We start from the raw sequence: 144,179 nt of genomic DNA on the forward strand, positions 1-144,179 counted from the left end.
TGCGTGCATCAATTATTTATTTGGCCACCATCATGAAAGGTTTTTTTATTCCAAATAATTTTGGCAAGTTGTCTTCAGACTTAAGGTCGATATGGATTGGAACGATGTTGACGACCTGAAACTAATGATATAAATTTTGTATATATGCTTTATAGAAAATATATTGTGGTTTGATGTATTTAAAGTTAATTTTGGTCTCCCAGGTATTATAGTCTTTCGATATATTATTTCTATATCTTATGTACTTTTTGTTTTCTCGATTTGAGGAGCAAACATTTATCAATTATAGAATAAAAAGACATAAGGTCTTTTAATGTATGACTTAAAGCATGCTAGTATTAGTTAATATTATGAGTTTTATTTTTGTCAAATGTTTAGTGTAACATATAATAGTATCATATTTATATATTTATGCATTTGTGTATAACATGCATAGTATACTTAGTGGCTGGACGTTGAATGAAAATATGGTATTCAGTATTCACATGGCTCCTAAATACATTTTAACACACCTATTTATAGTAATATTTATTAATTGGACCTAGTAGTCCAATTCTACTTGTTACATATCTCACGTGACATGCATACACAATTTTTTGTCTTTTTCTTCTCCAATATTATTATTAGTAGTATATAAAATTTGTTTAACTGACAATGACACATTGGATTTTAAAATTTAATCTATTACCTCTAAATTTATGCAAATCTTAAATAAAGAAAATATATTTTATTTTGTCAGCATTGGGTTCGAGAAGGGGTCCACGGCCAACCATTTCCTCTAGTATACATAGGTACACCTTAACATTACACAAACCAGAGCAGAGGAATATACCAAAACAGCGGTTTCTGCAGAGAAGAGCCAAACCAGAGGAGCAATCAGGAGTTTTCCACAAGTAATCTCTATTTCTGCTCAGGTTTAATTTGTTTTCCATGTTTTGCATTTCTCATTTTTCGTAGCTTCTTAATTAACAATTGATATTTAGGCGACATATTTGTTGAGTTATTGTCTAGAATGAATCACACTTGTATTGGAACTGCAGCACTTTCATTTTCATTTAAACGACTCTGGAATTTCCATAACACTTGGATCTGAGGCTCTTCTTTATGTGAACATGAGTTTTCTTGGTTTTTATTTTATTTTTTGTAATTCTTCGTCTCACTTCAGAAAAAAGATCTGTTTTGTGGAGAATATAGCTTCTGGTGGTTACGTTAACTGCCATAGAGTATTTCATTTTAAAATACACTCATCATCGGTTCATGGTTCATTTTTGCCTTTGCTAACATCGTTGCCATCGTCGTCCAGCTGCGTCGGCCATCTCCATCACTTGTTTCCATTCTCGTGGTTCAATTCTAATCAGGAGCGTACAACTTTAAGCTTATTTGGTTGGGTTTGGATCCTTCAATGGGATCTACTGTATTGTTTGGGTCGGGTCCGTGTCATACTTTAAGTTGGTCTGGCTCAAATTGAAATAAAAATTTCTTTTTAATTTTTTTATAATAATTGGTGATTAATAATTATATTTTATAGTTAAATTATTATATTTTAGATAATTTGGTGCTATTTTTACAGTAATATAGTTAGATATCTCACGAACTTTGTTTCTTGTAAAATTTTATAGCTTTACTATGCATAAATCTCAAAATCTTTATATGTTGTTTAATCGGTGGGTCATCGTGGGATCGGTTCGGGCTTTAAGAAATAGCCCAGCTTAAAAATTGGGCTGGGTTCAACCTTGGTCTAATCCGATCCAACTCGTCCATTGTGCACCCCGTTGTGACTCTGAACTCTGGTCTAGGGTTTTAACGTTGATCCTTCATTAAATAGTTCGGATGTAGAGTTTTAGCCTTGATCCTTCGTGAATTGCTCAGGTCTAGAGTTTCTAGATTATTTAATTTCGTATCATTGCTGAGGTGGTTTGAGAGTTTGTGTATCATTAATGATTTTGGATGCCTGTAACCTAACTTCAGTTCTAGTAAAAAAAAAATATTTTCCCAACATTCCTCCGTTCTGGAATAATTGTTAAATTCTAAATGCTTAGAAAGATTAAGAAAGTTGTTGGAAAATATTAACGTTGAAAAAACTCTAGTGTAATTTACAAAACAATCCTTTAAGTTTTTTTTGGAGGAAATTAGAAAGGAAAAAAAGTGATAGAAACCAAAATGGGAGGATGAAAAATAATTTTTGCTATTTGGTTGGAAAAGATGGAGAGAGATGTTGAAGGTGGGAACTGCCTCTTTGGTTGACATAAGGTGTCTTTTTCCAAGGTTTTGGTTGAAATAACATCTTAAAATAATATAAGGTTAAAATTATTATTCAATATCAATATCTTTTTCTCACTTTTCTACACAAACAAATGAAAGAAATTAATTATCATTTTATTTTCTTCTCCATTTTTTTTCATCTAAATATACATGCGAAAAATAAAACTTCCCCCAACTTTGCTGCTTTTTTTTTCTTTTCTTTTGCGAAATACACCCTTACTTATTTATCTCTCATCTCAGTTACTCTTTTTTTTTTTTTTCTCTAATTCTCTTTCCTCCATTTTTCAATTCATAGGGGTATGTCATTGGGAAAAAAATATTTAATACAGTCTAAAATATTTAAATGAATAATTATTTGTAGTGGAATCAAATTTTTGAAATAGACATATAATAAAAGACGAAAAAAAAAACTATTTTTCATGAAGGAAAGAGTTATTTTGAGTGGAAAGTGGATGACTTTGAGTTTATTATTAATTTTTTATTAGAAAAATTATGTTTCTTGATATTCCCTTAGATGTTTCACAAAATATTATCCTCTTCTATCTACCAAATGAAAAATTGCTCAATTTTCTCTAATTTGAGGCGGTTTCTTACCACCTTCGTTGTCAAACTGCTGCAGTTTAGCATTTTATTTTATTTTTTGTGCAACATTTTTCATTTGTTGCTAAAATCAAGTATTTCTTTACATAAAAGATGTTCGTAGTGAGCACAGTTTTTACATATGACAATATTTGAATAGTATAATCTGAATATCACCTCTAATAAAAATTAACACTTTTTCTCCAAGGTAGTACTCTCAGTTCTTTTTTGTTTTTTTTTTGTTGGTAAATTAACATTTATGGATTGAAGACAACATTTATTTGAGATTAAGGATAATACTTTAAAAAAAAAGTGCTGTGTGTATACATTTTAGGCAATACCTTTAAAGTATTAATGTATTACTAAAAACGTTGGAAGAGAATCGGATTTGATGTTTGTTTGCTCTATTTTTGCATGAATTTCGAGCGTTTTCATTCAAGCTAATGTTGTCGACTAGCTGTTCCTCTGAAGGAGTATTTGGGGATACAATTAAATCAGCTACTCGCCTGCCAGCAAGTGCTAAATGCCCATCCTCTATGCCAAAAAACAAAAAACAAAAGAAAGAAAGAAAGAAAGAGAAAAGAAGAAAAAAGAAAAAAGAAAAAAGAAAAAAGAAAAAAACATACAATGCACACAAAGTTTTTATTTAGAATTGAATAAACTAAATTTACTAATACGTATATCTATTTGCAGGGAGAGTCATCTACCGAGTTGAAGTTGCATTACAATGAGTGGAGGTCCCAGCAAACAAAAGCCAGGTCCCAGCAAACAAAAGCCAGGTTCTAGCAGACCAAGGGAGCCAGATTTCACTGAGCCAATATTTGAAGTTCAACCTAGAAACAACAACCAGTACCACCAATTTATCTCTAGAGTGCGCCAGCGAGTAGTCCCAAACCCTCCTGATCCTACTTCTACTCCTCACTATACTCATGGTCTTCCTGCGCTTATCCCTGAACAAACTAATCGGAGCGAGATTCGACTCTTCGATTTGGAATTAGGGGCAAATGGTCAAGATGGGAATCATCACACTGTCAGACTCCGATTTAGAAGGGACAACCTCTACCTAATTGGTTACCAGATGGAAAATGGACAATGGTTAGAGCTAGACAACGAAAGTCATGAGCACTTAATTACAGATGCAGAATGGTTACCCTTTGATGGCAGCTACGGGGGATTGGGAGCAGCTGCTGTTGAAAGGGGTCAACCACACATGGGTGTTCAAGACATCACCGTTGGCTCTGAAAGCCTAAGAAATGCCGTAACTCAACTCGCTACATCTGAAGACAATCATAATAGGGCAAGCAGTTTAATGGCTATGATTGTGATGACTTCTGAAGCACTTAGGCTGAATCACGTACGGCAATTCGCTGAAGAGAATTACGAGCGAGGAAGAACGATTCGACAGGGGATGAATGGAAGTGATTCACGCTTCACACAACTTGAAGATGAGATTAAGGATTGGAGTCACTTATCAAAAACATTGTTTTTCTTGGATGCATGCCCCTCTCAGCCTAACAGCAAGAATGTCTACAAAAGCGGCGACAAAGAGTCCACATACCAAAATGCACTGGAGATAATAAATCAATGGCGTGGTATTCAAATTATCATTGCATTGTTGGGCATTGTCAAGTATTTTTGCTTCAAACCGCCGCAGTCACAACCACGGCCACGCAAGCCCAGGGCGGCCGTGGAAGATGGAGGTGATGATGGGCAGTGTATTGTAATTGGATCAGAGCTTCTCGAGGTGTTCTCGATACGTATTGACAACAATTACACATATGCACGCGAGATCTATGGTATAATCACAGTTACTGATGCACTAAGGACCCAAATAATTTATAACAGCTCAAAAGACAATCCTGAGTACATCAATCCAGGCCCAAATGATGTTTTGCTTAGTGGACCATCTGAAGAAGCCATCTCGGCCCTTGGTGAGGTTACTATCCAGTTTCTTCTCAAAGAAAAGGGCAGAAACGACGGCAAAGAAGTCATCCTTCGTCAAGGCTTGTACTGGAGTTCCTTCAAATTTGGCAATGTGTATGACAAACCCACATCCAAGGCATTCAACATAGATGGGGGTCGCTTGATCATCAATTATGGCGTGTCTAGACATGCGGCAGCTGCCAAAGTGAACATATCCAAGTTTCAAGGAGGGGAAAACACAAGTGAAGTTTATGGGAAGGTTTCGTGTTTAGCTGGTTGGAATGGTGCTGATGCCACAAGCATCTTGTTCCAGAGAGAAAAAGGAGACCGTGTCACAGTAAACCGTGGAGAACTCATTCCATTGTCGAGATCCATTGTAGTTGTACCATTGAGCAGCTCCACTCTCAAAGTCACAGTGCAGGTAAATCATCATAACATGATATTTCCTGATGTAGAACTTGCTAATGACACCATCCAGCTTGAAACAAAGGAATCAGGCTCAGATCAGAGGACCATCCAAGAAACGGATCCTGCGTTCTTCACTCCAGATGATTCTGTGCTCTTAATGGTTGTCGATTGGGCAACTCCAATTTAATTAAGTGCGTAAGTAGTAGGTGGTGTTGGCAACATGTGGGAATATCATTGAGTGAGTGATAAGCGTCTAATAATAATGCTATTTAATTAGTGTGCAATATACATGTAATCCTTTTAATTAATGTCATATCATATTAAGTGTATCGTGTATGATAAGAATATCTTGATGTAATATACAGTATTGAAGTGTGTAATAAATATTTTCATCGTGATATTTTATGTGAGAATATATATAGGGTTTTATAAAAATAAATGGTTAATAATAATAAAATTTTATTGAAAAATATTTACTATATTTTTATAACTTTAATATAATAATTATTTTTTAATAAAATTTTTTATTTATAAAAATTTAAACTCAATTTTTAGAGTGAGATTAACAAAAACCCATATACATATACATCAGACACAATACACCTGCATATCAGTTAATTACCTGTTTGTTATTGGACTTCCATAATGTAAAATGATATAATATGGGCCCATGGGTGACTTGATCCACAAGTTTGTTGTCACTGATCTCCTAACCAACTATGACCGCATTTAATAATCTATCAAGTCGGTACACAAACTCAGCTATAATACGGGGATATGACAAGTTTCTGTCTCTCTTTCTATGAATCCTTTGTCTTCATCAAGTGATCTACGCAAGGATAAATATGAAAATGTTAATTAATATATTCTAGAAAGTATAAAGTAATAAATAAAGTTAGACAAATAATTAGTATGATGATGATGTTTGTCATAAAATTGAATATTGATTTAAGTTTTGTATATTTTATATGATAAATATGCATGTACATAATACCCTAAACCCTAAACCCTAAACCCTAAACCCTAAATCACTGTTAGGCCAAAAATGATGGAGAAACCTGTCAAGTTTGACCGGACCTGAATATAATGACATGAAATATCAAACATTCTCATTTGACAATTGTGATTTGCATTTCTATTAGATCAAAAATAACATTTTACAATAAGATTTTACATCAATTATGAAAGAATTAATCTAAAAAAGACTGTAAAATATTTGAAATTTACGAAAACATTTTTTCATTGGTTATAATCAATATAAAATATACTTATTACATCAATTTTAGAAACAATGTAATAAATAATATTTATATCAGTTCTTAAAATAATTGACATAAAAAATAGAACGAAGAGATTTTTTAAATTTGTGTCTTTATATTGGTTGTACTATACAATCGATGTTTTCATATGAATTTTAAGGAACCAAGGTAGAAATTGTCATATTTGTTTATGTATATGCTTATTTATTTTTTAAATTGATATTGTAAGTAATTATTTATGATATCTTTGTATTTTAAATGCATTGTTGTATATTGATAATGGTATGAGATGGCTTGCATTTGTGTATGTATAAGTTGTATAGTTGCTGAGTAAAAAATTGATACATGTTGTGTTAGTTTGGTGGGTTTTTGGGTTGATGTAGAACTGCAGATATCTCACGCGAGAATAGGTCGTCCAGAATGGAATAGGAATAAGTTTTCTTCATTTTCTCTAAATCGCAACCTCTACCAAGGTGATCGACTCTCCATATCTTTGCCTTTTGTGTGAAGATGTTGCTCTTGCTATAAAAGATTTTGTGAGGAATAATCAGTGGCAACTAGTTAATGTTATACTTTTATTGATGATATAGTTTTATTTGTCAAAACTACAAGCTCTTAAATCAAAATTATAAAGTAAATTTGTTGACCAGTTTAGTATTGTGTTTGGTTTGAAGGTTAACTTGATAAAATCTCAGGCTTATGCTTCAACTAATATAAATGGTCGTAAACGAGCCATGTTTACATCTATCTCATGTATTCATTTTACTTCTTCCCTTAATAAGTATTTTGATTTTCTAATGATCTCAGGTAAAGTGAAAAAAATACACTTTGATTTCATTGTGGAAAAAAAAATTAATATAGGCTTATTAATTGGAAGTCTATTTTGTTTAATAAAGTGGAGCATTTAACTCTGACTAAGTCAGTTATTACAGTGATCCTAGCATACTATTTATAACTGTATTATTTGCCTCAATTTGTTTGTCATTCAATTAATGACACAATCACTTGTATAACTCAAGATGGTGGGGTTAGTTTAAAAACAACTAGAGAAACTGATGTGACTTTATTAAGTGAAAAATTTTGGGATATAATAAACAAAATAGACAAACTTTGGGTGTAACTGCTTGTAGAGAAATACGTGAAGGAATATAATGTGTTAGATCATAATAAAAATGAAAGGTTTCACTTTTAGTAAGCAATTAAAAAGAATAAAAATATTATGAGGGATTGTTTCTTTTTTTTGATTTGGTAATGCGCAAGTTTCCTTGTGGTATACCACACTTCTTATATTAACATTCAAGATATAAAGCTACAAGCTAACATGCGTAAAATTTTGCTCAAATTGTCACTTTGATACTAATATCAATTACTTCAATTATTTATTAATCTAACTTATCAATTAATAGTCATGTTAAGGATAAGTTTATTTGATCAAGCAGTTTGAAGGGTAGTTATATAATTAAACATGATTTGACTGGCTCGTTGGTAGGAGAACTCTATACCAACACATTAGTTAGAGGTGGATTTGGTATCTTCCTTATGCAAAAAAGATTAAATTCCTAGATTGACTTATTTGTTGTGATTCCATCCCACAAATTACTTAAAACATTATAGAAACTTGAAGTCTTCATCTATTTGCTTAAGATGTAAGACTTATACTAAGGATACTTTCCACTGTGTTAGAAATTATCTAACAGCTAAGGAAATTTAGGTTCGTGTATGTCTATAGAAAGAAGGATTTGTAACTTCCTTTGACATCAACAACTAGATTATGACTCAACTTGAATACAAGATAATTATTCAAAATCTTAATGAAAAACTAGATTTATTATCTCATATTTGCTTTACTCAACATAAAAGTAATCTTCTCTTATTTTTAGTTACATTAAGGTGAATATAGAAGGCTAGGAATACTGATTGCAGTGTTGGAAAAAAATCTCAATTTATAAAATTATTCTTAATGTTATGAACTCTACCAACAAACTTCATTTATGTGAACAACTTAGCAATCTCGGGCCTGCCTGAAGCATTGAGTTTGTTTGAAAGTTTATCAGAATTTTGAATTCACCCTTAATATTGAAAGGAGTGCTTGGGAGAGTATAAGTAGAGTTGATTTCGGTGCTCTTGTTAGAAATATGGATAAAAATTGACTTAAATGAGCTTACGGGTTTATTGACATTTCTGACAATACCCATGTTAATTGTGTTTTAGATGTTAAAAATGGCTTGTAATATAAATATCAAACATATATTATGTTATTTTAACGAGACAAAGGTCATAAATCTTGTGATGGAAATTGTTTTACCTTTTCACAAGTATGCTAATCTCATTTGGTATATATAAGAGTAGTTAAAAAAATACTAACAAATCACCATTAGATATACCCTGTGTTATAGAAACACCTACAAATATTTTAGCTAAGTTAGAAACTTATTCTGATTGTAGTTTCAAAGATTAGGTCTCACTTCTTGCAGACTTGATATTACTTCTTGAAACTAATGTTAAATGAGTCTTATATTTTAAATTGTAATTTTTTTTATTTTCTTTGTTTTTCCCTTAAAAAAAACCAGTTAAAATGATAAAACTGTGAAAAAATAATAGATTTGATGGCAAAGAAGAAATAAAAAGTTGCTTAAATAAGAGAAACAAAAGTTTAAACTAGATAAAAATAATGCATAATGAATCATACTTCATACATTGTTATAATAAGATTAAGAAAAAAAACTTTTTATTTAAATATAATAGAAAAATAATATAAATATATTATAAGTGTAGTTTGATTTAATTTTGGTAATTGAAAAAAAAATCAATCCGAAATATAAAATTAATTTGGTTCAATTTAAACACCCTCCTTACAAGTAAGCAAATGACAAATCCTTTTAAAAGAAGTCAATATAAAAAGTGTAACATTTAATATGGATTTGACTTTTTTGACTTTGAGAATTAATTTTGTTTGATAATAATAATCAAAATAACAATATGATTAAGAAAATTTGAAATTACCAATCAAAAAAAGGAAAATTTAAATTTAGAGTAATTCATAATACCTATTTTAAAGTAATAATTAGCTGTGAAAACCGAGGGATAAATTCTTGTACATATTTATCAGTCTATATAAATTATATCATTATTCATATACATTTCATTGTTTTAAAACATGTTTGATAAAGCATTTATTTTCTAAGTTGAAAATGTTGATAAGAAGTTCAATAACGTATTTTTGGCATAAATTTACAACAATTTTATATTCCACTAATATTAATTTTCTAATAGTTTTTATAAATATAAAAATCCATGCATTTAACATTTGGTAAAAGTCTATTAATGCATATAGCATTTAATGAAAATTTGAACTCTGATAGATAAAATATTTAATTATAAATCTTATAAGGAATATATTATATTTAATGAATATATTTAATTATATTTCTTGTAATAATAATATTTTGTAAATATAATATATAATTTATTGTAGAGTATTTTACTAAGTCAACCTAATTCTACAAATGTTTTTTAAATATATATTATTTTAAAAAATATCTAATAATATTTAAAATTCACTATGTTTCTTTCCTCCAAAGTTTAGTAACGAGGCGATGCATATCTGTAATTATTAGCAAAAGAGGAGTGAGATTGTATGTTTGAAGCATTTACAATAATGCATTTTTAAATTGGTATGTATTATATTTGAGAAAAATAGATTAATAAATAATGGTCTAAATGAATATATTTATTTTAATTGATGGACAACCAGATAGCGGTCAAAATTTTAAATGCAATGATAATTTAAAATAAATAAATAAAAGTCTTCACCAATATTTATAAAACAAAAATTATAAAAACTGTCATTATAAGAAAGAATTGTCCAACATTAAATGTTGGATTCGGTAGTTATTTACGTTCAAAGAAAGTACTAACATTTTATGACGTTTGTTATAGTAACAATCATTTTTTAATTAATTATATAAAATATAGTTAATTTTGATAACGTTTGTTTCATTTAAAAAAGGAATATATCTTTCTTTTTAAATTAAATAAATAAAATATATCCAATAAAATAATTTAAAAATAAATAGGAAGAAGATTCAAAGAACTTAAAAGGAAAAAGCTTCAAAGAAATTATTTAACATTACAGAGGAAAAATATTTAAAAATTTATTTATAATGAAAAGGGAAGGGATTTGAAGATATTATTTTGAAAAAGAAAAAGATAAAATGATTTGAAGAAATTGTTCCAGACTAAAAAGGAAAGAGTTAAAGAAATTATTTGGATAACAAAAAAAGAAAGAAATTATTTGGAATAAAAATAAAAAATTATTTAAAAATTTATTGATGAATGAATAAGGAAATGTATTCAAAGAGCTTATTTTATAGTGTAAAGGAGAAAGGTTTGGTGACATTACCTTAAAATAAAAAGATAAAATATTTGAAGAAATTATTTGCAATAAAAATATAAAAATTTAAATAAAAAAGTAAATAATTTACTTATAATAAAATGGAAAAATATTGTAAAGATTACTTTCGTGGCACATATCTGATTTCTGTTCTTATAAGTGCAATAATTTCACATTCATGTAATTCTTAAAAAAAGAATTGAAATGGAAATTTTAGTTTTTTTTTACTTTGTTAAAAATGGGGATTTTTTTATTTTTATAATTTTAATATATTTTTGAAATGTTTCAGAAATAATTTGATTTTTTAAGAGAATATTTTAAAATTTATTTTAATTTTTGAAATAAAATTTATTTTATGATTTTCTAAGAAATTTTGAAACAGTTAAAAAAACACAACACGATTGAGAAACAAATTTTTTGAAATATTTTTGTTCTTTTAAAAAGATTAAGTGCAATACCAGAAAGAGTATTTTTATATTTTAGTAAATAAATTATTTTAATATTTTTTGGAAAGACTAAATGATTTGACAAAAAAAAAAAGTCGTCTTTAACTTTTTGAAAATTAATTATTTTAAAACTTTCTTTAAAAGGATGAAAAGAAATATTTCTTAGATTTTTTTGAAAAGACTAAAATTTAGAAAGAAAGTATTTTATATTTTAATTTATTTCAGGATTTAAATGAAAATTAGTTTAAAAAAATCTATATTACAGGGAGTACATGAAAGTCAAAATTATACATTTTCTCTTACATTTAAAGAATGTGAATTTGATAATAAAAATGATAAATATAGAGTTGTGTTTAATCGGGATTTGACTTTTTCAAAATTATTTGTTTAATTATTAAAATAAGAATATGTTGAAGACAAATTTGAATTTAGAGTAGATCATGATACCTCTTTTAAAATAATAATTACTTGATAAAATTAAAGGATAAATTATTATACATGTTTATCGATTTATGTAAATTATACCAATATTCATGTGTACCATTATTTCAAAACATGTTTGATAAATTATTTTTTAAGTATTAAAATATAGAAAAAATGTCCAATACGTATTTTTTAGCATTAAATTTATAATAATTTTATCTTTAACTAATAATAATTTTTATTACAAATTTTATGATTATAAAAATATACAATTAATATTTGGTAAAATTCTATTAATGTAAATATATAATCTAACGAAAAAAATTAACTTTGACAGAGATAATATGTTATTATAAATCTTATATGGAATATATTATATTTTATTAATTTTTTAAAATATTGTATTTAATTTATTGTGGAGTCAATTTTACTGAGTCAAATCAATCCTATAAATTTATTTTAATTATTGTACTTTATTGTCTAAAATTGTTCTACTCAATTTTTTAATTTTGTGTTTTTATACCACATACAAACTTATTTTTTAAACTATTTATATTTTAAATAACAAAAAGTCATAAAGAAATTTTTTATTTTTACTTATTAAAAATACGTGTGTTAGAGCATAAATAAAACACAAAAACATGTATTTTCTCTAAATTTTCTTATTAACACTAAGATTTTAAATGTCAATTTCATTCACCTTTAAAACATGTATATTTTGATTTTTTGTTTAGTAAATTAATTCTTATTTTAAATTTAAATAATTACATTTTTCTTACCAAAAAAATTCATTATTTATTTGCAATTCTTAAAATGTATAAAAACTAAATATAGAAAAAATTAATAGAAAGAATAATTTATTCTTGAAATTATAATAAATATTTTTTTGTTTATTGTTAATTTTACTTGCAATAACAGGTATACTCACCTTTAGAGTATTACTATTTAATGGATTGTAATGGAATAGTTAACGATTTAACGAAAGATGAGAAATCTTAAGATTCTTTTGTGTAGTGTTATTATTTTCTTGCTCTTTTCTCTTGTTGTTGGTGATCACCTACTAAGAAATGAAATCAAAACAAAAGTCCTTACCAATTCAAATCCTACACATCAACGAGTGCCTAAGATTTTGAGAAATGTTCCTACAGGTCCAAATCCTAGACACAATCCACAAATTCTCCCAGATTTGCATAATTTATACCACACAACAGTAGTACATAAGATCTTTCCATCATCAGTACATGAAATCTTACAAAGTATTCCTTCAGGTCCAAACCCTAGACACAACCGACAAGTTCTCCCAAATTCAAATCTTATACACCATACATCAAGAGCGCACAAGATCTTCTCATCATCAGTCAATAGGATCTTACAAAGTGTTCCTACAGGTCCAAATCCTAAACACAACCCTCCAAGTTCGAATCTTATAGACCACACATCAAGAGCGCACAAGATCTTCCTATCACCGGTGCATGAAATCTTACAAAGTGTTCCTACAGGTCCAAACCCTAGACATAACCCACAAGTTCTTCAAAGTTCTAATCTTATAGACCACCCATTATCAGTGCATGGAATCTTACAAAGTGTTCCTTCAGGTCCAAACCCTAGACACAACCGACAAGTTCCCCCAAGTTCAAATCTTATACACCACACATCAAGAGCGCACAAGATCTTCTCATCATCAGTCAATGGGATCTTACAAAGTGTTCCTACAGGTCCAAATCCTAAACACAACCGACGAGTTCCTCCAAGTTTGAATCTTATAGACCACACATCAAGAGCGCACAAGATCTTCCCATCACCAGTGCATGGAATCTTACAAAGTGTTCCTACTGGTCCAAACCCTAGACATAACCCACAAGTTCTTCAAAGTTCTAATCTTATAGACCACCCATTATCAGTGCATGGAATCTTACAAAGTGTTCCTTCAGGTCCAAACCCTAGACACAACCGACAAGTTCCCCCAAGTTCAAATCTTATACACCACACATCAAGAGCACATAAGATCTTCCCGTTATCAATCCATGGAATCTTACAAAGTGTTCCTACAAATCCAAACCCTAGACACAACCGACGAGTTCCCCCAAGTTTGAATCTTATAGACCACACATCAAGAGCACACAAGATCTTCCCAGCATCAGTGCATGGAATCTTACAAAGTATTCCTACAAGTCCAAATCCTAAACATAACTAAAAAGCTCCCCCAAGTTCAGATCGTGGAAACCTTCCAATTACCATTGTTAAATTTTCTACCAAAAAACATGTTCTTTAGGTGTCATATGTGTAGTAATAATAAATGATAAACTTTTTTATGATTACCAACCTCTTTTCTTAATTTTTTTTTGTACCATTCAACAATCAATCTCATGAATTACATAATATTATGGTTATCAAATAATTAAGAAAAATTTGTTGAGATAATTCTTCATATAGACATTTTCAATTCCATAAATGCAGTAGTATCCACTTAATGATCATCACAATCTTTATTCATGCAAGATTTTTGGTGCATTATGAAATTTAATTTTAAAGAATTAACAATTGCTTAAGCTAACCATTTAGACCAATGGATAACTTTGTTGTTGTAAGATCTTTCCTTTTATATAAATAATTTACTTTAATAACTTATATTATTAGAAACATAATTAAGAAAATTTGTATAAAATTATAAAACTTTAAAAGAAATGATACAATACGGAAATATAAACTAATAAAATTTGAACAAATTTACCAAATCTATCAAATTAAAAATTTTATTATTAATGAAATAAAGATACATAAATAGATTTATACATCTGTTACATGAAATCAATTATGTCTGAGCAGTTCTTTTCCCAGAATCCTTGACGAGTATGACCCTAAAATCGATCAACCATCTTCATTTGTTTTCATTCATTACCTGAAACATATCAGTAAAAGTGAGTATTTCCCGCCCCACTAAATTTCTTTTCTTAAAAATTATTTTAAAAGAAATTAAAGTTATTGCCTAATATCTTATTCTAATTCATTATCAATAGTGCACAATTCATATTTATACTCATCATATTCAAGCACATACAATAAGACAACCATCAATCAAAGCATATACAACAATTCACTCATTATACATACATTTCTATATTGATCTGTATGTTATTATACATATATCATATCATCTTAATTAATATGTCAAAAATACACGTGTCCCAGTCACACTTGTCAATGTACTACAACACACATATCATAACAACATAAATCGATATGTTACGATACATATATTATAATCATATAAATTTTATACCATTTCACATCTATAACACATTCATAATAATTGTCTTTAGGATCCCTTGAGGACTTTATAGCATAGATAGCTGCTGGTTGGCCGCAACATCATGGATACACGTGTGCCACCTCGACTCCTTTTAGCAAAGGTAGAGTCAGGAGTTTCATCAGGAAATGAGGGTGTGGCCTGTGAATGTCTATTTTTCAACAATTTATTGTACATCCCTTTATCGTTAGCATTCACCATCTTTATTTCCCCAAGATTTTCCAAATCTTCTTCGGACTCTATACTTCCAGTGTATATCTGTACTATCTATACTTATTCTCTTTCTCATTCTCAACATTTATTATTTTCAAATTCTTTTTATCGATCAACATGTCATAATACATGAGTTACGATTTATATAAATTTGTGGATCATAATATATACTATAATACACCTTTCAATATTTTATAATATATATTGTAATAATCCTTTTTAAATTATTTTGACCCCCGCATCATAACCATGCATCTCTTTCTTTGTCTTTCATACATCATATACTTTCAAAATCAATCAACACTTCAATTATTCATGTGAATTTACTCTACATTCAACTATCAAATCATATCTATACTTATTGCATCATGCTAGTCTAACATAGAAAGTTATCATACAATATCACACCATGCAATCAATACAATATATATATATATATATATATATATATATATCAATCAGTCTTAGCACAGAAATTATCACACAATATCACACCACACAATCAATACAATGTGCCGAAGATCGGACACCTTCGGACCCAGTCCAACTCGTATAATTACAATATGGTCTTCTATCCTAAAGTTCAATATTTTGTGTCTTTTATTACTTAACTCATATACGTTCTAGCTTAATGTTGTTCTAACTTATAGCTTTCTTTAAAAATCTGATTTCATTAATTTCAAATAACTCAAAACCTTTCTTTATACCAAAAATACACTTTCACCATATGATTTCATAAAAATTATCTTATTACTAAAATAGGTTATTCAGATTCTACTCAGATCACTATATATGCATATAAAACTAAGGCTCGAGAATACTCTCCTTACCTGGTAATGGTTCTTCAAAACTAGTTTTTTAAGAGGTCTAATAGAGAGATTCTACGATATTAATAGAGATATTATCCAAAAGATGAAGTTTCTTAGATCTAAATGAAATTGCTGTTTGAGCTCGAATATGGAAGATATTCGAAGTCCGAGAGAGTTCTCTTTAGAGAGAGGAAAGAGAGAAAACAGAGGAAATGAAGAGAGAAGATCGTTTGGTGAGAAATGAATGTTTTAAAGATTGAAGTTCCTTAAATATCCTTCTAAACTCGCACAATCTCGCTTGAGCGATAAGATTCTTGCTTGTGCAAGATTCCATCCTTACCTGGGTGAGCCTTCCTCGCTTGAGCGAGCTCTATCTTGCTTGGGCGAGCTACTCCCAACCTAAGCAAGACCCCTTTCTCACATGGGCGAGAGGACAGTTGGAGCAACATTATCTCATGTTGCTTAAGCAAGATTCATCTCACTTGAGCGAGAGTTCAAGAATGTTCTCTTTTAAGAAATCCTACCTTGCTTGAGCGACATCTATCTCGCTCGAGCGAGATACCTTTTATCCAAATTCCTATTTTTTCTATCTAAGAGTAACAAAAATGAGGGTGTTACAATTGTCCTCATCAAGTCATACCTGGTGTTACTTCTAGTAAGTGATTTCATGGGCACAAGATATCTCTCATATTAAATATTTTAGTGGAACGAGATACCATTCTGACTCGTAGATTCTATTTTATCACTTGTCATGCTTTGTTATGATACTCTTTTTATTTATGTCCCATACTCCTATTTTTATTTAATTATTTATAGTAAATAAAATTTCAAATTGAAACTATAAAATATTAATTTATCAATAAATATTCAAATTAAACTTTAAACAAACAAAAAAGTCTTAGAAAATTTGAAATTATACTAATATGCATGTAAGTTTTGTTAGTTAAAAATATATTTTAAACAAAAATAATTAAATATTAATATATTTAAGATATTGAAAAATAGAATAATTTTTAATAGCTTATTTAAAATAGGTAAAATTAGTATTTTTGTTTGTTAACTTTAAAGTAGATTTCAATTTTGTTATCTAACTTTTTTTTTTCACTTTAGTACTCTAACTTTTACAAAAGTTTCAAATACGTCTTTTTCTGTTAAAAACCCTAACCTTGTTAAAAAAATTTGTCATTTTGTGTCAAGTGTGATATGTTGTTCATCTATTCCTTCTCAAATCTTTAACACCTCTTCCTCTTCTTCCTCTTCTTTCTCTCTTTTATCTCTATCTTTTTATACTCAAAACTTCATCTTCTTGCTATCAATACTAAGCATCCACTCCAAATCTCAAATCATAAACAAATCAACTTCTAAATACCCATTTTTTATCACTCATGAATTTGTGCTTATTTTCAAATTATGCTTTGAGCTTTTGAAACATTTTTGTTAGTGAAAGCTTTGAAGGTCATGGTAGCATGAGAAATCAATAAAATGAAAAATAGGAACATGAATATTTGTACATTCATATCTACGGAGATGAGAAATGTGTATTAGAAAATTAGGTTATTTATGATTTGTGATTTAGGGGTGGATAATTGGTATTAGTAGCAACAAGAGAAAGTTGAGTATAAGAAGATGAAGATGAAAAGAAGGAAGAAAAGCTCCCAAAAATAAGGCTAAAGAATTGAGAAGAAAAACGGTGAATAATACCACATAATAGTACCAGTGATACAAATTGACAAAAATTTTCAATAGAGTTAGGATTTTAAACACAAAAAGACCTACTAGAAACTTTTTGAAAAACTAGAGAATTAAAATAAAAAAAAGTTAGAGGACAAAATTAAAATCTATCTTAAAATTAAAGGACAAAAATATCAATTTTACCTTTAAAATGAATTATAATAATTAAAAATAAATTACTATATATATATATATTGTATGAAAATAATTATGAACTGATTATATTTAGAATAATATAAAATTTATTGTTTTTAATTGGTTCTTAGCTACAAATATTATAAAATTATTTTTGTTCAATAAAAGTTTCTCATAAATTTGCAACAACAAAATTCATCTATTTAAATTGATAATATTACAATTAATAAAAATAAATTAATAAATAAGAATTGTACTGAAGTCATGACGAAATGACGAGCAAAATTTAAATCATAACAATAAATTTTAAATAAAAAATAGTCATATTCAAATGATATAAAGGAAAATTAGAAAAATAATAATTTTTTAATTAAATTTTAAATTTATAAATTCGTTACACGTAAAGAATATATATAAGTATTCCATGATGTTTGGTAAAAAATCACATTCTTCTAATTAATTTTATAAAATATTATTATATTTAAAAATACTTGTGTCACTGCAAATAAGACATTTTTGTTTTTTAATTAATGATAAAAACATTTACAAGAATTTAATAGTAAAATGAAAGAGAAGAAATGGTTAAAAATTTATTCTAAAAGATGAATGTTAGGGTACCTACTATTACTAATGAAGGTTTTTAGCGCCTTCATTATATACTGAATAACCATTAAATATGTATATCAAGCTTTTGTCTTGTAATTAATAATATATTTTGTGAGATCTAATAAAATATTTTTTAATTTTAATTCAAAAAATAAATTTATAGAATTCATTTCTAAATTTGTTGAAATCTAATGTTATACTGTAATCATATTTTAACCCTTAATTAAAAATAAAAAAATAAGTAATTTTTAGTTTGAAAATTCTATTTTGTCATATCTTCGGCCATTGGAAAAGATAAAAGGCAACATAAAAATTAAACACTGACAAAAATAATTGGTATTTTGCCAAAATTAACCGTGAAACTCGAATTCTATGACATATGACATATCTATAATAATGGGTTTAGATGCTTTCAGGAGGTGGATTAATAAGAAATTAACTTGAATAAATTTATTTCTATATAATAACATGCATATTTGCTTTTATTTTCAAAAAAAATATTTTTAAAAATTCAAAATCATATAATAACTTTGGGATCAATTTTGTGAAATTATTGAATTAAAGACTATCTTTTCTCCTTACTCATGAATTTGAGTGTTACTCAGCTAATTATAACAAAATGCAAATTATTTTTGTTGGTATTCAATTTCTACGGCACTTTTTATCTTTTGTTAATGGTGAAAGATGTTAGAAAATAAAAATATGAAAGTAAAAATTAATTAATTTTTCACTTTTAATTAAGGATAAAAATATTATTATCATACTTAACATTAGATTTAAACAAATTTTAAAATTATCAGATCTTAAAAATATATCAGTAATTATGAGACAAATTTTATTGAATAATGCTATTTTAATACTCAGTTTATGTGTTTATATCAAATACCCTGTATAACTATAATATTACTGCCTTTTAATTTTAATTTTATAGGGTGTCTAGTATTACTCAAACTTATTATACATACTTCATTTTTATCATACCGTACAATGAAATTAAAAACTAGAACTCTTAAAATGTAGTAGGCACTGTGTCGATCACCATTTTACAGTCACTACGCTAGAAATGAGATGTTAGAGCAGTTTTGGTTGAACATAGAGAACGGTTATAAGTGCTATAAAATCTCGCTCTATGTAATGTCTTGAATTTTGGAGAGCGGTTATTTAACCGCTTTGAAATGTATACTTTGGAGAGTAGTTACGCGCATAACCGTTCTCAAAAGTACACTAAAGAGAGCGATTAACCGTGTAACCGCTCTCTATTCATATAGCACTTTGGAGAGCAGTTATGAGTGAACCGCTCTCAGAAGGTGGATCAAAGAGAGCGGTTCACAACTAACTGCTCTCTTATGTTGCACTTATAAAAGTAGTTCTTTTGTAACCGCTCTGTAAAGTCCAATTTTGAGAGTGGTTCCCTTTAACCACTCTCTTAATTGTAGTTCTGAGAGTGGTTATTTGATGAACTGCTTTCACAAGTAAACTTTGCAAAGCAGTTTTATGTGAACCGCTCTCCAAAGTTAAGGAAAATGTTTTAATTATTTTAATAAAATTGCTATATTTTTAATTTTTAACATACCTGATAAAACATACAGTATTCAGAACCAGTTCAATCAGAATATAAATTACAAATAGAGCCTGATATACCAGAATTCCAAAGCAATTGCATATTACAATCAAAGTTTACATTGGGAAATAATCTCATGTTTACACTTTTTGCCTAATGTCTTGAAAGAAAATTGTCTAAGTATTGTAAAAAAATACTACAAATCTATTGTACTTAATGTCACTTTTAAATATCTATGGTACAGATATGCACACCACTCCTTTTGCACTTGATGAATTCTGTTGTTAGAAAAAGTTGGCATCTACACCTCTGGAAAGTACTGAATACAAAACAATAAAACACAAAACTTAGTTAATTAAGTCAAATAATAAGCATATAGCAGACAGTTAGCATATGTAAGGGTCTTACATTAATTGGAATTACAGTTTGTCCATGATGCAAAGCATCCCCAATGAATAGAGACACATAATATCCACAGTCATCATTATTTGTTTGCTTGAGACACTGTGTGGAAGATAAAAACAAATAAACCAACATTAACTAAGAGAGAAATACAATGTAATTAATATTTACCTAAAAATTAAAAACATATTGTATGATATAGTGTTACCTATACAGTGACCCATCTTATTTGATGCATCTTCGTCCTAGAGGGCTGCACTTCCCTCTTTGCTCAATACATGACAAGAGCACTAATAATGGTGCATGGAAGAACTTAGATACATTTGAACCACTTAACATTAATCATAGTTGTTTGACATAAATGAATGCTTACTTATTAAATAAGTTCTGCATATGTGTTCTGATCTTCAGTTGCTTGCGCAGAAGATCCATATAATACAGTCTTATCAGAGGCATTGATGGCAGCCAAGACCCAATGTTGTCTACCAAGAGTATAAATATATGTTTAAGATTATAAGAATTAAAAATTATATGCTAAATTATAAAACATAAAGTAGAGTCTTAATCAAATTGACTTACCCAACATTATAAGGTGCAAAAAACAAGTGATCTTACCTATATGACACTTCAACATTTCAACTATATGTTGATGTGGGTTCAAACTAAGCTTTTTGTCCATTTCATATGGAGATATAAATGAGAATCTATTTGCCATTGTTGTCCCATGCAAGTAAGCTTCACACAAAAGTCTTGTATTGCAAAAATATAATTAAAATGCATTATACAATGAAATGCACAAAAAGTTATAATTGCTAAAGAATTACAAAATTTGTAAAGTAATTTACCGTATATAAAGGTTAATGTTAGAGGCACTCAATCAATGTCGACGTATGACCTCTAAAATATTTTTCTTCCCCACAATGTCATAAAATTCTTTACCCCAGTACAAAGTTATCAGATGAATTGTAGCTGTATCAATGGCTTGATCACTTATCACAAAAATCTTCATCATATCCAAGCATGCAGCACCTTAGGCTTCTGCCAATTAAAGAATATCTGATGATACACAAGCACTGCTACCTTTATTGGATGGACCAACAATGGACTCTTTTGAGTAGCCTATCTCTTTCCCTAACCTTTTACTTGAGGAAGGGGCAACCTGAAATATATATGTATTAATTGTATCATCTAGTCTTCCAAACTATAAAGGAGCTTGCATACATACCTTGGGTCTTAAAGTGATTAGGAAAAATGGCCAAGCAACATAAGTACTAATGGCATCTCTCAGGAAAATTAGGTTTGTTTCTTCATTTGGGACAGACAATGCAGACTCCTCCTCATGTCGTTGCACTACCTCTAATGAAACCTTACCATGTTCTGGACGAAGAACCATATTATGTAAGAAGTCTCCAACCATGTATGATATACTCTCCCTCTTGCAACCAGGCGAAAAGGGGTGTTTAAGTATAGCAAACAGTCATGATCACCCTACAAAAACAAGTTTGTTATATTCTTTTCTAATTAAATCAAAAGTAGTAAACACTAAAAGGTAAATAATGATTTAGTTAAGCTTAAATGCCTCTGGAATGTCAATAGATGCAATTGATGTGCAGCTACCTCTATGGCTGCTAAAAGGTGCATCTCCAGGCATTTTGGGACTAATGTCCGCCATTGGTTGTATTTGAGGAGCAATATTGAAAGGGGGTGACATACATGGTGGTGGAGAGGCAGTAGGGTTGAACGACATCTGACCTGACATGATTGGGGGCAGTTACTGACCCCCTGTCAACTGTGTCACTACTTTGGTCAAATGCACTACCCAATGCTTCATGTTTAGCCACTCGGTAGATGATAGATGTGGATATGATAGTGCTAGCCCAAATGCATATTTTTGGGTCACCCTAAAACCTATAGTCCTCACACGACCTGGATGCTCTCTTGCACTAAGTGCTTGAGAGAGTATGTCATTTCAGGCTGTTAATTCAGACTCAGCGTCTGGAGTGACCTATGAAAGGGTTTCCTACAATAAACATAACATAAAATTGCACGTCATTAAATGAGAATTCATATATAACTTTATGTATTACAAATATACTAACACATTAGCAGTAACCACTTACAAATTCATGAACCATTTGTTGAACTCCTTCGTCATCAATGCCACCTTGTTTGTTGACCCTAGCAGCTTTCCATAGGACATGTCGAGGTACTGTGCTCCTAGTGAAGAAAAATGATGGAAGCATGAGAATGTGCATTGATTATTGCCAACTGAACAAAGTCACAATCAAGAACAAGTATTCGCTTCCCAGAATAGATGATTTGATGAATCAACTGAGAAAGGCCTCAGTGTTCTCAAAGATCGACTTGCGATCGGGATACTATCAAATTTGGGTGAAGAACGACAATATTCCAAATACCGCATTCAGAACTCGGTATAGACACTACGAGTACCTAGTTATGCCGTTTTGTGTGACTAATGCTCTGGCTGTGTTCATGGATTACATGAACTGTATCTTCTATCAATACTTGGACCTGTTTGTGGTGGTATTCATAGACGATATTTTGACTTATTTGAAAAGCCATGAAGAACATGCTGAGCATCTGAGAATTGTTTTGCAGATTCTCAGAGAGAGACAGTTGTATGCCAAGTTTTTAAAATGTGAATTCTGGTTATTGTAAATACAATTTCTGGGGCACGTAGTGTCAAGTGAAGGAATTATGGTTGACTCAGCTAAAGTTGAAACGGTGTCTCAGTGGTCAAGACCTACTAACTCGATTGAAGTTCAAAGTTTCTTACGATTAGCCAGATATTACCTGAAGTTCACCGAGAAATTCTCAAAGGTAGCATTACCTTTAACGAAGTTGACGCGAAAGGGGAAAGATTTCGACTGAAATGAGGAATGTGAGTTCAGTTTCCAGAAGCTGAAAGAGAGACTTACATCTACACCGGTGTTGGTCCTGCCAGATCCTGAAAGGAATTTTGAAGTGTACTGCGATGCATTAGGACAAGGTCTTGGATGTGTTTTGATGCAAGATGGGAGAGTGGTGGCATATGCGTCTAGGCAGTTGCGACCTCACGAGGTCAATTATCCTACGCATGATTTGGAATTGGCAGCGGTAGTTTTTGCACTAAAGATATAGAAGCACTATCTCTTCGGAGCTAGATTTGAAGTCTTTAGTGGCCACAAAAGCTTGAAATACCTATTTGACCAAAAAGAGCTGAATATGCGGCAACAAAGGTGGATGAAATTCTTGAAGGATTATGATTTCACGCTATCATATCATTCGGGAAAGGCGAATATGGTGATAGATGCGTTGAGTAGGAAGTCTTTATATCTCAGCGATGATGGTGCGAAAATGGAAGCTAATTGAAGAGTTTAAAGATCTGAACTTGGTAATAGAACTCTGACCTAACAGCCTTTATCTAGGAACTCTGAAGATCAGTAATGATTTCCTAGCCCAAGTTCAATCTATGCAGCAAGAAAATCAGCATTTGCAAGAGATGATGCATCAGAAGGAGGGAGGCAAGGATTTAGCATTTTATTGTGATTCGTATGGGCTAATCAAGTTCTAAGACAGAGTTTGCATTCCTCAGAATAAAGAGCTAAAGTAGATGATTCTAGAAGAAGCTCACAAGAGTAAATTAAGTTTTCATCTGGGAGCAGCAAAGATGTACCAAGATCTGAAAAGAAACTTTTGGTGGTATGGAATGAAGAAGGAAATAGCAGAGTATGCCAGGAGAGTTGCAACCACTGGAGATTCCATAATGGAAATGGGATGACATTTTTATGGATTTTACGTTCGAATTGTCAAGGACCAAGCAAAATCATGATGCGATATGGGTAATAGTGGACAGATTGACCAAGACTGCCCATTTTCTTCCAATCAACATGAAATATAAGTTGGAAAGGTTAGCAGAGCTGTATATCAAAGAGATAGTTAGGCTACATGGAGTGCCTTTGAGCATCGTGTCTGATCGAGATCCCAGGTTCACTTCCAAGTTTTGGGAAAGTTTACAAAGATCATTGGGAACTAAGTTGAGACTTAGTTTAACATATCATCCTTAGACCGATGGACAAACGGAGCGGATCATCCAAACTCTTGAAGATTTGTTACGAACCTGCGTGATAGAGCAACAAGGAACGTGGGAAGAGTGCCTACCTTTGATAGAGTTCACTTATAACAATAGTTACCATGCTAGTCTCGGGATGGCACCGTATAAAGCATTGTATGGAACAAAGTGTAGGACACTTTTATGTGGGTATGAGTCCGGAGAAGCCATTCTACATGTAACTGACTTAGTCCAAAGGCAGAACGATCAAATCAAGATGATTAAGGAGAAGATCAAGATCTCATAAGACAGACAGAAGAGTTACTACGATAATCGGAGAAAACAATTAGAATTTCAAGTGGGAGATCATGTGTTTTTTAGAGTTTCACCCATTATTGGATTGGTAGAGCATTGAAAATTTGAAAACTATCTCCTAAATTCATTGGACCATTTGAAATCTTGAGTAGAATTGGCCCTGTAGCATATGAGATTGCACTACCTCCAAATCTATCTAAATTACAACTAGTTTTCCATATATCTTAACTCAAGAAATACATTCCAGATACCTCTCATGTAATCAAACTTGATCCAGTCTAAGTTCGAGAAAATCTCTCTTATGAAGTATTTCCGGTAAAGATTGTTGATCACCGAGTCAAACAGTTGAGGGACAAAGAAATATCTCTGGTAAAAGTGATATGGAGTACAAATGACGAAGGAGATGCTACTTGGGAACTTGAGGATCAAATGAGAGAAGCTTACTCCTATCTCTTTCTGAGCTAAAGAATTTTGGGAACGAAATTCTTAAAAGGGTGAGAGAGTTGTAACATCCTTACTTTATTAATTATTAATTTCATACTTGATGTGAGTTGATAATCCATGTTGCTTGAAATTAGGAGAGTTTTAGATGTGTGAGTTGTAGGATTTTTCGCTATAACGAGATGTGTCTCGCTGTAGCGAGAAATCTTTGATGCTCTCTCGATGTAGCGAGGAGCTCTCGCTGTAGCTAGAATGACAATAACAAAGTACAATTTTATTTGATTTTTTCGCTGTAGCGAAAAAAAGTCTTGCTGTAGCGAAAATTTCTCGCTATAGCAAGAATTTACTCGTTGTAGTAAGAATGTCACGAGTATAGGGGTATTTAAGGGTTTCCAAGTTAGAAAACTTAGATTACAATCCAAGTTTAAAGCTCTCTTTTGTTCTCTCGACCTCTAACCCTCTCTTCTTAGAAAATCTCTCAAAAACCTCAATTTTCTTACAAATTCAAGCTTGGGAACTTCATCAATCAACTCCAAGTAAGTTCTTGGAGCTTTCTTTTTCTTTTTAGGTGTTTTCTAAGTTTCTCCTTTCTCAAAATGTTCTCTTTTGTGATATCTAGAAAAATCTTGGTCCTTTCACTCATAACCTTTCACAAAATCTCTTTCAAAACTTCGTCTCACAGTAAGGAGAGCTCTATATCATTGCTAGGAACTATTGTACATATGAGTGAAAATGCTTGAAATAAGTATGTATTGAATGATAATATGTGATTGATGTGTTTAGAATATGCTCTATAATGTTTGAAAATATGTTTGGAATGATAGATGATGAGTATGTTTTATGTGAATCTGAGCATGTGTATGATGTACTGAGCCTGAGAGGAATAACCTCGGCAATGAGAAAGTAATATATAATGAAATAATGAAACAGAAAGAGACATAGAAAGATGAGATATAAAAGAGAAAGAGAAAGGAAATCAGAATGAATACGAAAAAGACAAGAATAGATAATTCAGAGGTATACTGGGAGTGTGAAAGATGGAGAAGACTGAAAAGTCTTGGGAAAATGAGGGTGGTGAATGCTCCTCTTGAATTGTTCACTATAAATGAGAGTAAGAGTACCACAGGCCTCACACTCGTTTCCTGACCTATACTCCTGATCACATTTTTGCTAAAAGGAGTCGGGTCGGCACACGTTGTATCATGTAGTTATGGCTATCTAGCAAGTATTTATGCTAAAGAAGACCTCAAAGGATCTCAGGGACAGTGGAAATGAGAATGGTACTGAGTTTGGAAATAAGTAAGGAGAGAATAAATAGAGAAACACAATTTGAATGCATAATTGAATTAGTTATATGATGCATGTTGAATGTTTGACCTGTATTATTGAATTCTCTGAGTGTGTATGCTTGGCAATGAAAGTGGAGACTCATCCTTACGTAACCATTTTAGGGAACCCAGATGATGACACCGAGGGAGGGAATTAGAATAGTAGATAGTTCAGAAGTAAATATAGTAAATGATATTTTTTGCGAGTATCAGAGATTTACTTCCTTTAGAATTCTTGTACATGATAGTGAGGTGCCTAGTGAGGTAGTGATGATGGAATTGGAGCTAGCCTTTAGTAACCCTTTTGATTTGTTTGTATATAGAATCCATCACACCCTCTATATTTATATCTTTTATGTTGAGAGAATCCCTGTAGTAGTAACGTATCTTGTTATGTACCATGACCACAATCAGTCTAGATTACCATCGCGATGGACGATCGAGCATATTACAGGTGTTCATGTCACTGCAGACCCGGGCGATCAGTATCTTGGCTCAGATGACGAGTTGACTGTTGAAGACCTAGCGATGATAGAAGATTGGCACAGGGATGACTAGTGTCACTTGGTTAAAAGGTGGTTAGGCTGCTCATTAGGACCATTATTATTTTGAGTACTTGTAAATGTAAATGAATGATCTTAATGTATTTTGATAACTTTATATGTATTTGAAATACAAATATATGTTGAACATTATAAAGCAAATTATGACTACAATATTTGAGGTTTATTAACCAGTTTTAAAGAATAATATTTTATTATTCAAGTTTTCCGATTTAAACATTTGTTATTCAGGATCTCTTCGATTTTGATGATTTTGATTTTATTTTTTTTTTACTATTTTTATGTTAATTAAAAATATGGATGTTACAAAGTTGATCTACCTGTTGCACAAAAAAAGCTACCATAGATCTCTGGTGGTCTTGCATTAGTTTTTTTCTTGCTGAAAAATCACTTTTTCTGAATAAACCTGGAAGACAATAAAATTAACACTAATCAAATCACTAATTTAGTATATGATATAACATATACAAGAATAATAAAAATGATATCAAAACATATTTAAAAAAGACGTTTATTCACTTTATGTCTAAATTCTAATAAGCTACCCAATCATCATGTCAAATAAGCAAATTGCTCACATTTAGTTCACTTAATTTTTTAAATGTTTAAATTAAGTCTTTTATTTCAAATTTTATATAATAGTAAATGAAAATATAACAAACAAATAATATAATATTAATTTATACAAATTTCAACAGAAAAATTATTAAAAATTAAAAAGTTTTATTATATTTTTATATTTTATTTAAATTTTAAAAAATTACTAATATTTATACAAATCAATAATATCTCACACATCCCTTATATTTTTGTTAATTATTATATAAAATTTTGAGATAAGAAACTTAATTAATTTAAACAATTAAAATACTAGAAGAACTAAATATGAATAATTAAAATTATACAATTTAAAATATATAAATAAAAAATACTACTAACCCCATATCATATTTATCAATATGAATCAACTTAAACTAGCACAAGTTACATAAACTTTTATATCATCAATAATTTATAGAAAATATTTTTTTTATTTTAATAGTTGAGTTATAGTTACATATTATTTATATATGTTCAATTTTATAAAAAATAACTAAAATTATAAGATACTTAAATAATATTTATTTTCATATATTTTAATAATATATAATATAGATGACATTGATACGCACAAATAAGGTACCAAATCTTTTTATATTTAAGTTTTTATAAATACGATCTATATATAATAAGATATTTTATATCCAACGGTTATTATAACATTTTATGTAATAGTTTTAAGTGAAAAAAATTACTGCTGAAAAGTGAAAAGATATTATATGTACATGTCTATTATTAATCCGTGTTGAGTGTTATTAAAGCAAAACCTATATTCCTTGGCATAGAATTAGACTCCTGATTATATATATATATATATATATATATATATATATATATATATATATATATGAAGGGCAATTGCAACTTTTCTTTCTTTTAAACGAAATTTCATTGATTTTAATGTTTTTTATTTTTTTGGTTCTCATAAAATAATTCCATCTAGAATCTAGGCTAATCACAAAAAAAATATTAAAGGAAAAGAAAATCTTCATTCTTCTTGAAAAGTATTTCTCCAAGAAAAAGCAAGGGAGGTGTTTGGTAATCTATATACAAAGCATAAACTATATATATCGTTCATGGATCACCATTGGTTAATCGTCAAAAGGAATATTTAAAGGATTTTCTATCACGTTGCTACTAAGGCCCATCTTAATTACATTTATATTTATAAGTAAAGACGCAAGAAAAGAATATTCTTTTTCTTGCAACATACACTGCTTTTACTTTTATGCATAATAGCCATATTGGATATAACGTAGGTGACATCACATTCAACCTTCTTTCTAAAATACAGCAATGACGACTTCTCTCAGCAACTCCAAGAAAAACAAAAGCCTGCCCATCGAAACCACATTTAAGCTTCCTGCTGGTATACCAATTTGGCCACCAGGTATGTATTTAACGATACATCTATTCATTTCATTCTAGATACTCTAATAAGAAAAGCAAGGAAGCTATTTTTGATTCATATGCTTATGGTTTTTTTTTTGTCATGTAATTTTAGGTGATGGATTTGCATGTGGCATCATGGACCTTGGTGGTGGGTTGCTAGTTTCACAAATTTCCACATTCAACAAAGTTTGGACCACCTATGAAGGTGGACCAAATAATCTTGGGGCCACTTTTTTTGAACCAACGGGTCTATCTGAAGGGTTTTTTGTGTTAGGATGTTATTGCCAACATAACAACAAGCCTCTTCATGGTTGGGTTCTTGTAGGGAAAGATAACTCTTCAACCTCAAATGGAGCCTTAACCAAACCAGTCGATTACAAATTAGTATGGAGCAGCAACTCTCTAAAAATAAAGCAAGATGGACAAGGTTATCTTTGGTTACCAATAGCCCCTGATGGCTATAAACCTGTTGGACACGTTGTCACCACATCACCAGCGAAGCCTTCCCTTGACAAAATAAGGTGTGTTAGATCAGACCTCACAGATGAATGCACAACACATAATTCAATATTGAAGCTTTGGAGAACAGAAAACAAGAGGTTCAATGTTTATGATGTTAGACCAATCAAGAGAGGCATTGAAGCTCAAAGTGTTAGTGTAGGAACCTTCCTAGTAGGTCAAAGTGGAGGGACAAATTCTAATGCTTTACCTATTGTTTGTTTGAAAAATACCAAGGCTAACTTTTCCTTCATGCCCAATTTATCCCAAATTGAGGCAATGATCAAGGCCTATTCTCCTTATATGTACTTACATCCTATGGAAAAATACCTCCCTTCATCTGTGGATTGGTTTTTCACACATGGAGCTTTACTCTATGAAAGAACAAAGGGACTCATTAGGGGCAATTCAATAGAACCAACAGGTACTAACCTTCCCCAAGGTGGCTCCAATGATGATGATGTTACCTATTGGCTAGACTTGCCTGTGGACGAAACCAAAAGAGGCAGTGTCAAGAAAGGGGATTTGCGAAGTTCACAAGTTTATGTTCATGTTAAACCTATGTTAGGTGGAACTTTCACTGACATTGTCATGTGGGTTTTTTACCCATTTAATGGTGGTGCAAGGGCAAAAGTGGCATGCACCAACATTCCACTAAGGACCAAAGGGGAACATGTGGGGGATTGGGAGCATGTGACATTAAGGGTAAGCAACTTTAATGGAGAATTATGGAGTGTTTATTTCTCACAACATAGTAAGGGTCAATGGGTGGATGCCTCTGAGCTTGAGTTCCAAAATGGTAATAGACCTGTGGCTTATTCTTCCTTACATGGGCATGCCTTATTTCCAAAACCTGGGGTAGTTATGCAAGGAATGAGAGGATTAGGTATAAGAAATGATGCAGCTAAAAGTGACGCCATCTTGGATATGGCAAATGAGTTTGAAATAGTGGCTGCTGAATATTTGGGGTCACAAATTAGAGAGCCACCATGGCTTAACTATTGGATGAATTGGGGTCCAAAGAATGGGCCTAAGGGTCCAAAACAGAAGGATGTGTGGAAAGGAGATGAACGATAATAAGTAGTGTCCTATTTAATGTTCAAGACTTACTACACCGGGGTGAATTTTTTCAGTAATTAATGTTACTCTTAATTGACTCATATTTTACAATTATGTTCTATACTTTTCTTTTATATATATTAAAAATATAAAATGAAGAGAAAAAATCTCTTCTTTTTTATGTAAAGAAGTGTTAACTGTGTGTATGTGTGTAACATACGGTATAAGCGTCGAATAATATTCTTGTTGTTTCTTACAAGTTTATAAACATATTGACAATGTTCATAATTACCTAATTAGTTAACAACCTATAATATTGTAGAGGTGCAAATGACAACAATGCACTTGTTCATTTTGCATTGTAACTTGACTTGACGTCTCTGAAAAGTCAAAATAAAAATTGTTTGCTTATTGAAAGCAATGGAGAAAAAAAAATAAACTTTTAAACAATACAACTACGATGGCATGTTACAAGACTATATAGTTGAAAAAAAAAAAAAAAAAAAGAAAGAAAACAATAATCTAATCAATAATAATAGATAAATAATATATGGGATAGGATTTATTGACACCAAATGTAAGTCTATTTTAATTGTATAAATTAAATAATCTAACAGTTGGAAAGTTACCTAAAAAGCATGTAAAAAAATAACAAAAAAAGATAATTTTTCAACCGTTAGATTATTTAATTTGTAGATTAGAATTTAGTATAAATCTAAGACTTACACCTGGTATAAACGGATCCTATATAAAAGGAATATGCATTTGGGAAAGTATTTTCTTTCTCTTTGGGGAGAAAATAGACCCTAGTTAATTGGTTAAGAATCAACGAAAACTAGAACAATGTCAAAATGACATGGAACCAAAAAAGTTTGAGAGCATTTATCGTTAATTTTATGTATATGTTGCCGCTTTTAGTTTAAATTTTTTTTATATAAATACCTATTTTATTAATATGATTATAAAAAATAAAATTATGAACTTACATGTCACTTCTAGTACCAACGCAAGGATATGTAGTTTGGCTTTGGTTGGAAAGGAAAATAGGAGATAACTTCATCTGCTACTACAAGAGGGATTTCCATTTACATTTGTTCCTAATAATGTCAATTTAATTTTGAATTCCTTTAATTGAAGGTTTTTGAAACATCAAATTACAAAAGATTATAATTTGGAAGGTATGGAATCTAGATACTCAGTATTGCATTCTTTCTTTTTCACTGTAAATATTTTATATGTTATATACTAATAAAAAATCTCATGCATTAACTAGTAAGTTCCTCAAGGATCAATAGAATGAAAATATTAGCACTAATTGCATATTAAAAATTTCATCATCCAAATTCTTAATCATAAAACATCATGTTAATCAATTCCTTACAACAAAAATAATTCAATTTAAACATGATTGAAAATATTTTAGAGCAAAGTCACCCTCCCTTCTCCCTAATTCTTTTAGCATTGCTTGTTTTAGTCTTTTAAATTGCTAAAAGTCATCATCCAAATTCTTAATCATAAAACATCATGTTAATCAATTTCTTACAACAAAAATAATTCAACTTAAACATGATTGAAAATATTTTAGAGCAAAGGTACCCTCCCTTTTCCCTAATTCTTTTAGCATTGCTTGTTTTAGTCTTTTAAATTACTAAAAGTTAAATTTGTCGAAACCATACCACATCTCTTCTAATTCTTTGACAAGAATCTTAATATTAGTTAGCAACCAACTATGGAGTAGTGTTTCAAAGCATAAATCATAAATAAAGTGCGCTAAAAACACGCAATAAATTAATATAGATGAATTTTTAAATCTATCAATAGATGAATTTTTAAATTTATCTATAAATTACAACAGATATTTTGTCTGTATATTACAAATAAATTTTTCTATTGATAATTTAGAGACGAATTTTGTTATCTATAATATTACAAACAAACAAAATTATTTGTATTAATTATTTAATTTTTTTTCTTTTATTTACTTGTATATTGTTCTTAATTATCACACTTTATAAATATAAAGAAAATTATCAGATCAAAATTTAAAATTTTAAAATTATTTAAAAATATTAAATTAAAATATTATTACAATTAAAAAATTAAACATTCAAATTAATAATATAAAAAATAAAATAACAATATTTATCACACTCACTCAACGTGATCGTCGTTGATATCAACATTGTTATTAGTAGAGGAATAAGAGAATGAATGTTGTATTCAGCCAAATACTGGTGATATTGAAGTTGGTGGCAAAAGAAGAAAAGATGTGGAGCTGCTTATTCTACTACATTTGTATATATTGTTGCATCTCCCTCTGCATTTTCGATACCACATTTTTCTCTATCTTCTCCATTTTCTTGGCTCATTTTTTCTTCTATGCACTCTCTTTAGTCTTCCACATCTCTTTTTTTACTTCTAGAACTCTTCATTTAAGGCATGAATTTGAGTGCAAACCATGTCATTGACCTCCTCAAGTGCAAGAGAAAGGGCATCTTCGGTAATAGATGTAGGAGACATCAAGTATATTTTATAGTGAAGAATTAAATTAGTTAATTGACCATGAGCTTAACGCAACATTTGTTTTCTAGGTAATGTGAAGGTTTGACACGTGATTAATATGTGTAAATTTAGTCACCTTATTCAGTTTGGATGAAATGTAATACTGTTTGGAAAAAAGAAAAATTTCCTAACTCATAGTGGCGCCATGTTTAAGAAAGTTTTCATATCATTAAGATGTGTTGGTTGAAAATCACAAGAAAAAGATTCAATACCTCTTCTCAAAAAGTTGTTGTTGGAAGTACATGATTCAACTAAAATTTGGATGATCATAAAAAATTTACTTTTTTGACAAATTTTTGTGAAAATATAAGGGTAAAAAAAAATAAAGTTTTTAGTCAAAACGGAAGAACATGAAGTTTTAATTGAAATGAAGAAATATTTTTTATTTGTTTCCTAAGAAAGTTGTAAGTAGGAAGGAAAAACATGATCAAAAAGATATTTTGACAAGTTTTTAACAAGTTCATAAATGGTTTGTAGATAAAGTTGCAAAGGTTCAAGAATGTTAAAAGTTAGTCTAAAAGAAAGTTTCAAGAGATTTTTCTAGAAGACATTGCCTTCATTTCTTGAAATCAAGAATTGGTCAAAGATATTTCATCGAAGAACTAGATCAAGTTATTTTTGGTGCATTGTCTCAAATGATAAAGGCTTCTAAGAAAATAATTGATTTATGTCAAAATTTCAAATACATTGGAAGTGGTCATAAAGAGTTACAGATCAAGACATGTAGCAAAAATCATGAACGACATGCAAGAGTAGTTACAAAAACGTGCTTAGTTTAAGCAATTGTATTTTTAAAATCACATGTTTTAGCTGATTAATTTAAATTGTACCTATAAATATGACTTCTTTCATTATTTAGGGATTACATTTTTTACACAACGCCAAAGTTTTACAGCCAAGATATCAATAGTTTTGTGGTGATTGTTGTTGAAAGTTGTACTTTTATGTTCGTTAATTACTGGAATGCAATTTCAGTTCAGTTGTTTTATTTCAGTCTTTTACTATTTTCTTTTATTACATATTGCCATTTTTCCTTCTACTCCTTTCTGTTTTATTTTACATCTATTCTACAACATTAATTGGTTCATTTAATCAAGAACATACTATAAAGAATCCAATAAGAGGATCTAAAATTTAATTTCTATATTACTCTTGAATTTATTTGTTTAATGATAACAAAATTCACTGTAAACAATAATTATATACTTGAAATATCATAATTTCAGTGTAAAATTTTTAATTTTGTTGAAAAATATATTGTACATTAAAAATAAAGTTATTTTGATATGAAAAATAAATATTTTTTAATTTTATTAATTTTTGTAAACTTAATTTTTTTTATTGAGAACTCTTAAATGGTTAAATTAATAAAATTTGCAATTTATAAAAAATTATTAAGTTATGTAAGTGAACGAAAACTTAATTACTTTATGTGTGTGTAATATTGGTTGTAATTTGGTATCAAAATGTTACATTTAATAAATAAAATATATGGTTAAATAATATTATAATAATTATTTATAATAAGTATGTGACTTTTCCTATAATAAAATTTATTAATAATAAAGAGAGTTTATATGATAATGATAAATGGACTTATTAATTGCACTTTGAATCCATCTTTTTTTTTTTATAAGGCAAAACAAATCTTATTAAAAAGAGTTCAAGGGAAACTCAAAACCCATATACACAAAAAATTACTTACTCAGAGAAATAAAAAGCAAAAAAATACTTATGCAAAATTAAGACAAATGCAATTTCGTGGGTTCAAATACCAATCAGCTAACATAATAGCTTCTCCCTTATTAACAAGTGATAACCATTTCCAGGATCTCAGAATAATAGAATCTAGGACTTCCCTCTCATCCAAAACACCATTGGAAATTATAATTCTATTTCTATGTAACTACAAAGACCACATTGTACTTACCCAAATAATTAATAAGCATATTCCTTCTCTTTTACTACAGCCAACACCAACCCAAGAAAGCAAGTGAGTCGATAAATCTGAAGGCAAAACCAGTGAGAATCCAAGCCAACGTGCAGTAAAGTACCAGATTTGAGATGAAATTGATCACGTTAAAAATAAATGAGTTGGAAGTTCCTCCAAACCATGACAGAAACAACAAGTTATATCATCAATTTGAACACCACGATCAATCAGTAAACCTTTACAAGGAAGTGCATTCAACAACAATTGCCAAGAAAAAACCAGATACTTAAGAGGGACATTCCCTCTCCATAGCCTTTGCAAGGCATCTGCCGTATACTGATCTACACTATTAGGACCACCAAAAAGTTCAAATAGCCATGAATACGCAGATTGCACTGAATAACAACCTGAAGAATCTGCCCTCCATACCCATTTATCTTCTTGTAGTAACTTAATAGAAACTTCATCCACAAGCTCCAACAAAAGATTAAAGCTCGAGATCTCATGTTGAAAGAGTCCTCTTCGCCAACTAACATTCCAAACCCATCTAGTGCCATCATGAAAACCATTCTCCACTACACGTGATTCAGCATTTCTCGCCACTGCAAATAATCGCGAAAATGCTTCATACAATCGCACCCCTCCTACCCACTTATCTCTCCAAAAAAGAGTGTGTAAACCTGCACCCACACTTCTATCAAACTTCTCATCCAGCCATGAATTCTCTTGATGAATAACCTCCAGCAAATCACGCCACCACAAAGAACATCTGTTGTGAACTTATGAACGCTGAAGAGAAGAAGCTAATCTTCCATATCTAGATTCCAACACCCGCACCCACAATGAACTAGAACAATTAACACCTCGCCATAACCATTTACCAAGAAGCGCCTAATTAAACCACTGCACATTCCTAATGCCCAAGCCACCATTCTTCCGCGGTCTACATACAGTTTTCCATTTCACCCATGGGATTTTAGATTCATCCTTAACACCCTTCCATAAAAAATTCCGTTGGATAGTGACAATTTCCTTTATTACCGACTTCGGCACCTTAGAAAAGGATAACGAGTGCAATGGCATAGAATTAAGAACGACATTAATCAAAGTCACCCTACCTCCAATCGATAAATACCTATGCTTCCATGACGCTAACCGCTTTTTAAGAGCCTCTAACACACCCTTCCATGCACTAGGCTTTCTCGGGTTAACACTTAACTGTAACCCGAGATACTTTAATGGGAAACTACCAATCTTACAATGTAGGAACTCCGCAGCCAAGTTTTCAAAGTCATCACCAGTATTAATTCCCAATACAAAAGATTTATGGAAGTTAATTTTCATGCCTGACATTAATTCAAAGCTACGCAACTTTGAATCCATCTAGTTTGAACTATGCCAATTTCTTTTATCTCTGAAATGATTTTTGTGTTAATTAAGTCTATTTATTTTTAAAACTATGCTAATTTAGTTCTTTTCATCTATTTTTTTTTATTTAGAATCGTCAAATTTTTATCTTTTGTTCAAATTTTAATATTTGTTTTAAATTAGAATTTAAAATAATTTTAAAAGTTGAAAAGTTAAAAAATTAATGCTACACTTTGACATAAAATTACTTTATTTAATAAATATAATATACTTTAATAATATTATAGCTTATAATATATTTACTAAGTATCCAACTTTTTATTTAATTAAAATATATTTAAAAAGTATAGATATGTCACAAAAGTAAAAGAAATACAATTAATCTAAAAGTTGATTAGGCTAGCATCTAAAGAAAGTTTTTAAGATTCTCTCTAATATCTCTGTAAGGTTGGTGGATGAAGTTGTCAAACTATTCACAGAAGGCATTAAAGCTCCAACATTTTTCTCTTAAATCAAAACTTTTATTTTTCTTTAGAAACTAATGAATAACAAGAAGAAGAATACTCTTACCGTTCCAATGACATACAAAGAGATATGGATCCAACTTTATTGCTTTAGGACCATGAAATGGTTAAGTCCATTTTGGAAGATTTGAATATCTAGTCACATCTCAAGGATGAGTAGGAATCTTCTTGAGATAATTTTACTTCATGTTCCCAATTGAGTAGGGATCAAATATATGTCTACCAAAAGCTCTCCAATCTCATCTCTAATGTAATAAATGTATTTACTATTAATATTTAAAAAAAATAAGTAATTAAACATTGATAGGTAATATTTAAAGATAATTCTTGTTTACTTAAAAATAAGATTCTAATATTATTATTTTCTGTAATTTAAAATTATTCGATTTATATCTTCAGTTCGCTTTTTAATGTTAACGATTTAATTTAATAAAAATATACAAGTTTTTAAAATTTATATTGTGAGGAAGGAGGGCAAAAGGAACAAGACATAGGCATTGTGACTCGGAAGGAGGACAGAAGGGACAAGCCAAAGATCTAATATAGGTTGACCATTGTAACTCTATAAAACTATGAATTGCTAAGTCTCTACTTTAAGATTCCTTATTTTGACTTAAATAAAATACAAATGTTTGGTTACAATCGCATGGGGCTTGCGTTATCACAATGATATAGGCATACAGAAGTGTTGGGGTAACGATTTGCTTCAACATAGTTTACAATTAGGCTATTCGTATATTTCTTTTTGGATTGACTATTTTTAGGCTTTGGCTTTTGGTGTTGTAAAGATTATTATAGACAGGGTATCTGACCTTAAGCTCACATCTATGTCCATTTGGACTAATTCTGGACTCTTTGACTTTAACGACTTTGTGTTTTAGAGGACTAGTTGCTTTTAATTTTCCAACTTTGTTGTCGAAACTTGATTGTAAAAAACAATATTTGATGGCTTGAAGGTTGTTTTTTATTATATATGCATGTGAAATATGATTCTAATATCTATATCCTATATATTTTATTTTCAATGAAGCAAGATGATGAACTGATTATATGTACACTGCTGTACAACAGTTACTTTCAATTTGATGTTTCTTGCTTAGTTTACTGTCATACTTTTGCAAGGTTGTAGTTTAGTTTCTTTTCTTAGTTTATTAATTATGAGATAACGAGTTTGAAGAATAAATAATAGCTATTTAGTATATACATGCATATACACGAATATATACACACTAGAAATAACAGCAAAATAGTACAAAGAAAATGAGAATCAAACAATGGTGAGAATCACGGGAATGAACAACAAAAGTTATGTAGTATGGAAGCAAAATGAATTTAAACAAGTGTTCTTTTTTTATTTATTTAATTGAAAAATGTTTTAATAAAAAAATTTGTTAATGAAGTTTTCTTTAATAAATATATATTACTTTTTTTGTCACTAAAATTTATCTTTGATTTTAAGAAAATATATATATTTTTATCATATGCTAATTTTTTAAAGTTTCAGACAACTACGTTAAACTATTTTCTATTAATTATATTATTAACTTAAAATAAAATAATAATCAATTAAAATAGAGAGCTAAAAGAATATCATAAAAAACTATGCAGTAAATTTAATAAAAATGAGAACATTAAATTATTATTAAATTTCTGTGTCAAAACTATAAAATAACAAATACGAAGGAATAAAAGAATATCTTTTGATTAAAAGGGACAAAACTGATAGGCATTATGCTCTCCTCCTATACAGAGAAAAGACCCCAAATGAATTAGTGAATTTTGCCTTAGTTATCAAAACAAAGATGAGTTAGGTAATGATTGGGAGGAGATTTTAGAGAAGAAGGGAAGAATGGACATATTTTTTAATTTTAAATTAAAAAAATTATATATTATTTATGATGATAAATATATTAAATTTTTGTTAATATATTAATTTATATCTTTTATTTTTAAAATATTAATTTTAAATATATTTATTTAAATTATAAATTTATGTCATTTCTTCCCTTCTTTCTAAAATCTTTATTTTCAAACAATCTCTTAGAGTTGCCTATGAGAATAAGTGAGTGAGAGGTTGTATTCATATTCTTTAACCTATAATGGAGATTTAAAGATTAAAAAAAAAATAAAAAAATCAATCACTTTTGTCACATAATGAGAAGAAGAAAGAAACTTAATCTCATACAAATTTAAAGTAGTTTTGATAAATTTAAATTTTTAAAGTCATTCATCTTAGATCAAACTGAAAATTTAACAACATTTTCACGACGAATGATTTTTTGTTGAATGTTTAGATATTGAAACAAGATCGATGGTACGATTAATAGTTTCACATAGTAGCTATATTTTTTTATCATTCATGATCTTTGTTGAAATTAATTGACTGGTCATATTTTGTGCACTTATTTTTAACTCCTTTCATATTAAGAGTTGTACATGTTAAGCAACTTTGTGCTTTCTTTCTATCTTTTTATTTTTAGTTGATATAATATTTATTGTTACTCTTCAGAGATCATTGCAAATTAAGGAATTTAAATTCATTGTGTTATTAAAAAAACAAAAAATAATATTTTATTACAAATGATAAAAAAAACAAAGATAAATAATTTAAATTCCATGTATGCTTCACATAATCAGATAAGTAAAATTCTTATAGTAAAATAAAGTCATGAAATTTAAATGTTCAAATTGACGCTAATTTAATTAACATGGTTAAATTTTTTAATATTATTTTCCTTTTAATTAACATGGTTTTATTATGATGATAATTATAAATGAAACGACTCTCATAATATAAAAAACAAAATTACATTTTAAAATTAAAAATCAAGGTGGAAATCAGCTATGATTGTTGTCACTAAAAATAAAGAAATCACCTATTAGTAAAAAGTTAGGGGATGAGATTTAATTTAAAAAAAAACATTTTGAAAGGTTGGCTTCAGTATTTTCCTTTTCTTGAAAAAACTAGTTACACTTCATTATTATTTTCTAGGTTATATGTGTGTGTGCAACAAGTTAAGTACACTTGTCTGCTGAATATATTAATTAAAATGAATGTGTATACATGATATGTTATGGTTTTCAGGCTAATTAATTTACATATTTGAAATCTGTGCCCTTAGAAAAGATATTTTATTCATGACCTTTAAATTGACCTATGTTTTCATTAATTAGGTTGTTGAATCATCTACACCTCCTGTGATTATTACTTAAGCAGCAAAATTTCCATTATTTGGCTGACCTCCTCACGTTTGTTAAATTCTAATCAGCAAGCTAGGTTCACGATCACATGATTCAATAAATATTCATCCACTACTTTTCTTTCCTTGTTTTCATATTAAATGGCTGATCCATTTGATTAATGTAATTAAACTATATAGTCCTAATTAGTTTTCTCTTTCCGTAAAAGAAGATATCATCCAAGTTCATACTTAAATAAGTTATGAAAATGAAAATAAAAATAAGGAAAATTTTGAACTGTTTTTCACGTGGAAGAGAGAAAATCAAAGAACAAAAGATGCTGAAATTGGAAACTTCTATTTCTAATTTTACAATTTCTTAAAAGCTTGAGTAAACTAAAACAAATGTTCCGTATTTCCATTTCAATTTGCAATGAAGAAATGATTTGCCATATAAAACATAGTGATATAAAGATGTATATGTTTATATAGTAGAACCACTCCTTTTCATTGAAGGTGACAATCTCTAATTGAATTGTTAATGGAGAATAATTAGTTTCCTGCTTCGTACTACTTCAACTACTTATTTATGAGGCCCTCTTTTTTCTGATGTTGAAGGAGAAGGACAAAAGGGATAAAAACAAAACTTGGGTGTCATGGATTCAATTGCCCACTCTATACAATAGAGAATATCGACATCATGAAAAGGTCAATATCTCAAGAATATTATGTGTTGTGTTTTGGACCATTATGTTTGCAGTTTTTCTTTCACCGTTTTTTTTCTTTTTACTTCTGTTTATACATTATTATCCCATAAAATGTTCTTGCTGGCCAAGATTGCAATTTGGAATTTTCAAATTGCCACATAATTTTTTTATTTTAGTGTCTTATCTTGTCATCTATTTGTCTTCGTTATTTTTTGGCTAATTGAGCCAAATTGGTCTCCGTTCAATGGTTTGTTTATCTTTTTGGTTCCACTTGTTCATCTCTGTGTTAGCAAAACATAAACGATTTATCCTTTTCCTTTCATTGTATTTGCTTTATGTAAAATGGCATGTATCTGTACATTTTTTAATCTAAATTAAGTTGGGTGGTTTTTCGACTAATGTACTTTTCAAACAAGAATAAAAAATTCATGTTTACAAAAAAATCTTCATAAACAACTTATTACGTACCCATTGACTTACCTTGATTTTTATTTGTTGAAATTTAGACAAAAATTGATAATAAATTATTAAAATTACTCTAATGTAAAATATAAAGTATGACAATCGTGGGGCATTGAATACTCTGCTTATTTAAATGTTTATTTAATAATATTTTTTTAATGGTGACTTATGATATAAATTTAATAATAAAATTTATTAAAAAAAATGAAAATAACTTATTTTGATATATTATAAAAAGATTATAAAAATAAATTAGAACAATCAGTGAGAGTCTTGTAATATTTTTTTTTTATATGTTGTTAATATAGATTAAAGTATCTTATATATCAATTTATCTATTTTAAATTTAGGATATATCAATCTTTATTTTCTCACTTTCGTACATCATTTTAAAGAGAATGTGTAATCATATAATTCTAATAATCTAATTAAGTAGAATTTCTTAGACTTTCACATGTTGAATAATATGTTATAATTATGATTAAAATATATATCTTTTATTAAATATAATTAATAAATTCTACAATTAACTACGACAGATCCTTACTTGTTAAAATATGTATCTTCATCTGTCCAACACGACCATATTGTTACTCATTAAACAATAAAGAATCTAAATTCGAATTATTAAATCCTACTAATAAACACGTTAAAGACATTACTTAAGAAAGTAATGAATTGAAAGTTTTTATTAAAAATCATGATAGATATGCATCAGAAATCTTATTAAGTGTATATCGTTGACACTATTCATAAAAGAAAATTTTTAACTCTTTAACTTATGTCCTAAAAATACTTCTTAATATTTTCTTCCAATATTTTAAGACATTTGAACATTTATGTCGAAAAAAACATATAAGACATTCAAATATTACCATCAACAATAACAAAGTTATTTGGGAGGATACAAATATTATTATTATATAATTATTATTAGGAAAATGCAAACAAGAAAGATATGGTTAAAAACATTATAAGATTAAAAAAAGGAGAAAGAAATGAACTTTTTGGGGAACAATGATGTCGAGTCAAAAGCTTACTATATAAATTTATTATATATATATTGGTTAAATCGCGAGAAATCAGATGATCCCTGAAGCTGATTCCACTCCCTAACAACACCTTTACGTATCCACAAACCTGGTCAATTCTCGCACATTCTCTCTCTGCATTCTCTGCTAGAAAGAAGGTGGTAAAGGTAACTGCATTCTAGTACACAAAACAATTGCTTGCTATTCTCTAGTCTCGATGTTTCTCATTCTTTCATTTATGTTTGCGAGAAATAAAGTTTTTGTTTTCTTGTTAAGAAATAAATACAATTAAGCCCTCCATGTATGGTCATGTAGCTACCTATAGCAGGCCTGCATTATATTAACCTTATATTGTTATAGGATAATGTAATGATATGAATATTTTATCTGACATAAAGGTTTATATGTTGTGATAGCAGTTCCTTGTGTGGCATGCCGGCAGAGAGACAAAGATCTCTTGTGGGTTTTTCCATACTAGCTGCTTTCTACGTTTTATATAATATTTTGAATCATAGTAAGAAGATATAGCTAACAAAAGGGGTTGTTTGTGTTGTGCCTCAAAAGAAGAGTACTCGTTTGTGTTGAGAGGGTGTTGGTGTTTATTGTAGCAAAGGGAACAAGAACAAACCAAGAAAAAAGGAATGGAAGCCAAAGGTGGAGAAGTTAGAAGACTTCACATCGTTTACTTTCTTAGTCACATAGGTGGTCATGCAGATCACCCTCATCTAATTCGTGTTCTTCATCTAGCTCGAAATGGGGTTTATCTAAGAGGTGAGTTTTTTTTTATTCTTTTAGTCTAGCCTCCTTTGCATCTGGCTTTGACTATAGTACCTCTTGGTTCTTTCTGCGGTTTTCTTCTGTCCATAATGTTATTCATAAAAGTGTTATGATTAATATGTGACTCTTAAAAGAGTCTAATGATACTGTTTTTTATCTGTTAAAAGATGTTAAGAGATGGCTTGGCGAATTGAGAGGAAGAGACTTACCTGAAGCTTTTGCTTGGTCCTACAAGAGGTTGAATCATACCCTCCTAATTCTTGCTTTGGTCCATTTCTCTACCTCATTTTTTTTAACCTTTAACTGTATGTGTGTGTCTATAATCAATTTGTAACTGACAATTATTGAATGGCAGGAGGTACAAGACTGGATATGTGTGGCAAGACTTGTTGGATGACGACCTCATAACCCCCATTTCTGACAATGAATACGTCCTTAAAGGATCACAAATCCACCCTACCCCATATGGTATGTACTTAGAGATAATCACTATTCCCAGTTTTATTTTTCACATTAATATTTGAGCATGGCCACCCATAATTGCCATCCATGGACATTTCCAAATTATGTACACTTTTTCTAAAAATGTTTAAAGACTAATTAAGTTGCACAATTTGGTTAATGTAGAAACACGTTCACTTAATGAAAAGAAAAGTGCTAGTGACATCCATGCTGAGAAGAAATGTCCTCGAGTACAAGTTGTTGAGGACAAACAACAGCATCAGAAGCAACCATCGCTAGCAGAAGAACCTCATATTCAACTAGACCCAGATTCAAAAACGGATACTCCAACAAAAGGGTCATCAGAAATCAGCCAGGATTCATTGGTTTTCAGCTCAGACAGGTCATCTATGACTGATGATGATTCATCAAAGGTTGAAGAAGAGAAGCTTTTGGAGACGACAGGCAAAGAGGGTTTCAATGAACAGAACCGAGAGAAGCTAGAGACTTGTTCATTGCCTTCCTTGTATCACAATCAAATGACTAAGAAGGGTGAAAACAGAGATGACAAGAATAAAACTCACTCTCCTGATTCATCCCTTTCTACTATGTCATCACCATCATTCCAATCCTCCTTTACTAAGATCAGAAGCAATTCTACTAGAGTTTCTAGTGTGTTCCGCAATTTGATTACTTGTGGCATTGTGGAAACAAATGATGCAGCCTTGGTACGGATGAACCAGGATCAAAAGATATTCTCCAAGGAGCCTAACAACAACACACCTGGAAGAAAAGCTGAGATTTGTAAAGGAGACAAATTGGGAGGATCAGCCAGGTGCTTTGGAACTTCTTGGAATCATCATCACCACAAACAATATGGGGCCAGGTAAGGAGTTGAATTAAATTGAGCTTTGAATATTCTAAATAACGATCCTTTTCAGTAAACAGTTCTGTAAACTGAGCTTAAATATCTAAAGATAGTTTTGTTATTATTATTAAATACACTTTCATATTTTTAAGGCGATAAATATTTTTTTTCAATAAAAAATTATCATTTTGAGTTACTTATGCTTAGCCTAAGTGTTGAGATTAAATTTTCTTTGACAATACTTGTGTTAATCTTAATCTTTAATGTTTGAATTTAAGCACCTAGAGATAGTTTTTTTTTTTTAATTTTTTTATTATTATTACTAAAAATATAGCATTTATTACATTTTTATATTTTCAAAATGATAAATAATTTATTTAAAAAAAATTATTACTTTTAGTTACATAACTTTGAGCATTTGCTTGGATGGTTTAAAGTGTTTTTTTTTTTTTTTCATGTTTTTCTTTTGCAGAAAGAGCTTCGATGGAGAGGAAACAAGCAGGAGCAGGAAGTTAGGAGAGCTCATGAATCAAACTACTTACAAACCATTTGGTGGACCAACTTGCTCGTAAGTGACTGAACATGTATGTCACCTGAGTATAATTTCAATTGTTAGCATTTCAACATTGTAATGAGAGGACATATGTAATCATGATCATATTGGTGGATGATGTTTTAGCACACATGTTGAAGATCAATATAGTATAGTATTAGGATTTATCAGTGCCTTATTGATACTAAGCTGAATGGAGGTGCATGAAGACCCCGGAGGCTGCAGTTGAGTCGAAGTGAAGATTCACCTTATTGAATTATTAGTCAAATTTAAGAATTTTGTTTTTCTTGTAATAAAAAATATAAAATATAAAAAGTTGACATTGATTAACAGATTGTTATGCTTACCAACTTTTGGCTGCAGGGTCTAGTGGTTAAATTTTAAGAGTAATTAGAATTGCATGAACTACTTTATATGCCATATGCTTGAGACGCTTTCAATTTCATATCTTTATTGTGATGATGAATGATAAGACCATAAATAGGGCTCCATGGTGCAGGCTATGTGGGAAGTCGTTTAAGCCTGAGAACATGTACAAACACATGAAGTCTTGTAAAGGAATGAAAGCCTTGGGAATATCAACTACAAGTGATGAGGTGACGCAACTTCAGAGAGCATCAACATCGTCCCATACAGAATATCTTTTGACCAACTGAATATGAATTCCTTTAGGTGAATTGCTTGCAGAGTTTTGATGTGGCTGAGAACTTGGTCTGTGTCCTTGTAAAGACTGGATCTCAATTATAGTTTCTTGCTTTTTCTAATCACACTTTGTCATGATTCCTCATTGTCTTCAAGCTCAAAACATTAAGAGCTGAAGGTTACCACAACATTCTGCAAAGCAGAAGATAGTACTAGCCTGATAGGGGTGGTCAACTTTTTGCCAAATAAAGACTACAAAGCAAGAATCAACAATTTAGCCAATGAATGCCATTGCAATTGTTCACACAATAGTCACAACTCCACCTTAATGAAGAATGCAAGATTGTTGAACCATGAGATCTCCAAGGTTAGCTAAACATTGATTGGAGGCAAACAACCAAACGGTTAATCCAAAATGAATTTCAACATAAATTTACATTCAACAATAACATCTACATATTGACAGAATACAGCTCAAAATTGTATAATCTTGGGCATAACTTGGTTCAGTGACAATGTTAGTTAAGTTAAAGTATACAATAAGAGGTAAGATCTTTACGTGGTTATACCAAGACAAAAATGAGCTATTTAAATAACTATTCACTGTAACATCACTGTCAGCTGTTCACTGCAGAGTCAGGATAATATACTCCATCAATTCTGTTAGTTCTGGTAGTTCTAAATTTACTAATTAGCGATGGCAGAATTAACATGCTCAAGCAGAAACCGGTACAAACGTTTTCTTAGGTTCTCCACCCTGTGATCAACCTTATCTCCACCAACCAAACTATCTAACCAGCGGTTCACCTGTTTGAGCTGTCCAAGAAGACATGCAATTTCAGTGCTCCCTTCATTTTTCAACCCAAATTCATTACCTAAAGATTCCTCCAAGTACTTCAGGAACCATTCCCGAGATGCTACAAGCAGTTTTTCTGCCAAACTTGCAGCTACTTTTAATTCATTTTCTTTTAATTGATCCTGCCTGTCAGTATCCTTGTTGGTTGCCAAGAGACTCCGCTTTGAGGAAGGAAGCCTTTTAGCAGATGAATGTGGCAAGTGATTCACTTGAGGTACACGATTTTGCTTGCTTTGAGCAGAGGAATCAACAATGTATGTTTCCTTACAAGAATTCTCGACGACAACGTAATGATTTTTCTCAATGTTCAAAACCTCATCATTTGCTTGTGTTCCAAATAGATTGAATTTGGAAAGATTGGTCTCTATGGCAGCTTGTACCCAAGATATAGCATTCTTGCGAGTGGGAACTTTACATGCATCTTCCACTGAACTCTTAGAATGGCTGCTTGGTTTTGTTTCAGGAAGTGGTGCAAGTAAGGAATCAAATAGCACTGTTACTCTCTGCAAATTCAGGTGAAGCTCCAGGAACTGCTTCACAAGTGATCCAGCAGAATAAGTCTGACAAGACTGGCAAAGTTCTGCAAACATACTGAAACAGAATACTCATCTTGGTCAATGCAATTTCCACAAACATTACAGGAAGGAGTTCATATTGACCCCAAAGAGAAATAAAATAAATACAAAATTGCAAGTAGAAAACTGTCAAATATAATTTCAATTCCATATCCAGGTATCTACAGGTGACAATGAAGTGACGAAGTGATAGAATAGCCATAAAATTTTCTCTTCACATGAGAGACTCTTCCCTTGACCTATTTAATCATCACAAAGATTCATAATTTTGACTGCCTAGCAAAAAATTGTACAGTTGAAACAACATTCATGAGTTTCTATACATCTTAAAACTTAAAAGTATAATCGATAGCCCCCAAACTAAAAGAGGGGGGACACCAGGTGAAAAGGTTCATTATATTACATACACAATTGAAAAGCACTGTATTTCAACAAGCCAATAACACTGAACCACTCTTGTATTTCAATCATTTTAAATACTTTCTGTAAACAAACTGTTCAAGTTCATTATATTATTAACAGGTTTCCTTACCAAAATCAAAAGTGAAAAATGGTCATTAGAAAACATATCATTGAATGTTACTAATGCACATCCACTATGATTTTTAAGAAAAAATTTCTATTTATTGATTCAGAAAGATAAGAAAAAGAAATCAAAGCAGTAATGTATATATGCAAAATGTAAATATATACCACATGCATTGGATCACAGTATCTGTAGCAGATGCTTCTTCAAGAGATCGCACAGCCGCCAAAAAAGTAACATTTCTATGAGTTACAACTTGCTGGAAAAGGATTGACAACAAAATTCAAAATTTGGTAAGTGCTGATGGCATTTAAGTTTTGAATAATAGCCAAACACAAATGGAGTTCAATACCTTTCCAAGATTACACATGGGAGATGGGAGATCTTCCCAAGATGCAGAAGCATCACACCAAGTCTTGAAATTGAGGGGCACCTTAACAAGTTGGCTATGAACAGTGTCAAGACATGGAGACCTAGTACTAGTACCTTTTCTCGGAGGTGCGTGTGTCAATTTTGGACACAAGTTCTCGTTTTTACTTTTCAAAGGTGAGGCACTTGAAGTTGGAGATTTTTGGGGAGAATCAGCTTTAGCAGAAACCTTCTTGTCCATCACCTACAGCAAGCACCATCTACCCATAATAAGCTTCAAAAAAAGTTAACACACAAGGGGACACATAAAAATCAACCTTTTGTCTCACCAAACATCATTGTTTTAACTCAAGCATTTTCTCTACCCACATGCAGCAGCAGTACACTATCTAAAGGCCCTACCAACACGACACTGCAGAGAGATATGTCCTTAAACATTGACGAAACTCATTTACATAAATTCTTACCAAAAGCATTAACACTTAACAATTCAAAGCTTGAAAAAATAATGTTGACCTGGGGTCCAAACCAATATAAATAAAAGCGTTTCAAGAGCGCACAAAATAGGATAGGGCCCTCGTACAACATTAGCTATATCTGAAATAGTGATTTAAAAAACAATAGAAAAAAGAGCTGAAATTTAGCAGTGGGACAATCACACGTTACCTTAAACATAAACACGGGACATAAATTGGTAGTTACTAAATATGATAATGTGCTTCATTAATACTATTTCACAGAAATAATCGTACATTCTTATCAATTTTGAAAGAGTTTTAAAAAACAACTAATTCTTTTCACAAATACTCTATTTCCAAACAAAGACTAAAATTGCTAAAATTTGCGACTGTTAAAGAATAAAAATGATATTTTCACTACCGTCTTAAAAATGTGTCTCCTATCAAATTTTTCATAAAAAAAACACGGACATTAACTCAAAAAAGGAAAAACAAGAAGAAAACCCTCTTCCCTCACCTAAACCTCTCGAGTCTCGACAAATAAAACCACGCAAATTTAAAAAAAAAATCTCAACTTTAAAAATCGAGTTTAAACAATTAATAGTAAAAAATATTTATTCAAAACTATATTTACTACACTTATAATTACCAACGAAATAAATATAATATTTTATCAAAAGATCTTATTTGAAACTTAATCCTACTACGTTAACAAGAAAAAAAAGGGGTAGGAAAAAGGCAAAAGCAGTAGCTCAACAAAGAAAAAAAAAATGCTGAAAAGGGAACAGTAACAAACATTAGGTGAAGTGGGGTGAGATTTCTTGAGCTTGAGTTTATCAGATGCAGAAGTTGCAGAAGAAGTTTTAGCTTTAACAACGGGACTATGGTCCCAAACCCTTCTAGAAGAATCCAAGCTGAACCTCCTCGTCTCGAAAGTCATCTTCTTCTCATCTCTCTTCTTCAACTTAGGGGTAACATGAAGGGACTCGCTAGAGACCAAGTCAGTGGGGTTTCCAACGCAGGGTCTTCGTTTGGGGAGAGGGTTGAGGCCGCGAACCAGTGGAACGGGTGAGGCCGAGTCGAGGCGAGTCACGTAAACGAACTGGCCGAGTTGGAGCTTATCGGCGCAGATCATCTCGGCTTCGGCTTCGGAGACTGAGACGTAAGCAGAGTGCAAGGAGTCGGAGAGTTTAAGGAAGTAACCTCGGCTCTGCCACGGTTCGTCTGAAAGGCGTGGCACGATTTCGGTTACTTGGAGGAGGGCTTGGCGGTGTGGCGCCGTTACCTTGTTGCCCGCGTTTTCTAGAAGCTTCGAGAGCACGCCTGGGGTCAGTGACGCCATGGAAGTGCAATGAGAAGAAGAAGAAGAAGAAGAAGAAGAGAGAATGAGAATTTAGAGGGATTTTCTGCTACTCTGATGTTTTAAACGGACTTGTTTCTTTCAGGAGAGTTTATGTTTCTCGTTCGTTGCAAAAATAAAATGTGACAAAAAAAAATATGCATAATTAAAAATTATATACAAAATTTATAACCTATAATTAAAAACATAATTTTATAATTAGACAAAATAAGCATAATATTTTTATCATTTAATATATTTGAATTAACTATATAATAAACTTCTAAAAATTATAATTTAATCTGCTAACTATAAAATTATAAGTTTTTTATTATAGGTTATAAATTTTTAGTTAAAGTATCAGCTATAAATTTTTAGTTAATCATACTAAGTCATGTCTTAATTAGTCATATAATTATTAAGATTAAAAGTGTTAAATTTTAAAATAATTAAATATTAAAATAAAAAGTTGAAAGACTAAAATCAAAATTGTATTAAAAAATACACTCACAAAAAATATGTTTAAAACTTATTTAAAATGAAATTTCTAATCTTATTCCTATAAAAAAAATATTGAATTTGTATCTTCTACACTTAAAAACTTGTAGAAACTGTGTTTAATATTATAAATGTGGATATGCTAGTTTTCATGTGTTAAAAAAGAGGAATGTTGCATGCAGATTAATGCGTAAAACTTTTTTCTGATATCTTTTGTGTAGTTCAAATAAGAGAGAATGCCTTAAAAATATAAATTTTTTTGTCTCCTTATCTTTGTTATACATTGTCCACCCTAAACCTTTTAAAGAAATACAATATGAAGATAGAGAAAGGATTGGAATCTCAAAGTGACATGGGAGAAGGTGCAGCTATGGCATATGGATATGTCACTTTTTTGAGATATGAGAGAAAAGGGTGTGACTAGTAAATGGTGAAGAGTATAGACTCTATAGAGTAGAGTTCAGTTCCTTATTCCTATGATAGTCCTCACAAAGCTCTTTAAAGACACGATGAAGATCAACCTCTGCAATGAAAAGAGTATGATGATACCCAACTTCGATAACTAATGTTGTTACTTGTTGCGTGAACATGAGAATTCAATTATCACAAGCCTCCTGCTTCTTTTCTGGGCCCCGCTCTCAACTTTAACCATGCTTTTAAAAATACACATAAATATTAATATATTATATTTATTGAAATTATGTCTATTATTAATATATTTATTAAGTTTATTCTTATTTTTCTTTTCTTTTCATTTATCTGGGTAAGCATGGACAATTGAATAAAAAAAACGTATGGGTAAAGACTAAATGTCCATCCTGTGACTTACACTAATGCAAATCTCCTTGTGCTTTGGCATTTATACATGCATATATGATTTGTACATATGTACACCCATAAAAATAATATATATCATCTAATAATATAATTTATCATTTTATATTAAATTAAAATTTATTATCCTGAAAATATTTAAATCTCTTAGATGAGTCTACCTTCAAATTAACTTCTTTAATTCTGTATTCAAATTTAGTTCAATTAATTATGTATATTTTTTTTCTCTTAGTTGACACTTTTTAATTTAATTTAATTAATTACATGTATATTTTCTTTTGGCTATCTTTTTAAATATCTTTTTAACTTATTTTTTATTTATATTTTAAAATATTCACACAATACATAGGACACTTGCTAATTATAATATAAAGTTATGCTACATAAATTGCCTGTAAATTCTTTAAATATCCATTATAGATATTTTTGTAAGCCTGGTGATTTATTAGATATTTTAGAAGATAGAGAATGTTCTAGAATATTATTTTCATACACTTAGTTGTAGCTATACATTCTTACCAAAAGGTAGTGTAACTATAAATAAGAGAGCTTCTTAAGGCTAAAATAAAGAAAGAATTTTTATATTTATTATATATTTAAATAAAAAATATTTTTTTAAAAAAATCTATTGTCAATAACTTCAATCACTTTAATTAATTTTTTTTCATTTATAAAATTTTATTTTAAATTTAAAAAATAAAATTACTTTTAAACACAAAATCAACATTTAGATTTCAAAATTTGGCAAAATATTGTTTAAACAACAGCAACATGGTATCATATATTTTACAAATTATACACAATGCAAATCCTATATCTTATGATCAAGCATGATCAACTTAAACATGCTTGCCGAATTAACAATCACATGATCAATTCAGTGGTGCTTTTAAAAGTTTTTTAAAAAAATTAACTAAAGATGATATGATAATATTATAAGTTTTACATATTCACTAATGTAATTTATTGTTGGCAAGTAGAGTGAAAAAAAAAAAGAGAAAATAAAAATTGAAGACATGTAATATTTGTTAGAATATTATTCTTGATTTTAGTTTTACTTTTCTTAAAGATGTTGATATAAAAATAAATCATGAATTTATGTTTTAATATGTATTGTTTTTTTTTTACATGAAATATGTAAAATATGAAGTGCAAACTCTAAGTCATGACTTGAATTCAATTTAATAATATAATTTAGTGACATTTTATGATCAAGATTTTGAAAGATTTAAAGATAAAATTTTATCTTCGAAATCCACATCAAACAATAAAAATAAAGATTTAGGTTTTAAATTTGAGTTCAAAATTAATTTAAACTTCTTAAATCCATCTGATTAAGATAAAAAAAAATGAACTTTGTTCAAATTATGCACTATTTTTATAAGTTTAAATTGAATCTTATAATATTTTATTATTTTTAATATAGAATTTATAATATATAAATTTGTATTGTATATTTAAAAATACACATTAAAAAATTTGATAATAAATTGAGGTATACTATTATTTTTACAAAGAAAGCCTGTACTATTTAAATGAAGTCTAGCCTTTATCTAATATACAGATGCAATAATTATAATAAACAATTAGTTTTAAAAATTTGATAATTTTATTCATATACTCAATCTTGTCTTTCCTATTAGAGATATGAATAATTTAAATTATTTAACATTCATGTGACTTCGATCGTGATAAGATAAATACATCTATCAAAACAAAATATAGTCATGATTCATAAAAACGATCAATATAACTAAGCCAATAAAAATAACAATGGAAAAACTCAAAAGTTTAAGATTAAACTGAAATTAAAAATATTTTAGTTTCTACAAATGTGTTGTAAAAGCTCTATAATATGCTATAATGACTCGACTAAACGTTTTGTACTCAATAAGTAAGGCCTACTAATTAATGCGTATCACAAAAGCAATCCACTAACAATATATTAAGAGGATACTACGAATTTTCAAAATAAGCATAACCTATGAAATAAACTTTTTCGTGTCTCTTAATCTAAACCTTGTAGCATTTTATGGTGCTATCTGAGATTCTAATATTAATGATATTTGTACATCATTAGTTAAAATATCTTTTTAGTATAGCTACATATATAAGTTGGTCAATCCCTTATAAAGTCACAATTAAAGTGGTCAAATTATATAGACTTGCATTTAAACGAATTTACATTTAATAAGTTGTATAAACTTATAGTTATAGGACTTGCCAGTTGGGTTAAACTATTTTTCTTTTACTAATTTTCACTTATTAAGAGATTGTATAATGCACATATATTTTATTTGAAAATAAATATATATTTTGATAATTAAAGAATAAATTTTGATAACATTTTAAATAATTATATATAAAAAAAATTTAAAAATTAAGTAACAATTTATCTCCATAATTTAGAATAGAATTAAGAAAAAAAAAGTATATGAAAGTTAAATTAGTTGTACCAAAAAGAGTATAATTCACTTAATATTTTTAACAATTTTTTAAAAAATTATTTTAACTTTATAATTTATCTCTAAAATTTAAAATGAAAAAGAGTAATTATGTTCAATGCTTCACTTTCTAAATAATATTAGACCTGAATGCATTACCCGTAAACTTACAATTTATGTAGGTAACTTGCATAAATATGAACTTATATATGTCACACATTTTAGGCTCAAGCTCGTAAATGTACAAGTTTTTGTAGTGTAACCTGTTGACTTTTACTTTTTAGGATTAAATTTTATTTTTTAGACAATATAGTAATAAAATGTTAAGTTGTTTAATATTAAGCTAGAAATATAAGAGCTTGACAAATGTAGCTGTAGAATTAGTTTCATAAAATTATTCATAATTTCTTACATCAAATCCTATTTTTTTATTATAAAACAAAATATTTAAATTAGACTTGTATTTTATTTGAAACATGAATTTAATAATAAAAAATAAGATAAGAAAATTAATTTTATTTTTAAAAAATTAAAATATAACTTTTAGTTTATGTTTAAAATAATATAAAATAATATTTCTATTAAAAATAATTAATTTATAAATAATTTAGGAATTAATTATATTTTTATCCCTAACACACTTTTAAATAAGTTTCTTTTTAAAATTTATAATTTTATTTTAAAATGTAAAAGTTTAATATAATAAACTAGATAATGAAAATTTAACTCATTATTATCATATTTTAAAATAAGATAAAATAATATTTCTATTAAAAAATAATTAATTTATAAATAATTTAAGAATTAATTATACTTTTATTTCTAACACACTTTAAAATAAGTTTTTTAAAAAATTTAAAATTTTATTTTAAAATATAAAAATTTAATATAATAAACTAAATAATGAAAATTTAACTCATTATTATCATATTATTATTATTATTATTATTATTATTATTATTTAAAATTAATATTAAAAAAAAGTCCTAGAATCTACCAAACCACATTCCCTCCAAATCTGCAATGCTTAAGACCAAAGTAAGATCATTCAATGCTCCAAATCTCCAATTCTTGAACTCCAACAATGGACATCCTCTTCGCTCAGATCCAAGCCGACCTCCGCTCCAACGACGCTCTCCGTCAATCCGGAGCGCTCTTGCAGGCCCTCCAGCAGTCCGCTGCGGGCCGCGACATCGCCGTCATCGCCAAAACCGCCGTCGAAGAGATCGTCGCTGCACCGGCCTCCGCGGTCTGCAAGAAGCTCGCCTTCGACCTCATCCGATCAACGCGCCTCACCCCCGACCTCTGGGAAACCGTCTGCGCCGGCATCCGCAACGACTTTCACTTCCCCGACCCCGACGTCACTGCCGCCGCCGTCTCCATCCTCGCCGCCATCCCCTCTTACCGCCTTGCTAAACTCATCGCAGATTGCAACAAAGAGATCTCTAATTGCTTCGACTCCCCTAGCGACAACCTCCGCTTCTCCATCACTGAAACCCTCGGCTGCGTCCTTGCCCGCGATGACCTTGTAACGCTCTGCGAAAACAACGTTAACCTCCTCGACCGGGTTTCCGCATGGTGGGGCCGCATCGCCACCAACATGCTCGACCGTTCCGACGTGGTTTCGAAGGTGGCGTTCGATTCACTTGGCCGACTCTTCCAGGAGTTCAGTTCCAAGCGGATGAGCAAGTTGGCCGGCGATAAACTTGTCGACAGCGAAAATTCCCTTGCTATCCGCTCCAATTGGGTGTCCTCCATGGTAGATTTCGTCTGGAAGAAGCGCCGCGCCCTCATGGTGCGTTCCCTGATCTTCCCCGTGGAGAATTTCCGTGCCACCGTGTTTCCTGTGGTGTATGCCATCAAGGCGGTGGCCTCCGGCAGCGTGGAGGTCATTCGCAAGCTCTCCAAGTCTTCTTATGGTGCCAATCCGGGTGTTGAAGTTGACTCCCATGCGGAGAAGCTGGTGGGGGTTTCCGATGTGGTTGCTCACTTGGCACCGTTCTTGGTTTCAGCGTTGGAACCGGCATTGATTTATGAAGTGGGGATCAATATGCTGTATCTGGCTGATGTTCCTGGTGGGAAGCCTGAATGGGCGTCCCAATCCATTATTGCCATTCTCACTCTGTGGGATAGGCAGGAATTTGCTTCTGCCAGAGAGAGTATTGTTAGGGCAGTTGTTACCAATATCCATCTCCTTGATCTTCACATGCAGGTGATGATGATGATGCCTCTAGTGTTATTTTTTTTGCATCCATGAGTTAGAGATCAGGTTAATTGTTATCCTTAGATATAAGGTTATGTATTTCCTCTAGTTGGTTGAGGGCTTGTTGTTGTATGTGTAAAATGGTGATTTGTTAGCCTATGAATTAGGAAAAGTGTCAGGACTTTACCGGTCAAAGACATAGCCTTCTAATTTCTAGAATTTAGGTTAGTTGTTGTTTTGTGATCTAGTGCTTAAAATGTCTTATGTTTTGTATCTTGTGTGGTGTTGAATTATATAAATATAGAATTAGATGTTTGGCTGCAGATGAAGCTGCTGGTGCTTGATATGGCAATGCTTATCATGTATAAATGGCTGCTTGTAGGTGTCACTGTTCAAGAGGCTACTTTTGATGGTGAGAAACCTGAGAGCAGAATCGGATCGTATGCATGCTTTGGCGTGTATATGTAGAACAGCACTTTGTGTGCACCTATTTGCCAAGGAAAGCGTAAGAAGAGGGCAGAAACCTCTTGCCGGAACAGACATAGCTTCACTCTTTGAGGATGCCAGAGTGAATGATGATCTTAATAGCATTACAAGTAAAAGTATATTTAGGGAGGAGTTAGTTGCATCGCTGGTGGAAAGCTGCTTTCAGTTGTCCCTGCCTTTGCCTGAACAGAAAAATTCAGGCATGGAGAGCAGGGTCATTGGAGCTTTGGCATATGGAACTGGTTATGGTGCATTAAACTGGACTGAGCCTGCTTTGGAAGTGGTGGAGGTTTGTCGGCCATGTATTAAATGGGATTGTGATGGCCGCACTTATGCAATCGACTGCTACTTGAAATTGCTTGTTAGGCTGTGTTACATTTATGATACTCGGGGTGGAGTAAAAAGAGTCAAAGACGGAGCCTCTCAGGACCAAATTTTGAATGAGACTAGATTGCAAAACTTGCAACGTGAACTTGTGAAGGACTTACGCGAGGTACTTAAACTCGTATGCTATAAATTCTGCGACAAGGCCATCTAAAGATTTCTTATTCTGACAATTACATGTATGTGGTCTGTACCTTCCAAACAATATTTTTAGTAATTATTGAAATAATTTTTTAAGGGTAAATTAACGAGGAAAATCCTTCAACTTTACTCCACAGGTAATTTATCCCTCAGGCTTTTTCATTGTAGCTGTTTTTCCCTGAATTAAGACATCCATCATGAGACTGAAAATCAATAATGAAATTTGGTAGTTGATGGGGTGAGTTGTCGCTGTCATCAGTCAGTTACTCGCCTCCATGGTGTACTGAATTATTTTTTCCATGTTTTGCAGATATTTTAAGTCTTTTAGGACAATTTTTATTATAAAACCTATATTATGTGACTATATTGATACAACAAGAATGAATATTTTTACTTAGATGATGAAATTTATAGTGCGATGCCTTTTGAAAATATGATATATTTATCTCTAGCCCCTCTTACATTTGTTCTTTGCATTTGCACCCTTCTATTTTATGTATGTTGTTGGTATGAATCAATTCCTATGTGATTTGAGTTTCCTCAAACACTTGAAGATTGTTAGACTCATAAATATAATCACAAAAGGATAGATTTTCTCACACACTTGAATCCTGCATGTTAAATGTTTTTTATTGTAACAGGTCAATACACCAAGAATATTGGCCCGCCTTATTTGGGCTATTGCAGAGCACATTGATATAGAAGGATTGGACCCACTCCTAGCAGACGACCCAGATGATCCTCTTAATGTCATTATATCAAATATTCACAAGGTTCTTTTTAATGTTGATTCAACTGCAGAAACAACTAATAGAGTTCAAGATGTACAGGCAGTTCTTATATCTGCCCAACGGCTGGCATCACGCCACCCTAGGGCTGGGCAGATACTTACCAAAGAGCTTGAAGAGTTTAGGAACAATCCTTCAGCTGATTCTGTCAGCAAGCATCAATGCCGATTGATATTGCAGAGAATCAAATATGCATCAAGTCATCAAGACAGCAAGTGCGAATATTGTGCCATTCATAACTACTTGCATTGTGAATCTACTTATCCAAATTGTCACATGTCATTCATGTGTTTCCTCAATTCATTCTTTCTCTTTAATTTGGCGTGATCCTTTAAATGAAAATCCAGTTTGTTAGGATTCCGAAAAATTTTACTACTGCAGTGTATTTTTAGTGCTTAATGGCCGTTTTTAATGTTAACATTATTCTACGATCTTTATTAAATCATAAACTGAATTCATTGTGATAATTTAGAATGATTGTGTCTCTTATTACATAACCTTTTTTGCCAGGTGGCCAGGGTTTACTGCAGCCAGAGGAGATTACCCATTTAGCCACCACAAATTAACTGTTCAGTTTTATGAAGCATCTGCTGCTCAGGATAGAAAGTTAGAAGGATTAGTTCACGAGGCTATTTTAGAGCTATGGAGACCTGACCCCAGTGAATTAACCCTTTTGCTGACAAAAGGTGTTGATTCTACTTTACTAAAGGTTCCTCCAACTGCAATTACTTTGACTGGAAGCAGTGATCCCTGCTATGTTGAAGGTTATCATTTAGCAGATTCAAGTGATGGGAGGATCACTTTGCATTTAAAGGTCAAAGCCTCCGCAATTTATTTCTTTCTTATTCAATTATTTATTGTTCATGTACAACATTTTCAAACATTTAAGAAGGATATTTGCATTTACTATATTGCAATGGTCATAATAATTTATAACATAATGACAATTTATGACAACAGTTCTTCACTTTGATGTGAAGCATAGTAGATTAATTTTTAATTTAAAAGATGTGGGGGAGCATGATATCTATCGTGTTAAAATCCAATGTATGTGGCACATTGATTTCTTTACCGGAAGAATGTGACACATTTAATTTGATGTACTATTGGTTCTATCTGATTAAAATCTAGTTATGTTGTGAAACTTATGTTCCAATGTATTGGAAGGAGTTGCATTAGTGTGTGTGCAGGATTGATCAAAAGGTACAAGAAATATCTGTTGTATTTTGGCATGCAGCAGCTTCCTAAATGTGGATTCATGGTATCTTTGAGGAAATACTGATATTGATTATTAATGCCTTGGATATTTTTCTATAATCCATTTATGAAGAAATTACAATGGAAAGCTAGAATTGCTCAATACTTTCATCTTTAAAGTTTAGTAATATGGACAAAGGATATTATTTGTTCTTGGCATAAAATGTTACCTCCCTATTTTGGTGTTTCTCATAATTTATAAATGAAAAATATTTCAGGTCTTAAACCTAACTGAGCTTGAATTAAATCGGGTGGATGTACGCGTGGGATTATCAGGTGCATTATATTATATGGATGGTTCTTCTCAAGCAGTGCGGCAGTTGCGTAATCTTGTTTCACAGGTTACTTCTCCTCTAAAGTGCATATTCCATTCCAGTATGAGATGACTATTTTGAATTTTCATCTTCAAGACTATGCTTAGGAAAAAGGATTGAGATATTTTTTTTTGATTATATGGTGTACAATCTGCGTTGATATATACAACTATGATTGTATGGACTATGCAATAATCATGGGATAAATATATCAACTAGATTTATTCCTTATTTCTGTATTTATCGTAATCATAGTTGTATATATCAACTAACGAATAAATCAAACTAAATCTGTACAAAGAAATAAAATAAGAAATAAGCATATTAAACATGATACAACACTCTCCCTCTTCCTCAAGCTGGTGAATGGATATCTATCATTCCAAGCTTGTCTGTAAGATCTTGGCGTTGTTTTGTGGGTAATTCGTTTGTTAGGACATCTGCCAACTATTGTCCAAAAGGTGACAACCTTTGCAAGGGCCCCAAGCAGCACCTTCTTGTTTTTTGTTCCTCCTAAAATCTCTAGATAGGATTTCTGTTGAACAAAGACGACTGCTGTTTTCTCTCTCCCTCTAATATCCTAAACACTTTTTTCATGCCAACAAAGTTTTAAGGATGCAATAAAGGTGCCTAATCTTTCTATGATAAGTTAATAGAACACAATTTGAAAGGAAGGATCTTGGAAAGCTAAAGGGTTAGTTCTTCCTCTGCCAACAAAGTTTTAAGGATGCAATAAAGGTGCCTAATCTTTCAATGATAAGTTAATAGAACATCATCTACCAACTCTCCCTCTTACGTATGGCCAGAAAACCCTAGTTCTCATCAATTTGAATTTGGAGTAGTAGCAAAAACACACTAAAATCTTTAGGATTCTCTTTTCCTCCTCTCTTTCTTTCTCTTTTCTTAAACTCTTGATTGCAATTTGCATATCAACCCCTATAAATTCATTTATCCCAAATAATTAAGAGATCAATTACTTCTACTAATTGATACGTAATCTCTATAGGATTTACTTGTCAATTTGCCCAGTGTTGCAACTTGCAAAATCCACATGATAGAGTGAGCACCTTGTTTTCACTTTTTTTGTATAATTTTTTTAAAACAGAAAACAACATTAAACAAGATGACAAATTTGTAATTAAAAGTGAAAACAGAAAACATTTTCAAAGACCAAAGAGCCCTTATTCTTCTTCTCGGTAGTTGTTTTGTTCCCTCTTTTCTATCTCAAAATTGTTCTTATATTGAAAAAAAACCATGCTAGTAGCTCTTTGTACTTTTCCTTTTTTTGGAGGATTTCTTTCTTCTTCTCAAAATTGTAGTTGTAATTAAAACAGAAAACAAGATGACAAATTTGTAATTAAAAGTGAAAACAGAAAACATTTTCAAAGACCAAAGAGCCCTTATTCTTCTTCTTGGTAGTTGTTTTCTTCCCTCTTTTCTATCTCAAAATTGTTCTTATATTGAAAAAAAACCATGCTAATAGCTCTTTGTACTTTTCCTTTTTTTGGAGGATTTCTTTCTTCTTTCTTCTCAAAATTGTAGTTGTTATAATTTAGAAGCTGCCACCATTTACATGCATGGTTATCCAATTGGGAATCAAATCATGAACTCAAAGGCGACATTTCTGATTCATGAATCAAAATGTATTGTGAATAGTAAGATTCATGATCAATAATTAAAAATGTCTTGAAAAGTATTTTAATGGGAATTTAATGTCTAATAACTTATGGTTAACAAATTGAAACGTAAACTTTAAATGGAACTCAATAACAAAAAGTTTCAGTTTAAATTCAGCTGTATAACTCCTGAAAAATACAAAAATAATAACAAACGTAATTTATTTATTATTATAAAAATATAAAGTACCGAAATATCTATTTGAAAAGGATTATATCATAATCATAATTATTTAATTCCTTTTAAATTAAAAACCTTGAACTATCATATTGATTATACTCAATTTTTTGCCCAAGTCCACTAACAAATTACTTGGCTAGTTAAATCGATTCAAACCATCTTGGCTCATTATGTAGTTTGCCCACATTCAAGCATGCATACTGGTTTGACCCAAAAAAATAAAAAACAAAGCAGAAGCATGCATATTTGTGATTGGTGTTTTTCTTTTTTGTTCGTGTAGTGCTTCCTGTTCAGTTTTGGGCCTCATTGTTTTGTTTAAGACTCTGTCTTTTGGGGTTTTGGATGGGATGATGTTTTTGAACCGAGAAAAAGGAAAAGAAAATGACAACTATGCCCTTTGTTTTCAAGCTTCAGCTTCTGCAATGTAACTGTCTCACGAAATTGAGTTCAGTTCCAAGTTTCCAACCTCACGGACAGATTTTGTCACTTTCTCTCCAAGCTCATTAAAATATTTGCCAAAAAGAAACCCCTAAGTGGTGTTCTCCTGAACTGGGTCCTGTGTGACCCAACCCAGTTTTATGTGTGAACCGAGCCTGTAGGAATCAAATGATTCATCGCAGATTCACAATTTAGACGTGATGCAAGCAATTCTAAATGCAATTTGAAGTCAAAATTGATACACCTTGCAACCTGTACTGATGGCTACTGTTTCGATATCGATATCTATCGTTTCACCTCTTTTTGTTATTTCTTCAATTGTTGGCAGCTTTGATGTATATTATTGTCCAATAATTGAAGTTTGGAACTTGTGTTAATTGCTGGATTGTGCTAAATTGTATGCTAATTATTGCTTGTAACTGTTGTACTTGAGAATGTTTGCATCCTCTCTTTACACAGTAGTTCTTAACAGTTCTATTTGCAATAGCTTCTGGATCTGCGTTTCTGATGTTTTTCCTCTCTCAGGATCCAGTGCTGTGCAGTGTGACAGTTGGCGTTTCACACTTTGAAAGATGTGCCCTTTGGGTTCAAGTGTTGTACTACCCATTCTATGGTAGTGGTGCTGTTGGAGACTATGAAGGTGACTATGCAGAAGAGGATCCTCAAATCATGAGACAGAAGAGAAGCCTAAGGCCTGAATTAGGTGAACCTGTGATTTTGAGATGTCAACCTTATAAAATTCCATTGGCTGAGCTTCTCTTGCCGCACCAAATATCACCTGTAGAGTTTTTCCGACTGTGGCCCAGTTTGCCAGCTATTGTAGAATATACTGGTACATATACTTACGAAGGAAGTGGTTTTAAGGCTACTGCAGCTCAACAGTATGGTGCATCTCCTTTCTTAAGTGGACTGAAATCCTTGTCTTCCAAGCCATTCCATAAAGTTTGTTCACATATTATCCGAACAGTGGCAGGGTTTGAGGTGTGGATTTGTTATTTTGTTATTTTTGAAATAGTTAAAGGATGTCTTGTTAGGTTCCTTTCCTGGAATCACCTAGTTTTCTTAGTGATATTGGTACTCAATTTCTGTGTCTTGTATGCTTTTTCTTGCATGTTTCTACTTTGATGGAAACAGTAAATATGTAACTAAACCAAGAGAAACTTGCCCAACATACAGTAGGATAAAAAGGCAAAGGCTATAATGGGGATTATATGTGCATTGAGTTAGACATTACACCGTTTGAATTTACTAACTCTTCCCTTTTTCTTCTTCTCTTTGATGGAATAGATGTGTTATGCTGCTAAAACTTGGCATGGTGGCTTCTTGGGCATGATGATTTTTGGTGCCAGTGAAGTGAGTAGAAATGTGGACTTGGGTGATGAGACAACGACCATGCTGTGCAAGTTTGTGGTACGAGCATCTGATGCATCTATAACTAAGGAGATCGGATCAGATCTCCAGGGTTGGTTGGATGACCTTACTGATGGCGGGGTGGAGTATATGCCTGAAGATGAAGTGAAAGTAGCTGCTGCCGAGAGGCTTCGGATATCCATGGAAAGGATAGCCTTGTTAAAGGCAGCCGAACCACGACCCAAGACCCCAAAATCTGACGATGAAGATGAAGAGGATGATAAAGACGACAATAAAGAAAAGAAAGATGGTGATGAAGATGAGAAAAAGGGGCCTTCAACACTATCGAAGTTAACTGCTGAAGAGGCTGAACATCAAGCACTTCAAGCAGCAGTGCTACAGGAGTGGCATATGCTCTGCAAGGATAGAAGTACCGAAGTTAATTAACTATTTTCCTTTCTGTTTTGGGTTGCTATTTTTACTTCTGGGTTTTTCGAGAAATGTATGAGTATATTCTTTGTACTCTTTATTTTACATATACCAGTTAGGTAGAAACTAAAATTTGCCCGAGAAACGATTGAGTGTATTCTTTTTACAAAGAAAGCCTGTACTATTTAAATGAAGTCTAGCCTTTATCTAAACCAAAAATATATATATATATATATATATATATATATATATATTAATGTGTAGTTTCATTTTACATTTAGTCATTTTATAGGTAAGTTAAAATTAGTGATGGTACAATTTAATTCTATTAAAATAGAATAAAATTAGGTAAAACAAAATAAATTTATTTTTTAATTATTTTTAAAAAAAATGCATTATATGTTTTTTTCTTCTTTTATATTAGTTTGTATTTTAAATTAAAATTTTTACTTGTTTATCCCAAATCAATGTCAACTTTAAGGTCAACTTAAAGCTTGTAAGTGAAGTTTTCACACAATGAAGGATTTAACTTCTTTAAAACTTTTAACTCAATTGTTAAATCTATAATAGGAAGAGTTAATTAAAAACTCCACATAATTTTTCTTGTTGGTGGATTTATATATGTTAAAGTATAATGTTTCTCTTTTTATAAAAATAAATGAATCTACTATTATTCTTACACTAGTTTATACAAATGTAATAATTATAATAAACAATTGGTCTTAAAAATTTGATAATTTTATTCATATACTCAATCTTGTCTTTCTTATTAGAGATATAAGTAGTTTAAATTACTTAACATTCATGTAACTTTGATCGTGATAAGATGAATACATCTATCAAAACAAAATATAGTCATGATTCATAAAATCGACCAATATAACTAAGCCAATAAAAATAACAATAGAAAAACTCAAAAGTTTAAGATTAAATTGAAACTAAAAATATTTTAGTCTCCACAAATGTGTTGTAAGAGCTCTATAATATGCTATAATGACTCGACTAAACGTTGTGTACTCAATAAGTAAAGCCTACTAGTTAATGCATGTCACAAAAGCAACCCACTAACAATATATTAAGAGGATACTACGATTTTCCAAAATAAGCATAACTTATGGAATAAACTTTTTCATGTCTCTTAATCTAAGCCTTGTAGCATTTTATGATGCTAATTGAGATTCTAATATTAATGATATTTGTACATCATTAGTTAAAATATCTTTTTAGTATAGCTAGATATAAAAGTTGGTTAATCCCTTATAAGGTCACAATTAAAGTGGTCAAATCATATACACTTGCATTTAAACGAACTTACATTTAATAAGAAGTTGCATAAGCTTATGGTTATACGGGTTGCCAGTTGGGTCAAACCATTTTTCTTTTACTAATTTTCACTTATTAAGAGATTGTATAATGCACATGTATTTTATTTGAAAATAAATATATATTTTAATAATTAAAGAATAAAATTTGATAACATTTTAAATAATTATATATAAAAAAAAATTTAAAAATTAAGTAACAATTTATCTCCATAATTTAGAATAGAATTAAGAAAAAAAAAGTATATGAAAGTTAAATTAGTTGTACCAAAAAGAGTATAATTCACTTAATATTTTTAACAATTTTTAAAAAAAATTATTTTAACTTTATAATTTATCTCTAAAATTTAAAATGAAAAAGAGTAATTATGTTCAATGCTTCACTTTCTAAATAATATTAGACCTGAATGCATTATCCATCAAGCTTGTAAACGTACAAGTTTTTGTAGTGCAATCTGTTGACCTTTACTTTTTAGGATCAAATTTTATTTTTTAGACATTATAGTAATAAAATGTTGTGTTGAGGTTTAATATTAAGCTAGAAATATATAGGAGCTTGACAAATGTAGTTGTAGAATTAGCCTTATAAAATTATTCATGATTTCTTATATCAAATCCTATTCTTTATTATAAAGCAGAATATTTAAATTAGACTTGTATTTTATTTGAAACATGAATTTAATAATAAAAAATAAGATAAGAGAATTAATTTTATTTTTAAAAAATTAAAATATAATTTTTAGTTTATGTTTAAAATAAGATAAAATAATATTTCTATTGAAAAATAATTGATTTATAAATAATTTAAGAATTAATTATGTTTTTATCCTTAACACACTTTCAAATAAGTTTTTAAAAATTTTTACAATTTTATTTTAAAATGTAAAAATTTAATATAATTAACTAGATAATAAAAATTTAATTCATTATTGTCATATTTTAAAATAAGATAAAATAATATTTCTATTGAAAACAATTGGTTTATAAATAATTTAGGAATTAATTATGTTTTTATCCTTAACAGACTTTGAAATAAGCTTTTAAAAAAATTTTAAAATTTTATTTTAAAATGGAAAAAATTAATATAATGAACTAGATAATGAAAATTTAACTCATTATTGTCATATTATTATTATTATTATTATTATGATGTAAAAATTAATATCTCAAAAAATGTCCTAGAAGTCTCTCTCCTAGGCCTTCCGGTCACAACTAGGAGTATAATCAATGATAACAACAAAGGAAAAGTTCTCTTTGAGATTGTCTTGCGAGATGGACATATTTTGTGGTACATATATCCTTTGTCTCATAAGTTCCTATTACTTTTCTCGGTTAGCAATCTATTTCAATTTTTAGTTCCTATTTTTTGAAAACATAACATGATCCATATCATCCTATGATGGACAGAGCCCTATTATTTGACCCTTTTAATGAAAACTAAATATGGAAAAGAGATGAAAAATCATTTTCTATGTTTTTAGTGTCTAAAGACATGTTTTTTCGCGTTTACTGCATGCTGAAAATGTGGGATTTTCAAAATCAAGTTCATGGGTTATAAACGGGTCAAACTTACTTGGTTGAAGGTTGAAGACGATTAAAATGCAAGGTATTTTATCGTTTTGTGTGTTTTCTGTTGCTGAAAAATATGTGAATATATAGTTCTGGATGTCAAATGATAATATTATATTAAGTAGTGCATAGTGGTTAGTGGTGCCTTTGCCTTTGATAAGGTCACGAGTTTAAACCCTACCTCCTACACTTAACCAAACTCTTATATCTGACAGATATGTAATTCTAAAAACTATATATCCTCTCTACTTAGTTCATGCAAATTTTTATGTCTGGTTTATTTGATATTAATGCTAACATTTGGCCTTTTGGGGAAAAATTAATGTTTGATGATGAATATAATTTTAATAAATTAGAGTGTAGCTACAACACCTTTAATTGATTAAAATAATATATATAGTTTTTTTAAGTCATATTGAAAAACATTAATTGTAATTGATTGTATGTGATGTGATGAGATCTACCTATAAGAATTTTATTACATTTATATGATTAATTAGGATGAAATATTGGATTATATTTCTTAATCTATCCACAAGAATTAAGAAAGAGAACATAATTCGATAGTTTTGTCATAAAGATAATATAATGAGTCTGATTGAATAGGATTTCAGTCCACAAGCAAGTCTTATATCACTAGATTCATAAATTAAAGCATGTTTGCATTGGTGAAACATGACATTTATTTTATCCTCAAATTATGATGATAATCATGTGCTATTTTTAAACTTTATATTTTCTCAATTTGTGAGTATTTTTTATATTAAATGTGGTATTCCTGAGTTAAAGAGTAACAACTATAAGATCTGGAAGGAGAGTGTTTTTCTTTATTTGGATTAGATGGATATTGATTATGCTATTAGGAAGGATGAACCACCAACCATTATTGCGACCAACATTTCAGATGTAGTTGATCTTTATGAAAATGAGATAGGTCTAATCATCTTTTCGTGACTTTCATAAAGACCAATATTTCTGCTGGTATTTATGGTTCTATTAATCAGCATGATAAAGTCAAGAATTTATTGAAAGCCATTGATGAGAAATTTGCTACTTCTGATAAATTTCTTGCCAGCACCCTTATATTGCAATTTTCATCCATGAAACTCACTGGAATTAGAGAAGTACGTGATCACATCATGTACATAAGAGATATAGTGGCTCAGCTGAAAGCCTTGGAAGTTACCATGTCTAATTCTTTCTTGGTGCACTATATTTTATGCACCTTATCTCATCAATATGCCCCCTTAAGATCTCTTATAACACATATGAAGATAAGTAGTCTATTAATGAATTGTTGACCATATGTGCTCAAGATGAGGAAAGGTTACTGATGGAAGAAGGGAAGAGGGTGAACTTAACTACTTCTGCATAACGAGTAAAAAGAATCAAGTTAATCACAAGAAAAAAATTCTTATTCAGTCAGACATAAAAAAGGAGTCAAAGTGTTTATTTTGTAAAAAGAAAGGATACATAAAAAAAGACTGCTTGAAATTCAAGACTTGACTGGACAAGAAAGGTAATCAATTTGCTTATGTTTGTTATGAATCTAATATGGTTAGTATTAATCATAGCAAATGATGGATTGATTCTGGTTCTATAATCCATGTTTATAATACCTTGCAAGTTATGCAAAACCTAAGGAGGCCAATGGGAAGTGAGCAATGTATCTACTTAAGGAGTAGGATAAGTTTACATGTGAAAGTTGTTAGGACATGCAATTTAACTTTAAGTAATGGTTTTATTTTGAATTTAGAAAAGACATTTTATGTTTCTAGTTTTTCTAAGAATTTGATTTTAATTTCAAGACTTTGCCTTTGAGTTTTTTCTTTAAATTTTCAGACTCTAATTTTACTTTATTAAATAAATCTGAAGTTGTTGGTTTTAGTGAACTATGTGATAGTCTTTATTCCATTACTTTGCGAAATAACACCGCTTATAATTCTATGCACGTTACTACTAGGTTAAAATTATGTGTTGTGAATAAGAAATCCTCTATATTGTGACATTAGAGATTGGGATACATCTCCAGTGAGAGAATTAAGTAATTAGTAAATGAAGGAGTACTTAGTACTTTAAACTTTATTGATTTCGAGACTTGTGTGGATTATATTAAGGGTAAGTAAACTAACAAATCTAAAAATGATGGCAAAAGGTGTTCAAATTTGTTAGAGATAATTCATACAGATATTTGTTGTCCAAATATGGATGCGAGTAGTTCGAGATATTTTATCACCTTTATATATGATTACTCATGATATATATATATATATATATATATATATATATATATATATATATCTACTTGCTTCTTTCTAAAGATGAAGCTTTGGATGACTTTAAAGTTTTTAAGGCTGAAGTAGAGCTGAAATGTGGAAAGCAAATTAAGATTGTGAGATCAGATAGAGGTAAAGAATACTATAGTAGATACATCGAGAATGGACAAGCACCTGGTTCATTTGTGAAATTTCTTAAAAAATATGGGATTGTTGTTTAGTACACTATGCCAGTTCTCTGGATCAAAATGGTGTGACAGAAAGAAAAAATTTGAACTTTGATAGACATGGTGAGAAGCATGAGGGGCAATGCAAGACTTCCTCAATTCTTGTGGATTGAAGCACTTAAGAAGACCATGTATATATTAAATAAAATTCTAACTAAGATTGTCTCAAAGATACCTTTTGAATTATTCAAATGTTGGAAACCTAGTTTACAACATATACGCATCTGGGGATGTTTGATTAAAGTGAGAATTTATAACCCATAAGAGAAGAAACTTGACCTTAGGATTGTTAGTGGGTATTTCATTGGATATGCTAAAATGTTCAAAGGGTATAGGTTCTATTGTCCATCTCATAGCACTAGAATTATTGAATCAAGAAATGCAAAGTTCTTTAAAAATGATTTGATTAGTGAAAGTGATCTAATTCAAGACACTACTCTTGAAACAAATAATTATAAAGTTAAATCCTCTGAATCAAATGACAAACTGGTAGTCATTCATACTCTTCCAATTTAACAGCGTATCGGACAACCAGTTATGCAAGTTCCACAAGTTGTTAAAGATGATTTTGTAGATCAAGTTATTGACGAGGAGCAACAAGTAAATGTTGATCAATCAGTTGAACAACTAGTTGAACAACAAGTTCCTCGTTAAGATAATGAGGCAACATTAAGAAGATTTACTAGAGTCAGAAAGTTAGCAATTTTTAGTGACTATGTGGTATATTTACAAGAATTAGACTATAACATAAGAGTTGAAAATAATCCTGAAATGTTTTCACAAGCCATGAATTCTAAGGAATCGAATTTATGGTACAATGTCATGAAAGATGAGATGGATTCTATGGCATCTAACAAAGTCTAGAATCTTATTGAGTTTCCTAATGGTATAAAAGTCATTGGATGTAGGTGGGTCTTTAGAAAAAAAAAAAAAGACGCATAAGACAACATTAAAAGACATAAGGCAAGACTTGTCGCCAAAAGGTTTGCTCAAAGGGAAGGAATAAATCACAAGGAGACTTTTTCTCCCTTATTTAAAAAGGATTCTCTTCGAGTAATTATGACATCGATAGTTCATTTTTACCTTGAGTTACATCAAATGGATGTGAAGATAGCATTCCTCAATGGTGATTTAGAAGAACAGGTTTACATGAAATAACTTGAAGGATTCTTCTCTATTAATGATGAGCATTTGGTCTGCAAGCTTATTAAGTCCATATATGGATTAAAATAAGCTTCTTACTGATGGTATCTAAGATTTCATGAAGTTATATCTTTATTTGATTTTAAAGAAAATATCATGGATCAATATATATATATATATATATATCTTAAGGTTAGAGAGATTAAGATTTGTTTTCTTGTTTTATATGTAGATGATATTTTGCTTGTGGCTAATGATAAGAGTATGCTATATGAAGTGAAACAATTTCTTTCAAAGAACTTTGATATGAAAGATATGGTGAGACATCTTATGTCATAGGTATTAAGATCCATAGAGAAAGACCTTAAGGTATTTTGGGTTTATCTCAAGATACCTATATCAACAAGGTTTTAGAATAGGTTTAATATGCAAGATTGTTCACTAAGTGTAACTCTCATTGTGAAGGGTGATAAACTTGAATTAAGTCAATTCTCGAAAAATGACCTTGAGCGAGAACACATGAAAAATATTCTAAATGCTTCACTTGTTAGAAGTCTTATGTATGCTTAAATTTGCACTAGACTTGACATTGCATTTACGATTAGAGTTTTGGGAAGTTATCAGAGTCATCCAAGCGTTGACCATTAGAAAGCTGGAAAGAAGGTAATGAGATATCTACAAGGAATATAATGAGATATTTACAAGAAATAAAGAATTACATGCTTATGTATATATGGACTGATGATTTGAAGATGATAGACTACTCTGATTCAGACTTTACTAACTACATTGATATTGAAAATTCTACATATAGTTACATTTTTATGCTAGCTAGTGGAGCTGTATCTTGGAGCAATATGAAGCAGACCTTAATTGCTACTTCTACTATAGAGACTGAGTTTGTTTCTTGTTTTGAGGCTATCTCACACGGTGTATGGTTAAAGAGTTTTATATTTGGGCTTGGAGTTGTGGAGTCTGTTTTTAGGCCATATGAAATTTTACTGTAACAACTTTATTGCAGTATTTATGGCTAATAATAACAAGGGTGGAAGTCAAAGTAAACACATCGACATTAAATATTTAGACCATAAGAGAATGTGTTAAGGAAAAGAAAATAGTCATTAAGCACGTTAGCACTAAGTTAATAATTGTTAATCCTTTGACTAAAGGCATGTCACCGAAGAATTTTAAAGATTATGTAATACAAATAAGATTTAGTTTCATGATGTGACAATTTTTGTGGGTACTTTTATTATTTTGATAAAACTCTTATTTAGTTTTAATGTTTTCTCTTCTATTTTGTACATATATTTGTTTATTTATTTGAGAGATATCATTTATTTTTGACCTTCAATGAACATGTAGTTTATTCATTAAGTTGAGAACTAGTGTTGAGGGGCTTGATATATTGTGATACATAGGAGGTAATACTCACCATTAGAGAAATTGTCACTATGATTCATATATTTGGTTTCTTATTATGGTCGATAGTGGGATGAATGAATAAAATGGAAGAATTTTAGCAATCCATTTCAATTTTTAGTTCCTATTTTTTGAGAACATACCGTGATCCATATCATTCCTATTATTTGACATTGGGTTGTTTTCATATGGAGGTTACTTTGCTAATTTTTCAAAATATTATTAGCACTCCATGATTTGGGCTCCATGATAGATAGAGCCCTATAAATATCTTACAATCTCATTTGTTTTAGGTTACTAAATTCGTTCATCTATTCAAAATACAATACACCATCATGCTTTGAGCGAGTAAGAGTTTGAAAAACTAAAATTGCGAAGCAATTTGCAATAGCTAGAGGATAATATTGTCGATCCATTTTCACTTTTGCATAACTTCATTATAGTTTACATTCCCAGCAAAAGTGAGGCCATGTAGAGTCCCCTGTGTTTATGGACTCAATTGCAAAACTAGTTAATCCTTGGATCATTTCTTATAGCATTGTGAGTAACATCCATTAAAATGATCTCATAATATTTGTAAGTTGAGCAACGTCTTCACTGTCAATAGTTATGCCTCCTACCTTAACTACCAAATAAGAGCAAGAGACGATTCTATATGCGATATTATCATTAACCTTTCCATAAGGTTACAGGGTTGGGTATCACTGCCTCTGAACATGCAATTTGTAATGGTGATTTTAGTAGAAGCACAAGCACTCATGAGACAAAGTTTGGAGTCAGCTTTTGGAGATTAATGCCATTCTGAGGAATCACCTCCTAAAAAGACATTATTTGGTACTTGACTTAATTGTGGCTTAATAGGTGAAATCAAAAAAACTTGTGGATTAATTTGTGATATTATTCCCTTAAATTTTGAGAAGATTGGAAGAGAGTCAAGAAAAACTATTACTTTCTATTAGTAGGAGATAGAATAATGGATTTTGAAATTTAATTGAGAAGACTAAGATGAAAAAAGGTTGAAGAAGGAATAACTATTTTGAAAATATTAATTTTTACATAATAAAATATAAAAACAATGAAGACATGACAATGATGTGCTTAAGTTGATTTTTTTACCATTTAGGTTATCACTTAACATATTACAATTGACAAACTTACATTTTAAGAATGTCAGGAACAAACTCCTAACAATTTTTTTTAAAGACTTATCCTAAAAGGTGATATTTTTATATAGACCGAAAATTATAATTAAGTCAATAACTAAGAGTTGAAAAAAGGAAGAACACACACACACACACCTAAAAGGTGATATTTTTATATATATGTGTGTGTGTGTGTGTGTGTGTGTGTTCATCTAATAATGATACAAAGGTGTGTGTTGTGATACCCTAAAATTTTTTGATAAGTACTGTCCCCAAAACGTGGTACATTATAAAAAATATATATTATTATATATAATTTATTTAAAACTTATATTATTTATATTATTTGCTAAATGGTCCTAATGTGTATTCAAATTCCCAATACAGATGAAGTTTTACAATGCCACTAAAATTTGCAATGAAGAAAAAACGTAGCTCACTCAGCGAAACATTTGCCCTATGGATGCTCAGTGTGGTTAGTTTAACTATCACTGTTGGAAACCCTTGTGGTTGTTCGGCTGTGTACTCTCCGTCACACTTCCCATTTTGTTTTTCATTTTTTATTTTTACTCATAGCATAAGTCAGCTTTGTGCATATAGATGTTTGTCGAGAGAGATTGGTACTCCTGAGGTATGTCCCTTTGGTGGATTATTATATTTATTCTCTGTCTATTCCATCTAGTATTCGCATTGTGTAAGAAAATCTTTCTCTTTGATCTTTCTTTACAACACAATAAAGAAGTCTAACAGTCTCTCTCGACATTTATCTTTTAACTCATTGATTTCATATCTATAAGCACGGAGTTTGTGTTCACTTTTAAGCCTAGACATGTCCATTCCTTTTAAGCTTGATCCCACCTTTAAACTTGTTACGTTGTTTGCCTACTTACTTAAAGACTCGTTGGCTTTGTACTCTATTTGGTCAAAACCTATAAAAATGTAAACTTAAATTTTATTTTTTAATTAATAATAATTATTAAGGGACTAATTAATAAATAAAATAAAATAAAAAATATAATAATTTATTATTAAATAAATTTATTAGTTAAATATATGACTAAGTATTATTGGTTAATTTTTTTTTATACGGTACTCTTAAAGTTTTTAAACATACCACAAAATTTACTTAATATCTTTAACTTCAATCAATAATTTTTACTATACAACTTGAATATACACTTAGTCCAAACAAGTTATATTTCATTCTATTCCATTAGTTGAGAAATATCATGCATTCTAACTTAGTCATGATATTAATTACCTAAAAATATTCTAATTTAATAATAAAAATTTAAAATAATATTTTTATAATTCACTTTTATATCAACATTCAAGTTTTTAATAAAAACATGAAAAAATTTAAAAAATATTATTTTCCATATTGATTCACATAACTTCTCCTTTATATATTAATACTCCACTCCTATTTATGAAAAATAGAGACCTTTTTTATATGCATGAATTATTAAATTCTTTTTATATTCTATTTATTAAAAATTTTAAATTAACAAAGTACTCACATTTTATTTATGAAAGTAAATATATTCATTTATTTAATATATAACATTTTAATTTGACTATTTAATGTTATAAATATTTTAGAATAGAATATAAATTTATGACATATAACTATTTTTTTTAAATTAATGAATTAAGTATTCATTTCTTATAAATAGCTCTGAAGGTTGTATTAGAAATAAAGATCCTTTTTTATATGCATTAATTGTTAAGATTTTTTATGCTTTTATTTATCGTAAAATTTATATTACGGAATTACTCACTCATCCTCTATTAATTATATTCATTTATTTAATATATAACACGTTAACAATATAAACTATCTAAACTTGAAAAGTAACATGTATAGATTTAAATTCTCTCTCTTTTTTTTTTTTTACATTTCTGTCCTGTTTCTGTAATTAAAAGATAATACTCTAATAAAATATCTTTTTTCAGATAACATTGTTATTCCATTGATTTTTATTTTTTTTTAAATTGAAGTATCATTTTACGTTTGAAAAGATATGAGACAAAGGAACATGGTGATTTGTTTCGTATATGTATATATTGCATACTCAAATGTCAAAACAGATATATTTATAGATATATATAAGGAAAGTTTATCAGCAAAAATGAATTTAATTTAAATTTATTACTAGCGTAAAGTTTTTATTCTTTTACACTATTCAATTATTATGTGTTGTTAGTTTAGGTTTGGTCAAGTATTTAGCTTTGTCCGTGGAACAGTGGGAATGTGGGGTTGGGATTAAGGGCCCATAAGTGCTTGGTAACTACATAGCATGGGTTGGCCTTGTATGGGGCTTGTCTGTGTAGACCCAGTTGCATGTGGGTGTTGGACCTAAGAATCAATACATTGAAATTGAATTAAAATTCAATTTGTGTTCAATTGAAAATTTGGATGGTGAGAGTTAGAATTTGAAATATGAGAAAAATTAAATAATGTGTTTGATTAGTTAACTGTGTTAAGTTAATAGCAATGAAGTAAAAATATACATAAACGAATTTCAAATGATTTTCCTCAATATACATGAGAAAATGTTTTGTATATTATTTTGGAGACAATTAAAGTTGTCCCCTTAATTTTTTCAATTATATTTTGGGATTATACGAATTAAGAAAATAATTATATACAGTATCAACTTTTAGTTGTTCAAATATGGAACTCTGTTCTCATTTTTTCTTAAGAATATTTCACAACTGTTTTAAGGTAAGAAACTGCAAATAATTCATGTTGAAAAATTGAGAACATTTTCTAAAATATGTGGATTTTTTTTTCCTTCCTCTCATGATAACAAGACACTACCATGTAACCATTTAATACACTTTGGAGAGAGGAGATTATCATGAATTTCACATTGGCAAGAACAACTCTATCATGCTTTCTTCTAGTGACCATTCATTCAATGGCTTAGAAAGAAGGGAAAAAATAGAACTATTTCCTTCATACACAAACAGGGATGTCATCAGTTTTTGGCAACTAGTCAGTTAGCTCAAAGGTAACGAACTTAACTAAACCTAGCAAAATGCTGACTTTTCACTGACCTACTGCAACAAACAAAACTCCATAAACATAACCATAGGCACACATTAAGCAAAGTTCATTTAATGCACTATGCACAACTAGATCTTATTCTAATTCTGGATTTTCCCTGTCCTATGTACTAAGCCATGTGGTCAGGGAAATAGAAAATCATAAGCTATGAATTATGATAGATGTGGATTGAAGGGTCCTTAGCTCCCACTACACCTGAAAGTTGCAAAGCCACCTACTCAATGTAGATAAAGAGAAGGCAAATAAATCTAATGTTGGACTTAATTGGGCCCAAGGACTATTCACTAGTGGCCCATTACAGTGAATTGCCTAGAGTTTGGTGACACCCCCAATTCATTTTCTTCAGATGCATTGGCATTGGAGGGTTAATCTTTCAATTTTCACACATAGACAACCAGAAAACAGACATTTCACCTTTTTGAAAGGCCTCTAAACTAACCCCCTCTTTGGTTGCACTTTAAGAAAGTGAGCATTTTCTTCTTGCAAGAGTGATCTTGCTGTCTAAGAGGGTATAGCCATGGTTTCTCTTTGATATATACAACCAAACCAATTAGTAACAAAAGAAGCGATTGTGAATTCCCGTATAGCAAAAAATCCAATGGAGGTTCATTCCCCAACAGTGAAACGCCACTATGACATCACCATGTCAAGAAGAACAAGGAAACAACAATTTTCAATGCAAGGCAATGAGAAACACAAATCAGTGGTGGATGATGATGATGCTACAACAAAGGGTGCCAAATTGGAAACTACTAGAAAAATTTCAAGTCTTGCTGAGGTGAAGGAGGGTGGTGAGAGTGATCACAAGAGCTTGAAGCAGTTGATCATAGGAGATGACAAAGGTGCAAACAAGGGAAGTAGTGATGAGAGAGGCAAAGGATCAAGGAACTCACTTGGTGAACATTTCACTGAGGAAGAGAAGCAGCATCTTCAGTTGGTAAGGATGCAACAGAAAGACAACCTCCAAGGTTTGAAGTTCAAGAAGTTGGTGCGTCGTTATGCCAAAGTTTTGGGCCATTTGATGAAGGCTAAGCGTGATCCTCATTTAGGTGATAATGGGAAAAAACCTCTTTTCAAGTTATCAACCTAGGAAAAAATTTTGGGTTTTAATTACTAGCTCATGATGATTTGGTTGATCAATTTTATGCATATATATACATATATGTATGTGCTTATATTTTTCCCAACAAAATGCCTTCAAACTTTTCCACCTGTTTTCTCACATTCATGTATCCTTATTATGCATATGGGAGTATATATCAATTGTATCATTTAAATATGTTCTTAATATGACAATTTCTAATACAGATTTGTTTAAGTTATATCATGAGTAGATTATTCTATCTTAGGTAAACTAATTAAGTTAAGATGTTATGTTAAAAATCATATAAACTTTTCTATAAAAAAACTTTATTTGGACAAAATCTCGTTAGTCTATTTAGAATGGATTATTTACTGCATGAGATAAACTTAGACAAACCCTTGTAATACTAGTATATTCTTATTAACAATTTCATCCCTCTTTCTCCAATTTGTGGTATAACAAGGGTGATTAGTTTTCAATTCTTTTATGAATTTCCCTCATACTATCTATTCAAGTAGTTTATGCGTTTATGCACTCAAAAATTATGTGTATCTTCACCTCATCTGCTTCAAAAAATGGTGAGAAATAGATGAGAGCCTCATGTTTGCAATGAGGATAGAAAAGGACCATGATAGCAAAAGCCCTATTTTTTTAATTTTTTTTTTTTGGGTACTGAAGTTTGGGCATTTTCTAAATTATATCAAAATGGAATTATTACACAGGTCTATTTTAATCTTTTATAATTAAAACAATCCTAGTTACAAGTCTATCCTAGAAAAGAAGCACAAGTCGATTTTTTTAATTTCCTTTTAACATTTTCCTTATGGAAGGTGTTTCCTAGAATTTGTTTGCCCAGAGTTTTCCTTGCGGTGTTTAAATATTGCCATTGCACAATGTTGATTCGTCTTTTCAGTATCTAATTGGACAGCATTTTTGTTTACATTTCCTAATGTGTAAGTTTATTAGTTTAGTGTGATAATAATAGCAAAAGACTAGAGCCACAAGTGTCATTTTAACAACAACAACAACAATAATAATAATAATAATTAAGTGGAAAAAGAAAGTTTAGAAACTAAGACATTTTTGATTGATGATTCCAACCGACACAGGGATTTAAATGGCCATTTGAACTACCATCAATTTATAGCTAAGAGAAAGCTAATCCACGTATATATAAGTCATGCAGCGAAACTGACACTTTGACAGCTTGGTTTGATTTTGCATATTCATGTTTAAAGATTAATTACACCATTTGAAATCATACAAATAAGTTATTATTACAAATTTTTTTATAATTAAATATAAGATTCAACATCTGAAAATTACTTTAAGTTTCAATTAATTTGAGTAAAGTCAATGAAACCATTCTTAAAAATTTACTTCAAGCAAATTCCTCATTTGCTAGTTTGACCAACAACAGTTGTACGGGCTTAAAAAAAATAGTAGTTTACTGGAAAAATATTTATATATGTATATTAAATATTAATGGTACTCTTTATTTTTTTTTCAAATGGCATTAAAACATTTTAAACCTTTCATAAACTTGTTTTGGGGATGGCTCATTGCACCTCTCATTTTTACTTTTCATACAATTTTATTTTTTTCAAAAATATCCCTAACTTCAAAAGAGTATAATTTTAGAATTATCTTTTCAAAAGTCTATTTTACTTTTAAAAATTAAATTCTAAAAGAATAAAATTTAGTTTATGAAAACCTAATTCCGAAAACTTGTAAATTATAATTTGTACTCCATTTTATTTTTAAAAACTGAAAACTATTTTTAAAATAGAAATTAAATGTGCTCTAAGACTTTCAAAAACATAATTTCATAATTATAATTCACAATTTTTTAAAATTAAGTTTGTAGTACTTTTAGAATTTAACTTTCGAGAAAATTCAGAGTTTTAGAACTTAAGTTTCAGAGTAATTACAGTGACATAAAAAGATTAATGAAATAGCAGATTAACGATTATCGCCCAAACACAATTTGAAATGACTTTAAAAGATGATTTAATAGACTAAAATATGTACAATAATATTGCTGGGAGACAATGAAGACGTGTACATTGAATGGTGCATGAGTAAAAATAAGAAAAAAAATAACCATTGCTACATTAACTTCTTCTTTTTTTTATCATAAAATATATTTTTAAAAATAAAATTACAATATTAAAGGGATAGTATTTCTAGTTGGGCCAGCTTTGGCCCAAGTCTTTATTTTGTATTCGTTTAATATGAAAAAAAATAACCCCTCATTTATAACATTAATTTTGTAAAAAAAAAAAGATTTATTTTTAAATATTAACATCAAACTCTTTATAGGATTTATTTTGTAAATTATTTGTTTTCGTGTTTGAGATAGAATCGCTCAATCATTTGAAAGAGAGTAACAAGACCAGTGCAGTAATTTTTCCCTTAGTACATTTAAGAAGCTTAATCATTTTCAATTCTAAATGAGATTTGCTGAACAAGATGGTTTCCAAAACTTCAACTTAAATAATGTAGAAAGAAATCTCTTCCCTGTTTTTCTGATTAGCCATGCAGAACTTCAACATGCTTCAGTGTGGCTATTATCAACTTTAGACCATCAAATAAGATATTGAGTGTATTATATTTCAATCAAATATGAATACATTATATACATTTGACATAATATTTGGTATAAATAAGAACAATTCAATAAATATACTCAAACCTTTTTACCTAGTATGTTAAAGAATATTTAATGACCACATTACTGCTTAAATTTTAAGAATGGGTCATAGCAGCTTGTGTTTCTCCAAGTATACTCAAACCTTTTTATCCAGTATGTTAGAGAAGGGATGATGATTATCTTTCAACCACAACATTAGACTAATAGTGGCATCGTCAAAGCCTTAGAAGGATTGTGGAAATCCATGGTGCAAGTTACAACCACCCCAACTAGTGCACAAAATGCAGGAACAAGGCCCAATCCAACCCTTGTAACTGAAAAGGGGATTTGTGTTCCCTGAAGCTTTGGAGAGATATCTGCATTGATGATTTGAACAATATAAGAAATATAAAATGATAATCTTTAACATACAAGATATATACATAACCATCACTGGAGTCAAACAATGTTTGTCTTAAGAATTTAAATTCACATAAGTTCTGCAATTTCCGTTGGTCCTTGCTTATTATTTTTGCTTAGAGCTAATCCAAGTTTGGAGAAATTCACACGTGATGCCATCTCAAAAGCATGTGATTATATTATAATCAAGTCTTTTCTCCATATCTTGTAATGTCTTCTACCCATACTCATGCCATCATGACAAAAAGCGTTTTGTTGTTACACCACCAAAATGGATGATTGCATGTCAAAATGTATCCAACCTTTTGTTGCAATTCTTAAACAACAAAAGGATTTAACCGAAAGTGTATCCCAACGTTTTGGTGCAATTCGGTTATGTTGTTTAACTGTAGTCCACTAGATGTATAAGTTTTTACATTGTTCTTAGAGTATTTACAATTAATCTATGAAAGCCTTTCTGATCAAAGCCATGAGAAGAAACTGGATATAAAGCTAAATTCAGCACTCATCAGACAGTAGACATATAACGATGTCTAACTTCACTATCGGATAAAAAGAATTAAAAAACTTACTTTGATATGACTGAAGAACGTACAGAGCAAGCCCACATGAAATTTTGTCCAAAAAGCTCAATGATCCAACAACAAATGCACAGCCATTAAGGCTCTCTCCAATGAGAAAATTTTGCATGCTTACTCCAGTCACCTATTATAAAACCAACAAATATGTACACATTAAAAAACTAATTCATTCTAGTCAGAACCTTAACTGCTGGAAACTATGAAGGGATAGATTTATACCTATGTTAGTTAAGATTAAAGAAGGTAGAAACTCAAACTGAGAATCCATCTCACGTGTTATACTAGTAACCAATTAAGATATATTTAGAAATCAACATCAAGCCAAAAAAGAAAAAAAAAATCAACTTCAGTTTATACGAGGAAGAAAAATTGGAAAATGTATAAACCAAACCTTCATCAAAAGGAATGATTAGGAATAATAAATTTTTCTTTGGGTATTACAAATTAAAATTTTAGTTTTATTTCTAAAGCATTGGTGTAGCATTGACATCACTGAGTAGCAGCTTGATTTCAAATTTCTTGTCTTTATGGATGGTCTAATTATTGGGGTTAAATTTGAGCAATTTTTCCTTATGTTGATGTTGTCAATGTCTGATAAACAAGTAAAATAGGTTTAGAACTCTACACTGGTACAAATATGTCTAAGACAGAGAAAGGGGCTTCAAAATGGTAAAAATAAGATATTTATCTCGTTTACTTTTGGCAATTTAATCAAGTGAAGATCATGTCATACCGTCATGAGAGCATTTGCTATGCCAATAAATATTGATGCTATGTACATGACATAACTCATGTTTGCACTTAAAAGAAGGATCACTGCACCACAAAAAATCCAAAGAATGCATCCAGCAGAGTAGTAGGCCTTGAGCAGTCGGCCAGTCCATGCTATCTCCTACAAAGAGAAAACTAGTTTAACGGTGGAGATAGACAAAAATGGGAAATGTAATACATCAAGATGTCGAACAAGGATACTTAATAAGGGAACCTGTAATGCAATAGATACGATGAAGCTGCAGATGTATATGATAGCAGGAACCTAATTCAATCACCAAAGTGTGAAATCAGCCTCACCATTATTCAAATTTCAAATTATTTACAGCTAAACAGATCAAAATTAATGTAAAGTGGACAAAATTTGTCTTGTACCAAAGCTTTGGCTGATTGAGCCATTTGTAGGTCATTGATGACAAAGAAAGCAAGGTATGCCTGAAAAAGAAGCCATTTTGGTGTCAGTCAAAAGTTTTCATATACCATACAATATATTATTGTTTTGTTTCATTTAAATTTAAAAGAAAACATGAAGTTTCAGTCTCCTTTTTGTTAGAAATGGCCCAACCCTAACTCAACTCAAAATCTAGCACAAGAAAGGAAGATTGTCCAAGCCTTATATCAAGCATTTTTTGCCATATTCCTGTCTAATGTGAGATATATTAACATAATCCCCTCACACTTAGGACTAGACATAAGCGTGAATATTGTAGGACTTAATATTTGCAGGTGGCCCAACATCAAGATTAAAGAGACTATACTATATTAGAAATAGCTCAACACCAAAAGTTAGCTCAAGGGAAGAGGACTGTCCAAGTATTAAAAGGTGTATTTTGGACATAGTCTTAGCAAAAGTATTGAAGCAAAATTTTCACAACATGAAATGTTGAAGTTTTAGGGGAAGAACAATATTCTTATCTTAGATGAATTGTTTGAAATCTCTTATTGGTTATTGTTTCAGTACCACCTAATGGCGTCTAAAAGACCATATAAGTACAGATGGTCTAAAGCATCAAGATGTTTGACACATAACTCACTACAACTGGTTCGTAAGATGGTCAACGCAAGAGACTATTAGTACTAAGAGCAGACAACACAAACAGGAAAAATTACTCAAATCTACTTTGAAGATATCAAGATCAAGGAAATACTAAGCTAAAGTAGATATCGAGAAGAACAAAGATAATGTAGAAAAAAAAAAACGACTTTTTGTATTTCTCTTTGTATGCTGCACTTAAAAGAGGAAAAGTTGAGAGTACAAAAGAGCTAAAAAGCACCTTAAGTACAAAAGGTCCTAGACACATCAGAAAACTTTATAAAAGTGCAATTTCAAGAGTCTAACAAACAAATTTTAATATGTAACGTAAACATTCTTGTGGATACTATCATTCTTTCTATATAAACATTTTTTTGTAAAAAGAATTTGTGTTAAGTCTGAAGAGGCAGATTGAAAAATACTTGGTGTGAATAATTTTTTAACCTAAAGAGGCAGTCTTGTAATATAATACTTGAGTTTATTTGAGCCTGGAGAGGCTGTACAAAAATATTTGGGTGATATGATACTGGTTGTAATCTCAGTTTATACTGAAATTCTTGACATAACGTCAAGGACTGGACATAGCCCTCAGATTTGATACTGAATCACTATAAATCTTTGTGCATATTTCTGTGTCTTTATACCTCATATTTACCCTGCATCTTACAAAATTAAAAGCTCACAAAAATTTTTAGAAAAGTGAAAACAAATTCAACCTCCCCTTTTTTTGTTTTCTACCTTACTATTTTAGTAAGACATCTTGACACTTTTATGTGCCTAAAGGAGTGTCTTCCTTACATGCTATCAAACATATGAATCCCAACATACTGCATAACCAATAGATATTCCTTTCCAAGATAATGAACAAACTTAAGCAAGAAACAATAAGTGTGCTAACCTGTGAAACGTTGAGAACCAGTCTTGTGAGAACATAAACAAGTGCAACCTGATAATACAAAACTCTCTTGAACCAGTAAACCCACGAAATCCTTGCATGAGCCTTTCCATGTACACCCACCTTCAATCTATGTAGAAAACACAAGAAAATTTATCAGTTTTCCAAAACCGTAGCTGATTTTGAGAGGGATATTGGCTCGTATGAACAATGATAAGAAGGGCTTTGTATGGTTGAAGTTCTACAATTCTAAGCTTGCTCTGAAACTAAGTTTACATTTGCTTTCACAAGTTCTCTACAAGGTAGATTTGGTGACTTTTAATATTTTAACTTAATTTAGCTCCAAAGGGTTTATTCAAGCATTGCTTTTCCTCATTTACCACTGACACATACATCATATTCATATCATCAACAGTATGTACACGATCATCTTTCCAAACACAGTATGTCTATTAAAGTCTGAAAACAGAAAAAACTTAATCCTTGGATAATAACTGCAGTAAGTCTCGAAGCACACCTGGGCTCCTTGGTTGCAAGATGAAATATGCCCACAAAGCAACATCCAATAAAAATTGACAGATATGCAATCCAGCGGTACTGCTTGTTTGGAGGAGTAACAAAGTGATTATGCTTGACAAAAGATGATTACAGATGATTCCAAACAATTACCAGCATACATACCTGATTTTCAACATCAGCATGTGTTTTTCCATTGATGACACTGAATATTATCAATGCAACTGCATACAAGCTTAGGTTGGCAACCTTTAAAGACAATTAATTCTATGCATTAGTAATTCATATTAACAAATTAATTTATATGAAAAGAAGTTCACTACAATCTTACCATGGTAAAAGCATTGCGACAGCTAGCCAGTGCAACTCTGCTTGTAGAGTTCAGTGTGATGCAACTCACCATGGACCTTCAAGAAAGCAATCAAAGAAGACATTAATGAACATAAATTTTATATTGAAGGGCTAGGAACCTATGCCTTTTCATTTGATTCTTCTTTTATCCATATAAATTATAAATTATAGAGTTCAATGATGCTATTTGGTTTATAAATTGATTTTGTTTCATATCATTCCGAGACTCTTAGTTACTAAACTAGTAATTACTGCTGGCAATTAAAAATGAAATCACAAAAATCAGACATCCTTAATTATGAATATTCCTTACATTCAATCTTCCAGCAACATCACCACAAAAACCACATCCTTTCACACAAATTGCATTTCTTAACAAAATTATGGCTTATCCCAATATTTAGAGATAGATATCGCATAAATATCAAGAAGTCAATAATGTAGAGATACTTAAAAAATTTTAGTCTAAGATTCCAAGAGTATGGGGCAGAATATCATTTCATAGGTGAGTGAACCAGCCAACCACTTTTAGTTTGAAAGTTTGAACTTATAGGTTTATTTTCAGCTTCAAATGGAAAAGATCAATTAGAGGAAATAATTACATGTGTGAAACCTGAGTAGCAGCCCAGCCCACATTGAAGATTGCCGCAAACACACTGTAACTCACAGTTTTAAAATTGGATGAATTTGATCCAAAAATATTGCAAGGTAGACAAACACCAAAAACGGAAGAAAATGAAATAGCCACCAATAAAGATCCAGCACCATGCCATATCTTGAAATGTCCAAACCTGTCTATCTATCAAGCAAGACAATGGAAATTAGCATTTCCATCAAAATAAGGTCTGAAAAACACACAATGGGATAAGGTAATAGCACCAAAAAATGAGACAAGGGAAAAGAGATATTTAAAGTTTTCTTAAACGCAAAAGAAACAAACAACTCTGTTAGTATGATGTCAAAGGAATGTTTCTACTTAGTGTTATTTCCGCACAATCAGTAATACATTATTAAAATAAGGTACATTAATAGAAGGATTTAAGTAAACTTAACAATTTTATGAGAGAGGGGAGATATATAAAATAATATCAGGTAGCTAGAAACCATCAGATAAACTCAGCTTAGCCTTGAAAACAAAAGATCTGATTCCTCAGTTATTACACAACCTAGAGTAGAGCAATATGTGGCTAGAGCCACCCCCTCCCCCAAGATTATGAAGTTTAGTTACAGAAGCATATAAAATATTTCCCTAGAATGAAAGAAAAATTATGTTTAAGTACCAGTTCACCAACAAATATGGTGGCAAATCCATCAGCCACTTGACCTGAAAGCATCACAGCAGCGGCATTCCTATGAAATGAGAGAACAAAGATATGTCAGAAACACAAAATATGGAAGCATCAAGCAGACTTTTGTGGAAGATCCAAGAATACTAAGCTTTTTATCATGTGGTACAAAATTCAATATTAACATCTTGAAAATCATTTATTGTACTATTAACAGTACATAACAATGTGCAAAATATTGTCCATAGCAGGATATATACATATCACTAGAAGTAGCCTAAGATGAAGAAAATGACATAGCATGTTCACAAGTTCACTACCTGACTCAACTAACACATCTATGCCTACCAAAGCTAGCAAACTGCACCTTGTTATTATCCTTGATATCCTTTATGGAATATCTGCTATTAAAATAACAAACTATTTTCATACTGCAAATTAGTTTAAATCTATGTCAGGCCTTTCATACACAAGTGTAAGAGCAAATCATCCCAGGCTGCTTTCCACTCAATCTATTAATTGGATTTCTACCAAATCTTTAGTGACAGCAAACTCTTTCAAGTCTTCCCTTCCAACTTTCAATTACATCAATTAACAAGTATTTACACAAAACATAGCTAAAATACTTGGTAAGTCCAAAACAAGAATTATCACAAAATGCACCTTGATGAAAGTCCAATATCAGTCAAGAACAATAGTAGATAGGTGAACCAACAAGCAGCAGTTATGTCATTGAGCATGTGTCCCGTGCCATAATAAAAGATAGGCCATCTTCCTAGAATCTTGGTAAATGAGTCATCAGCTTCAATAATGGTACCCATCTAGTCCCTTTGATGAGAGCACTTAGCAAATACAAACCTGCAAGGTATAAATGAAAGGTTTTAGCTTACAATCCTTCTCGAAACATTATTTTTCTTTTCTCCTTTATCTGCATTTACTCCACCAATTTTCACCTCATTACATAATTTTCACATTTTATCTCTTATAGAGTAAGTAGAAACACAAACCTAACATACATAAAAGTAGAAAAAATATGATACAGGGAAGAGACAATGAAATCAAATTACACATTTCGATTCCTCCCTCATTTAGGGTACACCTTAATAAAGCATCCTTTGATAAAACTAAGCCAAAGTAACACACTTTTCAGGCATATAAGAGAAAAGCTTCCTCCATTACACATAACAGGTATAACGATAGCAAAATTGGGCAGGGCTCTCAATTGTACCACAAAAAAAAGCGATTGGAATCCCAATCAAGAACAGAAGTACATGTATGAAGCTCAAAGCACCGAAAGACTAAAGGTACTAAACTTTGAGTCAAATGGAAGCAATTTTCTTTGTAATTAAACTATTGATGTCATGTTGGTCGACCAAAAAAGAAATAAAGTGAAATCACAGAGCTTCACTTGCCAAACTCCCCCCTAAATTCACTCCACTGACCTAACATATTACGAAACCGCGTCATAGCAGAGGTGGAAACGGATCATACCACATGTTACAGTATAAAACTCTACACATAGAAATCCAGCCGCATCACGCAACAATCTCTACTGAGAAGAAGAAAATACCCTTTACCAAAAAAGAGTCACACAAAACAACAAATGGACAATACGAACAAATTCAGTTACATTCCGCAGAAAAATTCAACTTGTGATTTCTAAGAACAAAGAGAAAGATAAACCACAGGCCCACACCCATCAAAATCCAACCTTTTCCAACACCCAGAATCACAAACACCAAAACCCCGTCTCAAACAACCAAAATTCCGAACATGCACAGAAGAAACGCTAAAAAATATTGCAATTTGCAATATGAAATGAGTTTTGATCACATACAGGAAACAAAACGTGAAGCTCAAGCTAGCCAAAGCACCCTATCAAAGAGATTCCAGCATGGTCAAACACGACAACAAATCCAACCCAAGATGGCTACAAAAGAAGAAAGAGCACCAAGATAGTGACTTGGAAAAAATCTATGGAAACAGATATGAGTCATATATCCAACAATATCCACAACTTATCCTTACCATATGGCTGGAAAAAAAGATTATATAATATATAAATAAGAGTTAAGTTGAAGATCTATTTGTCGTGTTCAAAATTGAGTCTTTAATTGACTATCAGCAGTTTTGTTGCGGTTGTTCGACAAGTTGGGGGAACTTGGAACTGAAATTCTAAGTAATGAAATGACAACAATGTCCCAATGATGACGTGCTACTTACTTCATCCAAAGGCCACGCCACGTTGTCATGGCAAGGACATGTGCCTTTCTATTTTGGTTAGCTGTTTGCGAATGGAGAGATTCTTCAACCAGAATCAATCATATTTATATTAAATTAATATGATTCCTTAACAAGATTCTTTGAGAAGGTGTCTTTGTTAATTAGTGTTGTTATAATATTCAATTTAAATTGTTCAAAATTATGTTCAAATATATAAATTTCAGCAGATTTGATTATCATTTGTATTAAGATATTTTGCATTAGTTAAAAATATAGTTAATAATCTTTTTATAAGATTATACTGATTTATTATTAATATAATGTTAAAAGTTATTGAATTTCAATATTAGGTCATTACAAATGTTTAATCTTATAAATATTATGTGTCAAATATCCAACTTTCAGGCTAAAAGAGTGTTAAAATATTTCATATTCTTCAATATATAATTTTCTTTCGTTAATTTGGTGTTTAAAATTGAATTAGATCAAATAGATTCTAATAGTCTCTTATTTATGAAATGAAATCCTTTGAACCATGTAAATAAGGAGTCCTTTCTCCATTGAAATCTCTGCTTCATCAATTGTAATTTTCCTTCTATAAATTTTCTGCAAGTGTTATATAAATATGTCAACTTCTTCTATCTTAATTTATGATACCATTCACTCACCTCAAAGTTTTATAAATAAAAGATCTATTGGAACTTACTGCAAAATAATAAGGCAATGACAGATCATGGAAGAGTCTGCAAGCGGGTGAAGGGGAGGGTATGGGCAATGATATGCCTCGAAACTAGGAAGTTGAAATGCTTAAGCAAGGATATGATATGCCTCAGAGGCTGCTAAAGCGTTCGCAACTTGCCATTAATTGCAACTTGAGAATAACAGGACCTACCATTCATTGCATCACCCTAAACCAATAATTACCATCACTAATTCAATTCAGGTAAGATATTTATAAAGTACACCATATAAAATGCCTTTTTCATATTTTTTTTAATTATAAAAATATGAATTTCTTAATAAAATTATAAAATAGTACTTTTCAAATATTTTATTATTATTTAAAAAATAATCACTTAACCAATTTTGATTTTTAAAAATTTTTATTTATTTTAATTTGAATGAAATATATTTTGAAAATAAATTGGATAACGATATAATACATATAATTACATTATTATTATTTATTTTTCAATCTCTGAGTTTAATTGTTGATTTACATAGTGATTTTATTGTTACTATTTCTGAATGGTAAGACAATGTGTATGAATCACGAAAGTAATATCATAAAGTCATTTGTTTTGTTGCAGTGGATGAATGGGATGAAGATGAGGTAATTAATTTTTCAAAAAAGAAAAATGGTAATGTCTTTGGATAATTCTTGTATTGATATTAATGTTTCTTAGCAAATGAGTTATTAGGTTAGGGTGCTGTAGTTTTGTTAGGACAGTATATATGATATGATTGTGATAGGAAGAAGAATTGATATGGAATATGTTGTATCAAGTTTTATCGTTGAATGGAAGTCTTTTGTATGAGAGTTTGATATTAAATGCAATAGATGATATTTTATACATTGTTTAGAATTTGTGATTTTTTATTTATATAATATAAATTGAAAAAAATTAATTATGTATAACTTTTAATTATTTTATAGATAAATTTAGCTATGTGTCGTAAATTTTGTTAACGTTGCTGGTAAAAATATTTTATTTTTTATTATTTTAAATATATTGTCACAAAAAGTGAAAAATTAATAAAATTACACTACATATCTAAAAGTGTTGTTACAATCCAGTTCAATAAAACAATTAAGCTTAATACTCATAATAAGAATCATGAAAATTATAAAATAAAATTAAAAAAATAATAAAATTTAAACTGACTGATTAAAGAATTTTGTGAACACATGACAACATCACAATAGTTTTGTGTTGTTCATAATGAAATTAAGTTTCACCACACCTTTGACAAAAGTTATCTATTGACTAACATATATCAAGTCAAACAATAACCGTCAACATCATTCTCTCCTTCTCTTCTTTCTTTTTCTCCTTCTTCCTCCCACTTATGTTTCTTTCCATTTTTTTCTCTCTAAACATTGTTTATGATGCGAGAATTTTGTAGCTTAAACTTCTCAATTTTTAGACTTTTATTTAAAGTATTAATCATTTTATATTTTATTTATTATTTTAAAATTCTAAAAAATAAAAAAAATTAATTTTGTAATTTGTGTAAACTAATGCAGGTGCTAATTACATGGTTGGTGTAACATCCTTAGATTTTTACTTTCAAATAAAACAATATATCATATAAAAATAGGATAAATAAGATAAATTTCATTTGTGATAGGTAATAAAAATGTGAAAAAATTAAAACTTTTTCATAAATAAAGCCATTCACAAAATTTTACCAACACGATGGAATGAGATAAGATAAAATGCAATTTAATAATTATAGTACATCAAAACAATTAAAGAAATTAAGGTACTAAACTTTCATTTACATGTAATCGATGTAATAATTTAAAAGTTGTTAATCAAAATATATAGGACTTAGAATAATAATTACATAATGCAGAGCAGTCACAACCTATATCCAAAAACTAAAGATCCAATACTAGTCATTATCATACTATCTCTGCTAGATTCTCAGAATCTAGATCTTTATCCTCTCCAAGGTAGAGATCGTCAGAATCAGCCTTAACTTCAACACCCATGATCCGCTCAATGGTCACTTGTGCCAGCCTTCCAAGAAGATCATGATTGAAGTAGGAGCACAGATAACTCACAGCAGCTAGAGTTCTAACTATTCCTCTATAAATATAAATGCAAAGGGTATGGTGAATCTTATTGTTTACAGAAAAATCTAAGGGAACATTATAATAGTTCTAAAGTATATATATATATATATATATATATATATACACACACACACACACACACACACATCATCATCATCATAAACTACAACAAACCAAAAATAACAAAATTTCTAATATTCACTAAATACATAATTTATTCTATAATTTTCATGACTATCTACTAATCTAATTCATCTTTGGAGGTGTTGCCATCCTTATTTATTGAAATATTTAGCAAGGATGAACATCTATCTTATCATTAAACATAACTTAATATTAAATATTAACATCATAGTACAATTATAATCATGGAATAAAAGAAAACTTAATAATTTCAACCACAAAATAGTACAACAACCCTCACATAGTCAGTCACACACATACATAAAATTTATCACAAGTCATTATATTTCTATCTTTCAAATACGCACTCTCAGTACACTATGATAACCGATATATGATATCTTCAACACTTCTTGAGGTCTTATACAACTAGGTAAATAGTCACTGATTAGCTCATGCATATGAATATAATATTTACAATAATGGACCTCTTAACAAAAGTATAGTCAACAGTTTAGTCAGAAAATGAGTGTGAGGCCATGTGACGCATTCGCTTTCAGAAAAATGTGTACACATATGCAAATGTCACTCACCACCCTACGTTTCTCTCAGATTTTTTATCGTCTCCGAACTCTATACTTCCAGTGTATCCTTGTAACTATTCACACTAGATCCATAAGCACTTTGTACTCATACCATATTCATTTTCATACCACTTCCCTTATCTAGCTAAAAGATCGCGTTTAATAAAGCACTTTTAGACTAAGTCTCAATCATATATAGTTTAAAAGTATTAAGCTAATACCTATATTCAGTCATCACAATGAAACATCATCCAACTAAAGTATCACAGTCTTTCATGATATATCCTAACTAAGTCTTCATTACATATTTTACATAAATATAATACAACATTTCAATCAATCAGTATATCTCATACAAGTACAGTGTAATCACTTAACCTAACCAAAAACATACATCATTAGCTTTCTATTACAAAACAACTTTAATCAAACATACACTTTATACAGTGGTAATACTCCTGTGAGAACAAGATATTTGTTATGTTCTAAGGATAAAATATAGCTTTTCTTACCTCGAGATGAATATTTGGACAGAGATTAATGAAGACTACTTACTGATCAATGTTGTTACAATTTCCAAACACTAGCAAGTGCACTAGGAATTGCAGCAAGTAATGAGTAATTTAAAGATCAGAGTATCGTCTTCACAGGGAATTAGGAAATCAATTATCAATTCACAGAACAATAATTATTTGAGTCATACGAATTTGGAAGAATAGTAACATGTACAAGCAATAAACCAGAACAATACAAAGAATTAAACTTGTAGTAAAACAGAGAATGAAAGTTGTGTTGAGCTGAGATATGAATGAATGAATAGTTAGGAATTTACTTCTCAAGAATGCCACTATTGATTCAATTATACTTCTGAATATTCAAGCAATTAGTTAATTGATAATCAGTTTCACATATAACTAGTCAAAGGTTAATCCCTTAACTCATTGACCCTAACAATCTACTAAACCCCCTTAATCTCATAGGTGAAGTTCAATTTCATGTTGCATTAAGACTTAGAACCATAGGATTGCAGAAATAAGTGTACTTATCCCTAAGAAACCCCTAATTCTAGTTATTAATTCAGATCAGAGAATAAAATCCAATTCTTATTGGCAAATGTTCCTCTTTGATTAATCAAATGAATTCCCATTCAAAGATTACATAAAGTGCAGAATTGACAACTCAATTAATCCAAAACTCAAATTTTAAAAGTAAGAATCAAATCAATACATCAATTTGAGGTCCATAAACTCCTAACTATAAAGAATTACACAGACATTGTGACAGAAAAAGAGAAAGAAGGAGAAGAAGAGAAAAAACTCAGAAAAGCCATAGCCACGAGCTCCAATCCAATGCCTTTTCTTGAAGCTTCAAGGTTCAACCTTAGTCCTCTCTCTCTCTCCTAACGAGATTCTAACCGAAAAAACAAAAAAGAACAAAAGACCCCAAGTTCTGAGCTTAAAACATGTATTTATAAAAATCTCGATTCTGTGCGTTGTCACTCTTGCTGATAAGAGTGGCCACGCAGAAGCTCATGTGGTTTCTGGAAACTGGAACTATCACTTTCGCTGCTAAGAGTTGCAACGCAGATGGTCAAGATGTTGTGCGTAATCACTTTTATGGGTAAAAGTGATCACGCACAACTTGTCAAGTTGAGGACTCTCTGGAACATCCACTTTCAATGATAAAAGTGGTTACGCAGAATACTCTAAAATTTTGCCTTTTCTGGAACGCTCACTTTTGCTGATAAAAGTGATTATGCAGAGCCTGCTGAGTCTGAGACTTCTCTGGAACACTCACTTTTGCTGGTAAAAGTGGTTATGCCCAGAGTTTACTTTTTCCTTGAGCTCTGAAGTGATCACTTTCATTGACAATAATGATCACGTCCAGCCTGCATTCCATTGTTCTTGTGTTTTGGAGTCCAGAACTACTATTCTTCCTCTTCCTTTCCCTTGATATTCCATTTCCATGAACCTTGCTCAGATTATTCCTACAAAAACAAGCATAAATTTCACAAATGTTAAGCTAACTACATAATAAAAGAAAACCTTCAATCATTCTATTTTTCTAGTTTTCCTGCTGTTTCTTACATGTTTTCCTTATCAAATGGGTTAGAATTATACTAAAATATGAGTCAAAATATGGATTCATCACTACCTCATACTTGAATTTTTGCTTGTCTTCAAGCAAATTAAACTAAACAAGGGTAAGTTCCTCCATTTTCAAAATCAATTCACAAACTGCTTATTCAGATTTTTCCAATTTTTAATTCTGTGTTTTCTGTAAAATTTTCAATCAAGTTGTTCATCCAAATACTCATCATGATATTCATACTGCATAATCATTGAGTAAGAATTGTTATCTAAGTTCACATATTTCATCAAAATTCATGTGAGCACAATTAATAAACATGATCACAGCTCACTTGGAAGTGTTTCCCTCATCACTCAATAATGTTTAGGTACTGTTTTCTCTCTAAATCATCAATTTAACTATACTCTATCATATGCTTGCCCATATTCTCAATTTCCTCTACTTAATCACACATCTAGAGGACTTTTTCAGGTTATAACATGGCTAAGGTCAAGGTAGGTATTGAACAAAATGAGAAACAATATATGCAATTTCAAAATATCAGAGGCATTTTGAGTGAATGACTTTAAAACCAGCATGGGTCTGTATTATTTTTCACTAAAACCCTCAACTATGCAGCAAACAAAATTATTTTTGTGTAGCAAAACTTTCATTTTCTTTCTCTCTTTTCTTGCTTTCATTCACTATTTTCTTTTCATTGAATTTCTTTTTCTTTATCTGCAACATTTTTCTCTTTTCACAACTTTGCTGCATTTTTTTCATTTTTCTGCAACGCTTTTGCTCTTTCTTTCTGACTTTTTGAACTCAAAACTTAGATAGCTTGCTATTTCCCACCCCAAACTTAGAACATTGCTTGTCCCCAAGCAATTAAAATATGGATGCCACCCTAAATTGAGTTTTAAAACTCATTGTCGATTAAACTCACTATGCCTCTTTTCATTTGAATGGTAAAATTAGTTTTTCAACAAGGTTTATAATGAGGTAATTTCAAGAAAAAGAATATGAAGCTCAAAGAGGTGAACTAAGACAATTAAGCACAAGGAGGGCATTTAGGCTAACTCGGCATAATCAAACATGGCTTCCATCATATATGTGAAAATTGTAAATGGCATATTCAATCAAGAAACCAGGCAAGTTCTAGAGGGTGTAAGTGACATGTTAATCAATAAACTCACAATTCACTTTTCAAAATTATATGCACCTAGTGGCAATCCTGCCTCATTTTGAAAATACATGTGTGATTTCATTTTGAGAATGGGAAAAATAACTTAAAAAAAATAAATCAGAATTCACAGAATTATCAATTGAAAAGCAATTGTTTCACAGAAGACAGTTCAATATATATTCTACTATCAGTAAAATTTCAGTGTATTGTGTAGCTAACACATAAATCAAGAGGTAAAGAATAACCCCCGTTCATGACAGCTTGTGCATGTGTGAACATCCATTTTGTGTGAGTGTTGTGATTGTGACATTCTTTGCACAAAACACCAAAATTCCATCAATTATCAGAAAAAATAAAGTCATTAAAACTGCAAAATTCTAAAATGAACAAAAATTGAACTTCATTACAACTAAATATTAAAATTGTTCTGTAACTAGCTACATTTACAAAAATTAAACTGATAATTGCTAAAATTTACAAAAGCTAAAATTAAAAACAATAGAATTAAAATCCTAAACTATTATTCTGCTCCATCCTCCTCCTCTGAGATATCTTCCTCCTCTTCTGATATCTTCTTCATTTTCTTTTTCTTCCTCCACATCTTCCTCTACCACTTCTTCCTCTACTGGCTAAGGAATGTGAGTTTTATAGATGGGTAAATCCTTAAACATAGAGGAGCGAAGGCATTGGGCATTTTCTGCCAGATCAGGTGTGTGGTACATCTCCTCTTTGGTCATTCCCAGTTTTTGACCAATGTTGAGCAATACACACTCCAGCAGTATGGTTCTAGCCTTGAGATTGCTGTGCAGCTCAATTTGTCTGTCAGCTAGCTGATTTTGTTTCTCAGCCATCAGCTTCAATGCATCCTTCGTCAACATTGGTTTCTTCTTTTTGTATTGGGAAGGGATGGGAGCTGCAGAGGTGCAAGAAGCAGTGGCATAAATTTCCTTTATCATGGATGCAGAGATGAGAGGTGCAACTCTAATCTTTTCTTGATATTCCCCAAACTCCACCTCTACATCTTCACAGAGTAGTGTGATGATTGAAGGGAAGGGCAGAGAATCTCTCTTTGTCTTCAAGATGTTCAGGATGCACTCACTTATTATCTCCCCCACATCAATGTACATATCTGTGACTATGACAAACAACAACTCAACCCTCTTCATTGCTAAGGTTGAGCTGTGTTTTATTGGCATGAAAGAGTTCAGGATAAACATGCTCTATACCTTGGCAAAAGGCAATAAATTCTTGGTGATTATACATTTTGGCTTCTTGGACTGGTTCAACTTCTAAGTTCTACCTGGCTTGCCAATTTTCTCCAAGATCTGCACATAATTAATATCTGGGCTCTTCCTGAATGAGCCAAAATCCAGCTGTGCAGGGTGTCTTTCAGCATTGATGTCCAGCACCCTATTGATATTGGCTAGTGAGAAGTCTATCCTCATCCCCTTTGCTATTGTACTGAATCTAGGGAACTGGTCTCCCTTGAACCTCATAGCATTGGCGTAGAATTCCTGGGTTATTTCCCTCCAACCCAGGCCAGCTGCAGAACATAAAAACTCCCATCCCATCTTCTGGATCTTCTCTCTGTATTTTGGGTAATTGTCCCCAGCAATTTTGAATGCTCTGTTAGGGACAATTTTCCTCCTCAGAATATTGGCCTTGAAGAAGCTTTCGTGAGCAATGCTTCTGAATCTTGGATCACATAGTTCAATTAGGGATGAAGCTAATGCACCATCTGTTCTGGCCTTCTTTGATTTGGGTGTGTTTCTGGTGGCTCCAGCTTGGATATTCCTATTGGATCTCCTCTTTGGAGTGTTGCTGGAAGATCCAGCCTGAGTCTTCCTAGAGGAGCTAATTGGTGTGTTCATAGAAGTTCTGACCATTTTTCAAGTTCTGCAATGAAGAGCTAATTGCCCAGTTTAGATTTTTACTAAACACAGCTGCAGAAGTATAGATTCTGTAATGAAGAAAATTCCATCAAACAAATTACAGAAATTCCATTGTTTTTTAAAAAATAATATGCAGTTTGCTATCAGATTAAATCATCATACAAATACACAAGTACAATTGCACAACATTAATCATTCACAGTTAGAGTATGTTAAATCCTGGTAATTAAGTTCAATGTGAACACTCTCAGTGCATTTCATGTTAACACAGAAGAATTATCACAGGACTTAATTAATTTTTCAACCACAGTTATGCACTCTAATCATCAATTCAACATTTTCAAAAATATTTAATTAGATCAACTTAGATTTTGCATAGCTTTACTCATACAATGTGTAATTTAGGTTCAATTATCTCAACAAAATATCACAATTTCCAGAGAACACCTATTCAGCATTTTGTCCACTCTATTATTGAATCAAATAATATTAGAGCAGTTCTCATTACTCCAAAATGAATTCAATTGTATCCCTAAATAGCAATTTAAGAATGTATACACTATTAAAGCACAACAAGGTAATAGCAAGGGGCACATTTCAATTTTTAACTATTTTCCATCACAGTTTTGCACATTCAATCTAGTTTCATCATCAATTTCAGAAATTAATGTTCAATAATTCTATTTTCTTTTTCACTGAAGCCTTCTTTTAGGTCAACTCAGTTTCTGCATAAATTTTATTTAGCTGAATGGTATAATGCAGATTAGAATCTCCCTCAAAATTCATACATGCCAAATAAACCCTATTCAGAGTAATGCCCTATCAGAATAGTTTGTCACTACCCCAACATGATTACCCAAAAACATTAAGCATAGGAAAAAAAAACTAATCCACAGTTTCAGAGAAATGAGGGTGTGCGTACCTTATAGGGAAATGCAGAAATGAGTGAGAAAAAGCTTGTTGTTGTTTGTCGACACACAGAGAGATTTAGAATGCAAAGGATGTTCAAAAAGAAGTTGAATTTTAAGAGTGAATGTGTGTGTGTGTGTGTGTTCATGATAGGGAGTATTTATAGATATGTTTGGCACGTGACTACTTTTAAAATCAAAAGTGAACGTTGAATCATTAAATGGTCCCAACATCATCACTATTTTTAATCAGAGTGAGTGTTCTAGAGAGTTGATTTTTTAGGGTGAGGGTCGTGTTATCACTATTGCTAGGCAAAGTGATAACGCACAGCCTCGTGACAACTTTTTTGAATAAAAGGAGTAACGTACAAAGATTAAAAGTCTACTTACTTGTGCGTAGCCACTTTTACCAGTAAAAAGAAATGTTCCAGAGAGTTAATTTTCCCATCTGTCTCTGCGTAATCACTCTCATCAGTGAGAGTGAGTGTTCCAGAGAAGTGTATTACCTTGATGCCTCTGCGTGATCACTTTTATCAGTAAAAGTGATTACTCCATAGGGTATCCTCAAGATTTCCTCTCTGCGTAGCTCCTTCCCTGCAACATAGTAACTCCTTTCATTAGTCAATTACCTTTCAAAACTCCATTAACTCAATTGTCACACTCTAAGCATTGAATCTCAATTTAAGTACCCAAATGCACCTCAAAAAACAGACTTAACAGAATATTTGCAGAATTTTTGCAGAAAAGTTGAAGATTGTAAAACATGAATATGCAAAATTCTAAAACACTATAGAAAGCTTAAAATGGGTTAGAAATGTTAGTTGCCTCTCACAAAGTGCTTCTTTAATGTCACTAGCTTGACATTAGTTGTTCCTCACTCAAGAGGAACCAATTTCATACACACTTGGGCTTTCTCTACTTGACCACCAAGGTAAATTTTTAGTCTCTGCCCATTCACTTTGAACTCTCTCCCATCCTTTGGATCAGCTACTAGTACAACACAATATGGAAATACCTCTTTCACCACAAAAGATCAAGACCGCTTGGATTTTAACTTCCCTGGAAACAATCTCAATCTTGAATTAAAAAGTAACACAGATTGTCCAAGTTTGATATCCCTTTTCAGAATAAATCTGTCATGCATCTTTTTGGTCCTTTCCTTGTATATTTTGGCATTTTCATATGCATTGAGTCTGAACTCATCCAATTCATGCATCTGTAACAGTCTTTTGTTTCCTGCACTAACTTGGTCAAAATTCAATCATTTTACAGCCCAAAAGGCTTTATGTTCTAGCTCCATTGGTAAGTGGCAAGCCTTTCCATACACTAACTGATAAAGAGACATCCTAATTGGTGTCTTGAAGGCTGTCCTATATGCCCACAGAGCATCATCCGCTTTCTTGGACCAGTCCTTCCTTGAACTACTTATCACTTTCTCCAAAATCTGTTTTATTTCTTTAGGACTAATTCTAGATATTTGTTGCAGAAATGGTTTCCTCTATCACTTATCAGAATTCTAGGCACTCCAAATCTTGAAAAAATATTTTTTTTTATGAATGAAATAACAGTCCTTGCATCATTGGATCTGGTAGGAATTGCTTCCACCCATTTGGACACATAGTCAACTGCTACTAACATATATTCATTCGAAAATGAGCTAGGGAAAGGACCCATGAAGTCTATTCCCCACATGTCAAATAGTTCTACCTCAAGTATGTTTTGTAGTAGCATCTCATGTTTCCTAGAAATATTTCCCATTCTCTGGCATCTATCACATCTTTCCACATAGTTCTTGGCATCCTTGAACAAAGTTGGCCAGAAAAAACCAGATTGCAGGACCTTGGCTGCTGTCCTTGAAATTCCATGATGTCCTCCATATTCTGAACTATGACAGTGTCAAAAAATATCTTCTTGCTCTTCCTCTGGTATACACCTTCTCAGCAGCCCATCTATTCCAATTTTGAACAGTAATGAATCTTCCCACACATAATATTTGTTGTCATGGAAGAATTTCTTTCTTTGCTGCCAACTCATCCAATTTGGAACATGATGTGTAGCTTTAAAGTTGGACATTTCACCAAACCAGGGCTGGGATTCAATCTTGAATAAGCTCTCATCTGGAAACTCTTCTTTTATTTGCTTCACTTCAAATGGTATTGCCTCAAGTAGTAATCTTGACAAATGGTCAGCAACTCCATTCTCCTTCCCTTTCTTGTCTTTGATCTCTAACTCGAATTCTTAGAGGAGTAAAATCTACCTTAATAATCTGGGCTTGGCATCCTACTTTGACAAAAGATACTTAAGAGCAGCATGGTCAGTGTAAACTATAACCTTGGACCCTATCAAATAAGACTGAAACTTGTCAAATGCAAAAACTATAGCTAAGAGTTCTTTTTCAGTAGTAGTGTAGTTAACTTGTGCAGTGTTCAGAACTCTACTAACATAATGAATGACATGCAGTTTCTTGTCTTTTTTTTTGTTGCCTAAAACTGCTCCTATTGCTACATCACTAGCATCACACATCAGCTCAAAAGGCAATTCCCAATCTGGTTTAACAAGTACAGATGCAGAAATTAATTTCTCTTTCAAAGTGTTAAAAGTATTTAAACATTTGTCATTAAAAATGAATTCTACATCCTTACTCAACAATTCACTCAATGGCTTGACAATTTTAGAAAAGCCTTTAATAAACCTGCGATAGAATCCAGCATGTCCCAAAAAGCTTCTTACTCCTCTGACATTTACAGGTGGAGGCAGCTTCTCAATTACTTCTACTTTTGTAGGATCCACTTTCATTCCCTTTGCTAAAATTTTATGTCCTAAAACTATCTCTTCTTGTACCATAAAATGGTACTTTTCCCAATTGAGCACAAGATTTGAGTCTTGACAACGCTGCAAAACAAGAGATAGATTAGCTAGACACTGATCAAAAGAATTACCAAATACAGAAAAATCATCCGTAAAAACTTCTATAATTCTTTCAATCATATCAGAAAAATGGACAACATACACCTTTGGAATGTAGCTGGAGCATTGCACAGCGCAAATGATATTCTTCTATATGAAAAAACTCTAAATAGACAAGTGAATGTTGTCTTTTCTTGGTCTCTTGGGTCAATTGCAATCTGGTTGTAACCAGAATATCCCTCTACGAAACAATAATAGTCAAACCTAGCCAATCTCTCCAGCATTTGGTCAGCAAATGGAAGAGGAAAATGATCTTTTCTTGATGCATCATTCAACTTCCTATAATCTATGCACATTCGCCATCCGATTATTGTCCTAGTAGGTATTAATTCATTTTTTTTCATTTGGAACAACAATTATACCTCCTTTGTTAGGCACCATATGAACCGAACTCACCCATGAACTATCTGAAATTGGATAAATAAGTCCTACATCTAGTAGTTTCATCACCTCTTGCCTCACTACCTCCTTCATAGTTGGATTAAGTTTTCTTTGAGGTTGGACAACAGGCTTGCAATTCTCCTCAAATAAAATTCTATGCATGCAGAAAAAGGGATCTATACCTTTCAGATCTGAAATCTACTATCCTAGTGTAGATTTGTGCTCTCTTAATACTCTCAAGAGCTTTTCTTCTTGGTCTTTCTGCAGATTGTTGTTTATTATTATAGGTTTGTTATGGCCCTCTTCAAGAAACACATACCTCAAATGAGAGGGTAATTGCTTAAGTTCCACCTTTGACTCATCTTTCTTTTCTTCTTCTTGATGTAGTTCTTCATTGAGTTGGTTTATTTCATTGTTCATACAGGAAAGGGAATCTAATTGCAAAATACAGTCTTTCACTTCCTTATCTTGCTCTTCATGAATACTACATTTTGCTGCAGCTAATGTGCTTTCCAAGACTGCACTTTTATCATTTTTCTCCAAGGAATGTGGTATCACAGCATCTATTACATCAATCTTCATGCAGCTCATATCATCACTTAGATGTTTGATGGCCTCAAATACATTAAAAATGACTTTCTCCTCTTGTACTCTCAGCATCAATTCTCCTTTCTACACATCTATTAAGGCTCTCCCTGTGGCTAAAAATGGCCTTCCTAATATGAGAGGGATATCCACATCTACCTCCATATCAAGTATAACAAAGTCTGCAAGGAATATAAACTTGTCTACCTTGACTAAGAGGTCTTCCACTACTCCATAGGGATATGTATAAGATTTGTCTGCTAGTTGAAGTGTTATCCCTGTTGGCTTTACCTCTTCAATTCCCAGCTTCTTCATAATGGCTAAAGGCATTAAATTTATGCTTGCCCCCAAATCACAAAGAGTTTTTCCTATTGTGCAGTTTCCAATAAAGCAGGGTATGCTAAATGACCCTAGATCCTTCAATTTTTGAGGCAGTTTTCTTTGCAAAATGGCACTGCACTCTTCAGTGAGTGGTACCAATTTTTCCATATCCAGCTTCCTCTTTTTAGACAAGAGCTCTTTCATAAACTTTGCATAAGAAGACATTTGTTTTAATGCCTCTGCAAATGGTATATTAATTTGGAGCTTCTTGAACATATCAATGAACCTTTCAAACTACTTTTCTTGCTAGGATCTTGTACTCTTTTTGGAAAAGGTAATCTCTTGTACTGCTATTCATTAATAGGTTTGCAGGCCTACTCAAATCTTTGCTTCTTGCCCTTTTTTACTTGCTTATTTCTGCAGTTTTCTTCATCATCTCCTCTCTTTAACATAGTATATTTTCCACTTTCAAAATCTTCTTGTTTCAGCTTACTCTCTTCCTTCAAATTGGTGACTTCATCTTTCTTTCTTGGGCTGGAAACTACTGCTCCACTTCTAGTGGTTATAGCTTGGCATTGTTCCTTTGGATTCACTATTGTGCTACTAGGGAACCTTCCTTCATCTCTATTTGCAAGTTGCTCAACCAACTGCCCGATTTGTGTTTCTAACTTCTGTATAGAACTTTCTTGATTTTTGAAATTAGTTTCTGCACCTTCATAAATTGCAGTAATGTCTTTTCAATTCCATTCACTTTCTCACTCAAGGGTCTTGAATTTAAATACCCTTAGTTTTTCTGAAATTGTGCAGAAAAACTTCCTTGAAAATATTGTTGCTGGACTTGAGGAGCTGCACTTTGGAACGATGCAGTAGCTGTATTTTTGCTTGCAGTAGAATTCTATGGATTCCACTTAGAAAACTGCTGTCCTCTATTGTTATTTAGCTAGAAACCAGGTGGATATGGTTTTTATGGCCTTTGATAATTGCCTATATAGTTGACTTGATCAGGTTGTTCTATAACTGTGGGATCACAAGCTCCATTCACATGGTTGCCACCACATAAATCACAACTCAGTTGTGAATTTTAAACTACACCAGTCTGCATGTTACTTATTTGTTGAGTTAAGGCAGCAAAATGTTCAGAAAATTGTTGATTTTGAAGTTGATTTTGAGCAAACATGGATTCAGAAGAACTGAATCCTTGTAAATTAGGAACTACATAGTCCCTTAGTATTCTCAGTCTTGGTTGTTCTCCTATATTTATTTGTCTTGGAATTTGACTGGGTTGAGGTGATGTTGTAGAACTTTTGTGTTCCTCTCTTTGAATTTGCTTAAATCTTGCTTCACTTCTTAACCTCCTTAGAGTTTGGTCTATGTGTTGATCAAATACTAAAGTGGCTTTATTTTTGTTTTTCCCTCGCATATACAAATCAAAATTAACAAGTTAAACTAAAATTCAATATTAAGATATACACTAACAAAGATTATTCAGAAAAATATCAGCAAAATCATATCAAGGTCCAGTCTAACAACTGTAAAATTATGCAGAATTACAGAATCATGCAGAAATTGTCTACTGTATCCTACACTTATCTTTTAAGACCAAAACAAATTACTTGAATATAATACTAACTGCAGAGAAAAATTAAGAAAATAAAAACTCAATCTAGTAATTTTTTGTTACTAATGATATTGAAACTCAAATTCCCCGACAATGGCGCCAAAAACTTGTTGTTACAATTTTCAAACACTAGCAAGTGCACTAGAAATTACAGCAAGTAATGAGTAATTTTAATATCAGAGTATCATTCCACAGGGAATTAGAAAATCAATTATCAATTCACAGAATAATAACTATTTGAGTCATACGAATTTGGAAGAGTAGTAATATGTACAAGCAATAAACTAGAACAATACAAAGAATTAAACTTGCAGTAAAACAGAGAATGAAAGTTGTGTCGAGATGAGATATGAATGAATGAATAGTTAGGGATTTACTTCTCAAGAATGTCACTATTGATTCAATTATACTTCTGAATATTCAAGCAATTGGTTAATTGACAATCAGTTTCACATATAACTAGTCAAAGGTTAATCACTTAACTCATTGACCCTAACAATCCACTAAACCCCTATAATCCCTTAGGTGAAGTTCAATTTCATGTTGTATTAAAACTTAGAACCGTAGGATTGCAGAAATAAGTGTATTTATCCCTAAGAAACCCCTAATTCTAGTTGTTAATTCAGATCAGAGAATCAAATCCAATTCCCATTGGCAAATGTTCCTCTTTGATTAATCAAATGAATTCTCATTCAAAGATTACGTAAAGTGCAGAATTGACAACTTAATTAATCCAAAAACTCAAATTTCAGAAGTAAGAATCAAATCAATACATCAATTCGAGGTCTATAAACTCCTAACTACAAAGAATTAAACAGACATTATGACAGAGAAAAAGAAAGAAGGAGAAGAAGAGAAAAAACTCAGAAAAGCCATAGCCACAAGCTCCAATCCAATGCCTTTTCTTGAAGCTTCGAGGTTCAACCTCAATCCTCTCTCTCTCTCTCTCTCTCTCTCCCAACGAGATTCTAACCAAAAAAATGAAAAATGAACAAAAGACCCTGAGTTTTGAGCTTAAAACATGTATTTATAAAAATTCCAATTCTGTGCATTGTCACTCTTGCTGATAAGAGTGGCCACGCAGAAGCTCATGTGATTTCTGGAAACTGAAACTATCACTTTCACTGCTAAGAGTTGCAACGCAGAAGGTCGAGACGTTGTGCAGAATCACTTTTATGGGTAAAAGTGGTCACGCACAACTTGTCAAGTTGAGAACTCTCTGGAACATCCACTTTCAATGATAAAAGTGGTTACGCAGAATACTCTGAAATTTTGCCTTCTATGGAACACTCACTTTTGTTGGTAAAAGTGGTTACGCCCAAACTTTACTTCTTCCTTGAGCTCTGGAGTGATCACTTTCATTGACAATAGTGATTATGCCCAGCCTGCATTCCATTGTTCTTGTGTTTTAGAGTCCAGAACTGCTATTCTTCCTCTTCATTTCTCTTGATCTTCCATTTCCATGAACCTTACTCAGATTATTCCTATAAAAACAAGTATAAATTTCACAAATGTTAAGATAACTACATAATAAAAGAAAACATTCAATTATTATATTTTTCTAGTTTTTCCGTTGTTTCTTACATGTTTTCCTTATCAAATGGGTTAGAATTATACTAAAATATGAGTCAAAATATGGATTCATCAATCAATAACAAAAGTTTTCCTAGATATCATGAGATATCTTTAAAAAATAGAAAACAAAGAGAAAGGAACGGACAATCTAAAATCAAACTCAGAGAAACTTACTTGGAGTCGTTTAGATTTGACGTCCAAGTTCAGATTTGAGGAATGATCAAAGTTTGAAAAGGTTTTATTTGAGAAAATGGAGTGAAAGTTCAGAGAATATGAAGAGAGAACGTAAGACTTGGAGTGAAATGAAATTTTCATATTGGAAATCTCTTAAATACCCATCAACCCCGCACCTCTCGCTTAAGCAAGACATATCTCGCCTGGGTGATAATACCAGACAGTAGTTATTATATGCAATTTTTGATATTTCTACTTTGGCAAGGGTCATTCTCGCTTGAGCAAGGTGTCCAGAGAGTTGGCTAATTTTCCTGTGAGTCATTGTCTGAGCGACTCATCTCACCTGAACAAGATCTTTTCTCGCTTGAGCAAGATCACGTCTCACCTGGGCGAGAGGACAATTGGGCCAAGTATATCCTATTCTCGCTTGAGCGAGATTGTCTTGAAATCATGTGATTCTGGGTGCTTAGTTTCACTTAAGTGAGTTGGGCCAAGTATATCCTATTCTCGCTTGAGCGAGATTGTCCTAAAATCATGTGATTCTGGATGCTTAGTCTCGCTTAAGTGAGTTGGGCCAAGTATATCCTATTCTCGCTTGAGCGAGATTGTCCTAAAATTACGTGATTCTAGGTGCTTAGTCTCGCTTAAGTGAGACTCCCTGCACTAGAACTTTATCAAATGCTAGTTAATTCAAATTAAAAAACCTTTCAACTATACTTAATATCAAATAACTTATTAGATGACAAATAAATAAAAAAAAGGGTGTTATATTTGATGAGTGATGGAATAATTGCACCAAAGGTTAGCAAAAGTTAGTAAAATATGATTTTAATGTTGGATGAGGGTGCACGGCCGTGTTAGATAGATTTTTGTTCAAAAGTTTAAATTCAAAATTTAAACCCTGTGAAAGTTTGGATCCAAATTCTGCTTGTGGATAAAATCGATTCACAAAGATAAGAACTTAACTAACCAGGAACTTAGGACACATCCTATATAAAGAAGCCTTACGCTGACTTCTAACTTTTCCACTTCATTCCACACCTTTTTCTACTCATCATCTTCTTCCTTTTAGTTATAACTCACTTTACCATTGAGAGTTATTGAAGATTATTGGCGAAGACAATGAACCTCTTCAGAGTCTGAGTGAGTGATTGAGCACCCCTTGAAAACGAGAACTCTTTTTATTATTTTTTCCTTTTGGGTTTCTCTTGTTTGAATTCTCCTTTGTGTTTTATGAATTGGTTGATTATTTTTTTTGTTATTTATTTCATTATGAGTAGTTAAATCCAAAGCTAGGACTATGGTGGATCCTATCACACTTTCTATGTGATTTTTATGTTTAATAATAATGTTATTTTCTTTGTGTGTTTGGTTTTTGTCCTATTAAATCAAATTATTCATGTTAAGAACTAATTATCCTTAGCATCTCATAGTTAATTGCATCATAGGCAATTATACTACATATAGTTATTGGAACTATAGAATAGAATGGGGAAAGAAGGTTAGGCGAATCAAACTTAATCATTCTCTTCCAATCGTTATTTAATTAACAAACTCTTAGGTTCTTCATGCTTTCTCTATCTTTTGCCATGCATGATCATTGAGGTAATCGTTTAGGAAAAAAAATATTAACATTGTATGATCATTTGGTGTTAATAGATTAAGTATAGGTGGTTAGTAAACACTAAAGAAATTAACATTGGGATTAAACTAAAGAAAACATAAAAAAGTGTAATGGTTGAAACCTTATGCCCTAGGTTTTTCTCATCCAATTTCTGTCAAAAACCTCTTTGCATCTTTTAAATTACTCTTGGATTCAAATTCTCCGTGATTTTTAGTTCATTACATACCCTCTCTGTTTAAACAATTGAATCAAGTTCTTCTTGGTAATTGAACAAATTAAATAAAAAATAATAATTATTCACTCATTAATCCTATTATTTAATTTAAAATAAATTAACAATAACTAGTTTCATACTTTTAAATCAAATTAGCAACAAATTAAATAAAATTAACCTGATAACACTTTCAAAAGCATGTACCTACATGAAACTAGTTATTGGACAAAAGTATGTACCTACATGAAAATGTCCAAGGGATAAAATTGGGTAAGGTATGCAAGTTTCGCCAAATTATTTATACACTCCCCAAACTTGTGCCACATGTCTACTCTCCACACGTTGTGTTACTTTCATGGCGAAACTCACCCATATAATGTCTCGTGTCATTGTAAGAAAGTTTACCTCTGTTCATTACAAAACTTCCTTTTAATTTTGTCAAACATATGGTAAAATTACAAAAATGGTAACATATAGAAGCATCCTGTTTATTTCACGCTTTTGGTAGCAAAATTTAATTTAAAAAATTAAAAATTTAAGACTTTCACCAACTATATTTGCAAACATATGCCACATAGCCACATTTACCCTGACAAAAAATTAGTTTAAAAATTATAATAAATAAAAAATTTATATTTTAATTTATATTATTTAAATAAAAAAGGTAAAATTTGTTATGTATTGAATCATTAAGATGATTATTATGAATTAATGTTATAGATAGGTCTAATTATATAATAGTTTTTGCAATATAATCTTCTCATTTAATCATTTTTATAATATAATTTTTATTCTCACTCTTAAATTTCTTAAGTTTTGTTTGAGAGTTTAATGAAAAAATTGTAAAATAAAAGAGGAAATAAAAAAGAAAGTAAAAGAAAGATTAAAGTCCTTTCTTGTTCAGAAAAAAAAAAATCCCACAAAGGAAAATTAAAAACAAAAAAAACAAAAAAGTGAGTTTTAAGAGATACTTATAAATTTTCAAATTTATTTTTATTATTTTTAAAAATTCTTAAATAAGGAATGACCTTGCTTAAAACCTTCCCTTCTTGTCCACTTTCTTCTAAAATTGGATTGCAAACGAAGCATTAAAATTAACTTACTTTATTTAGTCCCAATTTAAATAATTTTTTCAATAAGCATTTATAAAAATAAAAATTTAAGTAGTAAAATAAATAACTTATATTTCTTTATTTTTTAAATAACATATCATATAGTTTTCTAAAATTTGAAAAATATAAATTATTTTTGTTATAAAAAATTATTTATTTTTTTATATTAATTTTCTTCCCTTACAAATACTTATTTAGAAGTTTATACAAACTAGTCTTTATTTAACTTCAACCTTTATAAGCTTCCGCTTCACCTCACTACCACTTACATTAAAAAAAAATAGATATTTTTTTACTCCTAATTTAGATTAAAATTTGATCTTTTACATCTATAATTTATTATATATATATATATATATATATATATATTTATATATCATGTTATACAACAATCACTACTAAAAAACCTGCATATATAGACAAATTTTAAATAGATTTTATAATATTATAGACGGTTTTTGAAATTACATACGAATTTATAGACGGAAATTGTCTGTAATATCCTCATCGATAAATAACTACACACAGATTATACAATTCATTTATACAATTTATAGAGCTCCTCGTTACAGCGAGAGCATCCTCGCTACAGTGAGAAGATCCTTGCTACAGCGAGAGAGGATCAGAATACCTGATTTTGATGCTGATTTCTTGCTACAGCGAGACTATTCTCATTATAGCAAAAAATCTTGCAACTCACATATCCAAAATTCTCCTAATTTCAAGCAACATGTATTATCAACTCACATCAAGTATGAAATTAATAATTAATAAAGTAGGGATGTCACAATTCATCTGTAATATAGACGGATTGTATCTATGTATAATTGCCTTCTGTACTACATGTGTTTCTGGTAGTAAATTTGTCGATAGTTAAATAGTAAAACATTTGAAAGATTCAATTTTTGTATTTAAAAAGTTTGAAGGATAAAATTTATACCGTTAAAAATTGAGAGACTAAAATTATATAAAAGCTATAGACATGAGTTAAAAGTGTAATTAAATATAATTTTTAAAATTTAAAAATAAAAATAATCTACAAAGGTATCTGCGATACATGCGGTACCTATTATCGGTGCTACATACATGCAGATCTAATTAAAACAATAAATATAAAATAAAGTTAAAAAGCTTCAATTGAATAATTTTATTATAATTTTATATATAAATTATATTTTAATTTACAATTGTTTGACATTATATAAATAATTTTATTTAATATATTTTTTATGAATATTTTATTTTATAACAATTTATTTATTATTTTGTAAAAAAATGTTAAAAGAGATTGTATTTTAGTTAATAACTATAATAAAAACAAGGTCTGAAGATTTAAATATATATATATATATATATATATATATATATATATATATATATAGCAAATACATGAAAAAGAATTTAAGTTATGATAGAAATATAGAAATGAGTATGAATAATTTTTTTAAATTATAAGTATTTTAATGAATATTATAATATATTATTCAAACTGTACTTGTTGAAATTTTTATTTAAAATTATCACTTTTTATACTGGTAAGTAATTTATGTATACAATTCATAGAAAATGCAAGAAATTTTATGATTTAATTTTTTTCTTATTTATAAATTTTAAAAAGAAAATTTGATACTTTTATATTAAATTAAAAGATTTTGTTAACTTCAACCTTTAAGGCTGAATTTAAGTAATTAGAAATAGAAAATTTTTATAAAAAAAATATACAGTTATTATATTGAAGTTATAAAAATATAATAAATATTTTCTTTTCTAATAAAATTTTATTATTATTATCAGCTTATCCTTATTCCTAAAGACTAAGGTTAATAAAATTCTTAAATTAAACTAATATTTATCATTATTCAAAGTGATCAGATAAATTACTAACAAATCATCTTTATTATTATTTTTAAGCCTAGTAGCATCCCTACCAAGGTTGACCCCAAAAATGACATTGAAAAAGGTTTATTTTTTTTTCCACACAGACGTAGTCTTTTTTTTTTTTTTTGTCAACATGGACTTAGCCCATTTAATAATAAGATATTATGTAGGGAATTATTTTCCGCACCCTTTCTATTTTTTGGAATTTTAATTCTAGATTTTTTTCAGAAATTTATTATAAATTATATTTAAAAGCTAAAATTTTAAAAATAATTTATAAATTTTTAATATAATTTATAAGTTTCTTCTAAAATTTAAATTGAAAATAATGCAAATAAAAAGAGGATGTAAAAAAAATATAGCTGCACTGGACCTTGAAAACTAAGGCTTAAAAATGGAGGAAAAAGTGTGACGAGAAAAAGTATCGTATGTATGTGAAAGGTGATTCATGGAGCTTTAGAAAAGCTGACAATAGAAGATTCAGGATTATGCTTTTATTGGGATTAGTAATTAAAGCAAGTATCACATCAAATGTGTTGGGTGAATTTATTATTAAAATTTTTTTGTATAAAAAAATTCAACTCAAAACTTTACTTAAGTGATACTGAGCTTCTTGCCAATCGTACTAACCTCCTTTAATTAAGTCTAGTGGATTGAAATTATTATGATATTATTAAACTTTATTTATTTATAATTAAATTTAAATATTTAAATTTTTTTATTAATTTCTTTTTACTATTCAATAAAATTTAAAAGTCTAGAATAAAAATAAAGTTGGAAATTTATACTACAAGTCTAAACATCTATGATATAAAGACAAATAAATAAATAAATAATATACAACATCAAAATAATTAAAAATAAAAAACTTTTATGACTTAATTTAATTAAATAATCAACATGTTGAATGACTTTCTTATAAATATGACTAAACTTAATTAATTGGATAAATTTAAGTAAATATCAAATATTATTTATTAATATAAATAAAGAATGTAAATAGATTTGAATGTCTTTTTACCTTAAAAATTAATTTTTACCAATTTATAAACATCACTCGTTAAAAATACACATATCTGTTAAATATAGCTTTTTGAATAGAAAATTATATATATTTTTTTATCAATTTAAAGTATATTTAAAAATTAAAAAATTAATTTCTAGTTATCTAATTTTATATAATGACAAATTATTATTATAATTATTATTTTTAAATAAACTATAATTTTTTTTAGAAAAACATCTACCACAAAACATAAGGTGGGATTGATAATTAATAGTTTATTTATTTATTTCAAAAAATTAATGTATTTTTTAGATCATAGATAAATAATCTTAAATTTGATATTATAAATTAAATTAAAATAAATCTATGCTAATTAATTTGTGTTTGGTATTAAAAAAAACTAATAAATTTAACCATTCTCTTGATAAGATTTTAGCATGTAACAACACTTATTGCCATTTTTTAAAACCATCAACTGCATGACATGTGACATGTCTTCATGTTTCAGCTCTTACCCAAGCCAAACATGTAAGACATGCCATGTACGAATTATTTTATTTTATTTTTTAAAATTGTAATGTACATCGTTTTCTTTTAAAATAAAACACATGTTAATAAATAATTAAAAAGTGATGAGATAGTTTATCATATCTCAAAAGCAGCCCTAAACCATCGTGGGATCTATTCTAAAAAATTATTTTTTAATTTTAAATATAAAATAATATTATTATAATGTATCAATACTTTATATATATAATAAATATCATATAAATTTATTAATTTTAAAATAAAAATGTTCTATTTTCCCTATTCTTTCAATTTTTTTTTAAAAAAAAACTCTTTAGTCAACTGAGTTGGGCTATAAATTCATAAGGTTTTTTTGTTTTTTGTTTTTTGTTTTTTTTAAAGAGAGAATTTTCATTAAGAAAAAACTGGATGCATGTGTATGTCCATGGGTGTGAACAAGTTCTTCCTAAATATATACTCACATATGTGTGTATGTGGATGGGTCTTGCTAAGTATATACTACATATGAGTGACAAAGGACAACAGATTACAAATATTAGAAAAATTTAAGGCCTTGAATAGATTTATCTATAGTATAAAATTAATTTTTTTCGTGTTAAGATAAATTTTTAAATAATTAAGTAAATTACATTATAAAATTTTTAAAAATTAATATATTTATGAATTAAAAATAGTAAATAACATAATTAGTAATAATAATAATTATATTATATTTTAAGATAGAATTTAAATTAAAAATTATAAAAAATTAAAAATAGTATTGAATTATAAAATAAATGCTTAATATAAAAAAAGCTATTTGATCATAGTGAGAAGGTCAAAGTACTCCATTTGAGGTAATTCTTAAAAACGAATTTGTATATAAATTTGTACTCAAATTGTATATAAACATCGATAAATATTTTATTATATTAAATAAAATTAATATATTAAAAATATTAAATATAATTGAATAAAGAGAATTTTATATTGCAAGATAAATTATGAAAATTTTAAAATTTAAATTGATATTAAATTAAAAACTAAATATTTGACATAAAAAATCATTGAACATGGTAATAAAAAAAAACTAAATGCTAAATTACTTCTATTTGAGAAAGTTTTTAAAGATTTTATTTTTACAGTTTGTGCCAAAAAATCAATTTGTATTTAAGAAAAATTATTTGGCATGACAAGCAAGAAAACAAAATCTTCATAGTATTTTTATTTGAGAAAGTTCATAAAAATATTTTAATTTTAATTTTTTAGAAGAAAAGAGAAAATAAAAAAAAATTACAATATCAAACATGAGACTCTCATAATATCAACTTGAAGAAAATAATCTCAAGTCTGTAGAAAGTGAGACTCAATCTTTAAAATCACAATATGAAGACTCCAGTTTAGCTAAAAAAATTTGCACATATATTACTTTTACGTATCTAATGTTGATTTGTTAGTCTTTTCTCATTCATTTTTTTTATATTACGAATGAGATTAACATACTTGTAGATAGTTGAAACAATTTCTATTTTCTATCATAAAATTTATGACCTCTGTCACGTTAGAATAACATAAAAGATATCTAATATTTAAATTATAAGTTATTTTTAATCTCAAAAGCATGACTATGAGTTCAATATAAGTATTGTCAAAAATGTTAATGAACTCATAAGTTTTTTTTAAGCTAATTTTCATCTTTATTTCTAGAAAGAGCATTGAAACTAGCTCTTTACAAGTTCCATCAAGTACTTTCATTAACATTAAGAATGAATTCAAAATTATGCTTTACTTTTTAGTCTCAATGAACCCAACATTCTAAGTAGGCATGACATTGTTGCAATTGTTCACATAAATAAAGTTGGTTGATCAGATTCATAAAATCAAACATAATTTTATAAATTGAAATTTTTTTAGCAATGCAATAAATTTCTTAACTCTACATGTTCACTATAATGTAGCTGACAGTAAGAACAAATTACTTTTATGTTTAGTCTTAATCTAGTATAAAAGTAATTCTCCTTAATATTTTTATTTAAAAATTTGTATTTATAAATTATATATAGAAATTGATAAATATTCTATTATATTAAATAAAATAAATAAAGATATAAATTTTAAATTAAAAATAATTTATAAAAAATTTAAATTTAAAATAATATTAAATTAAAAAAGCAAATATTTGATGTAGAAAAAATTATTTAGTATGACAAAAGAGAAAATAAATTCTTAAAATTATTATCATTTGAAAAATCTCTCAAAATATTTTCATTAAAAAGTTTATATTTTAAAAATAGAATAAAATATTCTTATACTAATATAAGTTTAAAAACAATAATTGTTGTAAGAAGATCTATCCTTTAAAAATATATAGAGATATTAATAGACTATTCGTGATTATAACTATTCACAATTAGAAAAAATAAAATAAAATAAAATTCAGTGTTAAGAATATTCATTTGTTTGTGAAGATCAATTAATGTGAGTGAGTGGGGTCTCAAATTCCTTTTGAGTTGTTTAATGGTGAAAGAGAAGTGGTACAAATCCTGGTGGATGCAGGGTATGCAAGAGAAGAGTTACTTAAACCTTAAGATTGTGCATGAATTTGTATCATCCTCTCTTTATTTGAGTTATTGAATCACCCTTCGGCGTGTCATAGCCAAAAGGTAGATGATTCCAACTAAGAAGCCCTATGCTGCCACATGCAGAGTACCCTTTAATAATAGTGGAAAACACCAACATCCAAGAACACCCATATTATTTGTATGCTTATGTGTAAGTGATAGATAGAGAGAAAATATAATAATAACTAGTGGCCTGCAGCTCTATAGATTTTTGAGAACTGATATATCTTTCTGGGACCCCACTCTCTTTGGAGGAACTCACTTGTCTTTTGCCGAGCCAAATTCAAAGATGGAATAGTACTATTTCATGGGTGAAAGATTATCTTCCCTCCAATGTCATGAAAATGTGATTAATACAAGCCAAAACAAAGGTCATGGCTTTCGTTAACCACCCTTTCCAACTCTTCTATAAAACAAACTACATTACCTCACTAATTGATTGATTGTAGTTAATTAAACCAAAGGGAAACTGTATCAACGTTCAATTGACAGTGACACTGATGAAAATATTACCAGTTGTTGACACCACACCCAAATCGCGATTATAAACTTGTTTTATATTATGGAATTTCATTGATAACTGGTTGACATGGGTTACGTAGAATCCCCATATAGATTTAAACATCAATTATGTTAGGTAAGCCTAGCAGCAAAAATCTGGTCTAAGTCAGACTTTTGCCTTTCTGCTACTCATAGAAAAGTGAGTCATTTTCCCATATAAAGAAATTAAAGTGATTTCACTAATGGTCCCTGGTCGGTGGCACGTGGCAGATTCTCATTTGTTGGCTTGTTATCAATGAACCACTACCATAAAAAATGCTCACCGACCCTCAGAATATTTCTGCCAAAGGCCGGGTTGGGTTTTGAGAAAGCAGGAACCTTTAGCTATAAACAAAATTGGAAAAGCACTAGTGACCCTTGATCCAAGTAGTGACGATTTTGTTTTATTTTTTATTTTAATTTTTTCTCTAATTTTGTCAATTTTTGTTTATTTTCTCTTGTTAACATAGTTTTTTTAAAATAACATGTAACAGTTTTTTAATTAACTATATTATAATTTAATAATTATAAATAAGTTTACTTGAAATTTAAAGTAACTTTTTTCATATGCAAGAAAAACTAAAGACTAAAACTCTAGAAAAGTCAAGAAAGAAAAAGAGAAGCACGAGACTTTACTTATATTAAACACAACAGTTAGTACATTATTAACTCTATATAAAACCTTCTTTGTGGCACAATTTTCTCCCACAAACAATCCACAGCAACAACTACGGTTTCAGGTTCAGCCTCAATTGTTTAAAGATTGTGAAGTAAAAATGGCCTCATACACTTCTCAGAACTCTCAGCCTGCACTCCCTTTGCACCTGTGTTTCTTCTTGCTTACTTTGTTGATGTTCCTTGGTTTCTCATGGTACTTAAACTATGAGCCAATAATGGAGAGTTTAATGGACCAAGTGAAGTTGGTGCTAATGGTTTCGCCTTTGTTGCTTCTTCTAGTTGTTCACTTTCTTTCTAACTATGGCGATGGAGGGGTCTTGTCTTCACTCATTCCTTTGCCAGAGAGAGAGTCACTGCATAGAGCTGGTGGAACTCCTTGGGGTGTTGGCTTGGTTCTTGTTCTTCTTCTCTTCATGGTTTCTTACCAATCCTCTTTTCAAGAACGTTGGTTCCCTCTCCTTAGCAGGTGAGAAGAGTTGTGAATTTGTGATGTGAGGTTCTTATTGCATGACATGACATGTGATGAATCTTTGTTTGTAATGTAATTACTGTAAGTTAGTGGTTACTTCTCAGGAATTTTCATGAAATGAGATTTGACTTTTTTTTGTATGTATATTTGTTATTGTTTTTTTTTTTTTTTATCAAAAGGTGATGTTCTGGTTATATATATATATATGAAGCTATGCTTTCATTTTTTTTTCTGCATACTTGGTGGCTCTGATCTGGGTACCTTCTGAATTATGATATTTACCCACAACTGGAATTCGTAAAATTAGTTTATAATCAAACATTAATCATACTGTTTCCCAGAAGAAAAAATATGTACTAGTGAAAATGGGTCAACTGATATTTGTTTAATTTTTTAAGTAATACTTTAGCCTTAAATTTTGTATATGAAACAAAAATTTACGCTAAGAAAGTTAATTCCATTATGATGCCCTGAAACAGAATTACCTCATGTTTACATGATATGTATGATTTGAAAGAAAAAGAAAAATAAGTAATAAAGGATAAAAATATAAGTGGATCTTACTTTGAAAGAGGGAAATTCTCTTCGAGTTGCTGATAGTTGTCTTCAAACATTTGTTCAGAAATAAAAAATAATAAGTGCAAAATAAAACATTGATTTAGTTTTTAACTCCAATAAATTTAATTTTTAAGATGAAATGGAGTTAGAAAGCTAAACGAAAGGGGCCCTTCGCAATCTTTTTCTGCACGTGAAGAGTTCAACCTTTACTTATAATAGGTCATTAGATGATCAGAATCTTTCTCAATTCAAGTGGAAGTATTATAGAAACTCATGCAAACACTGGAAAATGAAAGGAAACAGAGGCTGATAGCTTAAAACTTTATACCAGTAGCATAATAGAGTAAATTATATTAACCTATCTTAGTGAATTCATCCTGATTCACATAACAACAGTATACTTATGATATTTATACCATGTTTTCTTTTCTTTTATTTTTTTAAGAGCTCTTGTATCTGATACTAAGTTTGATCGAGAGCCTTACATGTTACAAATATAGAATTCAAGATATTAGGTTTTTAATACTTTATAAGTATACTGTGCATTCTTTTTAGAATCATGCTGAATACTATCCCTATCACAGTAAGGATTGTGTTTACTTAAATATTTGATCAGAAGTTTTCTAATGAACATGGTCTTTTGAGAGAGGTAACTGTAGAGCATACTTATTTCTAATCAACAACTAAATTATAAATATCATAAGTAAAGTTTTCAAAAAGAAAAAACTTAGAAGAAATCCATGGTTATACAAACATAAAAATATTAATTTTGGTTTGATTTCATACTCAAACTACTTCATTATTACATACACTAATAAAGAAAAGTATTTTGACAAAGTAACTTTTAAGGTACACAAAATGCATTACAAAATTATTCTGGGATGCTTTTTGTGACTGATCAAGTAAGAAAGAAGGAAACTCCTTTTATTGTTTGACAATGGATTCATGGCTAGGGGAGAAATTTGGATTCTCTGAACTATCCGAGTAAGTATCCATTGATCAAAACGTAAGATTATCAATCCAAATGTCTCACAGGTATTCTAGACTATCAATTATGAGGAGTTCGAAATTCACGAAACAGTTTAGTGAGACTAATCACAATGTTCAGAGTAGTTGAAAAACTAGCATGATCATGGTTACAAGTTTTTGGGGACTTGCATAGAACATATCGATAATTGTTGATATTGTGCAAGTAGTCAGAAATGTGATCTCTAAGCAAATTTTTTGAGCTATGTTGAGTTAAAGTGATGATTAACTCCTAAGAAGAATTTTTTTTTTTTTTTGTGGAGGCAAAGTTTTATGAGGTGGTGCCATGAAAATGAGAAGAAAAGAATAAAGGTAAAAATAACCTGAATGAATTACTTTGGTCGAGAGAGTAAATTAGAAATCAAATTCTGATCTTCCTGGTGTGTTTCACACTAGAGTTATATCTAGAAAATTATGTCTTTGACCAAAGAGCCAGTATATTTGAGGACAACATCTTTGAATTGTACACATGCATGCTCACAGAATGTTTTTTCCCCTTCAACTTCTTCTAAAAGAATAGCTCCTTAGTAATAATAATTGGCATCTATTTGTAAGATTTTTACCCTTGCATCAAGGATTTTAAGATAAAGAGGATTCTATGCAACCTTTTTGACTTGTTGAACAATAATGGTTTATTCATCTCTCTATGGTGAAACATTGTTCTTGAAGAGTTTTGACACTGACTTACATATTTAGCTACATTTGAGATGAAATTTCTCTAATATAATTTACAATTTCTAAGAATTATTGAATTTATTTCACTGAAAAAATTTTATTAAAAAAATTGAGAGGTTCTTTGACAACATGTGCTTATGGTTGATAATTTTCTTGAGAAAAATTATTTTCAAGAAGTAAAACTCTATTTGTTATTAATTATTGGAAATGCAAAAGGTTGGTTTATATCAATCAACAGGTTTAATACTAGGTTTGAGAAAGAAAAAAAATGATTTCATCCAAAATGAGAGTATGAAGAGAAGATATTTTAGGGATTAAAAATTTATCATCTTTGAAAAAATAATTAAGAGGCTTGTAGTCCCTTCTTCTTTTTCCCATATTTTCTCAGACCGTTTTCTTTACATAGAGATTTTGAGAAACCCATTTTGATATATTGTGAGATTAATGTCTTTGTTTAGTTTGAATAATATTTGAATAAAGAAGTCTGGATTTTCTCACAAGAGATTAAGATGAATAAAATATTTATAATTTATTTTTAAATTACAAGTATCCTTTAAAAAAATTATACTACTAAACTCAAAACCATTCGCAACATAATTTACTTGAGACATAATTTAAAAAAAAATTAAAACTCTTGATAATATGCTTTTACATACACTAGGTTTAAACTTGAGACATAATTTTTTTAAAGAAAATCAAGTATATATCACTTAAATCAACCATTCGTTGATATCTCAAATATCATTACTTATATTCTCAAAAAAAATTTCTAAATTTTTTTTTACACATTTAAACTACTTTTGATATTAATTTATTTAAATTAATTATACATTTTTATAATTTTAAATTCATTTAAATTTAAAAATATGTATATATTATTATAAATACTTGATAATATGAAAAATAGTTAATTCGTGTACTAAACATTTTGTTTTGTATAAAAATATGTTTTGCTTTGTTTTTACATAAATGGTGCTATTAATTTTAAAGTTAAATTTTAATCTGCCTATTTACTTTTTTAAGTTTATATGAACTATTATGCATGGAGCAACTATAATATACACTAACTATTCACTTTCCACCAAAAAAAAGTATTCGCTTGAGAATATTAAAACAAATAAAATAGAAAAGAAAGATTTCTTGGTGTGGGTTAATGGGCCAATGTTAATGGGCCTATTAAACGGCAAGTGCTACGAAAATAAATTCCACCAGTCTGCATATAGAACCCAACCCATGTTTCTATATATTGGGATTTGGTTCGACCCACGTTCGCTTTGTGTATAATAGTATACTGCAATATTGTCAATTTGAGAATTAGTGTTTTAAAGTGAAGAAAAATAATAATAATAAATAAAATAAAGTTATAATCATTAATTTAAATCGTAATAAAATGCACACACACATATATATGATTTTTAAACAATAATTATAATTTTATGCTTTACTTTTAAGAGTATAATTTTTAATTTTATGAGAGTCAAATCCATACGTGTAAAACCAATTCTAAATGCCTTGATGTACTTGTAAGTGTATGTTAATGGTTGCTACCATTTACATGAATAGATGACGCAAAAGAATGGCTGAATTTTCTATGATTATATAAAGTAATGTTGCTGAGTGTGGAATTTATGTGTATATCCTTATCCTACATTCTTATGTACAATAATAATATTTACACGGAAAATCTTACTTATATATTTCATTCAAAATTTTATTATAATGTTTTCTTTCTTTAACTTCCTTCTTTCCTTCAAAAAGGAAAAACAAAAAAAAAAGTCTGTGCTAACCTGATTTTGCCTTGTCTATTCACGTCTATAATTTGATGCACCAAATTATTTGTGTTAGTAATTAAGGGGAGAGATTAGTTTTATTAATAGAAATTATTGTAATTAATTATTACTTATCATAGTATATTATAATTAATAATAAAATTATTAATATCAGTGGGATTGATTTTAAATAACTATAAAATATTTTATTAGAAAAATATTCATTATACCTTTATATTCTTAATACAATACATATTAGTTGATATTGATGAAATCCTTAATCATATGATTAATTTTGTACGAGTTTTTCTAAAAACTATTTTAGAGAAAGGGGATATGGTGTAACACTTTATTGTTTGACCAATAAAAAAAAATTTATACCTACTTGGTGAAATTTTATTTTTCGGTAAATAATTGTATGCCTAGACTAGTAAAAGAATTTTAGAACTAAAAAAAGGCCCAAAACTCTTAAAAACCCAAATAGATAGTTTAGAAAAAAAAAAAAAAGGTTTTATGTTCCAAAAAACTATTTTTAGAGCCTTAAACCAATCCATCCAATTCTTTTTTCTAAGAATGGAATGCCTTAAAATTATGTTTAAGACAATTTAATAGACTTAAAAAATTATCTAACCTAAAAATAAGTTTCTATAACAATTTGGCCCTATAGTAAATTATAAATGAGCATAAAAGTCTCTTTTGTTTTGTCAAGTCATATAAGAATTGTGAGTGAATTTATTTAAAAGGACTCATTTTTGAAGAAAATTTATTAAAATAGGAAATGTGAGTGAATAAGTTTCACATCACATATAAGAATGACTAATATGAATAACATATATTGTAAATTTTGAGTAGAATGTATTCTTTTATTTGGTTTACTTGTAGCTTATCAATAAATATCTTGTTTAAATATCTACTGATAAATTCTACTTGAAGTTCTATATAAATTATTAAAATTGAATTATAATTAAATTAAATTTAAAAATTATTTTCATCAGTTCAAATGAAGTTTTAAATTAGTTTTTATTTTTAAAATATTTAAAAATAAATAAATTATGTTTTAATAGTTTTACTTTAATTTCTTTAATTAGACAAGTTAGCAAGCAAATAAATTAAAGATAAAATTATCAATGTAATTAATTATAATTAAAGTACTCATAACGAGGCTTGCTCTCTCTATAGGAATCTTTTTTATATATAATGATAAAATCTAAGAGTTGTTTTACAATATTAATGTGCAATTAAATATTTATTTATAATTCTTTTTTTACAATAAATTAATGTGTATTTTGAAAAAATTAATTAATATATAATTTTAATTGTTTTAAATTTTTTAAAATATATTAAATTTTAATTTGGTCTTTCTAAAATTATTTTTTATTTTAATTTTTATATTTTAAAAACTATTGATTTTAATTCCTGTTATTGATGAATCTTTTACCAAAAAGTAGCATATAATATAAAAATAAACATTTAATAACATTATCTGAACTTTTTTTTATAGGCAGACAGATATTATTAAAACGAATACAAGAGGAAATTTCATCTGTAAAAATAAAATATTAGTTTATTAGCTAGTAGCTGTTTCCTATTTATTTTATCATTGAAAAACTAGTTTTCTATTTTTTAAATATAAATATACATATGATTGAATTTATTTAAACACATTTTAATTACATTGAAGAGTTTAAAATTAGCTAAAATAAAAACAATGTTCATCTCTAAAAATAAAATATTATTTTAACACAAAATATAATTAAATTAATTCAAACTTAAATTTCATTTATATTTAATAATTTAAAATTAAGTATATTTAACTTTAAAATAAATAAACACTATATATATATATATATTCTTATATTCTAATATATCTAAAAACATACAATAAAAATTTATTTTATAATAAGTTTTATTAAAAATAATAAAATACCATATGTTCAATGAATTATTAACATTAAATATTAAAATTTAAAACAATTTATTATTTCTTAATTTTTTAACATTTACCACGTGTTAGAAAAAACAAAAAAACACAAACACACTTGAGCATCCTATATTACTCAGAATGCCGTCGGCCAAAAAAGTAAAATAGTCTTTTTTCAATATATTATTATTATTGTCTTGTCAATTGATATCTATAAAATGTTAGTTAAGTAATTAATTAAACATTATAATAAAAATATTTTTAATTCTTTAACAATTTTCAATCAACAACTATTATTATCACTTAGTCCTATATATTTTTGCTTTTAGGTGAGATGCTACTTTTTGCATTAAACCAAGCAAAAGCTAAAATTTTAAATTCTTCAAATTAAATTTTATGAGTGGAGTAAAAATTGTGATAAGTATTAGCAAAAAAGAGTGATAAAGTAATAAAGAGAAATTTATTTATGTAATAATAAAGTTGGTGATATGCATATCATTTAATTTTATTTAAATAATTTGCGATCAATTTCTTTTTTCAGCTCTACTTAATCTTCGCCATAAAAAATTCTATGCATTAAAAAATATAACAAAGTACAAGTTCAAAAAGGTGCTTGGATTATAACTATACGACCCTAAAGATTTTTCTAAATGGATGGTAATTATGTTCCAAGAATTTAAGTGATAAATTTTTAAGGAACTAAATTAAGTAAGAATTGTTCTTCATATAACTAACATATTTTTTTTTTATAAAAAAAATTAATAGATTGATCTATAACTTTTTAGTTTTATTTTGATTTGGTGCTTTAATTTTTTTCTTAATTTATAAATATTTTAAAAATTTATTTTTTGTAAAAAATATTAATTCAGCACAAAAAATCACTTTTTATCTTCCTCTTGACTTCTAACAAAATTATTACATTTTTAAGTGAATTTTCTGATTATTTATTTATTTATTTTTCTTTTACCGCTCATCAGTCCTTTATAACTCGTTTTTTCAGTTCACTGGAACTGTAATAAAAATGTTATTTCTTTGGTTTCTTTATTTACGTTTTATTTATACATATGATCGTTTCTTTTCCTCCTCTTTAAATTTTGACGTAAAATTGATTCTTTTGTCTTCCTATTTTTTTTCCTTCTTTCTTCTCCTTTTTTCCCTGATGAACTTTTACAAACAAAAAAAAAATGTTTTTCTCTTTTTCTTTATTTCTTTCTTTTTTAATATTTTATCTTTCGTTCATGCTCCAATAGTCTTTTTTTTTTTCCCTTCAACATCATTACCTTATTCTTTATATTTTTTTTCTTCAAGACATAACTGAAAAATGCATAAAAGAGAACATTTTATCAAAGTTTAAAAGAGGATAGAAAATGGGTTGTATAAGTATGGATAAGAGGTAAAGGGAACAAGAAAAAAAAGAGATTTTTTTTTGGTTAAAAGCATGAAGGGGTAAAAAGACAAAGAAAATGAGAAAAAATATATAAAAAATTAATTTTTACTGGAGTTTACAGGAAAAACAAAAAAAACCGTAATTTTTAATTTAACAATTGTTTTTACAAGACTTAATTAAAGAACTAAAATGAGATAAAAAAAATAAATTAGAAGACTAAATTGAAACAGAGCAAAAACATTAATGAATTAATTTACTAATTTAACTTAATTTGGAAAATTTTATGAAGAAATTATAAAAACAGTTTGACACACCTATAAACCTTTTTATTTTATTTCAATAAATTTTTTAATATAACTTATTAAAATTATTTTAATAAATTTTGTAGTTAAATTTATCATAACTTTAAAAATAAGCACGTAAATACGTTATATATCTAAAAACATTTTTTAAGTATTTCATTACATAGAACATTTACATGTCCTATACATAATCAGGACATTCTTTAATTCCGGTTAACATGTAATTCAGCTCCTAATTGTAATGCTTACTTTTGTTTAAGATTAATTTCACTTTAGTTTTCATCACTTGTTATTATTATAACGCTATCAATTAAAATTTCAACCCAACAAAATCTTCAGATGTTTTGGAGTTAGAACAATAATTCTTTTTGTAATTTTAAACACATTTCAATTACGTTCAACAATTCAAAATCAATTTTATCAAACTGTAAATCAAACAATTCAAAGTATAATAACTAATTTAAAACAAATGTTGTCTCTAAAAACAAAATATTAATTTTATATACGAGACAGTAATTTTTAACTTAAGCCTTATACTTAATATAATTTTTTTTTGGCTAGAAATATAATTTAAAATTGTGGTGTTATAACTATGACAATAATATACAATATCAACAAGTTGAAGACAACTGTATATATGGGGTTTGAACTGAGAACCTTTTCTAAGCATCAGTTTTAAAGTAGTTATAAAAAATAATTTTAACCTTTAATTTTTCAGAAGATTTTATATAAGTCATTTTGCATTGGCCTGCATCTATCACAGTGGGAAGAAAAAAAAGTAAATAATAAAACGTGTGTTTTTATTTCTCATAGTCACACTAGAACTTTGAAAGAGTTGGCTATACTCACATCACCAAGTTAGAAATATCATGGTTTTATATGTATAGATAAATAATTGAAAATAATGCATCATTAAGATGATTAATATCATGGTTTTCCCATTTGTTCAATTTGAAGTTTCAGGGAGAATCCACTGTTGGCTTTATTCTGATACCCCCATATATAAAGCTTTCTCTCAAGGCTGACCTACACTCTTAATAGATGGTGACCACATAATTAACTAATCTTATAAGGTTGAGGTAGCGAGTGTGTGAAAAAGTTTCGCGTTGGAAAAAAAAAAGCGAAAGCTGAAAAACCTACAACTTAATTCTTTAGGATTTTGGGTTGGATGAAACATCACATAGGTGAAATGCAATCTCTTTATTCTATAACCCCTTAACTATGTGGGTTACTTGGGCATTTAGTCCCATCCAATCACCAAAAATAAGACAAAACCATGGCTTGATTTAGAACTTCTACTACGCTTAATAGTCTGATCATATTCCATTTGATAGAAAACACTGCTATGCTTAATAATCTGATCTATTCTCTTGATGAATCGATATGGCTATGAGCCTCATGCATAGATGGAATATGATCCATTTGATCATTGACATTCCAGGGATAACCCTCTTTTTGGCTTTATTCTTGATACCCTTCATTTAAGCTGAGCTTTCTCTCAAGGCTGACCTACACTGAAATTTTTGCCCATCTCCTCCATATTCGTGGCTTTTAATGCCAATACACATGCATCTTTTTCTTTTTCTCCTCCTTTTGTTTTCTCTTTCCATGTTCCCTTTCTCAAAATTTCAACCATTTTATAAGCAGATACCTAAAACCATTGAAGGGGCAAGAAAGATTAGATAAGAACAACAACCAAACACCACAGGATCACGATCTGATGGAGCCAATTGCACTGCTTTAGTAAAGGAGATTTAGACAAATTTCTGTAAAGAAGCATAAATGAAACTTTGTTTCAAAAGCATAAGCATGTAAAGATACAAAAGAAGTGTAATGCACAAGAAAGAATACTACCAATTGCATAACTTTAAGATCTATACATCTCAATCTCATAGACCCTCCCACCACCTCAAGTAAAAGCCTAAAATAAGGTAATGAAAAGTTCAAAGCATTGAAGTGCCCAATCAAACAAGCAACTCAATAACAAATCGGCATTTCACTTACAATCTATAGTTACATAAATATAACCTCATCACTTGCAAAGACCTATACAGCCCATTAGTACAAAGGTGAAAATTCTAACATGAAGAGCTATATTGAATACAAAAATTATCCAGTGGGTTCATAACATGAAAAAAGATATATTGAATATAAAATTTAGTGTGATTGACCGTAACAATTTGAACCGACATGATGCAGTAAAACGTGAAAATCACCATAAGCACATAATCATCATCCCCTCATTATCTTCTCCTACTTGGCACTCATTATGAGTGACTGATGAGTTACAATTCATAAGAACATTCTCTGACCTCTGAAAGCGCAAATTACAAGATCAAAGAAGGGAAAAAGATAAAGTGTGATTTGTCAAGAAAGAACCAAAAGCAGCTTCAACTCAACAAGATCCCTTCCATACCATACCCTAACAAATCCCGTGTGTTTGCATGCGCACCGCCGTGATTCATTGATGCTATTCTCTCTTGAAGACCTTTACCAAAAGCTAGGTGGCGCGTGTGCTTTTGTACAATTATGGGCTTCAGTTACCACTTACAAGACCAAGATGCTTGTGAAAATTGATTGAATTTTGACGAATATACCTAAAATTTAATGCAACCCTGAACAAGTAAGCTCATCGTGAAGGTGTTTAATTGTTTATCAACAAATAATTGTTGCAGTCTCACAATTAGGATTAAATTTTTGGTATTGGTACTCTAATAGTTCTTATTCATTTGACATTTTTTAAGATCACAAATACCTTTTACGAGTCAATCTAAACCAAAAGCATTCAAAATATGAATAAACTAATTTTCCTAATAGTGAGTTTTTTTCGTATACAATACTACTACTTAAAATATTAATAGAAATCATACATATTTCATATAAATCAACCACTTGTCCACTCCTTTGACATTAACTACTTTTAACATGGCAGTTTTTTATTCTTTAAAAAATTAAAATTAGAAAACAAAATGATCATAAATGTCAGGTACATGGTTTCAATTAATAGGAGTATATAAGGCTAAAGAAAACACTTAAGCAACTATATCCATACTGCAATTGCACTCTAATAAGTCCTGTTTATCTGCAATTTTCTCTGAGTTCGACAACAGCAAACGACATCAACGAAAACCATGATACAAAACCTTGCGCACTTGAAAAGGAAAAAAAAATTGAGAGTATTCTTTATTTGGTCCAAAATAATTGAAAGGTCGAAGCCGAACCACCGGCAAAAACTTGCATTTTTTCAGTGATATTGGTTTATGAGCCCACAAAAAGAACTTAAACCCTTGAATTGATTCCAACAAGCAACAAAACGAAAGATGGAACCTTTGGCAAACAAAAATCTGCATTTTCTGAGATTCTGTACTCAATGTATGTGTAGCCCACGCTTTAAACACAAGAAGACTATGGCCATAACAAACCACGAACAGATCAATTATCACATTTACATCACATCTTCTACAAACGAACAAAGCAAAAAGCAAAAAGCAAAATGGTCGGTTTCATCATCTTTACCTTTAACTTTTACCAACTCTGCTATATGCTCAATGCTTCTTTTCCATCACAGAACCAAAACATTGCTGCTTTTACGCGACGTATAAGAACCTCAAAAACAAACCATTCTCGCGTTCCAGTTTCCACTTCCACCAATTCCCAATCTCAAGCCACAACACACAAAACATAAACGAAGAAAAATGGAGATATTATCGCAAATGTGGTCTCTGTTAGGGTTACTCACAGTGCTCCAAAACGTTCTTCCATCGCAGCTTCTCTCTCTGCTTCACTCATTATACGAATCTCTTCAAGATTTGCTTTCTCCATATTCCTATTTCGAGATTCCAGAGTTCAACGGTTACTGCGGCGTCGACCTCAACGATCTCTACCGTCACGTGCACCTTTACCTCAACGCCACGAACCACTCCCCTGCCGCCGCGTGCCGTCGATTAACGCTCTCCCGTTCGCCGTCGTCGAACCGCATCTCCTTCGCGGTGGCGCCGAACCACACCGTCCACGACGCCTTCCACGGCCACCGCGTCACGTGGACGCACCACGTCGAAACCGTGCAGGACTCGCTCGAGGAGAAGCGGAGCTTCACGCTCCGCCTCCCGAAGCGGCACCGTCACGCGCTCCTCTCGCCCTACCTCGCGCATGTGACCGCACGCGCGGAGGAGTTCGAGCGCGTCTCAAGAGAACGCAGGCTCTTCACGAACAACACCGGGTCTGGGTCGTTCGAATCGGGTTGGGTCTCCGTCCCGTTCCGTCACCCTTCCACGTTCGAAACACTAGCGCTAGAGCCGGAACTGAAGAAGCAGATAAAAAACGATTTAACGGCGTTTGCTAACGGTAAAGAGTTTTATAACCGGGTCGGTCGAGCATGGAAACGCGGGTACTTGCTCCACGGTCCACCCGGGTCGGGTAAATCAAGCCTCATTGCAGCCATGGCGAATTTCCTCTGTTACGACGTTTATGACTTGGAACTAACTAAAGTCTCTGATAACTCCGAGTTACGATCGTTACTTATCCAAACGACGAATCGTTCGATTATCGTGATTGAGGACATTGACTGCTCCGTCGACTTAACGGCCGACAGAACGACGAAGAAAACGCAAGCGAAAATGTCGCTAAAAACGAAGAAGGAGAAAGCGGCGTCGTTTTCTCGCTCGGGTTGCGAGGAGAGTGGACGGGTCACGCTTTCGGGGCTTCTGAATTTCACGGACGGGTTATGGTCATGTTGCGGGGAAGAGAGGCTCGTGGTGTTCACGACGAACCATAGGGACAGCGTGGACCCTGCGCTCGTGCGATTCGGGCGCATGGATGTCCACGTCAGCCTCGGCACGTGCGGGGTTCACGCCTTTAGGGAGCTGGCGAGGAACTACCTCGGGGTGGAAACGCACGCGCTGTTCGAGGCCGTGGAGGGGTGCATTCGCTCTGGTGGGTCCCTCACGCCTGCTCACGTGGGAGAGATTTTGCTGAGGAATAGAGGGGATGCTGACGTGGCGATGAGGGAGGTGGTCGCCGCTATGCAAGGGCGGATGTTCGCCGCCGCCGCCGCAGCAGACCAGACGGATAATGAAGAGACTCCGGTGGTCGGAGTTAGGTCGCCGGAGAGTGTGCTGTTGATGGGGTCACCGGAGAATTGGGATTCGTTGAGTGGGAAGAAGAGGAAGGAACAGCATGGGTCCAATAATTTGGACAAGAAGGTCAAGTTTTTTGTGAGGTTAAGGTCGTTGACCAGATCTGACACCGGTAGATGAGGTTTTCTTGGAGAGGGAAATTTATGTAATTGTAAGCCGTGCTCATGTGTTTTCTGTAAAGCAGATTAGTGTTTGACTCCTTTTTTTTTTTTGGCTTTGTATTTTTTTGACAAACCTTGATCAAGGATACCCACCATTTCCTGAGAATTGGACTTCTACTAGCACACCGTAATCAAATTAGAACGAATACTGCTATTATTACTATCTTTTTCATCAAATTTGTTGATTCAGTGTCACACGTTCAATAATAGGAACCTTATAATCAATCGTTATTTTTATGCAAAATATGGTTATTTTGTTTTTGGTACAATGTAAAATATAAATTTAAAAGAACAATTTGGTGCCAAGAGAAAACAAATCGGCAAAAAAGAAAAACATAACTTCAAAATATTTGAACGGGATAAAAGATAAATTGAATGGGGCACCAAGAGCTGGACAACGGGTTGGTCATTCTTACTTGTCACTCATTTTATGAGTAACAAACTTTTATATTTTTTTATCGTTAAATTTACTAAAGTTTAAGTTAAAATAAAAAATGTTATAACAACCATTAAAATTGCAGATGGATTATAGAATTAGTTTGTTGTATTTATTTTGAATTCGACGCGGTCATTATTATCAACGAAGAAGAAAAAAGTAATGTGAATGTTGGGTCAAGTAAATACGTAGTTACAGCACGTTGCGTTATAAGATATTTCATTTTTATCTTTCTACCAAATATTCTTCTTCTTCTTTCTTTATCTTGGTCGGCTCTATGAGTTAGATTTTCATGTTTCAAGTTAGAGTGCTAAGAGATGACATTAATAACGAGATGGTCTCAAATGCGGAGAAATAGTGACGACTTTTGATCTCAAGGAAAAAAAATATGACAGTTTTATAAAAAAAATACTGGATAAACGAATTGTACATCTCCTTTAATATATTCAAACTATCTTTTGATAAGTACATGAATGACAACGTGTAAAGTTTTCTATAAGTAATTCTAAAATTTATTAGATAAGATATTTATCTATTAAACAGGTATAGATATGCATAAAAGAAAATACTTACAAATTTTAATAAAAATAAGTGCGAGCATATGTATTTAAATACTCAACTCATTATATATATATATATATATATATATATATATATATTATAAATTATGATATTTTATGTGAGGGAGATCTTAACCTAAAAATTTATTATAGGAAAAAATTAAGATTAATACTTAATATTTTATATATTTAGTTAGGTTCTCTCTATAGTCATTAACAGTTGTAATCATATAAATTGCTTCATAACTTATCCTATCGAGAGTTATATTTTAAGAGTGTGATTTACAGGTAAATATCTAATCTATTACTTCTCATAGGATTGAGAGATCAAGTTTGACAACTTTCATAATAAATAAGTCTAAAATTCTGTTATAATAATTATTAATATTTTTAATTATATTTTTTTTCTAATTTTATATAATCTTGTTTTAATAGTTTTTTACTATAATGAAGCAACTAAGAATTTAAGAAAATAAAAACTCAACTCACTTTTAGTTTTTAAAAAATTTGTTGTGGATGTTTTTATAAAATTTTGGTTAAAATAAAAAATTTACAATTTATTTTATGTAATTTTATGTCTTATGTTTTTTATTCAACTCATAGTTCTTTTATAGGTCATAACTATTTTATTTTTTTGAATAGACAAATTTTCTATTTTGAATATTTGAGTAATATTATCTTTTAATTTATAATTTTCTATTTTCAAAATACTTTTTTATGGAAAATAAAAGGTTTAAAAATTTAATATAAATATTTATGTTACTCAAATAAAATGATGCATATTTGAAGATATAAAAATCTATCTAATTAAATTTGTTTTATAAGATTAACATAAAAATATATTTATCAATAAAATAAACCATAAAAATAATTTTTTTATATTTTTAATAAAAAAATTACTATTTTATATCATTTAATTAGATTAATACAATTTAATTATTACATGGTTGATATAAAATTAATTCTTGTTATATACTTGTATGTTCTAATTTCTTTTGATATTGTTGGACCAAAGCAATACATAAACCTAAAAGAAAAGTGTTTGCTCTTATTTAGAGAGTTTGATTTTGATGAAGAGGTAAAATAGCCTAACTATATCTATTATTTTGACTTTATAATAAATAATTAACTAATATTTATTTTTTAGGTCTTAGAGAGTGACAGTACATGATTCTCAAGTTTATGAGTTGGTTGTTTTAGATGATCTTAAAGATTATATATGAAATTTTGCTTACAATTTTTAAGTACTTTAGTTTAAAAAGTTGATGTATTAAAATATACTTAGCACTTGTGATCTTTGAATATTTGTTTTCTGTCTATGCTTAACCTTTGTTTAGAAGTTACATATCAAATTTTTTTATTATTATGTTACTTATGTAAAATTATATAAGTATTTTTTTCTTAGACACATGCGGGTAATAGGGGCTGGTATGGGTATGCGAGACCTAGAAGGTATAGATATGAGGATTAAAATTACTATCCATGCGAGTATGAGACTAGATACGAATTTTTTTTTTAAAGAAAGTATAATACCCTACCCATTGTCATCTCTAAATATATGTTGATATAAAATTATTCTACATAAAGTTTATTTTAGTTTACTTTATGATTTGAATATAAATTTTAATTAAAGTAATTATGTTAAATATTAAAAAATTATTATTTGTGATAGTTCTGTCTGTTCAACTTGATGAGGTTTTTTATATATTCATAATTTAAATAATCACATTGATTCAAAGAGTGAAAAAAAATAGTGATCGAAAAGTCTTGTGAAGAAAGTAGCTGCCATCAGGAGGGAGAATTCAAAATAAATATAGATAATTAGGTATGAGTATTGATGAGATTTAGTTCAAAAAATTTTAAATCAAAATAAGGATTTAAAATAAATATTGATAATTAGGTGTAGGTACCGATAAGATTCAGTTTAAAAAAATTAAAATTAAAATAAACTAATATTTCTATATTGTGACCTATTTTTATCTAAGACACTGATCAGATTGGACGGGTCTTGATTTAGATAGTGAGCAAGTTAGACGGATGAGTTTAAACAGTTTTATTAAAACAAACCTTGAGTATTCTTTGTGTCTCATAATAGAGAAGCAAATGTATCTTCTTAAGTAGAAGTTAGTGGAAGAAAGTAGTCTTAAGAACCATAGATTGAACCTTGAGAAATTAGATCATATTCTAACACTTGCATGAAATCTAAGACAATGACTTTTGACAACTTCTCTTGGAATGAGCACTAGCATCTTGCTAACATTGGCAGTTGCAACCTTTCTTTAGCTTTAGAGGAAAATAACTTAACTTCAATGGAAAACAAAACTATTGAAGAGAAAAACTTGGGCTTTGACCCAATTTGCTGTCCATATATTCATATTTGACCTTTATTTTAATTGAGGTTTACAATAATTTATAAATTAATTATGTAATTTGGTATAAAGATGTCACAAGTAAACTTTAGGTTCATTCTAGGTCCAAATTGATGGAAGATTAGAGCTTTGCAGCAGTTAGTACGTCCAGATCTATTCAATATGCATGGGGGTGCTTTGAGCCCATGCACGGTCATGCTTAAGGCCTTGCATAACCGTGCTCATCTGTGGGAAGCCTAATTATGAAGAGTCTTTAAGGTTTTCAAACCTATTAAAAAGAGAGACCTCAGGTATCGTAGCGGACACCGTTTTTACCTTGGTTTTTGCTCTGGAATACATCTCATCTCGTCTCTTTTGTCCGGGATCTTTGGCACACTCTTGGCGGGACTTGAAGCTTCGAACGATCGTACTTGAAGACCGGGAACACATCTCACATTCTAGTTTGCTATTTCTTTTAATTATAACTTTGTTTATGATTGTTTTAATTCCTTTCTTTAGCATGAGTAACTAAGTCCATAACTAGGGCTATGAGAACTATTCTTCATGAATTTATGGGATTTTGACGTTTGAATCTAAATTTGATTTCTATTTCATGATTAGATTTTATCCTATTACGCTTCTCTCTTAATCCTAATTAATTATATCGTCAGGCGACCGTACCTTGGTTAATTAATAGATCTATAGGATAAAACGAGATAAAGGATTAGGTGGACCAAACCAATCTTTCTCTTCTAATCATTACTGAATTAATAAGTTCATAGGTTCCTTAAGCTTTCTTAAATTGATGTCTTGCATGACTATTAGGGATGTTAATTTAGAGAAAAGAATATTAATATTGCATAACCATTGGGTATTAATAGTATTTGTATAAATGATTAGTAATCACAAGGAAATCGGATTTAGACTTCAACAGAAAAATAACATAAATGATTGAATGAGAAAACTCATATCCTAGGTTCTTCTTTGATAAGTTTAACCAATACATGCATTGTATTCCTTGCTCTTAGTTTTATAGTTGATTTTACAAATTCTTGTTTTAATTGATCTCATATCTTTGAAGTTTAAACAATTAAATTAGAAAATTCTTAGTAATTGAAAATCAATCCTTGTGGGATGATATTTCAAAAACTTAATTTAAGAACTCTTTATTACTTCTCGATGGGTACACTTGCCCTCCAAACAGGTGTTCATCCATTTAGGAAATAACTTTCAAGTCACTAACCTTTAAGTCCATAGCATGAACCACTTTATCTAGTAACAAAACAAGAGTACAAACTAAAAACAAAATAACACTTAAGACACAAATCAAACAACACAACAACTGTAACTCTAAGGAAAATGAAAAGAAAAATGAAAAACTAATAGTTAACAAGTTTTTCTTGCAAGGCTCAAAAGGAATCTCATAATGGTAAGGCGAAAACACCTCACTTTGATCATACCTTTTTTTCACATCAGCCCCACCTAAAACTCTACCTACAACCCAAATCCATTATATTGTATTTGATTTTTTTTTTGAAGCTGTAAAGAAGGCCACGTAAAATGAGGCAAAGACAAAGAATGCATGCATTTCATGCTCTCGTAACCAAATTTACACATTTCGTTCTGAACTTGTAGTTGTTGTTGTTAAGCCACAAAATGGTTTAGGGTTAACTTTTTTCTCCTAAATTGAACCACCTCGTTGCTTCTGTCTCATAGGTTGCTGAACCTAAGAAAACAACAAACACTCAAAAAATCATAAAAAGAAAAAATAAATAAAAATAAAAAGCACTTATAGGTGTTGTTGTTAAGCCACCAAATGGTTCAAGATTAACCTTTCCCCCCTAAATTGAATCACCTTGTTGCTTCTACCTTATAGGTTGCTGAACCTACAAAACTAACAACACAAAAATATCCACAGAAAAAAGAGAGTAAAAATAAATGACTTAACTTGAACAAGTTCAACTAACTTGATTGAAGCTTTGACGTCAATGTGGATAAAAGAGGTCAAAGAACCATGAAAAGTGAGAATGAAGCCTGAGGGAAAAAAGAAGTAGGACAAACACAAAGGAAAGGAAGAACCAAAAACTACAAAGCAAAGGATGAGAGTGAGAGTAAAGACTTAAGAATGAGACCAAAGAGAGGGGATTAGGGCTAAGAATTGTGACACTGACGTGAGAGAAGTGAGGTAACATGTAAACAACGTGACAATGACAGACTCAGAATGATAGAGATAGGGGAATGGCAAAATTATGATTAGACTTTTTTAGGAAACACCCTTTTATATGATTTATAAGTCGGGTTGGATTTTGTTAGGTAAGAGATTAACCAAACCTATACGACCATTTAACTCAAAATTACCCAAACTTAAAAACTGGTTATACTTGACCTATGAAAACTCACCAATTTCTTCTCTTAGTTATTTTGGGCCTCCCAAATTTAGTTAAGTCTAATAAAACTGTCTAACCTTATTAATAATTTATATACATGCAACGAAATATTGTGAATGGAGAAGTCAATATTAATACAAATATTTTTTTTAATAGATAGACATATTAGGAAATAATCTACTCAAATTGTGTTAATCTTATTTTAAATATTTAATATAATTACATATTTAAGATTTTAACTTGAGATTACTAGAATTTTAAATAACTTTATATCAATCAATATGCTTGATAGTTATTTAATATATTCTAATGTCAATTAAAATATTAAAATTTATATAAATTAAATTTAAATATTATAAAATATAAAAATATAAACTCAACTTGAATGAGTATCAATGTACCAAATTTAAAAAGTGAATCATAAAATTAACTTTATTTTTCTTTTTTCTATTCTCAATTTTTTCTTTTGTTTTTCACAAAATCAAACAAAATAGTGTTATAATTTATGTAGATATGATGAGAAAAAACATAGCTTTTAAAAATAAAACTTTTTTTTAAAATAAAATCAAACATGTTCTTATAATTTGCTCTCTTATTTTCTTCAATTCAATTTTTAAAAATGTTCTATTCCTTATTTTTCCTATAAAATAAATAAAGAGTTGATATTAAAAAATTATATTGAATTTTAACTAATTTAAATTAGATAAATTCATTTAAGAGATAAAACTCTTAATTCTTTGAATTAAAATTTTTACCTTCAATTTATCAAGAAACACTTCCATGGCGGGCTTAGGATTTTTAGTCCTATTCATTTTCTCTCCAAGCTATGTTTTATGGGTCTTTCACCATTTTTGACATAAATTTGGTGTCCAGATATGTTTCTCTTTAGGTAATTTCATTGAAAGATGAATGTATTTGTATGTTCAAAGAATGATTTTTTGGGCAAAATGCTGGTTCTTGATATTGTGGTTGATTGAATATTTTATTAGGTTTGGTGTGAAAACTTGCAAAACATTCAATACTCTAGTATTACTATTTTCAACTCCTTAGCCTTTCTTCTCAGACACTTAAGTGAATCATACAAAATAATTAGAAATAATGTAAAATATGCTTAGTTAATTAAATTCGCTAAAGAAAATTTTGCTTTACATGAACTCACCATTCTTAGGATCAACAATGTATTTGATAGCTACCACCATCCCTTATATTCCTTTCATGGACGACTAAAAAAATGATGGTTAAAATAGAGAATTAGAAGACATAGTTGGAGAGATAATGATAAGGTTAGAAGTGAATCATTAGAAAAACTTGAACATGTTTAAAAAAAGTTTAAGATTGTTCCATAATGGATGGGTTACAGTGAGAAAAGAAGATAAAGACTCTTTCATGTAGTTCCGTTTGAATGTGAAAGACAAACCCGACCCCAATTTCATTTTCTAGTTCGATGGTAAACCAAAATGCAACATTTCTCAACCTGTCTTCACTTGCAAGTAGTTGCTTCTAAGTTAGACAGAGTTAGAGAGACGAGGTCATACTCATACAAAGCAAAATTCGCTTGAACAAATTTAATTAATTTAAATGAAATTTATGTGATTTCTGATTGTTTCGTATGATTCGCTTAAGCAAAGCTTAATTCACTTTAGTGACTTTCAATTAAAGTGTCATGTTTGTGTCAAAATTAAAGATGATATGAATCCTTTTTAGTGGCACTAAAACACCTCAATTCGTCCACAGTTCTTTTTCATATAGGCTCCACCTAAAACTTCAATCTGCAACCCAAATCCATTATATTATACCCATTGGTTTTTTGTTGAAGTTGTAAAAAATGTCACATAGAATGAGGCAAAGACAAAGAAAGCATGCATTTCATGCTCTTATAACCAAATTCACACCCTTCACATGTAGTTATTGTTTTTAAGTCACCAAATAGTTTAGGTTTAACTTTTTATTAAACCACCATGTTGCTTCTGTCTCATAGGTTTTTAAACCTAGGAAGCCAACAAACACAAAACAAATCACAAAAATAGAAAAAATAAAAAAGAACCTATAGTTGTTGTTAAGTCACCAAATGGTTCAAGGTTAACCTTTTTTTACCCAAATCGAATCAACTTGTTGCTTCTGTCTCATAGGTTGATGAATCTATGAAACAAACAACACAAAATATCATAAAAAGAAAAAATAAAAAAATGGCTTAACTTGATCAATTTCAACTAACTTGGTTGAAGCTTTGACATTAGTGTGAACAAAAGAGGTCAAAGAATCATGAGAAATAAGAACCAAGGATGAGAGTGAGACAAACACAAAGGAAAGGAAGAACCAAAAAGTTTAAAGCAAAGGATGAGAGTGAGAGTTAAGACTTAAGAATGAGATCAAATAGAGAGGATTAGGGTTAAGAATTGTGACACTAACATGAGTGAAGTGAGGTAACATGTAAACAAGGAATTATTAGAGACCAGGACTTAGAGTGACAATGACAGACTCAGACTGATAAAGATATGGGAGTGACAAAATTATGATTAGATTTTTTAGAAAACACTCCTTCATATGTTTTATAAGTTGTGTTAGATTTTGTTAGGTTAGATTAACCAAACCACCTGACCATTTGAACCTAGAATTACCCAAACTTAAAAAGCAGTTATACTTGACCCATGAAAATCCAGCCATTTCTTCCCTAAGTTGTTTTGGACCTTCTAGATTTAAACAAATATGATAAAACTGCCTAGCCTTATTGATAATCCATATACCTGCAATGAAATATTATGGATGGAGAAGTCAATACTAATACAAATATATTTTTAATAAATAGACATATTAGGAAGTAATCTATTCAAATTGTGTTAATCTTATTTTAAATATTTAATATAATTATGTATTTAAGATTTTAACTTAAGATTACTACTTAAATTTTAAACTTTATATCAATCAACATGCTTGATAGTCATTTAATATACTTTAATGTCAATTAAAAATTAAAATTTATATAAATTAAATTTAAATAATATAAAATATAAAAATATAAACTCAATTTGAGTGAGTATGAATATACCAAATTTAAAAGGTGGATTATAAAATTAGTTTTATTGTTTTTTATCTATTCTTAATTTTTTCTTTTATTTTTCACAAAATCAAACAAATTAGTGTTGTAATTTATTTAAATATACAGACAAAAAAGGGTAAAAAAACATTGAAAAAAGAAAGAAAAAAACACAGCTTTAAAAAAAAATTAGAGCATTTTTTTATTTGTTTTATTAAAAAAATTCTGTTTTTAAAATTAAAATATAGTACAAATTTATACCATATTTTATTTTTTAAAATAGAAAATTATTTTTAAAAAGAAAATCAAACATATTCTTAAATTTTGTTTTCTTATTTTCTTCAATTTAATTTTTAAATATTTTTTTCTCAGTTTTTCTATAAAACAAATAAAGAGTTAATATTAAAAACTTATATTGAATTTCACTTAATTTAAATTAAAAAAATTATTTTTAATTTATCAAGAAACACTTATGTGACAATCGTAAGATTTTTTATCCCATTCATTTTCTCTCCAAGCTAAGTTTCATAAGTCTTTCACCATCTTTTACATAAATTTGGTGTCCAAATATATGTCTTTTTAGGTAATTTCTTTGAAAGATGAATGTATTTTTATGTTTAAGGAATGATTTTTGGGCAAAATGATAGTTCTTGATATTGTAGTTGACTCAATATTTTATTAGGTTTGGTGTGAAGATTTGCAAAATATTCAATACTCTAGTATCAATCTTCTCAACCACCTTGCCTTTTGTTCTCATACACATTTATAGTAGGATTCAAATTCTCTAATGATTTAGCATGAACATGACGTCTCGTATTGAGATTCACTTAAGTGAATCATACAAAAATGATTAGAAATCATGTAAAATATATTTAGTCAATTAAATTCTCTTAAGTGAATTTTGCTTTATATGACCTCATCATTCTGAGGATCAACAATGTATTTGATAGCTACCCCCATCCTTTACGTTCTTTTCGTGGACGATTGAAACAAATGATGGTTAAAATAGAGAATTGGAAGACAAAGTTGGAGAAATAATGATAAGGTCAGAAGTGAATCAATATAAAAACTTGAACATGTTAAAAAAAATGAAGTTTAAGATTGTTCCATAATGGATGGATTATAATGAAAAAAGAATCCAAAGGCTCGTCCATGCAGTTTCATTTGGATGTGAAAGCTGAATCTGATCCCAAATTCATTTTCTAGTTCAATGACAAATCAAAATGCAACCTTCAAGTTTTCCAGATCCAAGGCAACATTTTTCAACCTGTTATCTCCTTAATTTCTCATTCAGTATATATATATATATATATATATATATATATAATTTATATGTAATTTATGACAATGTATATTAATAAAATAAATGTATCATAAATTAGGTAGTTTGAAAATGTGATAACATTAAAACTTTCTTCTAACTAAGTTCATACACAAAATTTATCAAAGTGTTAAAATTAATGAAAGATAAATTGTACCTTAATGATCACACTTATACTAAAAAAATAGAAAATATACAAGTATTGAATTTGATTTACATTTTACATGCAAAAGTTTAATATTTACAGACTGTTAACAAAATACATTAAGAATTAGAATACATAATTACAATGTCTTTATTCACACTCAAAACACTAAGGATCTAGTTCTAGTCATCATCCTCGAGCCAGCCATCTATCTATGCTAGCTCCTTTGTAATCAAGTCTTTATCTTCCCTAAAGTCTCCATAATCAACCACAATCTTGTTGCCAATCTCAAGCTCTCAGGTAAAGGTACCCAGTCTACCCATCTGGTCATGGTCATGGAAGGTGTATATGTAGTTTACCATGTCTAGCATTCAAATTGTTCCTCAATATATGTGCAAGTTGAGCATATGATGAATCCTATCACTAGCTGGGTAATCAAAAGAGATACTATACCTTATATCCATCTCTAAGGTAAACACATCACTAAGTTCATTATTTATAATAAACTTACAGTGATAGAACCGTTGCCACTCTCTAAATACATAATTAATATACTATCTACAAAATACTCTGATAGCCTAATAGGTCTCTGTAGGTTTGTCATTCTTGTTCTCTTAAAACATTTGTAAGGACAAGTTCCTTCCTCAGTTTTCAAATATCACAATATTAAACTAAATGATAATTATATCAGAAAATCAGAGTACACATACTTAAGCCACCTAATTAATAAGTTCTTCTCTCAAATAAGCACTAAGTTCCTCTCAAATAAGCACTTCTTTGTGCATTACGATCATAGTTATTAGTTGCCTTCAACATTTCATGAGGTTTTACACAGATAGGTGAGTAGTTGCTAGTTAGCCTTTATACACAGATACAACGTATACAATATAGGGCCCCTTAGGAAAGGTATAGACAAAGGTGTTATTCAGTAAATGAGTATAAGGTCATATGATGCATTCGCTCTCAAATAGATTGTGTACATAGAGGCGAATGTCATTCACCACCACACATTTCACCCAGATTACCATAATCAGCCCCATATTTCATACTCCCAATGTATAACTCCCAATGTATTTTCTGTAACCATTCACACTAATTCCTTCATCACTTTTTATTCATAATATCTCTTCTTTCATCTCATTCTCATCATAATACAATTTTACCATTTTCAAAAAATACTCAACTTCCAAATCAAGAGCCATAATCATACTAAATACAATTCATATATAATCAATTCATCAACCAATTGGTCATAGGTTAGACATCTCTGGACTCAGGCCAAATCGTATATTACAACAAGTTATATTTCATATCATACAAAGCATAATCAAGTGTACATCAAATGAATCACTCAAGGCAAAAAAAACATGCATCATCAACTTTTCGCTACATTTAAAATCTCATTCAAATATATATTTGCAACAAGGAAAACACACCATTGTGCTCTCAAGAGTACAAAATATCTATTATGTTCTAATGATGGGATAGAGCTTCCCTTACCTCAATGAGATGATCTTGTAAAGGATTTTGCTAAAGAGATCATCCAACACTACTAGAAAAATTAATTTTTTCCACGATTTATATAATTGTTGTTAAGTTTAAACATTGCCCATGGTTTAAATAACCATAGTTAAATTTAAATATTTCCTGCGGTTTATTATAATAACCATAGTTAATTATAAAAAAGTTTTCATCAATTTATTATAATCTTGTAATGCAGATTTCCCACCCTCTCTCCCAACCCTGAAACATAACTCTATCATTGAGAAAATAACATCCCCTCTCTCAACTCCTCTTTGAATTGATTTTGTGCCCTCTCTGTCCTGCAAAGGTTCAATTCAATCCTTTTAATATCTCCTAACCAGGTATGATTTGTGCTATACATTTAAGGTTTGTGTTTAGGGTTATAGCACTGGAGTTGTTGAAGAGCGAAAGAGAGTGGTTCTTTGAATGTGAGTGGGAAAACTTGAAATTAGGAAGCTTTGATGTTTGTTTTCTATATACTTTACTTGAATTTAAAGAGTGTGAGCAATACTTGTTTGCATCTTGGGCCATCATTGCTTTGCACGTTTCATCATCTTTGATGCAACCATTTGCACTTGAATTATTATGTCTTTGCTTAGTACTCTTAACCAAGAGATATTGACTGTTCCTTATGCACAATTTGGTTTGGATATCTAGCTGCAATCGAGCAAATTTTTGGTGTAACAAGTAAATTATAATCAACTAAGTGATGGATTTTTAGACTCTTCCTTTCACTGTATCAATATATACAATTGAATTCTACAATTTGTTCTTATAGCATCTTACTCGTTAGTTTTATGCATATTCTTTTTCTTGCTTTTTTAAGATTTGGTTAAGTGTCAATTTTATTTCTATTTAAATTTAATGTCCTATTATTTGTTTCTTTTTTGTTGAGTGCAATTGTGTACTTAATGTCCCCAAAAACTTATTTACTTTAAGTTGATTTGATGATTGGTTAGTTTGGTCTAATGGTTGTTTTGCGTAGCTTCAAAACCTTTATTCCAGCCTCTGCCACTAAGCATCATTTGCTTTTGCACACAGATTTCTTTTAGGTCAATTTTCCATTAACATAAACAAGTTAATTAAACACATGATGAGAGTTATAATAATATCTTTATTCTTATGATTTTTGTGGTTGAGATTAATTTTTTTATTATTGATTATTAGGAAAATGCCCAAAAGAATAGAGAGAATAGAAAGAAAAAGACAATTCTGCACACAAATGGATCTAAGAGCATTACACGAAAGAGGGTAGAGATGGTAATTGTCCATAAACTATAAATAATGAAAATATAATTTTGGTTTTAACATAAAATTCATATTCTTTTTGACTTTGTAGGAACTAGAGTCTAATTGAAAAGTTAACAGGGAAGAAATATGGACTATCACATATAAACATGCAAATGGAGATTTGTTAGTGAGAAGGCCAAAAAAATTAGCGTATGTTATGTTTTATTCAACGTCATAATTTCTGCATAATATATATATATATATATATATATATATATATCTGTATGTATATACGTATAAGTTGTTTGTATTACTCCAAAACACTTTTATATTTGGCATTGAGATATGTTACTTTTACCTTTAAACATAAAACACAAGTATGTTAATAATAACATTTAATTGTTTATGTAATTTAAGCTTAACTATTTTAGTGGTGCTTTTGTAGGAAAAATTCAAGAATATGAATCAACATATCTTCATCCCAAGAAACATATACTCAAGATTCACTTGCTCATGTTTTAGGAAGTAAATAGCATTGTGGCCGTGTCTGGGGTTTGGGATTGGATCCTTGTCCATCTCAAGTCTTTGGATATTCTTCCTGTTCATATAATGGAATGTTCTAATCTCTTCCTTCTTATAGGGAATTACAAAATCCAGTAATTGTTTTAAAGTCACAAATAGATGAACAAAATAAAAAATTTGATGTAATGATGAATTTTTTCATTCAAAACATTCAAGGTCAACTACTTCCGGACTTAGTTGTTTCAAACTTCACCAATAATCCTTTTAAATTGAATTGTTTTATTAATATTTTTAACTTGTTCTTAATTACTACATCTCATGTATCTGATCAAGGATGTGTACAACTAACTAATGTAACTGATTATTCTCTTGCAAATTCTCCAACTGAAGATCTCTTAAGGATTATAGTAGTAGTTCATTTATGATTAAAGGTATACTATGTTTTATTTTAATTAGATCATTGTTATAATTTAGCACATGTATAACAGGGGTTTTAAAACCGCAGGCAAACCACGCAACGAGGATTCAAAAACTGCAAGTATTTTACAGGGGTTACTGTAACACTTTATTCTCAGAAATCCGTACAATATATAAATTTTATTTTAATCAATTGAAATGATATATTTCTTTCTATAATTCTATGAATTTATATAGCAACTTACTCAAAATTTTAATAATTTGCAATATTGATATAACAATATTAATGGAAATTAGAAAGAGTAAATAAATGTCATAACTATAATGTAGAAGTCTTCATAAGAAACCTGTATATTCAGTACATATTTCACTTTAAATATTACAAACTGTTTGCCAAAATGAATAAGATTTACACTAATATATATATATATATATATATATATATATATATATAATATTTGCAATTCATAAAATATACAAGTCCTAGAGTAGTCTTCCTCAAAACCAACTACTGAAAACTAGTCCTACTCATCCACTTTGTGTCAACTCTCTATCTCAGCTAAATCTTTTGAATCCAGATCCTCGTCCGATCGCAGGTAGAGATCGCCTGAATCAGCTCTGACCTTTGTGCTAGTGACGTGCTCAAAGGTCTATCTAGACGGTCTTCCTAGAAAGTCGTGATTGTAGTAGATGAATAGGTAAGTGAGGGCTGCCAGACTCCTAATAGTACCTCTATACATATATACACATAGAGTTTGGTGTATTCTATTCTTAGGAAAGTCAAAAGGAATGCTATAAAAGTACTTCAATTCTAACATAACAAAAGTTCTAGACTCATTATCTATAAGAATAGCAAATTTAAAATAACACAGTCTTTGATATTTATGAAATACATAATTTAATCTAAAGTGTACAGATCTGTCTACTAATCTAATTATTCTCTAAGACTCTGTCATCCTAATTCCCTGAAATTATTAGTAAGGATGAGCATTTATTCTATCCTTTATAAATATTTAGTATATAATCATGATATTAATATACATATAACATATTCAATTTCATAAATTCATATTTGCAAACATATTCACACCATATATAACATTTAATAATTTATCATTCATTTTTCTTTCTCTTATTACAACACGCACTTCCAGTGCACGGTGATCACAGATACCGATGCCTCTAGCACTTCTCAAGGTCTTATTCAACTAGGTAAATAGTTGTCAGTTAGCCCATGCACACGGATATAACATGTACAATAATCAGGCTCCTTAGCAAAGGCATAGTCAGGAAACGAGTGTGAGGCCATGTGATGCATTCGCTCTCAGAAAGAGTGTGCATACATACGCTCTCGGAAAGAATGTGCACACATACGCGAATGTCACTCACCACCCTACGTTTTTCCCAGATTCTCATCATCTTCGGACTCTATACACCAGTGTATCTCTGTAACTATTCACACTATATATATATATATATATATATATATATATCCGACTCTTAGAGTCATTCTTAGAGTTATCCTTTCTTCTCACTCATAAGATCGTGCTTAGTAAAGTACTTCCATACTAATTCCATTCTAATCCATTCCGCGCATACATTCATTGATACAATTTTATTCATAAACCTTCATATTCACATCATTTCCTCATATCATTTTACTCAGATATATTTCATAAAATCACACAAATCACTTAGCTAGTTCAGTAATATTTCACACTAAATAATCATCACATAATACATATGAACATATACCAACCACTTAGTCTAACAACCAAATAGTCCAACTCATTAAACAAACATCTTTTCAACCATACTCAACACAGCATATATAACAATCATCTATTCTCATACCATATTACATAACAGTGCTCTATGAGCATAAATAAATATTGCATTATAATGATAAAATAGAGTTCTCTTTACCTCGAAGATGAGCTCACAAAAATACATGGAAAAAGGCTCAAGGTTCATAGATGAATGTTTTTCTGAATATCACGAGATATACATAAGGAACAAAAATAGGAAAACGATTGGAAAAACTTAAGTTTAATCTGAAGAAACTTACTTAGAATTACTTAGCTTCAATGTCCAAGCGTGATTATGAAGAGAAATTAGAGTTTCTGAGGCTTTTATTTAAGTAAAAGGAATAGAGAGTTCAGAGAAAACTTGAGACAGGTACGTGAGTTTATAATAGAATGAATTTCTCATGCGAGAAATCT

At 30.2% G+C, this 144,179-nt stretch overlaps 10 protein-coding genes across 14 annotated transcripts; 7 read left to right on the plus strand and 3 right to left on the minus strand.

The window, feature by feature from the left end:
- The first annotated feature begins 815 nt into the window (after nt 1–815).
- LOC113856592 lies at nt 816–5,599 on the plus strand. Of its 2 annotated transcripts, none has more exons than XM_027488470.1 (2): nt 816–893; nt 3,535–5,599. In XM_027488470.1, exon 2 carries the CDS (start codon nt 3,569–3,571, stop codon nt 5,357–5,359), a length of 1,791 nt encoding a protein of 596 aa, XP_027344271.1. In that variant the 5' UTR covers nt 816–893; nt 3,535–3,568; the 3' UTR covers nt 5,360–5,599. The 2 variants fall into 2 exon arrangements, with proteins under 2 accessions (XP_027344271.1, XP_027344273.1); XM_027488472.1 differs by having other exon boundaries at nt 816–914; nt 3,535–5,567.
- Nucleotides 5,600–28,981: 23,382 nt separating this feature from the next.
- Nucleotides 28,982–31,183, plus strand: LOC113856624. The gene has a single exon (XM_027488538.1). It carries the CDS (start codon nt 29,283–29,285, stop codon nt 30,720–30,722), a length of 1,440 nt encoding a protein of 479 aa, XP_027344339.1. The 5' UTR covers nt 28,982–29,282; the 3' UTR covers nt 30,723–31,183.
- Nucleotides 31,184–43,111: 11,928 nt separating this feature from the next.
- Nucleotides 43,112–45,856, plus strand: LOC113855595 (protein UPSTREAM OF FLC). Its single transcript, XM_027487225.1, has 7 exons — nt 43,112–43,241; nt 43,415–43,484; nt 43,603–43,715; nt 43,875–44,574; nt 45,029–45,124; nt 45,609–45,705; nt 45,797–45,856. Exons 1-7 carry the CDS (start codon nt 43,112–43,114, stop codon nt 45,854–45,856), a joined length of 1,266 nt encoding a protein of 421 aa, XP_027343026.1.
- Nucleotides 45,857–46,438: 582 nt separating this feature from the next.
- Nucleotides 46,439–49,877, minus strand: LOC113855596. The gene is made up of 4 exons (XM_027487226.1): nt 49,332–49,877; nt 48,061–48,321; nt 47,876–47,967; nt 46,439–47,198 (listed from the first exon to the last, which is right to left on the minus strand). The coding sequence occupies exons 1-4, from the start codon at nt 49,875–49,877 to the stop codon at nt 46,439–46,441; spliced, it is 1,659 nt and encodes a 552-aa protein (XP_027343027.1).
- Nucleotides 49,878–54,653: 4,776 nt separating this feature from the next.
- Nucleotides 54,654–63,505, plus strand: LOC113854127 (protein TPLATE-like). The gene is made up of 7 exons (XM_027484987.1): nt 54,654–55,862; nt 56,236–56,832; nt 57,506–57,867; nt 58,163–58,466; nt 59,128–59,250; nt 62,044–62,499; nt 62,806–63,505. Exons 1-7 carry the CDS (start codon nt 54,735–54,737, stop codon nt 63,313–63,315), a joined length of 3,480 nt encoding a protein of 1,159 aa, XP_027340788.1. The 5' UTR covers nt 54,654–54,734; the 3' UTR covers nt 63,316–63,505.
- Nucleotides 63,506–75,827: 12,322 nt separating this feature from the next.
- LOC113853668 lies at nt 75,828–76,677 on the plus strand. The gene has a single exon (XM_027484175.1). It carries the CDS (start codon nt 76,070–76,072, stop codon nt 76,559–76,561), a length of 492 nt encoding a protein of 163 aa, XP_027339976.1. The 5' UTR covers nt 75,828–76,069; the 3' UTR covers nt 76,562–76,677.
- Nucleotides 76,678–79,122: 2,445 nt separating this feature from the next.
- Nucleotides 79,123–87,065, minus strand: LOC113853666 (major facilitator superfamily domain-containing protein 12-like). 4 transcript variants are annotated; one of them, XM_027484171.1, is made up of 13 exons: nt 86,878–87,065; nt 85,704–85,898; nt 85,035–85,104; nt 84,357–84,553; nt 83,735–83,810; nt 83,569–83,652; nt 83,405–83,484; nt 82,891–83,017; nt 81,335–81,394; nt 81,174–81,224; nt 80,922–81,080; nt 80,180–80,312; nt 79,123–79,564 (listed from the first exon to the last, which is right to left on the minus strand). In XM_027484171.1, the coding sequence occupies exons 2-13, from the start codon at nt 85,859–85,861 to the stop codon at nt 79,404–79,406; spliced, it is 1,356 nt and encodes a 451-aa protein (XP_027339972.1). In that variant the 5' UTR covers nt 85,862–85,898; nt 86,878–87,065; the 3' UTR covers nt 79,123–79,403. The 4 variants fall into 4 exon arrangements, with proteins under 4 accessions (XP_027339972.1, XP_027339974.1, XP_027339973.1 ...); XM_027484173.1 differs by having other exon boundaries at nt 86,752–86,891; XM_027484172.1 differs by lacking the exon at nt 86,878–87,065 and adding an exon at nt 86,483–86,831.
- A 13,784-nt stretch (nt 87,066–100,849) lies between these two features.
- Nucleotides 100,850–101,308, minus strand: LOC113855597. Its single transcript, XM_027487228.1, has one exon. The coding sequence runs from the start codon at nt 101,306–101,308 to the stop codon at nt 100,850–100,852; it is 459 nt and encodes a 152-aa protein (XP_027343029.1).
- A 13,369-nt stretch (nt 101,309–114,677) lies between these two features.
- LOC113856309 lies at nt 114,678–115,284 on the plus strand. The gene has a single exon (XM_027488084.1). It carries the CDS (start codon nt 114,729–114,731, stop codon nt 115,098–115,100), a length of 372 nt encoding a protein of 123 aa, XP_027343885.1. The 5' UTR covers nt 114,678–114,728; the 3' UTR covers nt 115,101–115,284.
- An 11,130-nt stretch (nt 115,285–126,414) lies between these two features.
- LOC113856199 (AAA-ATPase At4g25835-like) lies at nt 126,415–127,992 on the plus strand. The gene has a single exon (XM_027487922.1). It carries the CDS (start codon nt 126,433–126,435, stop codon nt 127,990–127,992), a length of 1,560 nt encoding a protein of 519 aa, XP_027343723.1. The 5' UTR covers nt 126,415–126,432.
- Nucleotides 127,993–144,179: the final 16,187 nt, after the last annotated feature.

This window comes from Abrus precatorius, unplaced genomic scaffold, assembly GCF_003935025.1.
Source record: "Abrus precatorius isolate BTA unplaced genomic scaffold, Abrus_2018 Scaffold11, whole genome shotgun sequence".
NCBI classification, from domain to species: Eukaryota; Viridiplantae; Streptophyta; class Magnoliopsida; order Fabales; family Fabaceae; genus Abrus; species Abrus precatorius.

Bases quoted from the DNA above. Each gene is read 5' to 3' on its own strand.
- LOC113856592 (XM_027488470.1), top strand. From the start codon at position 3,569: ATGAGTGGAGGTCCCAGCAAACAAAAGCCAGGTCCCAGCAAACAAAAG.
- LOC113856624 (XM_027488538.1), top strand. From the start codon at position 29,283: ATGGACCTTGGTGGTGGGTTGCTAGTTTCACAAATTTCCACATTCAAC.
- LOC113855595 (XM_027487225.1), top strand. From the start codon at position 43,112: ATGGAAGCCAAAGGTGGAGAAGTTAGAAGACTTCACATCGTTTACTTT. The intron at 43,242-43,414 runs GTGAGTTTTTTT...ATCTGTTAAAAG, and splicing joins AAATGGGGTTTATCTAAGAG to ATGTTAAGAGATGGCTTGGC. The intron at 43,485-43,602 runs GTTGAATCATAC...ATTGAATGGCAG, and splicing joins TTTGCTTGGTCCTACAAGAG to GAGGTACAAGACTGGATATG.
- LOC113855596 (XM_027487226.1), bottom strand. From the start codon at position 49,877: ATGGCGTCACTGACCCCAGGCGTGCTCTCGAAGCTTCTAGAAAACGCG. The intron at 47,968-48,060 runs GTATTGAACTCC...ATCCTTTTCCAG, and splicing joins CCATGTGTAATCTTGGAAAG to CAAGTTGTAACTCATAGAAA. The intron at 47,199-47,875 runs GTATATATTTAC...ATTCTGTTTCAG, and splicing joins ACTGTGATCCAATGCATGTG to TATGTTTGCAGAACTTTGCC.
- LOC113854127 (XM_027484987.1), top strand. From the start codon at position 54,735: ATGGACATCCTCTTCGCTCAGATCCAAGCCGACCTCCGCTCCAACGAC. The intron at 55,863-56,235 runs GTGATGATGATG...GGCTGCTTGTAG, and splicing joins TCCTTGATCTTCACATGCAG to GTGTCACTGTTCAAGAGGCT. The intron at 58,467-59,127 runs GTCAAAGCCTCC...AAAATATTTCAG, and splicing joins GGATCACTTTGCATTTAAAG to GTCTTAAACCTAACTGAGCT.
- LOC113853668 (XM_027484175.1), top strand. From the start codon at position 76,070: ATGGAGGTTCATTCCCCAACAGTGAAACGCCACTATGACATCACCATG.
- LOC113853666 (XM_027484171.1), bottom strand. From the start codon at position 85,861: ATGGGTACCATTATTGAAGCTGATGACTCATTTACCAAGATTCTAGGA. The intron at 83,485-83,568 runs GTATGTATGCTG...CCAAACAAGCAG, and splicing joins ATGCTGATGTTGAAAATCAG to TACCGCTGGATTGCATATCT. The intron at 83,018-83,404 runs GTGTGCTTCGAG...TTTTCTACATAG, and splicing joins CTTGCAACCAAGGAGCCCAG to ATTGAAGGTGGGTGTACATG.
- LOC113855597 (XM_027487228.1), bottom strand. From the start codon at position 101,308: ATGTCTTCTTATGCAAAGTTTATGAAAGAGCTCTTGTCTAAAAAGAGG.
- LOC113856309 (XM_027488084.1), top strand. From the start codon at position 114,729: ATGGCCTCATACACTTCTCAGAACTCTCAGCCTGCACTCCCTTTGCAC.
- LOC113856199 (XM_027487922.1), top strand. From the start codon at position 126,433: ATGGAGATATTATCGCAAATGTGGTCTCTGTTAGGGTTACTCACAGTG.